We start from the raw sequence: 144179 nt of genomic DNA on the forward strand, positions 1-144179 counted from the left end.
TCCTTAGCAGCTGCAGTCAAGGAATTATTCTTTTTTTTAATTTAAAAAATTTTTAAGATTTTATTTATTTGAGAGAGAAAGAGAGAGAGAGATTGAGAGAACAAGTGGGAGGAGGGGCAGAGGGAGAAGCAGACTCCTTGCAGAGCAGGGAGCCCAATGCGGGACTTGACCCCAGGACCCTGGGAACATGACCTGAGTCGAAGGCAGATACTTAACCAACGAGCCACCCAGGCACAAAAGGAATTACTTTCTAATCAATTTATGTTTACTATTTTCTTGGTTACACTGAGACTTAATAAATCTTTCCCTAAAGAGCAATTATCCATCGATTTGGTCTTCATTCATTTATCATTTTGCTAGTTATGCACCTACTAAATGCATAGATAGCATTGGATTCTCCTATACAGAATTGTGCATGACTCCCTAATGTTTTCTTTCTCCCCAAGGATACCATCATACCAGACTACATTTGTTTCCTTTCTTCCCCTACCTCTCTCTTCCCTTCCCTTCTCTTTCCTTTTCTCAGACATTAATTCTACAATTTTCAGATTCTCCCAAATGATCTCTTTACCTCTTCTTTTCCAAGTCTGACAATAGCACAACACATTTCTGGCTGTCACGCAGAGAAAAATAGTCCTGAAACATTTCTTGGTTCCACCTGCTCTAGAGCCATAAGTACTGACTTTTCAAAATCAACTCCTCTTGATCAGAATTTAAACAGAGTGGAGGTTACAAAGTAGAAAAAAAATTGGTTATGGTAATTTTTGAGCCAGAACCAATGGCATCAATTGTATTAGCAGAAATATATTGTGTTCTTGTGTTATGAACACCTATTATTTGTCTTCCAAGTTCTTCCAGTCTTTCTGGAAACTATGTTCCCCCCTCAACTCTTTTATTTGAAATGGGCCCCTCTAGTAACCCTAATCCACATGAATAAAATTTGTTGGTCTATTGGACCAAAATGGATCAAAGACCTAAACTTAAGAGCTAAACCTATAAAACTCTTAGAAGAAAACATTGCAGAAAATCTTTATGGCATAGGATTTGGCAATGACTTCATGGATATAACACCAAAAGCACAGGCAGCAAAAGAAAAAAAATTGGTAAGAATTTTTGTGCATCAAAGGATACTATCAAGAGAACAAAAAGACAACCTACTAAATGGGAGAAAATGTTTACAAATCTTATGTCTGATAAGGGACAAATACCCATAACATATATATATTTAAAACTCCTACAATTCAATAATAAAAAGATACATAACAAAAAATTGGCACAGGATTTGAATAGATATTTCTCCAAAGAAGATATTCAAAATGGCCATTAAGCACATTAAAAGATATCATTAGTCTTTAGGGAAATGAAAACCAAAACCACAATGAGATGTTACTTCACATCTAATAGGATGGCTATAATTTTTTTAAAAATGGAAAATAACTTGCTGGCAAGCATGTGGAGAAATTTGGGCCCTCTTGCATTAATTAGTGGGAGTGCAAAGTGATACAGCAGCTGTGAAAAACTGGTGGTTTTTCAAAAGGTTTAACTTAGAATTACCATATAACTCAGCAATTGCACTCCTACGTATATATCTAAAGAACTGAAAGCAGGGACTCAGATATTTGTACCTCAATGTTTATTTCAACACAAATGTCTATCCACAGACAAATGGCTAAACAAAATGTAGTACATACACACAATGGAATATTCAACTTTAAAAAAGAATGAAATTCAAATATATGCTACGAATGATGAACTTTGAAGACATGCTGAATGAAATAAGCCAGACACAGGACAAATACTGTATGATTCCACTTACATGAGTAACCTGGAATAGGCAAATTCACAGGGCAAGTAGCATAGAAGTTACCAGGCGCTGGGGGAAGGATTAAGGGCTTTATTTAATGAAAATAGGCCACAGTATACTCGGAAAGCAATACATACAAACCTAATTAGCAACTTTTGGAGGAAAAAAGGTGAAGCGGGAAGGGAGAGGTCGGAGACCCCGCCGATCCATTGCTTGGAGCTCGCTTAGCCAGGCTGGGGGGGCGGGGGTGTCCTCGGAGGGGCCGGTGAATAGGCGCTCCGCTCCGAGAACTAGGAGTCCCGCTGCCGGGTGAGGAGGGGGGCCGGGCCGGACGTCTCGTGGGGGGAAGTTGGGACCGGAGACCGGGGATCCCGCGGGGAGGCGGGGACAGCCGACCTTCCGGGCGGTGGTCGAGCTTCGGCGCTGAGCTGCGGTCGGGAGGGCGGACGGGCGCGGTGAGTTGAGGACAGCTCGCCCCGGCCCGAGCCGCGCGGGTCCTCACAGCGTTTCTGTCAGAAGCGGGGCGAGGCCTGAGGCGCTCGGGGCGGGGCGGCCGCTCGCGCGGGTGGGGCTGGCGGGAGGACGGCGGCCCGCGGAGCTGACGGAGCTGGCTGACTCGGGTTTTGTTTTTGGCCGTTCCCGGACCCCTTGTGTTTATTTCTAGGTGTGTCTGGCTCCCTGAGCTATTGCAGGTGGGGCGTGCGTGTACTGTAACCACGTTGTTTCCCAGCGGTGGGAACGAGATGTCAGGGGAGGAGCGACCCGCCCAGCGCTCGGGGCGCGGGCCACATGCGGGTCCTGAAGGCTTCTCCCTTGCTCCTGGGAGTGTGGGGTGGGTTTTGCTTGGAATTCAGGTATTCCCCAGGAATCCGGAGGGTATTTTTGCCTCAGGCCCTGATTCGGTTCCCGACTTGCCCCGGGGTACCCTAGGGAAGGCGATGGAGATAGGCCCCGCCCCCCCGACCCTAGGGACAACCCCCCCCCCCGCCGTCCGAAGCTCGGAGACTAGGGGTATTTTGCTTATTTATTCTCTTACCATGTCAAATTCCCTGCGATCTTTGTGATGGTTTTTCGAGTGAATGTTGGTCTCGGCTTCCACTCACTACCGATTTCTGGCAAATCAATACTTTATATCTGGGTTTCGGCACTTTTGAAATAAGGAGTTTATTTCTGAGAGTACAAGTCTTAAGGAAGGACTAATAGATCAGAAAAATTTATATAATAAACATTATAGAAGATAAGAAAATGCTAAATTGTCACTAAGATAATTAGATAAAGCGCAGGCCATCTCAACAGACAAGAAATTATGTAGTCACACAGTTTTCTACTTAAATTCTGAGGTAGCAAAGCCATATAAAAGTGGTCCAATGAGTTTTAATTTTGAAAACTGTCTTTGTTGCTTAAAATTATATAGTTTTCCTAAGATGAGGAAGGGAACGTTTTGTTTGTTACTTTTTAAAAAGTGATTTATTTATTTTGAGAGAGAGCCCCTGCCAGTGAAGGAAGGGGGCATGATGGAGGGGCAGAGAGAGAATCTCAAGCCGACTCCTCGCTGAGTGCGGAACACCACCTTCCATCTCAGGACCCTGAGATCAGGAGTCCAAATCAAGAGTCAGCGGCTTAGCCTACTGAGCCACCCAGGTGCCCCTATTTGTTACTTTTTGGATAGTATAACAACATGATTAGCATTTTCATTTATACTTTATCAGGTAATTATTTTCAAGTTCTGAAATTGTTTACTTAGATAAAGATGTTAAAGACTCCTTTAGCATATTTCTGAATGGCTCCCTTCTGTCTCTCACCCTGTTACGTTAGGTTTCTATTATTTAGTATAGTCAATTGTTTTAGACATTTATAGAACCATGCTAATATGTTTCAATTTCACCATTTCTTTTTGTTGGTGACTAAGTGATTAATAAATTAAAAAAAAAAAAGAGGGCAATTAAGTTAAACAGATGGAAGGGAGAAAAACTCAATAACTAAAACAATGAAAATTCCTACAGCGTCTGGGTAACTAAGAACAGTCCTAAGATATACATAGATCCAGCCCTCTTACCAGTAGTATTTTGTCAAGGGGTGCATGTAGAAACATTCCTCCCTCCCCCCACATACTCCCACGTGTATCTCATCCCCACATCAGGGAGGACTCAAAATTGAAGGGACATAATCTGACTTGATAGTATGGATTTCTCCACAAGATGGCACTCATATAGTTTCTTTGATTTTAGTTTCTATCCTAAGGAAAGATTTGCAATGTATTAACTATCACAGAATAAATAGAAATGTGACTTATGTTTTATGATTTGTGCATCTATTTCTTGTTTTGTCATATAGAATTTTTTATCATGTTTCAGAATTTAGAAAAAAAATTGGGATGTAGTGTTGTTATGCAAGGGAAAGAATGGCAATGTGAATGGAACAATGGATGTGTCTGTAGAAATGGTTCTTCAGTCTCCTGTCAAACTTGAGGCTTTGTTCAGCCCTAGAATTTTATTATATTCTCATATGGCCAATGCTGAATGTTTTTATCCTTTATATTTAGATACCATCTATGAATGTAAAAACTGTCTTTTTAAAAAGGAATGTAAGCATTTCTATATACATGTTATGTAATATGAATGTAAACACACATATATATGTTAAACTTGCAAAATTTTTTTATTTTGGAGAAGTTCAAACATATGTACAAAATTGACAGGACATTATAATGAAGTCCATGTACCTATTATATAGCTTTAGCAATTATCAACTCATTGCCAGTCTTGTTTCATCAATATCCCTTTACCTCTCTCCATTTATTTTGAAGCAAACCTCTGTATATGTATCTGACATATTGTTAAAGACACACACATTCGTGATAAAATGCATTATCCTAAATCAAAAATAATGGTATGAACAAAGTATTAAGAGCCCAAAAGGAGTGATTAATTCTGCCTTGGAGAACAGGACAAACTCAGAGAAGCCTTTGAAGAAGAAATGACATTTGACCTATACATGAAGGATGTGTAGGGATCTGCCAGGTAGAGAATAAATGGAAGAAAACACATTCTAAGCAATGGTGCAGTATGAAGAGAGGGGTACAGATGTGAATATGCATGATTTAGTGGAGAAAAGAGAATAATGTATTTGAATATTGAGGCACTTTGGAGGAAGCTGCAGAAGATGCAGCTGGAAAGATAGTCTGTGGTTATTCTGGGAAATTAATGATTATAGTTTATGTATCCAGAAATATTTTTCTACAGCTTTATGAATAAAATATGAACTACTTTTTCTGTATTTTGGTAGATTTATGACATAATCCAGTCTTTAACAATGCTGAAATCAAATGACTCCTTGTTTTCTTTGGATACTTTGTTTTTTGAAAAGGAAGATGAAGCTGAAAAGTAAGTCTGCCTTAAAGAAGGATAACAGAGTATATTGTTTTAGAGATTTTTTTATTTTTAAGGAGTTTTAATTTTCTCTCTAGAAATATACACATAAAAAATGAGGGATCAACAAAATGATGTTTCAGGTATATAGCTGGTAAACATGGAATTCAGATACGAAGGAGTAACTGAAGTTTAACATGTTAAATGTTATAACTTAAAAAATAGAGTAGACTCTTGCTTATTTGGCTTTCATTTATTTACATTTCTGGTTTGTTCAAATTATTTTTGGCCAAGGTAAATACTTGAAGTAATGGTCAAACAGTAGCCATGGACAAGGAGTGATGGCACCTTTTGGAAACAGAGTGGGCAGTGTGCCAAACACCGAGTGTGATGGGCAGATTCATTGTAGGCAGGAAGTAGGGGTGGAAATAAAGATGTAGCACCAGAGGAAGTAAGAACAGAGAATAATCCATTAAATACAGGTTTTTGGATTTTCATATGTAAATTGTTCTCAATTCTAAGTTTTCTATGTATTCTATTATATTATCTTTTTTTTTTAAGATTTTATTTTTAAGTAATCTCTACACCCAATGTGGGGCTCCAACTCACAAGCCCAGCTGGCAACCCTGTATTATCCTTTTTTTAAAAAAGGAAGCATTGAATAAAATATTTATTGCTTCATTAATTTTTTCATTCATTCAAATATTAATTCAGATATTGATTGAATGCATAAAGGGATATAAGAAGGATGAAACAGACTTTTACTTCAAAAGAACTTAAAATCTATTTGAGGAGATTAAGCACACGTATGGAAAGGTCATTAATAAATAACATAATTATGTAATTAATCATCCAGACTTGGATACTTTGAGAGTGAAAGAGTGCATCCAATTTGCACAACATGTGTTAATCAGGACTGGCCTGGGCAAATTGCAACATATGGTTGCCTTTCTAACAATACAGAGTTAAAAAAAGGTGTGAAGGAAATGATAAGCATACATTCATGCAATCAAATTTCAGATTTGGAGGGAGACCTGGTACAGACTGATCAGGTTAGGCTTATGGTAGTGGGGAGAGAGACTTCAGGAGACTTTGAAGGATATGATAATTTTAATAAGCAGAGAGAAGAGGCCATTTGAAGGCAGAGTTTAACAGCAAGAAAAAAGAATGGAGGTGGGACAATTCGCAGTACTTGTAGGAGATAGTGTATAGAGAAGTTTCCTGGAATAGAAGATTCATAAAGGAGAAACAGTGGGACATAAAATTAGAAAAGTAAACTGAGGATAGATTGTGGTGGATGTTAAGTGCCAGAATAAGGATCTTGGACGTGACTATGTGTTAAAAGCCATAGAACTGAATCAACAAACATTTATTGACTAATATGTCTAATTATGTAAAGCACTGTGCTAAGTATTATAGATATGAATGGAACTAGAAACAAACTCTTATGTGTTTATGATCTGGGGATGGTAGCAGACTGATCTATCATCAATCTTTCTATTATCTATATGTAATATATAATATATACATATTATCTACACACAGACACACAGTATAAGAGAACTGTGATAAATATTATAGGTTCAAATAGTACTTAAGAAGAGGGAAGGATTTAAGCTTGATTTTGAATGAACATAAGCTCTAGTGGCTAGAACAGTTCCTGGAAAATAGTTCTCAGTAAATAATTGTTGAATAGATTAATGAAGGAATGAAACAGTGGAACTTCTATAGGTAGATATAGGATAGGGTCATGTACAGTGGCAATCAGAGTAAAGGAAATATTTTTGAACAAAGATGAGAAGGGACAGAATGTATTATATATTTGGTATGCAAGTAGCTCACTTTGGCCTGGACTGTAAGGTAAGTAGTGTAGGAGAGTTAAAACTCTAAGGTAACGTAAGGCCATTTGGACGTTTGACATTGTTTGGAAGCCACTGAAGTATTTTGAATGGAATATAATTATGATGAAAACAATTCTAAATTAATGTGATAGGAGTGTGTAAAATATATTAGAGAAAGCCAGAGGCAGTGAGGCCAGTTAAGACGCTATTGTTCTTAACCAGACATAAATTGATTAGAGCTTTGATTGGAATAGTGACAGTGGAAATACAAGGAAATGAATTCAAGAATCATTATAAAGAAGATGCAGTAAGACCTGGTATATGTCTGGATATAGTAGGTAAAATATTATGCTATAATTTGAATTCTAGATGGCTGAGAGACTGATGACACCTCTGGAAAATAGGAAAATCGTAAGGGAGATTTGATTTTATGGGGATGCTGAATAATAGAATTAGATGTGTGCTTTTTGTATCTTTTTTAGATTTCCTGAAATAGTCTCTGTGTAGAAGAGTTAATACTTCAGGCCTAAACTGCTGTTCTCGAAAAGGCCCTGCTTGTAAGAATGGCCCTTGGCTGGAGTGAGAACTTTAGGAAAGTTCCCACCATTAACTGATAGGAATGGCCCACTGCCTTAACTGTTTATACAGATAATATGGTTTATGCTGAATATCTGCTTTTCTTTTGGGAATCTAGAATTTAGGTATGGGCTAGACAGGGGATGCCTACATGATTAGTCCCCAGTAAAAACCCTGGGCATTGAGTTTCTAATGAGCTCCCTCATTGACAACACTTCACACATGTTGTTACAGCTTGTTGCTGAGGGAATTAAAGATGTCCTGTGTTACTGTACTGGGAGAGGATTTTTGGAAGCTTGTGCCTGGTTTCCCCTGGACTTTGCCTCATAGTCACAAATAGGACTATATGTTGAGTCCTTTGAATCAGCCCAGGGAATCATCAGCTCTGGGGGTGATCTTGGGGACCCTTTGACAGTCCCAAATTTCAAATGCTTTGGCCTATTATCAGACAGTCTGTCAGACATTGTCAAATAATGTGTTGTAGATTTTTGATTTGGAAAACATAGCTGTAGTAGCTATGAGTTATGTGCTACGAAAGGCAGTAAAGTAAAAGACTGGGTCTCTCACTTTCCAGAGTTTAAAATCTTAAATGAAGAGATTAAAAAACAAATCATAAAATCCTTGCCACTTGGCATAGACAGTGTATGTGGGGCTCTTCTTAAGTTTACTTCCTGTCACCTAATACTTATCTTTTTGTTCTAATGAAGGGCAAATCAATTTTCATTGAAAAGGAAACATTAAAACATTATATGTTAATAGGATCATAGCTGAAAGATAAGGAGAGGTAGTTCACAATGCCAACAGGGTGGCAAAATTCTCAACAACTACTCTAAGTTTACAAAATGTCAGTTTCAACTGGTTTCTTGGATTTTCTGTGGTTTGTAGGTGGTTCTGGATCAAGAGTATTTGGGTTAGGACATTAATTTGTAATAATGTTTTAGGAATACTCTAGAGAATACCAGTAGTGGTGTCATTTACACACTGATGACCCATGATTAGTTGTGAGATGTGTCATAAGTAATTTGTTACTTGTGCTAGTAAAGATGCTAATGTTTCAGAATGATTTACTACCTTTTTTTATATTGTAGCAGATTTAAGATTCTTGTCACAAGTGTTTGAATTGGAGAAAAAGAGACGGAGTTATAGCCATTATTTAGGTAGCATATTTCACATAGCAGTGTCATTAATCCTATGACACACAAGGGAAAAAAGATTGAGAACACTGCTGTGTATAGAGATACATCAAAGTCACCATAGAAAATTAATTTATAGGATGTTTATCTAAGAGTCTATAATTGAGTAATGTTTAATTAATAAATATTTTCTGATGTAACTTTATTAACATATATATTCACCCTTTTATATTTTATATAGCTATCCAGACAATGAAAAATCATTGGATTGGTTTCTCCCACCTGCTCCGTTGATTTCAGAAATTCCAGATACTCAGGCATTAGAGGAGGAAATAGGAAGTCATAAACTGTTAGGTAAACTATCACATATTTGTTATGAAGTTAAACCCGTGCAGCTCATGTTAATGTAAAAAATCTAGTAACACATTAAAGTGTTAATTCCTTTATTTTAATGGAATAAAATGATAGAGATTTATTTTACTCAAAATAGTGCTCACCAAATCTTAAAATCAAAAACATTTTTCCTCTCCATACATACATACACATACATAAGCATACTATATGTATACAGTACACTATTACAAACACGTTCTATTGTTGTATGAATTTGTTTCCTCTTATTATTAAAATTGTCATTGCCATTTAGTTTTTGTCTTGCCTTTTACTAAAGGTAGGATCCCCTGGCTTAGGAAACCACATTCCTAAAAAAAACAAGGGGCAGAATATTATATATAGTTTGGTACCATTTTTATGAAGTTAAAGACAAGCACATTCAAACAATCTATGTGATCTTATGTGATATTGTTGATAAAATTTTGATTTTTAAATTTGGTGGTAATTCACGTATGTTATCTTATTAAACTTTGTAATTTGTATGTATTTTATTCATGAAAATATGCATTATTTATATTCTCATATATACCAAATAATATATAGAATACACAAGCTTATATACACTATATATATATATATGTATATACATAGATGGTAAAACAAATTTAAGCCCTAACAAGAGCTCCAGATTCCTCCCAACCTCTCAAAGATGCTTATAAAGTCTCTGTAAAGAAACCTTTAAAATTTTGTCACCCTGATGAAAGCATTCTTTTATCTTGATTTTAGAAGCAATATTATAAAGTTAAAAGCATTGTATCATATATTTTAATACTGAATCAAATTGAGTAACATTTTGTATGATTGGTCATTGTATTTCTGTGTGTAAATTGGTTATATAAATTTTCAAATCCTCCTAATTGTATAATTATATCATTTGTAGTAGATAAAATACTTAAAAGGTATGATTATAGTTATTTCTGTGGGTCAGAAATTAAACCTATTTTATGATGTAGGTTTTATATAAATTTCAATAATTCTTAATTAATTCGAGTGCCCTTCACTGATACAATGTACAATAGCAGTACCAATCACCTATAGTTCAAAACCGTATATGGTGTTACAGATTATCTTGTTATTGTATGAATAACTTTCATGTTTACCTAGGTAAACTGTTTTGAAAATATTTATTAAATTTTTCATGGTAATTTTGAAAATTTATTTTCGTGGAGAATATATATTAATTAATATATTCCATTTTTGTAGGTCAGGAAGAGAGGCCAAAAATGTTACCATCAAATTTAAAGATAACTAATGAAAACACAAATTATATTTCACGAACACAAAAATTCCAATTTGCCTTTTCCTCAAATAAATATGAAGCAGGTGATCTGAATTTAGGAGGAGCAGGTAACAATGACTTATCACATGTTCCTGGCAAGCTGACATATGGTTCTTCTCAGAAATACAAAAATCACATTGGCAGTGAGATAGCATCTGAGAACAGTATTCCAGATAATACAAAATTAGTTAATTTTGCAGAAGATAAAGGAGAGAGCATATCAGCCTTCCGAAAAAGGTAATTAATTAAATGAAATACAGAATATTCAGTGATAAAGTTGAATATTTATGGTATGTCTAACTGTATGAAGTATGATAGAATCTAATGAGAAAAACATCAACAACAAATAAGGTTTACTATATACCAGATGCTCTGTTAACTCTGGGATTCTAGTCATAGGTTCTTGCCTTCAGAGAGCTACAACTTAATGGGGGAATGACAACTAAAAATAATTGATTAAATACTTTATAGTACAACAATTATTTTGATGAAGTATATAGAGCAAAGGGTCTCAAACTTTTCAAACTTTTTATTGTCAGAACCCTTTACACTTAAAAATTATTGAGGATTCCTAACAGTTTTTGTGTATGTGGGTTATGTCTATCAATATTAGAAATCAAAACTGAGGGGCACCTGGGTGGCTCAGTGGATTAAGCGTCTTCCTTCAGCTCAGGTCATGATCCCAGGGTCTTGGGATTGAGCCCCACGTCAGGCTCTCTGCTCGACAGAGAGCCTGCTTCTCCCTCTCCCTCTGCTTCTCCCCTTGCTTGTGCTCTTTATCTCTCTCTCTGTCAAATAAATAAATAAAATCTTAAAAAAAAAATAAAAACTGAAAAAATTTAGAAAGCAAACAATGCTTTAGTAATATTATGAAAATTGTTTTGATCCTACGAACTCTCTGAAAGAGTCTCAACCATCCTTTGAGAATTGCTATTACAACATATCACATGGGGACCTAATCTGTTCTGGAGCATCAGGGAGGGCTTTCCTGAAGAAATGGTATTTAAACTTAGCCTTGGGGCGCCTGGGGTCTGCCTTCAGTTCAGGTCATGATCCCAGCGTCCCAGGATCGAGTCCTACATCAGGCTCCCTGCTCAGTGGGGAGTTTGCTTCTCTCTCTGACCCTCCACCCTCTTGTGCTTTTTCTCTCTCATGCTCTTTCTCTCACAAATAAATAAATAAAATCTTTAAAAAAAAAAAACCACACAAAAAACTTAACCTTAAGGAGGAATAGAATTAAACTAAGGACAAATAAAGGAGTGTTCCAGGCGGAAGGAATAGTAAGTGCAAAAAACCTAAAGTAGCACAGAGCTTGGCCTATTCCTAGAAATTTTCCTTTTGTGTAAAATCAGAGAGAATGTGGAGAGGTAAGGTTTGGAGAGGTCATGTCATTCAGAATCATGTAGGCCATGATGAACTTTGTGCTTTTTCTTAAGGCACTGTTCTTAAATTGTGGCCTGTGGACCCACTGTATTAGAATCACCTGGAGTACTTGTTAGAAATTTGGATTCCTGGGTCCTACCTTAGGTCTGTTGAATCATAGTCTAGATAAAGATGGGGAGGGGACCCAGGAATTGTCATTTTTAACAATTTTTCTAGATGATTGTTATGCACACTCAAGTTTGAGAGCTAGTGTTCTAAGGTTCTGCATTTTAAGTAGAGGAGTAAAATTATATATTTTTTAATTCAAAGTCCATTTTGGCATCAGTAAGATGAGTTAGAAGGAGCTAAAATACATTGTGAAAGGTCACTTAGAAGGTTTTTTTATTAATCTAGGTGAGAGAGAATGGGAGACTGATGTAGCAGACTGTGGTAGCAGAAATGAGAGAGTTCAGAGTGATTTATGAGATAGAATCCCATAGGACCTAAATGATTATTAGATATGACACCTGATCCCTAGTTTTCTGACTTGAGCCAGAATGACATCCAAAGACATGTTGAGTTTGAGTACCTATAAATTGTCCAAATAGAGAATTGGATGTATGGGTTTAAAGATTCAGAAGAGATCTAATTGATAGATTTTGTTTTCTCTGTGACATAAGAGGTGAGGTCATTTGTGGAGTTTGAGGGAAAAAGTGGGGGTATTGAGCAAGTATGAGAAGAGTGGAAGAGATTATAGAAAATGGAAAGCAATCCAGTTAGAATAATGGTAGGACTGTTGGGCACTCTAAAGGGCCCAGTTGAGGTTGATGTCCATTAATTTTTTTATAACAGTTCTATTAAGATACTACTCGGGGTGTCTGGGTGGCTCAGTCAGTTAAGGGTCCAACTCTTGGTTTTGGCTCAGGTCATGATTTCAGGGTCATGAGATTGAGCCCTGCATGGGGCTTCTTGCTCAGCATGGAGTTTGCTTGAAATTCTCTCCCTCTTCCTCCCCCTCTGCCCCTCCCCCTGCTTACACTCATTCTCTCAAACAATAAAAAAAGAGATATAACACATATAAAATTCACTCTTCTAAAAAAATAAAAAAACAAATAAAAATAAAATTCACTCTTCTGAAGTGTAAAATTCCATTGGTTTTTAGAATATTCAGAGTTGTGTAATCATCACTACTATCTAATTTTAAAACATTTTCATCTCTCCAAAAGAAACTCTATATTCACTATTGATCACTCCCCTTTTCCAACTCCTCATTCTCCTCCCCTCTCCCCAGCCCCTGGCAACCGCTAATCTTTCTGTTTCTATGGATTTACCTATTCTAGACTTTCATATAAGTGGAATCATATAATGTCTGGCCTTTTATGTCTGTCTTCTTTCACTTAGCATGATGTTTTCAAGGTTTATCCATATTATGTCGTGTATCAATACTTCATTCTTTTTATGGTCAAATAATATTCCATTGAGTGGACAATACAACATTTTGTTTATCCATCTATTAATTGTTGGGCATTTGAATTGTGCCCACTTTTTGGCTATTATTAATAATGTTGCTGTGAACATTCATGTACAAGTTTTTGTGTGAATATATTTTTTAAATTCTTTTGGAGTTATACCTAGAATTGGAATTCCTGGGTCATATGGTAACTATATAGTTAACTTTTTTGAGAAACTGCCAAATTATTTTCCAAAATAACTGCACCACCTCATAATCCTACAAGCAAAATGTGAGGGTTCCAATTTCTCTACATCCTTGTCAGTAGTTGTTATTGTTCATCTTTTTTATTGTAGCCATCCCAGTGGGTCTGAAGTGGATATGATTAGCATTTCCCTAATGACTTATGATATTGGGCATCTTTTCATGTAATTATTGGCTAGTTGTGTATTACCTTCGGAGTAATGTCTGTTCAAATCCTTTGCCTGTTTTTTAATTGGGTTTTCTGTCTTTTTATTGTTGAGTTGTAAGAGTTCTTTATATGTTCTGATAAAAGTCTCTTATCAGCCGTATGATTTGCTAATATTTCTCCCATTCTCTGTGTTGTTTTTCACTTTTTTGATAATGTCCTTAGCAGCACAAAAGTTTTAAATTTTGATGAGGTCCAGTTTATCTAATTTTTCTTTTGTTTCTTGGGCTTTTGGTGTCATATCCAAGAAATTATTGCTTAATCCAAGGTTGTATAAAGATTTATTACTGCATTTTCTTATAAGATTTATATTGTTTTAGCTCTTATATTTAGGTCTGTGATCTATTTTTTTAAGGATTTTATATATTTATTTATTTTAGAGAGAGAGAGTGCACGAGTTGGGGGCGGGGCGGAGCAGAGGGAGAGGGACAAGCAGACTCCATGCTGAGTGCAGAGCCTGACAGGGGCTTGATCCCAGGATCCTGAGATCATGACCTGAGCCAAAATCAAGAGTCTGATGGTCAACCGACTGAGCCACATAGGCACCCCTGTTAACCTTTGAAGCTCTCTGAACCCCCTGTCATATAGGGGTTTTTCCTTCATGGTAGTTTCATTAGGTAGGCATGATTGATTAAATCATTGGCCATTGGTGATTGAACTCAATCTCCATTCCTCTTTCTACCTTGGATGTCACAAATGAGGCTGAAAGTTCAACCTTCTCTAATTAGGGTTTATTTTTTTCTGGCAGTTAACCCCCATCCTGGACTATATAGGGGTCCTACAAGAGTCACTTCATTAGCATAAATTCAGGTATGATTGAAAGAGGTTTGTCATGAATAACAAAAGATGCTTTTTATCACTACTATCACACAGGAAATTCCAAGGGTTTTAGGAGCTCTGTGCCAGGTACTGGGAACAAAGACCAAATGTATATTTCCTATTATACTAACTAGGAATTTATCTACTAAATAAAGGTTTATTTCTGGACTCTCAATTCTATTCCATTGACCAATATATCTCCCCTTATGCTTTGCATAAGTACATATCCCACACTGTCTTGATTGCTGTAGCTTTGTTGTAAAGTTTTAAATTAGAATGTGTGAGTCCTCCAATTTTGTTCCTTTTTTCAAGATTTTTTTTTTTGGCTTCTCTGGGTTCTTTGCATTTTCATATGAATGTTATGATAAACTGGTAAATTTCTGCAAAGAAGCCAGCTGTGATTTTGATGGGGATGGTGTCGAATCTGTAGATCAACTTGAGGAGTATTGCCATCTTAATACCATTAAGTCTTCTAATCTATGAACATGGGATATCTTTCCATTTGTTTAGATTTTCTTTAATTTCTTTCAATGATGTTAGATTTTCAGTGGACAAGTCAAACTTATTTTGTTAAGTTTATTTCTAAGTATTTTATTCTTTTTGATGCTTTTATAAATGTAATTAAAAATTTTTTTCAGATTGTACATTGCAAGTGTATAGACATCAGCAATTGATTTTGGTATATGATCTTGTGTCTGCAATCTTGCTGATGATGACTCTCAATTTATTGTTCAGAGTGTTGTATCATCTACCTAACTGCTTTTTCCAGTAGTGTTCCCCTGCCTGGCTGCAACTATTTTAAAAAGTAGATAGATTCATATAGGATTGAGGTTTTGCAAGATAAGGATGTTAAAAGGATAAAGAGGAATTGGAGTTTAGAATACTAGTAAAAGAGTGGTCAAAAAGATAGTCCATGGGATCTAAGTCCATTAAAGGTAGATAAGAAAAGAGAAGGGAAGATAGTTTGGGAGAAAATAAAGAGGTTCATTACAGTAAATTTGTTTTTTGACCTCATTGGTAACTTGTGTAAACAAGCTATAAGGATAAGAGGCTGTGGTCAGAGAATGATATATTGGAATGATTGATTTGAGAGGAGGAGGAGTTCTAGATAATGACAGTGTTTAAGATGAGAGAATAGGTGAATGAGATTGTTTGAAGGAGAAAGCCACTGTAGATGAATGCCTAAGAAATGGACGGGAGGAGGATTTTGAACAGCTCATGTTCAATATGTGAAGTTGAAGCAATGCAGAGATGGCTGAATTTGGAATTGAGAGGAAAAGATTCTAAAGTGACCAGAAGTTGATATGTGATATATGCCATGAGGAGGGTTACAAGGTGCTTTAACTAGTCGGCACAGATACTTCTATAAGAGAACGGAAGAATAACGATGTAGATTTGGGTTGGAGAAGGCACAGACTCAATCCTCAAGTACATTGGATGTGGAAAAATTAACAATTTCTACTTAAGTTTAAGAAGCAAGAGTTTTTTAGGGCAATGCAATATTTTTGTTAAGACCAGGAAGTAACTATAACAATCAGTGAAGAAGTTGAGGACATAGGGGAGTTTATGGAGTGGGAGTTCCAGAGGAACTAGGAAGAATCTGAGGTCCAGAGAATTTAGGTAACTAGCACATGGATAATATTATTATAGTTCACAAAACTTATTTCAAACTCTGAAGTCACACAGCTAGAAAGTAGAGAAGCTTTGGATTTAAACCCAGGTTTGTCTGTTTCCAAAGGCCATGCTTTTAACCTATATGACAGCATATAGCAAGGAGTCATCCTGTGGCATAAGTTGTTTTTCTTGTCCTCAATACCATTTCATAATCAGATTCTACTATATTATCCAAGGCTAATCATCTGCTTTTGAATTTTCTGAAAGATAGAACTGCTGGCATTGGAGAATGCAACCCTACAGTTTGTTCTAAAGTGTATTTCTCATTCTATAGTGTTTTTAAAGACTCCTGCTTTCTTATATAGAAACATGTCATTAAAAATTAATAGTAAAAATAATTAAGAAAGTGTTCTGTATTTGCACAATACTTGTTTGGATGTCATTTCTTACAGAATTCTTTAAGACTGATATCTTCTGTCATCCCTATTACTTATTTTGTAAGACACAAGTGTTGTATTAGGAACTTTATTTTTTTTTTTTATTTGTTTTTTTGAGGGGGGGCGAGAGTGCGCACATCCATATGTGCACAAGCGGGGTTGGGGAGGGGCAGAGGGAGAGGGAGAGAGAGAATCTTAAGCAAACTCCATACCCTACATGGGGCTTGATCCAAGGACCCTGAGATCATGACCTGAGCCTAAATCAAGAGTTGGACGCTTAAACGACTGAGCCACCCAGGCACCCCTGTATTAGGAACTTTAATGGTCACTTCATCCCTTAAGGCTAGGGTGAACAAATTAGTCTGATGGGTTGTCTTTTGATCAGTTGAATATAATAAATTGCAATCCTAAAGAGGGCCTGTGTTTTCTAGAACTTTGCAAAGAAAATACTTCTTTGCAAAGTGTTCTTCTTGACATCTATACTTATTTAGTATTTCTTATACTAAAGTGATTATTGAATAATGTTTGGGAGGTTGATGCTATTACTGACAAGATGCCACAATACCTGTCTACATGGGCCTCTCCATATAGTTGCCTGTGTATTCTCATGATAGAGTGGCTAGCTCTTCTCTAAGTGTGAATGATCCAAGAGGCCATGCAGAAGTGACAGTATCTTTTATGACCTTCCCTTGGAAGTCATACACTGTACTACCTCGATACTCTGCTAGTCATATAATTCTGTCCTGACTCAAAGTCCTAATTTGAAAAGGGTGTGAATAGCAGGAGACAGGTATCATTGGGGTTGTCTTGGAGGTTGGATTCTACAAATGGGTTTGAGTTTCTGAAAAGTGAAAAGACATAATTCAGTGGTAAATTCGTCAAATCATATTTTAAGGGAATGCTTAAATTTTATATTTGAATAAACCACAATCTATGGGCATTTTTAAAGGGACCGATTTTATGCTAGTTTTTCCCATTCTACACAGCTCTTACAAGTGCAAACATGTTTTGTTTTGTTTTGTTTTTGTAGATTATTTAAAATATCTGACAATATACATGAGGGTGTTACCTCTAATGACAGTACAAACTTGGACTCTCCTATTGGCTCAGTGAAAATTGCCCCAACAGAAATGAACAAAGGGGAATCATGGAAATGTAGCAGTAGTAAGCAGAAACATCAATATTCAGACATTAACATGTTTACAGCAAGCAATACTTTTTCTGCTTCTGAACTCAGAGAAGACGTATTCAAAGCACCAACTTTTTCAGTTGCATCCCAGCCTCATGAAGTTCAAGGTTAGTTCCTTGCTTTTTCAGTTGGTTTTATAACAAAACAAACTAGTCTGTATTTCTCAGCATAAGGAAGAGTTAAAAAAATAATAAATTTGAGTAGATTATCTGTGTGCAGTTTCTGCATTTCTTGATCATATTGCATTTTAAGATTTTATTTATTTATTTGACAGAGAGACAGCGAGAGAGGGAACACAAGTTGGGGGAGCGGGAGAGGTAGAAGCAGACTTCCTGCCGAGCAGAGAGCTCGATGCGGGCCTCTATCCCAGGACCCTGGGATCATGACCTGAGCCAAAGGCAGACGCTTAACTGACTGAGCCACCCAGGTGCCCCGATCATATTGCATTTTTTAAACTATGGTCTAGGGTGCCTGGCTGACTTAGTTGGTAGAGCATGTGACTCTTGGTGTCAGGGTTGTGAGTTCAAGCCCTGTGTTGGGCGTGGAGCCTACTTAGAAAAATAAAAAATGAAATAAACCATGATCTAATATTTAAGTGTGCTCTTAATAGAAAGTTATGCTAGTTTTATTGAAGCAGTTTGTATGGAAGAGATTAAAAATGCCTATATAAATATGTAGAATTTTTTTTTAGGGGTAACAGAAAATGATTTAGATTCCTTGAAGGCTGTCACAGAAATCCGTATCCTTTAAATTATTTTACTACAGCAACTTTATATTTGAATTCATAATTTGTAAGCATGTTATTTCATTGTGTCTATGTTTATTTTACTGACAAAGAAAAAGAAGGAAAAGTGAATCTTTTGGGTCATGTAAGAGACCCAGTGTGTGTGAGAATCAGTGCTGTTCAAAGTGTGGTCTGCAGACTGGTGCCAGTTTGTGAACTGCTTGTTACCAGTTTGTGACAAGATAAGTATAGAAATGAGATTTGTATTATTGGCTGAATTCTGAGCATATTTACTTAGATACAGATAATTTCTTACACTTTGGGTAAGGATAGCATATTGGGATAAACATGGATAGGGGAAATGAATGAGAATGGGACATTCTGTGGATTGGGGATATTTTTACAAATCTAGCATTTTTTGAATGAAATTTGCAGCTTATACCTATGATCTGATTTACATGTCTGGGCATTTCCAATATAAATATTTTGAGTACATATATATGTTCTGGAGGTAACATCCTCTTTGCTTTTTTGATACTTCATGTATGTCTATAACAGTGTACTTACTGTTTTTTATTATAATCCAGCAACTGTGACTATTATGTGACCGTTTCCCTAGGACCTATGAACTCCTTGAAGGGAAGGGTCATCCCTTATTTATCCGTCTCCAAATACACTGAAAGGCAGGTAAAGGAAGTTGTTCTGGCAAAAGAGTAGCCATGAGCCAGGATGAGGGTAAAATAGTGTGGAATATGTTAGAAAGAACAAGCATTCCAGTTTGGCTGAAATAAAAGCTATGATTACAGGAGTAGTAGGACATAATGATTGAAAGGTATCTTAGGATCAGGTTATTTAATGCCATGAATACTAAGGTCAAGAGGTTTTGTTTTTTTTTTTGTTTTTGTTTTTTAATTTATTAAGCAATGAGGAGAAACCATGCAGTATTTTGATCAAGTCAAGTTATATCATCAAAACCATGCTTTAGGAATATGGAATTAATGACTCAAAGCTGGGTAAGGCTCTAGACTCCACAAAAGTTATCGTCCATTTGGCAAAACAGAAAATGAATTCCTCCTGAGCTGGAGGAATCTAGGGGAGAATTATTCTAATCCTGGGTAGTCAGGGGACTGAGACCATTCTGAGGTATGGTTAGAAAATATTTGCCTGACCAATCATGAAAATTTGCCTCCAATGCAGATAACTAAGTTAGAATGGGGGAAGGGAACAATAAAGGGTTATACATGATGATATCATACCTTCAGATGTGGTCAGCTTTTAGTGCTTCTGTTCAGCATGATGTCTCAATCCTGCTGTGCTTTCTTCTCTCTGGTGATCTAAATATGGCTGGAACACAGGAAATAGGTTAGCCTTAAACAGTTAAAGTTTGTCTCCTTATCTGTATGATGGGAAAGTCTTCTTATCGCTTACTGGAACTTGCCATAATATGACAGTAACTTTTCTGAAGAGTTTTAAAGATTTTCATGCTATATTAGCTCAAATGAAATGTTTCTGTTGCTTAAGTCTCTGTTAATTAAGAATACTGCATACTCTTGTCTGCATTGATTTGTTGTTCAAAAAGTTCATTTGCTGTCAAACTCACAGAACTGCTACTTTTTATTATTTCTAAGTGTGTATTTAAAGCAGAAGACTAAATGCTTTTCATGATAATTTGAGAGTTTTGGAATTACTTGGACATGACATATTTTCTAATTCTTTCATAATATTTTACTATATTTGAATCCTTGGGACAATAGAAGCTTGGTCAGATTGATTTTGCTATAGTAATCTTATAATTTTCAATTCTGCAGACATTTTCCTACCTGTTATAACATATAAATGCAGTGACATTGCTGAGAGTTTGTTGAACGAAAGGAAAAATTTGATATCAAGTGTTTATAGTGATGATAAATGATGTTAGTAGTTGAGTTTTCTCATGAGCTGGAAAACTAATTCTACATCTACTCTGAATCAAAGATTCATTTTTGTGAGTGTAAATTGATATGGAACCACCTAATGAGAGAAAAACCAGCATGATGGCCCACTTGTGGGCTTGTTACAAATAAATATTTTATAGGAAGAGACATATTTTGAAGGAAAAATGAAATTCTTTCAAAAGCTTGATGGATTGACAAACTCAAAATTGCACTTTTGTTTTGGTACAAATATTCTGATACTCTGTATAACTGAAAATAAAATGAAGATTTGTATATTATCTGCTTGATTTAATAAATGCAAACCTGTATTAATTGAGTGCTTACTGTGTGCCAGGCACTGTTCTAGGTATTTGGGATATGTCAGTTAAGAAAACAGATAATGAATCCTTGCCCTTGAGGAGTTAACATTCTTGGGATAGGGGTGGGGAAGAAGACAGATCTGAACAATTGTAACAGTGTATAAGTAAGTCATATAGTATGTTAGAAGGCAATGAGTAATATGCAAAATGAAAAAGTGGAGCAGAGTAAGGGAGATTAAATTGGGGATGCTAGAATTGAGGGTTTAAGATTAGAATTAAGTAGAGTAATTTGGGTAGGTCTTCTTGTGAAGGAGAGATGTAAACAATTGAAGGAAGTGAAAGAGCCAAGGAAATAAGGAGGGAAGCAGTCTAGGCAGAGGGAAGGCCTTACAGCAGGAACATGGCCGCTGTTTTTGAAGAACAGAAAAGAATCCAATATAGCTAGAAGAGATTAGTCAGAGGCAAGAGTAGTAGGACCTGAGGTCAGAATCACAAAGATGGAGGGGAGAGGCAAGATCATGTAGGGCCATGTAGTCATATGCTTTGAGAGAAAGTGGGCAATTTGAGCAGAGAAGTAATATGTTCTCATTTAACCTTTTAACAAGATCACTTACTACAGTCCATCAATTTTTGTATATGTTCATAAAAATATAATTGCTTAAATAATTATGTATTTGTATTCTCAGATATATTATGTTTTATGTTTCCTAATAGATTATAACAGCCTCCATTGTAAGAACTCATTTTCTTCTTTATAGCTTCCCACAGCTTTCTAAATCCAGTAATGTATTTTGCATACAGTATTTAATAGATGTAGTTGATAGATGTGACTCAGACTGAGAATACCATGTAAGTACAGGTATCTCCCAAACTGACAAAGACTCTCACCTTGGAGAGGGGGCAGTTTATTCTTCATATCTATTAATATTTTTGAGATTTCTTACAGAGGAAGGACAGTTTAAGTTCTTGTAGAGCCAATATGCTGATAATTGCAATTAAATCCACCACTTAGTACAACCAAATTATTGAAAACAAAGGGATTCAGGGTTAGGTGACCATAAACACATATCAGCTAATGAAACACAACCAAAGTTAAAAAGTTAGAACAGTTAAAATTTAAAAAGTGAAATTGGGAACTTTAAAGGAGATATAAAAATCAAATGGCCTAGTCAACATGAATAAGAAAACACTCTGCAAAAGATAAACTATACACTTAGTTTTGATATACTGGCACATACGCAACTTTCTGCATCTTTTCCATCAGATTTAATTGTCAAATTTTAACCCTTATATAAACCTTGCTTCTGCATAGGGACTTTACAAGTTCTTTTCAGAATATGAACTGTTAATGGGGACTGTAATAATTTCTATTAATTTCTCCCCCTCCTGGCTTTATTGAGGTATAATTGACAAAATTTTAATATACTGTATCACATGTATGACATGATAATTTGACATACGTATGCACTATAATAGGTTGCCACCATCAAGTTAGTTTCCACCCTCCATCACCTTCCATGTTTACCTTTTTTTTCAATTATATAATACAGTGCTAGCAACTCTAGTCACCACGTCATACATTAGATCCTCAGACCTTACTAATTTTACAGCTGAAAGTTTATACCTTCTTACCAGCCTCTTTCTATTTCTCCCATATCCCCATCCCCTGTCAACCACCATTCTACTCTCTATTTCTATGAGTTTAACCTTTTGTGTGTTTTTAAGAGTCCACTTATAAGTTATACTGTGCATTATTTGTCTTTCTCTTTCTGGCTTAATTCATTTTGCATAATGGCCTTCAGGTTCATCCAATCTGTCAAAAAAAGGCAGAATTCCCTTCCTTTTTAAGGCTGAATAATATTTCAGTGTGTGTGTGTGTGTGTGTGTGTGTGTGATATCTCACATTTTCTTTATCCATTTGTCTCTTGACAAACACTTAAGATTATTTCCATACCTTGATTATTGTGAATAATGCTGCAGTGAACATGGGAATACAGTTATCTGTGTGAGATACTGATTTTGTTTCCTTTGAAAATGTACCCTAGGGGCACCTGGGTGGCTCAGTCTGTTAAGTGTCTGAGTCTTGATTTCAGCTCAGGTCTTGATCTCAGGGTTGTGAGTTCAAGCCCCACATTGAATATGTACCCAGAAGTGAAGTTGCTGGATCATAAGATAGTTCTATTTTTAATTTTTGAAGGAACCTCCATACTGTTTTCCATACTGTTTTCCATAATATCAAACTATACCCCTTTACGTTCCTACCTACAGTGTACAAGGGTTCCCTTTTCTCCACATCCTCATAGCATTTATCTTTTGTATTTTTGGTAAATGACATCCTAACAGGTGTGAGGTGATATCTCATTGTGGTTTTAATTTGCATTTCCCTCATGATTAGTGAAGTTGAGCACTTTTCATGTACTGTTGGCCATTTGTGTTTTCTTTGGAAAAATGTCTATTCAGGTCGTTTGTCCATTTTTAAATTGGGTTATTTAGTTTTTGCTATTGAGTTGTATGAGTTCCTTGTATATTTTGGATATTAACCCCTTATCATATATATGGTTTACAGATATTTTCTGCTGTTCCATAGGTTGCTTTTTCATTTTGTTCATGGTTTCCCCTGCTGTGCAGAAGCTTTTTAGTTTGAAGTAGTACACTTTTTTACTTTTGCATTTGTTGCCTTGCCTTTGGTTTTAAATCTAAAAAAAAATAATTGCCAAGACTAGTGTAGCCGAGTTTACCCCCATGTTTTCTTCTAGGAGTTTTAGGATTTCAGGTCTTACATTCAAGTGTTTAATCCACTTTGAGTTGATTTTTGTATATAGTGCAAGGGATCCAGTTTCATTCTTTTGCATGTGGATATCCAGTTTTCCCAGTACCTTTTATTGGAGAGGTTATCTTTTCCCAGTTCTTGGCTCCTTTGTTGAAAATTTATTGACCATATACACACGGATTTATTTCTAGGCTATCTATTCTGTCGCATTGATCTAGGTGTCTGGTTTTTATGCCAATACCATCTGGGTTTTTTATTACTGTTGCTTCGTAATACAGTTTGAAATCAGGAAGTATGATGCCTCTGGCTTTGTTCTTCTTTCTCAAGATTGCTTTGGCCATTGGGGTCTTGTATAACTCCATATGAATTTTAGGATTGTTTTTTATATTTCTCTGAAAAATGCAGTTGGAGTTTTGATAAGGATTGAATTGAATCTGTAGATTGCTTTGGCAATTTACAATTTAGCAATATCAGTTCTTGAATCCTTGAACATGGAATATCTTTCCATTTATTTGTGTCTTCAATTTCTTTCATCAGTGTCTTACAGTAATTGGTTAAATTTGTTCACTAGTATTTTATTTTTGATGCTATTATAAATGGGATGGTTAACTTTATTCCTTAGTATTTTATTTTTTGATGCTATTGTAAATAGGATTGTTTTCTTCATTTCTTTTTGATATTTTGTTAGTGTATGGAAATACAACTGATTTTTGTATATTGATTTTGTATCCTGCAACTTTACTGAATTTGTTTATTAGTTCTAACAGTTTTTTGGTGGAGTCTTTAGAGTTTTCTATATATAATATGATGTCATCTGTGAATAGAGACTACTTTACTTCTTCATTTTCAATTTGGATACCTTTTATATCTCTTTCTTGCCTAATTGCTCTGGTTATGATTTCCACTACTATTAAAAGTGGTGAAAGTGGGCATCCTTGTCTCTTTCCTAATCTTAGACAAAAGCTTTCAGCTTTTTGCCATTGAATATGATGTTAGCTGTGGGCTTGTCATAAATGGCCTTTATTATATTGGGGTACATTCCTTCTTTAGCCAGTTTCTGGAGAGTTTTTATCATGAAAAGATACTGTATTTGTTAAATGCTTTTTCTACATCTATTGAGATGATCATATTTTTAGTTTTAACTTTTTTTTTTTTTTTTTTTAAGTAAGCTCTATGCCCAATGTGGGGCTTGAACTCACAACCCTAAGATCAGGAGTCACATGCTCTACTGACTGAGCCAGCTAGGCACCCCTGATCTTTAACTTTTTAATGTGGGAATATCATGTTGATTGATTTGTGGGTGTTAAACCATCTTTGTATTACAGATATAAATTCCATTTGATCATGGGGGTGTGACCCTTTTAATATACTGTTGAATTTGGTTTGTTAATATTTTGTAGATGATTTTTGCATCTATGTTCATTAGGGATATTGGCCTGTAATTTTCTTTTCTTGTAGTATCCTTACCTGGCTTTGGTATCAGTATAAAATAAGTCCCTTAAGCTATCTTCATTTTTTTGTTCATTCTTTTTTCATTTTGCTCCTCTGACTGGATTAATTCTATTGCCCTGTCTTTGAGTTCATTGATTCTTTCTTCTGTTTGATCTGTCTGATGTTGAATCCCTGTGACTTCTGTTTGGTTCTTTTTTATATCTTCTATGACTTTGTTGAAATTCTTACTTTGTTTATGCATTGTTTCCTGACCTTGGTGAGCATTTTTATGCATTATTTTAAACTATTGGGTAAATCACTTATCTCTATTTTGTTAAGTTTGGTTTCTGGAGATTTATCTTGTTCTTTTGTTTGGAACTATTCCCACTTCTTCGTTTTCCTTAACCTCTGTGCTGGTTTCTACACATTGGATAAAATATCCACCTCGCCCAATCTTGACAGGCTGGTCTTAGGAGATGAGCCTCATCAATTAACCTAGCCCAAGCTCCTAGTTGCCTTTCGAACCTTTCTGATTGCCCAACTCACTGTCTTTGTTCTTAATGGCTTCTAGTAGTTGTGCTAAAATGTATCAGTGTCCCAAAGGGGAGAGTTGTAATTAGCACCTATGTGCAGGCTCTTTAGAAGCCAGAACCTGAGGTAGCAGCTGAGAAAATATGCAGTGAAATCCTTTCCAGGTAGAAACTGGAGATGAATATTTTTTGCTGCTCCCTCAGCACTGAGTATACCTGCAGAGGAAGGGGGGTTTTCCTGTGCCCATTTAAGAGTTGCTTATTTGTTTGCTATAGTCCTGTGGGTCTCGTGAATTCAAGCCCTGTTGCCTTACAGAGTTGGGTGTTTTGGGGACTTATTCTGTGGGTGGGAGCCTTAAAGGTTGGGACTCTAGATGTGTGGTCCAAACTCTTTGCTCCTCAGGGAGAAGCTGGGGTTTGGGAGTTCCTTCCCAATTGTATGGTGCTGTGCCAATGATGGGATTTAGGGTAAGAGTTGTCTCAGCCTTCCCTACCCATTTTATTGTGGGTATTTTCATTCACCCAATGTGTAGGAGTCACTTAACTAATTTCTGGATTTTTCTTAGAATTGCTCCATGTGTAACTATATATTTGGTGCATCTGTGGGAGGAGGGAAAGTTCAGGAGCCTCTTATGTTGCCACGTTGGTCCCTCCCTCTATATCTATTAATTCCTTTCTTACAATGTTAAAGTAGCAAGTATTAAAGCCTCATCATTAAATATTATCAAAGTTAATATTGATTAATTGAATTTTTAAATTAAAAGTAACCAATAAGTAAGTAAATTAATTAAAAGTAACCAATTCTTAAAATTCTGAAATATTTGACTCCTTAATGCTATTCTAAGCGGCAAAATTTAGAAGTATTTTCAAGGAATTCCCATATTTCAACTATATACAGTCCAAAGCCTTTGATGATGTAAGTATTTTATTATGATTTTTACTTATCTACCTCTTCTTATTTTATTGTGTGTTCTCTAAGGGCAAGGACTAGATCACATTCATCTTTATGTTTCCAATGCCACACTCAGTGACTGGTACATTATAGGAACTAAAAAAATGTTTGCTAAATGAATGCATGTGACTTTCATAGGTTGGTTTGTTTATATTTATTAGATTTATACAATTTCTCTGGAAGCTAAAGAAATTATTTTCTTCTAGGTCTAACATATTACTTTCACAAAAAACACAAAATGATAAATTATTAATAGTGGTGGGTTTTTTTTTTTTTTTTTTTTGAGGGTTGTGGATCTAGAGCAAGGTTAGAATTTTAATAATTTTAGAGGTAAAAATAATTTGAATTATTATTCCAGAGAGTCTTTCTTACATATTTTCTAACAAATTGAGAGTGTGAATGAAAAATTCTATATATTCCATGATTGATTAAATTGTATTTTTTAGCTTCTTTACACAGATAGGAATTTTGTGATTTGTGCTCCAACTGGTTCTGGGAAAACTGTAGTGTTTGAACTAGCTATAACAAGATTATTAATGGAAGTCCCATTGCCATGGTCAAACATTAAAATTGTTTACAGTAAGTATTTATATATTGTAAGAGTAATTAATTATAATAATGAAAAACCATTGAGGCAAAAGTAAGAAATAAATTAAAGTTCAAGCCATAGGAATTAATATTTGGCTCTCCATACATTTTTAGTGAAGACCTATCACATTTGCTCTTGTCTGTTACATTAAATTCCAAACACATTTTCCCAGAGTTGTAAATAAAAAGTAATATTTAAATTGAGAATTTGACCTTTACATGTTTATTTTTTAAAGGACAACAAGAACAATAAATTCAAACATTTTGTAATTCTAAAAAAATTTCATAGGAACCTCTACTCTCTTAGGTATATATATATATTTAAAATTTTTCATTAAAGTAATTTATATACATGGTTAAAAAAATAAATTATCCCAAAAAGGCTTATAATGAATAAGCAATAATCTCCTGCCTTACCTCTCTCTGCTCTTAGTTACAGTTCCCTGAATAATTACTTCTTTTTCTATTTTTAGTTCAGTCTGGTGATTATATCTCTAGATAATATGCTTATATTAACTCTTTCAATTCATAAATATTAGGCAGCACCTAGATGTGTAGTTTTATCTTAATTTTATTAACGTTTGTGAAAGTAATTTTAAAATTGCACTGACATTCAAAATATATATCTTATGTTGTTATAGTGGCACCAATAAAAGCCCTGTGTAGTCAGCGTTTTGATGATTGGAAAGAAAAATTTGGACCAATAGGATTGAATTGTAAAGAACTCACTGGAGATACAGTAATGGATGACCTATTTGAGATTCAGCATGCCCATATTATTATGACAACTCCAGTAGGTGTTATTTATACTCTATTATTTCCTTGGCTTATTAGAAAATGTTTCTCTTCACCAAGAATAAAAGTTAGAAGAAAATACAAAGCAGAAGAATATATTTGCAATGTAAAAAACAAACAAACATAAAAAGTACTATAAAGAATACTTACTAATCAGTAAGTAAAAGACAAATTACCAAATGGGAAAAATAGACAAAAGATATGATTAGGCAATTTGTTATTGAGGATAATTTGTAATCTTACTTTTTGCTTGTATTCTTTTATCCAAGTATTATGTATTGCAGAGGGAGGACCTTGGTAGGGCTTAAAAAAGGTAATTAGACTATAATTTTGTATATTTTTGGTTAAACTCAAAAATAAATGGGGGTTTAGTTTTTTAAGCACTTGTAAGGCTATCAAAATCCTTTAAAATGTTTTTAATCTTTAAATCTTTTTCAGGATACTTTTAAGATGTGAATTAAAATATTGCCCGTCGTTTGTATCATGTTAAGATTTTTACTGATATCTTAATAACATTTATTATAATTTCTTATCATGTTAAACCACATGCATTTTTTCTTTAGGAAAAATGGGATAGCATGACTAGAAAATGGAGAGACAACTCTTTGGTCAAGCTGGTTAGACTCTTTCTCATTGATGAGGTAGGGAACACATTACTCATTTTCAGAGATAAACATAAAATGATGATTGGAATGGATAGAAAGAAACAAGGCATTTTCAACCAAACTATATGTCTGTTTTATCCGTTCAAGTGGAAAGGCTTATTTTCTTAAGAGTGTTAATATTATTATGGATTTTAATTGATTAGTTTTTTATTTTTATAGTTAATCATTTTTTTTCTTGATTTCTTTCTTAGGTACATGTTGTAAAAGATGAAAATCGTGGACCAACTCTTGAAGTTGTAGTTAGCAGAATGAAAACTGTACAGTCTTTATCTCCTACTTCTGAAAATAGCAGCACAGTTATTCCAATGAGATTTGTAGCTGTATCTGCAACAATTCCAAATGCTGAGGATGTAAGTTAGAATTTCAGTCTATCAGATTTTTTTATGACTAGTGAAATATTTTGTCATTTTAATCTTAGAGGAAAGTGAGGGTTTTTTTCTGTAAATCCCATAACCGATTTAGTAGGAAAGTATGTTATAGAAAATTATGGTTAGGGCGCCTGGGTGGCTCAGTTGGTTAAGCGACTGCCTTCGGCTCAGGTCATGATCCTGGAGTCCCTGGATCGAGTCCCGCATCGGGCTCCCTGCTCGGCAGGGAGTCTGCTTCTCCCTCTGACCCTCCCCCCTCTCATGTGCTCTCTCTCATTCTCTCTCTCTCAAATAAATAAAATCTTAAAAAAAAAAAAAAAGAAAATTATGGTTAGATTTCATAGGTATGGCAGTATTAGGCCTTAATATTTGGTTGATTTGGTTTAATGAAACATTTTTGGTATAAGTCTGTTGTTTACTAGTATCTAAATGTCTTGGTTTTTATGGGTTTCAGGTACCTCATTATGACTAATAATTTGTTATGGTTGTTGTAATCAGCTGACTGTAGTTGTATAGCAAAGTATGGTGGAGAATAAAAATAATTGCTTAGGTGATTACCACCCACCTTTTCACATTCTATGTGACTGGCATTATGGAAAGCACTAATAATAGATACAAAAGTGAAAACATATAGACCCTGCCCTTGAGGAGGATCTCATGGTTAATGGGGTACACAGACAGGTAAAGAAATAATTGTACATAGTATTATACTTGTCCTAATTTTTTTTTCATTGTTTGGGCAAACTTCTTGAAAAATAGTATGGTTTCATTGTTCCTCACTCTTATTTCCTTCTCAGCCTACTATAGTACGACTTTTTTCTCCTACTACTTAGAAATTTCACAAATAGTTCCTATATTGTCTAATCCAATGGAAAATTTTGCCTGATTTATCTTTAATTTGGCAAAATTATTCATTTTCCAGTTCTTAAGTTAACAACTTGTTCATATTCAAGAATAATAGAGAAAATTTTTAAGTATATATAATCAACAGAAACCCAGTGTTTGTCTTTCCAGATGTATAGGTGGAATCATACTATGCGTGCTCTTTTATGACTTGCATGTCACCTACAGACATTTCCATGTCATTAGAAATTCTTCTTTAATATACTTTTTGTGGTTTTATTATAATTTATTTATCTAATGCTTTAATGATGGGAGATTATTTCCATTTTTGCTGTTGTAAATGGTGCTAAAGTTAATACATCTTTGAAAACATGATTATTTCTCTAGGATGAACTTCTAGAGTGGAATAACTGAGTCAAAGGATCTATAAAACTCTAAGGAAACAGTGCTTTCATAAAATGGTATGGTCATGTATACTTCCACCATCAGCCATTTCTCTGTATTCTAGCACTGGATATTATAATAAATTATTATTATTATTACATTTAAATAGTTTTCAGTGTGCCTGAGTGGCTCAGTTGGTTAAGCGTCTGCCTTTGGCTCAGGTCATGATCCCTGGTCCTGCAATCCAGGCTCTCTGCTCAGCGGATAGTCTTCTTCCCCTCTTCCCTCTGCCCTTCCACATATAAGTGAAGCCATATGATAATTTACTTTCTCTGCTTGACTTATTTCACTTAGCATAATCCCCTCCAGTTCCATCCATGTTGATGCAAATGATGGATATTCATTCTTTTTGATGGCTGAGTAACCATTCGTCTCTTGAAGGGCATCTTGGCTTCTTCCACAGTTTGGCTATTGTGGACATTGCTGCTATGAACATTGGGGTGCATGTGCCCCTTCTTCTCACTACATCTGTATCTTTGGGGTAAATACCCAGTAGTGCAATTGCTGGGTCATAGGGTAGCTCTATTTTTAACTTTTTGAGGAACCTCCATACTGTTTTCCAGAGTGGCTCCACCAGTTTGCATTCCCACCAACAGTGTAAGAGGGTTCCCTTTTCTCCACATCCTCTCCAACATTTGTTGTTTCCTGTCTTGTTAATTTTTGCCATTCTAACTGGGTGTAAGGTAGTATCTCAGTGTGGTTTTGATTTGAATTTCCCTGATGGCTAATGATGTTGAACATTTTTTTCATGTGTCTGTTAGCCATTCATATGTCTTCCTTGGAGAAATGTCTGTTCATGTCTTCTGCCCATTTCTTGACTGGATTATTTGTTTTTTTGGGTACTGAGTTTGAGAAGTTCTTTATAGAGCATAGATACCAGCCCTTTGTCTGTTATGTCATTTACAAATATCTTCTCCCATCCTGTGGGTTGCCTCTTTGTTTTGTTGACTGTTTCCTTTGCTGTGCAGAAGCTTTTTATCTTGATGAAGTCCCAAAAGTTCATTTTTCCTTTTGTTTCCTTTGCCTTTGGAGACGTGTCTTGAAAGAACGTGCTATGTCTGATGTCAAAGAGGTTACTGCCTATGTTCTCCTCTAGGATTTTGATGGATTCCTGTCTCACATTGAGGTCTTTCATCCATTTTGAGTTTATCTTTGTGTATGGTGTAAGAGAATAGTTGAGTTTCATTCTTCTGTATATAGCTGTTCAATTTTCCCAGCATCATTTATTGAAGAGACTGTCTTTTTTCCATTGGACATTTTTCCTGCTTTGTTGAAGATTATTTGACCATAGAGTTGAGGGTCCATATCTGGGCTCTCTATTTGTTTTTGTGCCAGTACCATGCTGTCTTGGTGATCACAGCTTTGTAATATAGCTTGAAATCAGGCAATGTGATACTTTATGTGGAAAACCCAAAAGACTCCACCCCCAAATTACTAGAACTCATATAGCAACTCAGTAACATGGCAGGATACAAAATCAATGCACAGAAATCAGTTGCTTTTCTATACACTAACAATGTAATTGTAGAAAGAGAAATTAGGGAATTGATTCCATTTACAATAGCACTAAAAACCATAAGGTACTTTGGAATAAACCTAACTAAAGAGGTAAAGGATCTGTACTCTAGAAACTATAGAACAGTTATGAAGGAAATTGAAGAAGACACAAAAAGATGGGAAAACATTCCATGCTCATGGATTGGAGGAATAAACATTGTTAAAATGTCTATGCTGCCCAGAGCAATCAATACTTTGAATGCCAACCCGATCAAAATACCAATGGCATTTTTCAAAGAGCTGGAACAAACAATCCTAAAATTTGTATGGAACCAGAAAAGAACCTGAATTGCCAAGGAAATGTTGAAAAAGAAAAACAAAGCTGGGGGCATCATGTTGAAGTAAATATTTTTAATATATCAATCAATTACTTTAAGTTCTTTTTTTGTACCTTGTCAGGTCATGTTCTTTACCCTTTTTTTCACATTGGGATAATAAACTTTTCTTATTGATATGTAAGCTGTCATTAAATATCAGTACTCTGTAATTCTTGAAATTCTTTTGCCCTTTGTGATAATCACTACATCTGCGAATGCTACTTTCCTGTCTCTTTGTACAAATCCTCTTTCTCAATTTTCTCCTAAATTAAGGTCTTCACTCTTGGCCTTCTTCCCCTTTCAAATTAAATTCTTGTGTGATCTTTTTCGTACACATTGTAGCCTTGAAAATGTTTTAATATTTCCTTCCCCTGTAACTAAAAACTCATTAATCCATCTTCCTGTCAAAGCAATGGTCAGTTTCAGAGCAGGCATGAAGCCTAATTACTAACCAGGTTATATGAAGATAAGGATTGCTCACCATAGCTTCAGAAATTAACAAGTGACTCAGGCATTGAGTCGGAAATGTGCTTTCGGCACTGCCATCTCTCAAGTGTTTATTTACTCTTTGTTTAAAAATTGTCAACCCATGCCAATCTAAGCCAACCATTACTTTGCTACTCTTTGGCTATTATTTAGCACAACTCAAAAGATCTGTCATGCATATCTAGGCATAGTTCTGAAAAATAGGAAGGTTATAATGATAGTGAGAAATTCAGTTTCTCTGCCAAAATCAATTTTAATTTTATTTTGGACTCTTGGGAAGGAAAATAAAACAAAATAATAATTAATTGGGAGTTTACCATGTTGAAAAGTGGGACTAATCTTAAAATACTGCTACTGATAATACCTACCAATATATAAATAGAATAGTGTCACTGGAATATGTAATACTGAAAAAGACAGCCTAATTATTTTTATACCTTCTCTTTAAAAGTGGTCTATTATTTGGTTATGTTTAGCCATAAAACTTGACTAGAAAAAACTTTTAATGTATGTTTCTGTTGTTTAAAGATTGCAGAATGGCTTTCAGATGGTGAAACACCTGCGGTATGTCTGAAAATGGATGAGAGACATAGGCCGGTGAAACTTCGGAAAGTGGTCCTTGGATTTCCCTGCAGAAGTAACCAAACCGAATTTAAGTTTGATTTAACCCTCAACTACAAAATTGCCAGTGTTATACAAACATACTCTGATCAGAAACCCACACTTGTGGTATGGATTGTTAATTGCTTATTTTTGAGTGTAATGTTCAGTTTTTAATATGATTAATCCAAGAATTATTCATTTATTTTCAGTTTTGTGCAACAAGAAAAGGTGTACAACAGGCTGCTTCTGTTCTTGTGAAAGATGCTAAATTTATTATGGCTGTGGAACAGAAACAGAGGTATATTTTTTTCTTTTTTGTTATTGGAGATAGGAAGACTTTTAGGGATTATCTAGATGAGATGAGAAAACTAGGTTTTTTCCTTCACCTTTTCAAGTTAATCAGCCTCTCTAAGCTTCAGTTTCCACATCTATAAATTAAAGATAATAGTAATTTGGAAGATTAAGTGAGAGTGAATCTTAGTGACGTTATGATCCTGTCTTCTTTATCTCATAGCCATGTTTCTTGAAAGGTTATTCATATTGCTGTCTTCATTTTTTTTTTTTTTTAATCCACTTTGAATTTGGCATCTGTTGTAATCTTTCACTAAAGCTAAACTTGCTGTTGATCTCTCAGGAGCTTCTAATACATTTGATCCCTCCCACCTTATTTAAAAACTCTAGACTCTGTGCTTCCAAGATCATCCTCTACCAAGTTTCTTCCTACTTTGCTGGCTGCTCATTCTCAATCCTCTTTTCACCTCTTCTACCCAACTCTGAAATGTTGGCATTCTAGAGGTTCTATCCAAGGTTCATTCTTTCTAATTCCACACTCCTGGGTATTTGTATCTATCACATGGGTTCAAAGAATATATGTATGCTCATATTTATATATGTCTGTGAGTTCCTAAATTTATAACTCCATTCTGAACTCTAGTCTATAGTCCATGCCTAACTGACATCTCCAATTGCATATGTATGAGCATCTCAAACTATTAGAAACTAATAGTGATTTGAACTAAGGAGGTGGCAGTGTTGATGGAGATAAAATGATATATTTGAGATATAATTAGAAGTAAGAATAAACAGGACTTGGTAATTGTTTGCCTATGTGGAGGAAGGTGAGAGAGGTGTCAGTGATAGGTTTCTGCCATGAGCAACCAGGGAGTGTTGTATAATTTAGATGGGCGAACACTGGAAGAGGAGTTGGTTTGAGAGAAAGAACCATGATTCTGTTTTGGATATATTGAGTGAAAAGGAATGGAATGCCATTTTGAGTTGGTGTAGACCAGGAAAAGAGACTGATGCTTACCTCAATTCCCCTTTGACCACTCATGTTCTAACAATTACTACAAGACTTCTTTTTGCTAATCAAGCCCCAGATTCTGTTACTATGGTTTCTCAATCTAACATGTTCAGCTATTTTGTACTCTGGTTTCTTTAGCTTTTTATCAAATACCTCTTCTTTGTATCATGCATTCAAATAACAAAATATTTCTATATTTTGGAATGTCTTAGTTAACTTCAAGAAGTTAATTGGTAGTATTCTCATAATGAGAATGTTTCCCAAGCTTTTTTTTTTAAGTTTTTATTTTAATCACCTGGTCTGAGCCTTTGGTTTTAATCCAGAAAACTTCTTGGCTACTTATGGGCAGTGATCAAGCATATTGGGAGAATGTATGCATCCATTAGGTCATTTTGCTGGCAAAATCCTTTTCTATAATCAAATCACAATTGATAGTTTCCATACCAGCTGCACTTGGTTTTTTAGCATTCTTGATTATTAATTTTCTAAATGTTTTTAGCAAAGATGGGGTTTCAAAAACCAATTGACCAGGTCATTATAAAACTAGTAATAGTATAAATGTAAACTGGAATTTTTTAAAAAAAGTGTAGCTATAGAGTAAGGAGACTGTAAATAGCAAAGAGTAATTTGGAACTTTTCTACTTGGGTGAATAAACTAGTTGATCAAGTTGGGCCATGTGACTTTTAGTCAGAAACAGATGTGGTTGTCAAGCAATGAGGCTTATTTTCTTGCTCAAAAACTAACTCTGAAGGAAATTTTTAAAAACTTACAGAATTCATATGGTATGGTTATATGACCTCCCAAGATGAATACTTAATAATTAGCATTTTGAACCTGAACCTATCTATAAGAGTAAGGAACTGAAATAGCTAACCTGTGTGCATCCTTAAAACTAATTTCCATTGCATCCTTTCCCTTTTACCCTGTTGTCTGCTGCACCCAAATTAGCTAATTTTGTTTTAGATAATCATTTTCGTACACAGAAGCATATATCATGTTTCTCCTTTTCTTACTTCCCACTCTTTACCTAGTTACTCAAGGAGAATTTCTTTTTTTTTTTTTTTCTGATGATTGGAATACTTTCTAATATATTTTATCACGAAAGGTATGAGAAATATAAAGCATGACACAAATCTAAGTTTAACTGCAGAACAGAAGGACAAAAAGTACACTTCATAACCATAATTTTAGTATCAGCTTTTCCCCATGGATTATTTCACCACTTTGACACCACACAGTATTCTTATAATGTTTTTTAATTTTATTTTATTATGTTATGTTAATCACCGTACACTACATCATTAGTTTTTGATAGGAAAATTTCTCTTGTCTTTCAATTCTTTTTTCACTCTTTGTCTCTCCTTTTTATTTTTCCCCCTTTATCCCCCATTTTTATTCCTGTTTTTCCAGGAATGAAATGCTGGTATTAGAAACAACATGAGAGGCTCCTAGATGGTGCAGGCTGTTGAGCAACCGACTCTTGGTTTTGGCTCAGGTCATGATCTTGGGGTCGTGGGATGGAGCCCCCGTCAGGCTCCGAGTCTGCTTAGGATTCTCCCTCTCTCCTGCCTGCGCCACACTGTTCTCTCTCTCTCTCAAATAAATAAATAAATCTTAAAAAGAAAAAAAAAAAAAGAAACAGCATTAAGTTAGAGACCATGATTTGGATTGCAGTGCTGCCACTTTACTAGCTGTGTACCATTGGGCACATTACTTCTGTCAGTTTCAATTTCTTAATCAGGGTGGGATAATATGGGAATCGACTATCTATATTACCATATTATTACTATTTTGGCTAATTTCACTTAGCACAATGCCCGCTAGCTTCATCCATGTTGTCGAAAAAGGCAGAATTTCCTTCTTTCTTAAGACTGAATAATATTCCATTGTGCGTGTGTGTGTGTTTGTGTGTGTGTATCAAATGTTCTTTGTTCATTAATCTGTCTCAGACACTTAAGTTGTTTCTATATGTTGGCTATTCTGAATAATTTTGCAGTCAACATAGGAGTACAGGTATCTCTTTGAGATACTGATTTTGTTTCCTTTGGATATAATCCAGAAGTGGAATTGCTGGATGATGTGGTAGTTCTATATTTAGTTTTTTGAGGAATCTTCATATTGTTTTCCATAGTGGCAGTATTGGTTTACTATTCCCACCAACAGTGCACAAGGGCTCTCTTTTCTCTACATCCTCACCAGCATTTGTTATCTCCTGTCATTTTGATACTAGCCATTCAGCAGGTGTGAGGTGATACCTCATTGTAGTTTTGACTTTCATTTATCCCTGATGATTAGTGATGTGGAGCATCTTTTCATGTATTGTTGGCCATTTGTATAACTTTACTGGAAAAATGTTTTTTAGGTCCTTTGCCCATTTTTAAATTGTTTCTTGTTTTGCTGAGTTGTAAGTTTAGGGACTTCTGAATATGAAAGTTAGATATTCTGTACTTCTTAAAGGTGATTTTCAAACAGATATTGTGAAAACGTTTTGATATCTATAGCTTCAAAATGATTAATAAACTAAGAGTTTTTATGTTAATGGAATAACTCTTAAAGTTTTATGGTATTTTTAAAATAGGTTACAGAAGTGTGCATATTCCGTAAGAGATTCAAAACTGAGAGGTAAGTTTAGAGATTATTTTTGAATAGCATTTTCAGCTACACATAAAAGAAATCAATTATGGATGAAATATTAACAGCATATAACAGATTATATATTTTTATTATAGATATCTTAATACATGGTGTTGCTTATCATCATGCTGGTATGGAGCTGTCAGATAGAAAAGTAGTTGAAGGAGCTTTCACTGTTGGAGATCTACCAGTTCTTTGTAAGTAAAACATATTCTTGTGGCTATTATATTTTGGAAAACTATTTATCTGTTAAGAGAAAAAAAGAAAAAGCTCAAGTATTCTGACTTATTTCTGCTTTTCTTCCAAGAATCTAAAATTATGTAATTACCCATGCATATACATGCTACAGTAAACTCTGACAGTTTTAGTTCTTTATCATGCTACTGAACAGTGCTACCTGAAAAGTAAGAATTTAATAGTTTTTTGGTTTTAAGATGTGTTATTATTTTACACTGTAATGTTCTTTTCCTCTTTGTTTTTCCTAAATTCCCTATGTATGAATTTTTATTATATTTATAATAATATATATTTTATAAAATGATGTCTACCTGAGGCAATAAAATTATATGGCTTGAAAGTATTATTTCTTAATCTGATGCAGTTACTACCAGTACTTTAGCTATGGGAGTAAATTTGCCTGCTCACCTAGTAGTTATAAAATCTACGATGCATTATGCTGGAGGAATGTTTGAAGAGTATAGTGAAACAGATATTCTACAGATGATTGGTAGAGCTGGTCGACCTCAAGTAAGTGACACTATTTTATTTTTGTAACTTGTTTTAAAATAAGGTAAAAAGCAAAAACTGTTTTTTGTGTACTTTTTGTTAAACAGGAGATTAACATTTCATATTCAGATTAGGTTTAAAAATAAGTGCAACAGGAAATCTACTTTAATGGAGACATAGAAGTAAAACAAGTCTCACCAAAGGAGACATGCTGCCTCTACTCCCTCTGAGTTTCCCTTGGCTGATGGTTGGGCTGATGAATGTGTATATGCTGTCAAAAGTTTTTTGGTTTTTTTTTTTTTTTTTGGTTTTGAGGTTTTTTTGTTTTTTGTTTTTTGTTCTGAATGGGGATGCTATTTGTATTTTAGATGGGACAGTTTTTCATTGTGTAGGACTGTCATACATTGCAGAATGTGTAGCATCCCCGAGTCTTAGCACAAAATGCCAATAGTGGTCCCCAGGTATTGTGACAATTAAAAATTAGCCCATATACATTACAAAACATGTCCTACCTCTAGCAAATACTCAAATAAAGAAGTCATTCATATAGTTAGGGAACATTTAGGAAGAGTATCTTTTCAAAGAAGTCAAAATATTATGTTATATAAGTTGTAGTTTTTATAAGATCAATTAGATTATATGTAAACTACACCAATCTTATAACTTTTATTCAGGTGCCTAAGTTTGTTTTGATTTTACTAATACCAAAATTATGTTACATTGAAACCAAAGTAATATTTTTACATCTATACTCTTGGAATGTTTTTAATTAAATTTTCAGTGAACATTCAAATTCAGAAACAGTTTTAAGGCATTTTTGACCTGTTGTTTAAGTCAGGGACTGTTTAATATAAAATGAAACTCATGAGTTCTTGAAGAGGACTGGTACCAACGTGTACTCTTTTTTAACTACATTTCTCTGTGTTTATTTTTTTTTCCAGTTTGATACTACAGCTACTGCAGTTATTATGACTCGGTTAAGTACAAAAGAGAAGTATATTCAGATGTTAGCTTGTAGTGACACTGTAGAAAGCAGGTAATACAGAAAATATTCTAAAAAGATGTTAATACCGCTTATATTTTTCCTTTTCACATATTAAAAGGAAATTTGATTAGGAGATTTTCTAAGGCCATTGTCTTGAAACTTTTCAGTAATCTAAGTAGAAAGTTTGTGTCCTTTTAAGAAATTCAATAGTTAAAAAAAAAGGACAGTGTAATATTTTTATTCAGTAGTTTCCTAGCATGTGGTGGCAGGTATCCTTGTTATAAAAGGCCAAATTAGTAATAAGACTATAATTTTCACATCTCTTTACATCTTTAAAATTTGTTTAATAATAGAGAGATAGGCAATCTGGAAGCTTTTAGTAAAGCATGATTATAATACTCTGAGAGAATATTCACTCTCACTCTTTTTAAGTAATAATGTCTTCTGGAGCCATGGGATAGAGAAAAATCTATAATTTTTTAACAGTTGAACTGATTTTTATGGTTTTCTCTTATATTTTTGAAAATTAAGTTATTTTTCATGAATTATTAATATAGCAATGAGTATATTATTCAATTATATTCAGTTGAATTATTCAAAATATTATTGCAGTTTAAAAAGTAAGGTTATGGCATTGAAATACATATTACTAATACAAAGGTTTTGGTTTTTTTTCTACTAGTTTACACAGACATCTTATTGAACATTTAAATGCAGAGATAGTGTTACATACCATCACAGATGTGAATATTGCTTTGGAATGGATACGATCAACTTTGCTTTATATCAGAGCCTTGAAAAATCCATCTCATTATGGTTTGTTACTTGATTTGAAAAAGTAGTAAATGTTTCAAGCCAGTTGAATTTATATTTATGCTATTAAGTCACAGAATAGATTACAGACACTAATAGGTAACAGAAATAAAAAATAATATTCATAAATACATTAGAGGCAAGAGTAGAGAAATGTGAGAAATCTTTATCTGTTTTACTTCCAGTCTTTTAATAAGTCTTTTAATGGTTTGAAATCACCATTAAAAATAGATCTTTTAAAAAAAATTAACTCAAATAAAAATAATAAAAGTGACTAAAATTATTTTTTAAAAGTTAAAGTAAAAAAAATTCTTAAATTTTGTCTGAACTAGTGTTCAAATCAAAGGATATAGTACTGCTGTTGCTGCTGGAGTTTGCATCCTGCTTCTAAAGCTAACACACATGTGGTTATATTGCTTCTAGAAGGTTCTTTCATATGGTATGGTTATAAAGTAAAAATACTTGGAATTGCTGAACATCAAATTATATCAAATTAAAACCTGATTTGTTGCAATACTATTCTAATGTACACAGGTTCAAAACTTTAAGATCTCCAAGGGGAAAAAATACAGTATGCATGGTCATGGTTGTACAGTAAAAAAAGCAAAAGATAGCCAATTGATATTGAAAGGATTTTATAGCAGTGGTTATTTTCTATAGATAGCTAAGCCTTGTTTTAACTCATTAAGCTATTTTTCCCCCTATTTAAAATTAAGTTAGACTACTCTTTTCTAGTTAACTCGGGTATAAACTGAGCCTATAAAAATGAGTTAAGTCCTTTCTATTTTAATTTTTTATGAATTTTCATAACTTTTACAGGTTTTGCATCTGGATTGAACAAAGATGGAATTGAAGCAAAATTACAAGGTTAGATGCATTTCCTTGTAAAAAATTATATTTTATAAATTTTAATGAAAAAGGTCAGTTAGTGTGAAAGTAAGAATACTCTTTGGTAAATTATTTCTTAAAAAAGTAAACTTGTTTCCAGAAAAAAATATATGAAGTATTCCTTTTTCACATGCAAATAAAGTTTAGCACATATGCTTTTTTACTGAATTAATGAATTTATTAATTCTATCAGAATGTCTTCCTTTTTATAATATGTTAACTTTGTTTTTATTTTAAAAATGACCCTCATCTTTGAAAATATTGCCTATAGATATACAACTCTTCATTTTTCTAGTTTAATTTTACTTGAATATATAAGCCTACCTTAATTATGGGCTTCTTATCCTAATCTGTGCTAATGATATATTCCCATCAAATCCCAGCTTAATTTTTCAATTAATTAATACTTCATTACCTGTCTTTTCAAATATCAAAAAATTATTGAGCATTTATTAGGTTAGAAATTATCAGTTCTTCTTTGTATTGAGATTCTCTTTCAGTGAAAGAAAAAATTTTAGATCCACTAAAAATATTTAGCCAATTTTGGGGTACCTCATTGTCTCAATTGGTAGAGCATGCAACCCTTGATCTTGGGGTTGTCAGTTTGAGCACCAGAGCCTCACATTGGGTACAAAGATAACTTTAAAGGGGGAAAAAAAAGGATCAAGGAGTAGACGTCCATCTACAGAGCAGCACTCCTAGTCTAGACCCTCACTTGGTGTAGATCTGAAAATATTTAGCCAATTTTAATTTATTCTCTACTTGGATATACACATATGGCATATTAAAATGCAGAGATAAGGATGAAGCAGTAAAATTATCTTGATTAAAGAATAAATATATTGCTGAAGCAAGGTGCTAAGCAATAGCATATATTCATAATGGTGCTATTGAGAAACAGATCTATAAAATAGTTGTATTATCCTTTATTTACTGATCAATTTTATAATGGAGTTTTTAAAACATATTTTTTGATCATAATGATCAGATACACCAAGATAGTCCAATATAGTCTTGCTATATTCTGATAATTGTAATGATTTAACTTTTGTTAAATTAGCAGAACCACAGTTCGTATTTGCCTTATCTTTAGTCATTATAGGGTAGCTAAGTTTTACCTATAAAGAATAGCCAAGTTTATTATATAACTGAATATAATATTTTGGTATCCCTGGAGATCTGCTTTAAATCTCTTAGGAAGGATCCTTAGCATTTCTAAATTTGGTTATACTTTCTTGCTCAGGATCCACCAGTAGTTCCCTTATCACTCTTAGAATAAAATGCAAACTTTCACCAGAGCCCACAAATCCACCTTGATATCTCCCTGCCTATTTCTCTGGCTTCATCTCTTGTCATTTTCCCCCTCTTTCATTCTGTTGTTTCTAAATCGGATCTCTTGCTGTTCCTAAAACACACCAAACTTGTTTCCACATCAGATCCTTCCACTCTTTTCCTTATTCCTAGAACACTTCTCACATATTTTACTTGTGGTCTCCACCTTCATTTCATTCAGATCTTTGATCAAATATTAACTCCTCAGAGAGGCCTTCTTGGACTACCTTAATTAAATCTACCTCTTCAGAGAGGATGGTAAAACAATTTCCATGATATTATTGCTGTTTTCCTTTTCTTGGAAAGGTGACATGCTTATGTTGAAAATTAGGATGAATATATCCTTACTATATCAGATATTACATAGCTTTATATCAGAAATACATAAAAAGTTAAAACCTAAAGAATTCTTATTTTCTAGGTCCTTTCTCTCAGCTTTATTTTCTTTCATAGTACCTTTCAATGCCTGAAACTTTATTATTTATTATTAAATTCTGTACTGTTTTCTTCCATAAAATATAAGTTCTGTAGAGAAGAAACCTTGTCTTGCTTACTGCTGTAAACCTAAAGCTTAAAATAGTGCCCAGTATATAATGTAGTAAGTATTCTTCTTTGACTGATTAACTTATTGCGTGTTAATAGTGGGTAATTAAGAAAATTGGCAAAAACTTCAAAAGCCTTACTTAACCAAATACTTAAAACTTTATCAAGCTGCCTAAGTGATGTTGCTTAAACTGAAGTATTTCTCAAAGAATTTTGCCTTTTAAGGGCTGTGTTTTTGTGAGTGGCTCCTCTATTTAAGATTGAACAGGTTGTGGCATTCCCACTCCCTGCTCTGAATTACCTTCAATCTTATGGGCTTTATAGCATAGAACAATGGGAGCACTGTGGGCAGCAGGCTACTACAATTGCTCTGATCTTCATCAGTCAGTGAGAGCTGAACTTGCATTACTTCCTGTTCAGAGGTTCCTTCCAGGTAGCAATAGTAGCATGTTAGAGATGCTAAAGTAAGTACTAAAAGTATCAGCTGAAATAGTCACAAGTGGTTGCCTCAAGAGTGTGGCAAACTCAGAGGAGCGAAAAGACTGGTGTTTTTTGAACAATCTTTGTAGATCTATTTGAATATACTTTGTGTGTATATATCTTTGATAAAAGTTAAAAAAAAAAAAAAGAAAAAGAAAACCAGGCCACATTGGACATCAGATAGCAGGGTGGTTACATAGACCTGGAGCAAGTAACCTAGCTTCTCTATTTCTTTGTTTCCTAACTTGTATATGAAATAATATTAGTACCTACCTTGTTGTGTTATTATGAGAATTAAATGAGGAAATACAAATATCCTCATTTAAAATAAAAAGTTCCAAGTTGTAAATGTTATTTCATAACTTATTTTGATAATTTATATTATTGTTACTGCTAGAAAATCTTTTTAGCCTATTAACTGGCTCTTTTATTTAATGAATATTTCCTTACCACTTAATTAGGGACTATAGTTTTTCCCACAGCAAATATATAGAAACAGAACTTTAGCATATTTGATTATAAACTCTATTTTGTGCTGCCCCCTTATCTTAATAAAATAAAAATATGTTTATTATTGGACAGAATTATGTTTGAAGAATCTGAATGATTTATCATCTCTGGACTTGATAACGATGGATGAAGATGTTAATTTCAAACCAACTGGTAATTTTTTTTTAAAGATTATTTATTTATTTGAGCAAGAGAGAGAGAAAGCACCAGAGAGGGGAGGGTCAGAGGGAGAAGCAGACTCCCCACTGAGCAGGGAGCCCGATGCGGGACTTGATCCTGGGACTCCAGCCAAAGGCAGACGATTAACCGACTGAGCCACCCAGGTGCCCCCCAACTGGTAATTTTTATATCAGTTAGTAAATTTAACAATTGCTTAAGACTAAGACTAAATGTTAAATAGTTAATATTAAAAGACATTCAAAAAACAAAAAACAAAAAGACATTAAAAGACATTCAAAAAGCAAAAAAGATGAAGTAATTTTTTTCTGATGTTTATTAAATAATAACTGTCAGGGGAAAAAAAATAAAAAAAATATGTTCTACTAAAATTTAGATGATACTAAAATTAAATTGTGGTCTCAGTTGTCTCAGCAGGGTATCATCATTGTTAGCATGATATATTTATGTAAGAGTCCTATTTATAAAACTATAGAGCTTCTTTTTGACAGGTCCTTTGTTTTCACTGATTCTGGTGACTTTTGGCAGAGAATTGAAATATTCAAATCTTTGGGTCACTTCAAACCTCTTATAATTCTTGTAGATACTCTTTTGCCAGTTCTTAATTATTCAAACATTGGTTATCCAGATGGTTACTTGGGCTCCTTTTCTCTCTCTCTTTCTCTATTTCATTCTAGTTAGAGTACAATAGAAGAGACAAAGAATGGTTTGTAGTTTTTAGCACTCATGATTAGAAGTTTCTTGGGGGAGCATTTATTTTGGGGGGGGAGGAGCAAGATGGTGGAGGAGTAGGAGACCTAAATTTCGTCTGGTTCCAGGAATTCAGTTAGATAGTTATCAAACCATTCTGAACACCTACAAACTCAACAGGAGATACAAGAAAAGAATAGCAGCAATTCTATGAACAGAAAGGCGACCACTTTCTGAAAGGTAGGACATGTGGAGAAGTGAATCCGAGTCAATATTTGGGAAGATAGACCGTGTGGGGAGGGAGCCTCCATCAGCTGGCTACCAGCAAGTGATAGAGCAGCGGAGCACAAAATCAGAACTTTTAGAAGTCTGCTCCAGTGAGGGACATCACTCCAGCAGCTAAGTGGGGGGTGGAACCCTCGCTGGGACAGTGTGGTCTCAGGACCCTCGGGGTCAAAGAAAGACAGGGGGTGCCTGAGTGTGGCAGAACTCCCGGGTATTGGAGCAGGGAAGCCAGCTGCAAAGACGGAGCCGAGGAGTGAGCTCTCAGCTCAAGGTTGCCAAAAACCGTGATCCATGGCACAGTCAGGCCACTGCTCTTTGAGCAGGGACCCAACAAAGGGCAGATCCGGGGAGACTCCCCTTCCTCCCGCAGGAGGAGCAGCATGGGAGCTCACCACAGTAATCTGCTGGGTTTGGAGACTCCAAACGGGATCATGTGCCAGAGATAGAAACACTTGGTCACAAGCCGGGTGAGCACAGAGTGCAGCTGGGGACCAGGGAAACAGGAATGATTGACTACTTTTCTCTGAGGGACTACTGAGGAGTGGAGCCCCAAGCTCTCGGCTCCTCTGGGGCGAGAGATTGGGAGGCTGCCATTTTCAGTTTCATCCTCTAAAGCTGTACAGAAAGCTTTCGGGGAACAAAAGCTACCGAGAGCAAACCCGAGCAGATTACTTAGTCTGGCCCCTGGCAAGGGCAGTGCAATTCCACCTGGGGCAAAGACATCTGAGAATCACTACAACAAGCCCCTCCCCCAGAAGATCAGCAAAAACATCCAGTCAAGACCAAGTTTACTGATCAATGAGAACTGCAAAACTCCAGTGCTAGGGGAATACAGCACATAGAATTCATGGCTTTTTTCCCCATGATTCTTTAGTCTTTCAAAGTTAATTTTTTAAATTTTCTTTATTTTTTCTTTTTCTATTTTTTTAGTTGAATTTTTCTTCTTTCTTTTTCAACCAACATCTTATCTTATCAAGTCCTTTTTTAAAATCTTTTTTAATTTGCATTTTTACAGTCATATTCTATCCCTTCATTGTATTTAATCTTATTTTTTGTATATATATAAGTTTTTCTTTCCTTAAAGTTTTGGGATACAGCTTCTTATAACAGACCAAAATATACCCTAAATCTAGTGTATGGCTTTGTTCTAGTCTCCTGCCTGATCACATTCTCTCTCTCTCTCTCTCTTTTTTAATTTTTTTTCTTTCTTTTGCCAACCAGCTTCTTATCTCATCAATTCCTCTTTTAAAATCTTTTTTAATTTTCATCTTTACAGTCATATTCCATCCCTTCATCGTATTTACCCTTATTTTTGTATATATATGTTTTTCTTTCTTTAAAATTTTGGGAGGCAGTTTCTTCTAACAGACCATAATACACCCAAAATCTAGTGTGTGGCTCTGTTCTATTCACCAGCCTGATCATATTCTCCCCCCACCATCCCTCCGGTTTCAGGTCTCTTCTGATTTGTTTACTGTATATTTTTCTGGGGTTGTCGTTACCCTTTTAGCATTTTATTCTGTCATTCATCTGTTCTTCTCTGGACAAAATGACAAGATGGAAAAACTCACCTCAAAAAAAAGAACAAGAGGCAGTACCAATTGCCAGGGACCTAATCAATACGGATATTAGTAAGATGTTGGAACTAGAGTTCAGAATGATGATTATAAAGATACTAGCTGGGCTTGAAAAAGGCATAGAAGGTACTAGAGAATCCCTTTCTGGAGAAATAAAAGAACTAAAATCTAACCAAGTTGAAATCAAAAAGACTGTTAATGAGGTGCAATCAAAAATGGGCTCTGACTGCTAGGATAAGTGAGACAGAAGAGAGATTTAATGATATAGAAGACCAAATGATGGAGAATAAAGAAGCTGAGAAAAAGAGATAAGCAACTACTGGATCACGAGGGGAGACTTCAAGAGATAAGTGATACCATAAGACGAAACAATATTAGAATAATTGGGATCCCAGAAGAAGAAAAAAGAGAAAGAGGGTCAGAAGGTATATTGGAGCAAATTATAGCAGAGAACTTCCCTAATTTGGGGAAGGAAACAGGCATTAAAATCCAGGAGGTACAGAGAACCCGCCTCAAAATCAATAAAAATAGGTCAACACCTTGACATCTAATAGTAAAACTTACAAGTCTCAGAGACAAAGAGACAATCCTGAAAGCAGCTTGGGACAAGAGATCTGTAACCTACAATGGTAGAAACATTAGATTGGCGACAGACCTATCCGCAGAGACCTGGCAGGCCAGAAAGGACTAGCATGATGTATTCAGGGCACTAAACGAGAAAAATATGTAGCCAAGAATACTATATCCAGCTAGGCTGTCATTGAAAATAGAAGGAGAGATAAAAAGATTCCAGGACAAACGAAAACTAAAAGAATTTGCGAACACCAAACCAGCACTACAAGAAATATTGAAAGGGGTCCTCTAAGCAAAGAGAGAGCCTAAAAGTAACATAGACCTGAAAGGAACAGAGACAATATACAGTAACAGTCACCTTACAGGCAATACAATGGCACTAAATTCATATCTTTCAATAGTTACCCTGAATGTAAATGGGCTAAACACCCCAATCAAAAGACACAGGGTATCAGATTGGATAAAAAAAACAAGACCCATCGATATGCTGTCTGCAAGAGTCTCATTTTAGACCCAAAGACACCTCCAGATTGAAAGTGAGGGGGTGGAAAACAATTTACCATGCTAATGGACACCAAAAGAAAGCTGGGGTGACAATCCTTATATCAGACAAATTAGATTTTAAACCAAAGAGATGAGGAAGAGACTATATCATACTTAAAGGGTCCATCTAACAAGAAGATCTAACAATTGTAAATATCTATGCCCCTAACATGGGAGCAGCCAATTAATAACAAAAGCCAAGAAACACATCGACAGCAATACAATAATAGTAGGGGACTTTAACACCTCCCTCACAGAAATGGACAGATCATGTAAGCAAAAGATCAACAAGGAAATAAAGGCTTTAAATGATACACTGGACCAGATGGACTTCAGAGATATATTCAGAATATTCCATCCCAAAGCAACAGAATACACATTCTTCTCTAGTGCCCATGGAACATTCTCCAGAATAGATCACATACTGGGTCACAAATCAGGTCTCAACTGGTACCAAAAGATTGGGATCATTCCTGCATATTTTTGGACCACAATGCTTTGAAACTAGAACTCAATCACAAGAGGAAAGTCGGAAAGAACTCAAATACAGGGAGGCTAAAGAGCATCCTACTAAAGAAAGAATGGGTCAACCAGGAAAGTAAAGAAGAATTTAAAAAATTCATGGAAACAAATGAAAATGAAAACACAACTGTTCAAAATCTTTGGGATGCAGCAAAGGTGGTCCTAAGAGGAAAGTATAGAGCAATACAAGCCTTTCTCAAGGAACAAGAAAGGTCTCAAATACACAACCAAATACACAACCTAACCCTACACCTAAAGGAGCTGGAGAAACAACAGCAGATAAAGCCTAAAGCCAGCAGGAGAAGAGAAATAATAAAGATCAGAGCAGAAATCAATGAAACAGAAACCAAAAGAACAGTAGAACAGATCAACGAAACTAGGAGCTGGTTCTTGGAAAGAATTAATAAGATTGATAAACCCCTGGCCAGACTTATCAAAAAGAAAAGAGAAATGACCCAAATAAATAAAATCATGAGTGAAAGAGGAGAGATCACAACCAACACCAAAGAAATACAAACAATTATAAGAACATATTAGGAGCAACTATATGCCAGCAAATTAGATAATCTGGAAGAAATGGATGCATTCCTAGAGATGTATAAACTACCAAAACTGAACCAGGAAGAAATAGAAAACCTGAACAGACCCATAACCACTAAGGAAATTGAAGCAGTAATCAAAAATCTCCCAACAAACAAGAGCCCAGGGCCAGATGGCTTCCCAGGGGAATTCTACCAAACATTTAAAGAAGAATTAATACCTATTCTTCTGAAACTGTTCCAAAAAATAGAAATGGAAAGAAAACTTCCAAACTCATTTTATGAGGCCAGCATTACCTTGATCCCAAAACCAGACAAAGACACCACCAAAAAGGAGAATTACAGACCAATATATCTGATGAACATGGATGCAAAAATTCTAGACAATACTAGACAAAATACTAGACAATAGGATCCAACAGTACATTAAAAGGATTATTCACGTGGGTGCCTGGGTGGCTCAGTTGTTAAGCATCTGCCTTTGGCTCAGGTCATGACCCCAAGGTCCTGGGATCGAGCCCTGCATTGGGCTCCCTGCTCAGCGGGGAGCCTGCTTCTCCCTCTCCCACTCCCCCTGCTTGTGTTCTCTCTCGCGCTGTGTCTCTCTCTGTCAAATAAATAAATAAAAAATCTTTAAAAAAAAATAAAATAAAAGGATTATTCACCATGACCAAGTGGGATTTATTCCTGGGCTGCAAGTTTGGTTCAACATCCGCAAATCAATCAATGTGCTACAATACATTAATAAAAGAAAGAACAAGAACCATATGATCCTCTCAATAGATGCAGAAAAAGCATTTAACAAAGTACAGCATCCTTTCTTGATTAAAACTCTTCAGAGTGTAGGGATAGAGGGTACATACCTCAATATCATAAAAGCCATCTATGAAAAACCCACAGCAAATAATCATTCTCAATGGGAAAAACTGAGAGCTTTTCCCCTAAGGTCAGGAACATGGCAGGGATGTCCACTATCACCACTGCTATTCAACATAGTACTAGAAGTCCTATCCTCAGCAATCAGACAACAAAAAGAAATAAAAGGCATCCAAATTGGCAAAGAAGTCAAACTCTCACTCTTTACAGATGATATGATACTTTATGTGGAAAACCCAAAAGACTCCACCCCAAAACTGTTGAACTCATACAGGAATTCAGTCAAGTGGCAGGATATAAAATCAATGCACAGAAATCAGTTGCATTTCTATACACCAACAACAAGACAGAAGAAAAATTAAGGAGTCAATCCCATTTACAATTGCACCCAAAACCATAAGATACCTAGGAGTAAATCTAACCAAATAGGCAAAGAATTTGTACTCAGAAAACTATAGAATACTCATGAAAGAAATTGAGGAAGACACAAAGAAAGGGAAAAACGTGCCATGCTCATGGATTGGAAGAACAAATATTGTGAAGATGTCAGTGCTACTGAGAGCAACCTACACGTTTAATGCAATCCCTATCAAAATACTATCAACTTTTTTCAAAGAAATGGAATAAATAATCCTAAAATTTGTATGGAACCAGAAAAGACCCCGCATAGCCAGAGGAATGTTGAAAAAGAAAAGCAAAGCTCGTGGCATCACAATTCCGGACTTCAAGCTCTATTACAAAGCTATAATCATCAAGACAGTGTGGTACTGGCACAAAAACAGACACGTAGATCAATGGAACAGAATAGAGAGCCCAGAAATGGACCCTCAACTCTATGGTCAACTAATCTTTGACAAAGCAGGAAAGAATGTCCAATGGAAAAAAGACAGTCTCTTCAACAAATGGTGTTCGGAAAATTGAACAGCCACATGCAGAAGAATGAAACTGGACCATTTCCTTACACCACACACAAAAATAGACTCAAAATGGATGAAAGACCTAAATGTGAGACAGGAATCCATCAAAATCCTTGAGGAGAACACAGGCAGCAACCTCTTCGACCTTAACCACAGCAGCTTCTTCCTAGAAACATTGCCAAAGGCAAGGGAAGCACGGGCAAAAATGAACTATTGGGACTTCATCAAGATAAAAAGCTTTTGCACAGCAAAAGAAATAGTCAACAAAACCAAAAGATAATCGACAGAATGGGAGAAGATATTAGCAGATGACCTATCAGATAAAGGGCTAGTATCCAAAATTTATAAAGAATTTATCAAACTCAACACCCAAAGAACAAATAATTCAATTAAGAAATGGGCAGAAGACATGAACAGACATTTCTCCAAAGAAGACATACAAATGGCCAACAGACACATGAAGAATGCTCCACATCTCTTGGCATCAGGGTAATACAAATCAAAACCACAATGAGATACCACCTCACACTGGTCTGAATGGCTAAAATTAACAAGTCAGGAAACGACAAATGTTGGTGAGGATGCAGAGAAAGGGGAACCCTCCTACACTGTTGGTGAGAATGCAAGCTGATACAGCCACTCTGGAAAACAGTATGGAGGTTCCTCAAAAAGTTGAAAATAGAGCTACCCTATGACCCAACAATTGCACTACTGGCTATTTACCCCAAAGATACAAATGTAGTGATTTGAAGGGGTACGTACACTCCAGTGTTGATAGCAGCAATGTCCACAATAGCCAAACTATGGAAAGAGCCTAGATGTCCATCAACAGATGAATGGATAAAGAAGATGTGGTATATATATACAATGGAATATTATGCAGCCATCAAAAAAAATGAAATCTTGCCATTTGCAATGACGTGGATGGAACTAGAGGGTATTATGCTAAGCAAAATAAGTCAATCAAAGACAATTATCATATGATCTCACTGATATGAGGAATTTGAGAAACAAGACAGAGGATCATAGGGGAAGGGAGGGAAAAATGAAACAAGACGAAACCAGAGAGGGAGACAAACCGTAAGAGACTCTTAATCTCAGGAAACAAACTGAGGGTTGCTGGAGGGGAGGCGGGGGTTGGAGGGTTGGGATGGCTGGGTGATGGACATTGGGGTGTGTATGTGCTATGGTGAGTGCTGTGAATTGTGTGAGACTGATGAATCACAGACCTGTACCCCTGAAAAAAATAATACATTATGTGTTAATAAAAAAACCCACATACTTATTTTGGGGAAAAAAAAGTTTCATGGTGGAAATATTGACTTCATTATTTCAAATTAATCCTTAATAGAAGTTGGGAGCTATAGAAAAGTTTTTAAGAAATCAGAATCCTAGTGTTAGCATTTGACATGTATCCTTCCATTTTTTAATGCATTTTTTATATATTTGCAACCATAGTTTAGAAATGTATGACTTTGATCATGTTTTTACTTGTATTTAATATAAGGTTTTAAAATTTTTTCTTTATCTCTGTTTTTTTGCCATTTTAATTACTATGTGTCTTGGTGTGGACCTCCTAGGGTTGAATTTTTGGGAGGATCTATGTGCCTCCTGGATCTAGATGTCTGTTTCCTTCCCCAGATTAGGGAAGTTTTCAGGTATTATTTCTTCAAATAAATTTCTGCTCCCTTTTCTCCCTTTTCTTCTCAGGTCCCTATAATGCAAATGTTATTACACTTGAGGGAATCACTGAGTTCCCTAAGAGTATTCTCAATTTGCATAATTTTCTTTCCTCTCCTTTGCTCAGTTTGGTTACTTTTTGTTACTGTCTTCCGTTAATTTGTTCCTCTGCTTCATCCAGCCTATTTATTCCATCAAATGTATTTTTAATTTCATTTATTGTGCTCTTGATCTCTGATTGGTTCTTTTCATCTATTTATATAAGGTTAAGTTTTTAAAGCAATTTATTGCCCTTACTCTTGGCCCTAGATATATAACTGTTTTTTCTTTCTCCCATGGTCCTTCTGATAAACATAATTTTGTTTGTGAAAATTATCTTTTGTGTATTCTAGGGTGTCTCATTAGAGGGGGCATGAGAATCATTAATGTAACTTCATCTATTCTTTAGGTACTTTCACTCTCAAGAATCTAATTCCTACTATCGTTCCTTCCCTGTGGAACTTCTTGAATACACGGATACCATTCCTTCTACTCTTGAATATACCAAATAAATGATCTATAATGATCCTTCTCCATCATCAGTGACTATTACCTGACTAATTTTCCTCTTAGTAATCTTTTAATTTTCCTCTGCTTTAGCGATCTCTCTTTGCTGACCATTTTGCTTTACTGTGGGTTTCTTGAAGTTGCAGACCTTGGACCTTCATTCCCAGTTTATGATTATTTTCTTAAAAACATGATTTACCTTCAAGCTTCAGCTACAGTCAATACATAAATGAATTCAAAACTGTAATTTTGATTTTGGTTCTCACCTTCTTTACAAAATTTGTGCTCAATTTTCTTTTTCTTTTTTTTAGATTTACTTTATTTGGTTTTTTTTAAGTTTTTATTTATTTATTTGAGAGAGAGAGTGCAAGAGTGAGAGCAAAGCAAGAAGAGGGAGGGAGAGAGACAAGCAGACTCTACTGAGCACAGAACCCATGCAGGGCTCGATCCCAGGAAACTGAGATCATGACCTGAGCCAAAATCAAGAGTGGGACGTTTAACTGCCTGAGCCACCCAGGTGCCCCAGTGCTCAATTTTCTGTTGGAAGTCTTTACTTACATAAATAACATGAAACTTGACATCCAGAAGCATGTAACAGTTAATTTGACTTGGAATACTGCGAAATGGAATGAACATAAAAGTTGGGTTCCAAAACCTGGATTTCACTTCCAATTCTACCACTTGCTAGCTGTGACCTTATGCTCACTGAACCTTAGTTTATTCATCTGCAAAACAGGAATATATTATGTGTCCTACTTACATTATTGGGTTGTTGTGATGATCAAATGGGATAATCAATGTAAAAAATTTTTACCATAAACATGAGTTGTTGCTCTCTTTTATCCAAGGTTAGAAAGTATATCTCTGTCTATATATTTGCCTATCATTCTCAATAGCATAACCATTTTGCCAAGCTTAAGATTATGAAATATTTGATATCTTTGATTTCTCTTTAATTCTTCTGTCATTCCATGTCCAGGCTATACATATACATGCATATTATATATATATGTGTATATATATATATACACACACACATATATATATATATTTACACGCACACACACACAAAGTTGATAGATGATAGCTAGCTAGCTAGCTAGATAAATAAAATTTATTGTAAGTAGTTGGCTCACATGAGTATGGAGGCTTAGAAGTCCCAAGATCTGCAGTCAGTAAGATAGAGGTCTAGAGAGCCAATGGTATAGTTCTAGTCTGAGTGTGAAGGCATGAGAACCAGAAGAATTGATGGTGTAAATTCCAGCCTAAAGCTGGCAGTCTTGAGACCCAAGGAGAGCCAATGTTTCAGTTCAAGTCCAAACTCAAGAAAAGACCCATGTCCCAGCTCAAAGCAGTCAGGCAGAGGAATTCCTTCTTACACCAGAGGGTCAGGCTTTTTATTCTGTTTAAGCCTTCAACTGATTGATGAAAATCATCCACATTAGGAAAGGCAATCTGCAGGGCACCTGGCTGGCTCAGTTGGAGCTTGCAACTCTTGATCTTGGGGTTGTAGGTTGGAGCCCCACATTGGGTGTAGAGATTACTTAAAAATAAAATCTTTCAAAAAAAAAAAAAAGGCAATCTTTACTCGGTCTACTGATTCAAATGTTAATCTCATCCAAAAACATCTCCACAGACACATCCAGAATAATATTTGACCCAATATAGAGGTACTCTATGGCCAGTTGACAGTTAAGTTGACACCTAAAATTAACCATCATAGCAGCTTAACATAAGCTACACAAATCTAGCTGAAAGTAGCCGAATTCTCAGAATAATACAGCACTGCACTTGATGCCCTTTTACCTGGTCTTCTCTGGGCCCAGGTTGGCCATGTACTCTGCCTTGAAAGTACATACTACCCAATGTCCAGTCTGAACATATTGTCTTTTGTGTTTATAACTCGGTAGCCTCAACTCTTATTACACCTTACACCACTAAGTTATTTTAAAAAACACACACACAAAGTGTTTATGTGTGTATGCATGCATGTATCTATGTATGTATGTATAACTTTATGAAGAATGTAACATGTCTTTTAAACTGTGTTAGTATTTTTATTAGGATAATTATTGAGGTTAGTGTTCTTTTTATGAGGTTACATGAATTGTTTAGTTGTTTGCTTCAAAGAAGGAAAGAAGGAAAGAGAATTTTAACCTAAAATGCAGTCCTAAGGCCATTTAGCAAAGCTGATGGAGAATCTTTAATTCAAAGTTCCCTATCCAAGGAGTTCTTGTCTTATAGGCCTACCTTAATATTCCTGCCATGCTTAGTCATTGGTTTGGAGCATCTCATGAGAAGTATGATCTTGGTATAAACATAGTGATAGATTCAGAGTATAATAGCTGGAGCCATCAGTCAGTCACTTCTGGTAGTAAGAGATGTGGGAGATGTATTTCCATGGCCTCTATTTCTACCCCACCCCCCAATCCTATGGCCTTTACTTTGAAATATCCTGAATTTGCTATTATAAGAATATTCATCATTCAATACCATATTGATTAAAAGTTGCATCTTTATTTCCACCTTCACTTGCAAATCTTTTAAATTTTTTCCAATCCTTCTATTTTGACTCAATGAAAATTGAGTGGGGCTCCAACCTACAACCCCAAGATCAAGAGTTGCAAGCTCCGGGGCGCCTGGGTGGCTCAGTCGTTAAGCGTCTGCCTTCGGCTCAGGTCATGATCCCAGGGTCCTGGGATCGAGTCCCACATCGGGCTCCCTGCTCCGCGGGAAGCCTGCTTCTCCCTCTCCCACTCCCCCTGCTTGTGTTCCTGCTCTCGCTATGTCTCTCTCTGTCAAAAAAATAAATAAAATCTTTAAAAAAAAAAAAAAAAAAAAAAAAGAGTTGCAAGCTCCAACTGAGCCAGCCAGGTGCCCTGCGGATTGCCTTTCCTAATGTGGGTGATTTTCATCAATCAGTTGAATGCTTAAATAGAATAAAAAGCCTGACCCTCTGGTGTAAGAAGGAATTCCTCCTTTCTAAGTTATTTTTATACCTTACCTAGGAATCTTTCATCCTTTCTAAAGACTTTTTTTTTTTTTGACACAGAGAGAGAGACAGCTAGAGAGGGAACACAAGCAGGGGGAGTGGGAGAGGGAGAAGCAGCCTCCCACTGAGCGGGGAGCCCGATGGGGGCTTGATCCCAGGACCCTGGGATCATGACCCAAGCCAAAGGCAGACACTTAACAACTGAGCCACCCAGGCGCCCCTCTTTCATCCTTTCTAATAAGCCAGCAAGCATCAAGTCTTTTCTCAAACCTTTCATTTTCTCTAGCAGGAGAAACCTTATATTAATTTATAAACATCAAGGATAGGAGGAGCATCTTTAAATATATCCTAAAGGTTAACATACTTGTTCCCATGGTAACCATATTCTCTGTATCTCACACACTGCTCTCAGAAGCTGCCTTTTATGAACCACTGCATCACCCGCATTTTGGTTGAACATATCCACCAGGATCTTAATTGATAAAGTGGCTTTTAAGCTTCCCCGGCTACTTCTCTTCCTGATTCTTAGTTCTGTCAACTCTACCATGTCCTTGATGCCTGTATGTCTGATGGAATGTCCAATTCTTCCCTTCTTCAACAAAACCTATAGCAGCAGTATGCAATTTTTTCTTCCCAGCTGTTTCCTATGTGTGTTCACAAGGCTTGAAATTCTTTGTAATGTTTTTGACAGTTTGTAATTGAAACCAGTAACTTTTCAAATGAATTTCATCTTTTGCTTACCCCTGCTTTACCCATACTGCTACTTCCAGCCAACTCAATGTTCTATTTCCAAAACAATTTGTTTTCAAACGTCAATTTAATTAAATATTGCTCAAGAATTTTAAGTGGTCCCCTGTTATTTTATAAATCAAATCCAAAATCTAAACTCCTTTGTTAGCATTTCAAGGCTCTTTCAGGCCTTCATAGTCTATTATTCATCATGTTTTGGTAATAAAAGTAGGCAACATTTATTTACTGTTAGGCACTGTGCTAAGTACTATACATGTAATATTGCATTTAATCTTCACAACAAACATATGACATATATACTTCTATTATCCCCAAATTACATTAAGAAACTGGTAAAATAACCTGCATATGATCACCTACCTACTAAGTGATGGAGCAGTGACTCAAAGCAAGTCAGTTTCACCTGAACTCATAGTCACTATCAAGCCATATCTCTCACTAAAGTATTCTAAAGATAGTCTTTTAAAAAAAATTTTTTTTAGAGAGTGGCAGGAGAGGGAGAGAGAGAATCTTAAGCAGGCTCCATGCCCAGCGCAAGCCCAGCGTGGGGCTCAGTCTCATGACCCTGAGATCATGACCTGAGCTGAAATCAAGAGTCAGATGCTTAACTGACTGAGCCACCCAGGCGACCCTAAAGATAGTCTTTAACTTTACTGTTTTGATAAATAAGTCTTGATTTTTTTACTGAGGTCATGACAGCTTTTCTTTTCTGCCAAGGCATATTATTTATTTTTAAATGCTGCTCAAGCCCCATTTTCTCTACTAAGGCATCCCACACTGACCATTTTCTCAGGTTTAATTTCTTCTGTACTTAAGCTTGTATATTTAAATATATTTTTTAAAGATTTATTTATTTATTTTAGAAAGAGAGAGAGTGTGTGTGCACAGAGTAAGGAGGGGCAGAGGGAGATCGGAGAGAGAATCTCAGGCAGACTCAGGCTGAGCACAGAGCCCAATGCCGGGCTCCATCTCATGACCCTGATATCATGACCTGAGCCGAAGTCAAGAGTTGGATGCTTAACCAACTGAACCACCCAGGTGCCCCTTGTATATGTAAATATTATCATTAACTGGATTTTGTCCTCTAGTCTGGCTATTTTTCATATAGTTATCTCCCTCGCCGACCTATAAATTCTAGAAACTGTGTCTTCTAGATTTTCTGGTGTGTCGTTTGTACCTGATGCTCTTACAGGCATAGAATAGATGTTAAGGAATGTTTGTTAAACTGATGAAAAAGCAAGTTGTTTCAACTGGAGTGAATGTTTCTTTTTCATCTTTTTCCACAGAGGCAGGAAGATTGATGGCTTGGTATTACATTACATTTGAGACAGTGAAGAAATTTTGTACCATCAGTGGAAAAGAGACTTTATTAGATCTGGTAAATTAGTTGTCACTAGAAAATAAATATGTAATGATATAGTATAAAATAATAGTGGGGAAATAACTAATTTGCATATCTCATGCAATTTAAGAATGAGCAGACAAGAAAGCATTTCTGGTAGTGCTGTGTCTCTCCATCTTATATACCTTTGATCATGAGATATGGAATATTACTCTTTACAATAAATTTTCAATTGTATCTCTGTATCAGGGCTAAGAAAATTTATATACATACCCAAAGTGGGGATGGCAGCTACCTTTCAACTTAAGTGATAATGCCAATTACCTTGGTAGTGGCTACCAAGTATACTTTGTTGAGAAAGACCAGGATGATGTGGCATGATATATTAGGCAAGTCTGCTGTGAGTGATGGACAATGTTGGACATGTGTGCCACATACTTGCAATTCTTCCCTAAATCTTTTGCATCAGAATAATAGTAGAAATAGGATAGTATTGGTGATAGGCCAGAAAAAAGCAGTGATTGTGGAGAAGTGGGAGTGAAAACAAGGTTATACTAAGATATCAACAGTGAGGGCAACTTTACAGCTATAGCAGTAAATAGAACGATTGTCATGTTGTTGATACCTGAGAACTGTAGTGGTCCTTTCTCCCTTTATAGGGGACATGAATATGCAACAAGATATTTATTGTTATTCTCAAATTTAACCATTAATTTTTATTTAAAATATCTAAGTTGGTTTTTGTAATGAGATTATTATACAAAAATTGCACAAAAACTGATGAAAACTAGAATGCTTGTCTTTTTATGTAAATACTATTCTTAACTAAGGGAATCGAGAGTAGAAAATCCCTGATGTTAACATTAACTAATCTTATTTTAAGTTCAGTAAGTGAGTAAGAGGATTAGAGCGGATGTTAGTTTCATGTTACAGATGTGAGAAACCAAAGCACAAGGAGTGCTTTGCTCAAAGTCATCTGGCAGAACTAGGCTCTGTAATACAAATTTCTTAATATCTAAAGCATTCTTTCCATTACAAAATTAGTGTCATTCAGGATAATGATTTGCAAACTACAGAAGGGTGAATAATAATATAATAGTAGAAATGACAGCTACATTAATTGAGTGCTTACTGTGTGGTAGGAACAAGACTGAATATTTTAAATTTTATTTTGTTAATCTTTATGATCTTATTGGTGTAGTCCCAGTCTCTAGCATAATGTCTGGCATATAACAAGTGTTTGTAAACACTTATTAGTGAATGAATGAATCCTTAAAGAAGCAAAATGTATAAAGCGAATTTTTAATTCTGTTACACATTTTAAATGATAAAGCTGTGATATCCCAAGGCAGCTTGGAAAATAAGTAAATACAGAGAAAGAAGATGAGAGGAAAGAAGTAAAGAAGGGATATAAGTAAATGGGCAAATGATGAAATTTTATAGGTCACAATGATAGCCAGCTGCAAGGAATTTGCAGATGTGCAGTTAAGGATAAATGAAAAGAAAACACTGAATACTTTGAACAAAGATCCAAATCGGGTAACTATCAGGTATGGAAATTAAATATGTCTTAAATAATTTTTTAAAGGTTCTGTTTAGTTAAAATAAGTAGTAATAATAAAAGTTTTGCCCTGTGTTTCTATTTATAGATTTCCAATGGAAGGAAGAATTAAAACAAGAGAAATGAAAGTAAATTGGTAAAGATGATTGTTAAATGTCTTAAAATACTACCATTTGTGATTCATATTTATAAAACTTTTTTTAGTTTTAAAATTTATTTTAAATTTGTTTTCCTTAATACAAAAAAGAACACATTTACATAAAAATAAGGTGTCAGAATATAGATGTGAAATTAATGTCCAAAACCCTGACTTCAAATAAAATAGATGATTTGTGAATTTTTTAAATCAACAAACATTTTTTGAGAGTGTGTTCTGCTAAAGCAAGGTAATGATAGAAAAGAAAGTTAAGTTTGTTATCATCAGGAGTTTTCAAGTTATCTTGAATGAGAACCATGTGTATAAAGATAATGGACAGTATGAAAACACATATAATAGATGTATATTAAATGATAGTGGCATTCTGGGAGAGACAAATAGTAAAAGTAAAAACATGAGTGAGAGAATGCATATATGACAGTGGAATGTCTATTCTACCGAGAATGGGAAGTTTGTATAGAGGAATAGTAATTAGAAGATTAAACTAAGACTACATTGTAAATTGTGACTTTTACAGTTTGCCATCACAAATACAATGATATTCTTTTCTGCTTGCCTTAGTGGTTGATTTTCTGAGTATTTAGGTCTTACTGTTAAACTTTTTGACTTAGATGATGTGATTTCATGTGAGATGACTTTTTTATGTACTTCAATAAAACCTGTTATCCAAAGAATTTGTTTTTCCTCCTTAGGTAGAGGAGGTCACTCTCTCCAGGATACTTCCTTACATTCCATTGAATTTTATCTCCCACATGCCTTGAAGTCCTGGAAACAAACTTCTCACAGTTGTATACAGCTCAACAGGCAGATCTATAGCTTGGACAACAGAAGTTAATGTTCTGTTTCTTAGCTATATTTTTCTAGAAATTCAAATACCCTTAGAGACTATATAGTCTAATCCTTTCATTTTACAAATGAAGTAAGTAATGCCCAGATAAGCTGTGATTTTCCCAAGATTTTATTGCAATATTAGAGACTGAGCTAGAACTAGAACCTAGGTCTCTTGCTTCTCTCAATGATTTTTTTCCCATATACTCTGTTGCATCAGCTATTGGGTCAAATTAAATCAAGGTATATTTCCACAAGCATCTTCTTAGGAACACTTTATTTGCAGTTTTTTTTTTTTTTTAAAGATTTTATTTATTTATCTGAGAGAGAGAATGGGAGACAGCATGAGAGGGGGAGGATCAGAGGGAGAAGCAGACTCCCCGCTGAGCAGGGAGCCCGATGTGGGACTCGATCCCGGGACTCCAGGATCATGACCTGAGCCGAAGGCAGTCGCTTAACCAACTGAGCCACCCAGGCGCCCTATTTGCAGCTTTAATGCTTCCATTTACCTTCCCTTAAATTGGGTCATACATTATTTTGATTGGGGCTGTCAGATTTTAGAATTGATGATTTTATAATTTTTTATAAATATCATAATTTAGTTTCCTATTATAATTTCCCACCTTTCTGCATCTACTTGAGTGTGACCAGGAAGAGAGAACTGTGTGGAGTCTTTTCTTAATCCAAAATGTACAGTTTTTTGGTGGGTGATGATGGCTAATAGTTACCACTTTCATGTGTCTCTCAGATCCCTGTTACTGTGCTGAATTTCAGATCTGTTTTTTTTTTTTTAAGTAGATGTTAATCTTCTTAGTTTTAAACTTTTATTCTTCCAAGTTTCTGACCTTTAATTTAAGGCTGTTTTTTATTTTTCATAACTTTAATTCCCAGATCTTTTGTACTCAGCAGTAGCTCTGTTTGTTTTAACTGGTATTTTTCAATTGGCTCATAAGATGTATTTTCAAATCAGTGATTTCTTTTCTTGTTCATTTGTTTCTTGTTATTATATAAGTAAGGCATAGATTAATTTTTAAAGAGTCAAAAATTTATAAATCAGAGAGTAAGTTCTGTCTTGACCTCCCCATCTTTCTTCCCCAGAAGTAGCTATTACCAGTAATTTGCTGTGCATCCTTCCAATTTCCTATTTATTTAGCACAAGTATGTGTGCTAGTAAACCTATGTAATGTCTACTACCAAAAAAATCATAATTATTGTTCTTGTTGTGCCATGAGGACCATAGGGGAAGGGAGGGAAAACTGAATGGGAAGAAATCAGAGAGGGAGACAAACCATGAGAGACTCTGGACTCTGGGAAACAAACAGGGTTACAGAAGGGAGGGGGGCGGGGGAGGGGGTAACCAGGTAATGGGTATTAAGGAGGGCATGTGTTGTGATGAGCACTGGGTGTAATAACGTAACTAATGAATTGTTGAACACTACATCAAAAACTAATGATGTACTATATGTTCGTTAATTGAACATAATAAAAAAATAAAATAAAAAAATTCTATATCAGTATATATACACGTCAACCTTATTTATTTTAACGGCAACGTATACTTTAATAGCAATGTAGTCTATAAATATAATTTTTAACCACTGCTTTGTTGATGAAGAATTAGATGGGTTACAAATTTTTACTATTACAAATAGTGCTGAAATGAGCTTCCTGGTGTTTATATCATATTTTTCAAAGATTTCTGGGTGAAAATGTATATACATGAGAATATTTAATATATATTGCCAAATTGCCTTTGAAAAGGCTTCTCTGATTTACAATTCCCACCCATAGTGTAAAAAGAGTGACTATTTCCACACATCCTAATACTTGTTTTGTATCTTTAAAGTTTTGTCAATCTAATGGGTGAAAATTATATTTAAAAATTTGCAAATCCCTGATTATTAGGAGGAAATATATGTATTATCTGGTTTTATGCAGAAGTTTTAAACAGTTATAAAATCATACATATTAATCTTTTCCTTATAAGTTCTAGGTTTTGTCTTTTAGGAAGTTTTTTCCTATCCTGTATTTCTTAGGATTAGGTTCAACTATGTAAAACTATGTAATAAAATGAATTAACAATAGCTTGAAGAAGACAGGCTACTTTTCTTTCACAGAAGAGAGCTCAAAGTGGATAGTCTAAGGTAGATATGGTGGCTTCATGGTATCATCAGTACTTGGGTTTCTATCTTTCAGTTCTGCCATCACACATAACTTCTATTTCAAGGTCACCTTATTGTCCAAAATGACTGTGAGGTCTTCAGCCGTTACATTTGAGTATCTTCTCTCTTTTAGTAGACTTCTTGGAAGTCCTGATAACAGTTTGCACTAGTTATATGACTACCCCTAAGTGCAAAGGAGACTAGGAAATATCTTGGCAGTAGTGTGCCTAGATTAAAATTGGGGTTCTGCTATTAAGAAGGAAAGAGAGTGAATGTTGGGTAGGCAAAGCAGTCTCTGCCACAGAGACTTCTCCTATCATTTCTTCTAATACTTGCAAACCATTTTATTTTTACCTGTAGTCTTCTTATAAGGCATCTGGAGTTAATTTTTTATATGGTATAAGTTAGGAATTTATATTTTGTCCCTGAAAGGTAGTCAGAAGTGTTTGATAAATATGTTGCTATTTTCTCTTTGCCTACTGTTTTTTTTTTTTTTTTTTAAAGATTTTATTTTTTGACAGAGAGAGAGACAGCGAGAGAGGGAACACAAGCAGGGGGAGTGGGAGAGGGAGAAGCAGGCTTCCCGCTGAGCAGGGAGCCAGACGTGGGGCTCGAACCCAGGACTCTGGGATCATGACCTGAGCTGAAGGCAGACGCCTAACGACTGAGCCACCCAGGCGCCCCTCTTTGCCTACTGTTTTGAAATGCCACCTTCTCATAAACTAAATTCCTAATGATCTGTTTCTGGACACTTAACTGTTAGTCTAGTCTATTTATTTTGTTGCTATGACAATACCACATTGTTTTACTTGCTATTCTTTTATTGGAAGTTTTGTGATATAAGGCAAGTTCCTCCTTTTTGTTCTTCTAAAAATGTTTTTGGCTATTTTTCCTCCCTGTGAATTTTAGAATTAGTTCATCAAGATCTGTAAAAAGTTCTGTTGAAATTGGTTTTATAGATTAGTTTTGGAAGATTCTTGTTTTTACAGTTCTGAATCTGTCTAAGAATATGGTATCTTTCTCCATTTATTCAGGTTTTTATGTCTTTCTGTGACATTTTGTAATTTACCATTTAGTTTTATATTTCTTGGTAGGTTTATTTCTTGGTATTTTATGGAGTTTGATATTGTGAACAGAAGAGTCCTTTTTAAAAATTGCATAACATTGTATTTTGTAATCAGTTATGGATGGTATATAACAAAAACTGGGTTTTTGTTTTTGTTTTAAGGCCACTGGTTTTTCAATTTTGATTGTTTTATCTATCTTACTGAACTCTCAAGAGTACTGGAAGTCCTTCATTTGGTTTGCAGGGATTTCCCAGAGAGACAATCATATCTATAAAGAGGGATAGTTTTATCTCTTGATTTCTAATAGTTAAAACTCTTTTTTTTTTCTTAACTTGTAGGTGAAACTTCTAATATACTGTCCTTAGTTTCAGAGCAAACATCCTTGTCTCATTACTGTTTTTCAGGGTCTAGTATCCAGTGTTGCACCACCAAGGAATTCCTCACACTTTTGGGATTAGGTTCTGGGATCTATTATCTTCCTTCTCACTTACTTATATGTAAAAACAGGTTTGAGTTCAGGGTAGAGAGCAACCTATTTTGGGTTGTCATTGTCGTGAATCTGAAAGTGTCTTTTATGTTCGTTTTTTGCAGGGTTTCTAACTTTTCTTGAATTAATTTTTGCTAACTTATATGTTCCTGAGATAGCATTAATTTCATCCAGCTTGTCTGTTTGACATATTTTGTTCTCTAATAAGTTAAAAATTCCCTCTGAAAATATAATGTCAACTTTCTAATTCCTAATATTATTTGTGTCATCTCTTCTTTTTCTTAATTGGATTTTCCAAAGTTTTCTATATTTTGATCTTTTCAAGCCATTTATTTTTCTATTTCATTAATTTCTAATTTTATCTTTATTTTCTTCCTTTTACTTTCTTCTTTTTGTAATTTTTTTTTTTTACTATATGTTTGCTCCATTTATTTTGTTTTTCTTGTTTTCCATAAAATATTTAAGACTACAAATTTTCTAGTAAGTACCACTTTGGCATTGTTCTATAGATTTTTTAAATCTATTTCTATTCTTTTTAAGGGTAATTTTAATTTTAATTTCCTCTTTAAGAATTATTTAAAATTGTTTTTTAAAATTCTTAAAGTCATTCTTTTATTGTTAATTTCTACTTTTATTGGGTTGTAATTAGAGAATGTGGCCTGTCAGTGTTCTGCTTTATGATATATATTGTGATTTTACTTGTGGCTTAGTACATGGTTAATTTTTATGATTGTTCTGTGTGAATTGTAAATGAATATATGAATGATGTGTTTCCTAGGCACTAAGTTGTATATTTTGCCACTAAGAGTAGTTTGCTAATTGTGTTACTCAAAGTGAGATATCTCTCATTTTTCATGTAGAGTTTTATTATTCAAAAGAGAAATTTATTATATTGTTTAAGGAAAATATAGTAAGATTATATAATGGATCTAGAAATGTGACATCAGGTGATTCAAGGGAATATATACATCCCTAGAACATTTGGAAAAGCAGATAAAAAAGGAACAGGTATGCAGTAGGCAGAAGAGTGACATATTGTCTAGTTAGGTGTGGACTGTGAGAATGACTATAAAAGTTTAGTAGGAGTTATGGAATAAACAAAGGAGCAGATCATAAGGAAATCATCTTAGAATTGTGCATAAAAGGAGTTGTACTAGGGGTGCCTGGGTGGCTCAGTCAGTTAAGCAACTGACTCTTGGTTTCATCTCAGGTCATGATCTCAGGGTCGTAAAATCAAGCCCTGTGTCTGGCTCTGTGCTCAGCAGGGAGTCTGCTTGAGATTCTCTCTCTCCCTCTGCCCCTCCCTCTGCTCATGCTCTCTCTCTCTCTTTCCCCCTACCTCCCTTTCAAATAAATAAATAAATCTTAAAAAAAAAAAGGAGTTGTACTTAACCTGTATATTTAGACATATTTTAGATACTACAGAACAATAGGCTCACATGTCCATGTTGCCTTTCTTGTCCTATCTTGTCCTATCTGCTGCTAGATGGAAAGGAGCTGGGTAGATGAGTCAACTAACTGTCCTATTGAATGCTTTTTGCTTTTAATTCTATTTTGTCTAATATTAATATTGCTAGTTTTATTTTGTATATCTTTTTATTCTTTTTTCATATTGTTTTATTTTAAATATAATTTGTATAGATAACATATAGCTAGATTTTGTTACTATTTTTTAATCCGATCTCAGAATTCTTTTGAGGAATTCAGTACATTTACATTTATTATAATTACTGATATGTTTAGACTTACCCTTATTTTACGTTTTCTTAGCGTTATTATTGCTTATTTCTTTTTTCTCACTAATTTTTTTTCTTTTGCCTCTTCTGCCTCTTTTTGGATGTATCAAGTTTTGTTTTTGTTCTTCTAGCTAGCTCTTCCTTTAAAATTCTATATTGCATATGTAGATTTGTATTTTTCCACCAATATCTATAGAAAATGAACATTTTAAACTTACCCCTTGTGAGTCAAAACCTTACCACATTTTCACTTCCCTCCTACTTTTTGTTCTCTCCCATGTTTATTCAGATCTTTGGGATTTTAGTTCCAGTTGTTACTTCAAAATATTTTAGTGTGCATTAAAGATTATAGACTTACCTAATTTTTTTTCACTGATTTCTTTGCTTACTTCTTGCTTTTTAAAATTTCTGCCTTCCTTTTTGTTACATATACAGTTTATTCTGCGGGTACATTCTTAAGTAATTTTTTTTTAAGATTTTATCTATTTATTTGACGGAGAGAGACACAGCGTGAGAGGGAACACAAGCAGGGGGAGTGGGAGAGGGAGAAGCAGCCTTCCTGTGGAGCAGGGAGCCCGACAGCCTAAAATATAATTTGCCCTTTCATTTGAATGAGTTTGGCTAAATTATTCTTCAGAAATTTCTTTGGAAAAAAAAAAAAAAGAAATTTCTTTGGTAATGTTCTTCTTGCATCCATTCTTGGTGACCCAATTTGTTTTGTTTTCAGTCTTTTGTTAATAACTTTTTTCTCTCTTTGGAATATTAAAATAATTTTTTTCTTTATCTGTGTTAGGAAATTTCACCATGAAGGTCTGGTGTGTATTTTTATTTTTTATTTTGGGGACTCTCTTAATATGTAGACTTGTATCTTTCTTCAGCTCTGGGAAGTTTTCTTCTATAAGTTAATTATGTCTCTTTTATTCTCTCTGTTCACTCCTTCTGGAACTCCTACTAGATGAATGTTGGAACTTCTGACTCTCTCCTCCACGTTTTATACTTTCTCTCCGAGCGTAGAGTCTGCTTGTCCCTCTCCCTGTGCTCCTCACCCCCACAATCTCTCTCTCTCAAATAAGTAAATAAATAAATAAAATCTTAAAAAAGAAAAGAATAAAGTCTCCTTACCTCTCCTGGGTGTTTGTTATTACCTAGAGCGCTGACCTGCCTCTCTGGCCTCAATGTCTACACTCCTGTGTTAGCCTCTTAAAACATACCACAACTGCCTAATATTTTTCACAAATGAGAGAGTGGCAGGGGTGGACTACCTACCTGCTCAGAACACTACATCAAAAACTAATGATGTAATGTATGGTGATTAACATAACATAATAAAATTTAAAAAAAACAAAGAAATACCACCTGTGGGGGGAAAAAAAAGAATACAACATTTCAGTAAATTGCTCAGACAAGTATCTCAGGACTCTCTCTCCTTAATCTGTTGATTTTTTTTTATAAGGAAAGAGTTTTTTAAAAAATTGAAGTATAGTTGACATACAATGTTGTGTTAGTTTTGGGTGTACAACATAGTGATTCAACAATTCTACACATTACATGATGCTCACCATGATAAATGTAGTTACCCTCCATTGCCAGTTATTACAATATTATGTCTATTGATTCTTCTGCATGTGTTATGGATAATTTCCTCCAGTTTTATTTTTCTCATAGATTTGATCCTCTTCATAGATTTTATTTCTAACATTAAACTTTCTGGTCTACCAGTGGCATGCTTTCTTGTTTTCCTGTAGTCTTATGGCTGGAGACATACACACATAAGCACACATATACGTATGTCCATCCTTTCAGGGAATTTGAAGAAGAGTAAGTATATAGAAGGCTCCATGTGCTATCTTGATCCTTTGTCTCAGGTGTTTCTTTGGGCATTCTTATTTTATGCTTAAGCAGAAAAAAATGGCTTCAGAATAACTCTTCTCCTCTCAAAAGTGTTGTACAGCTTCATAATACACCTTTAACTTTCCTTCATTTGCAGGATTTCTTTTGTTATTGTTCTTGTTTATAGTCTTTAATTGAAATGATGAAAGAGGAAATAGATCTATTTAAAACAAAACCAAATAGTTACTTTGGTCTAGATTAAGATGTGGTACCTGAGTTAGGATTCATTTGAGGGATTTCTATTCTTTATACACAAATCTTTTTGGAAAAATCCTTCCTTTACTAAGTTGGCCAGAATACAGAAGTCTTTTGGAAAGTTCTTGTATCATTTTTATTAGTTTGCTAACTAATCTTAGTAACAGGGCTGTATCTAGCTACAAAGTTGACTGAGAAATACAATCTTCGTGTGTAGGTAAGAACAGATAATGGGAAAGTCAGCTAGCACTTTCTGTCATAGGTATGCAAAGCATCTAATGTAGTGCCTGGAGCTAAGTATTCAAGAAATGGTTATTAATAATTATTATTATCTTTGGCTGAGCCGTTTAAGATCTCTCCTGGCTGCACCAGTTTGCATTCCCATCAGCAGTGTACGTACAAAGGGTTCCTTTTCCTCCATATCCTCACCAGCACTTGTTTCTTGTGTTTTTGATTTTAGATGTTCTGACATGTATGAGGTGATATTTCATTGTGGTTTTGATTTGCATGTCCCTGATGATTAGTGATGTTGAGCATCTTTTCATATGTCTGTTGGCCATCTGTATGTCTTCTTTGTAGAAATGTCTATTCATGTCTTCTGCCCATTTTTAAATTGGATTGTTTGGTTTTTTGGTGTTGAGTTGTATAAATTCTTTATATATTTTGGATATTAACTCCTTATCAGATATATCATTTGCAAGTATGTTCTCTCTTTCAGTAGGTTGTCTTTTTGTTTCATTGATTGCTTCCTTTGCTGTGAAGAAGCTTTTAATTTTAATGTAGTCCATTAGCTGTTTTTGCTATTGTTTCCCTTGCCTTAGAGACTTACCTAGAAAAATGTCAGAGAAATTATTGCTTGTGTTCTCTCCTAGGATTTTGATGGCTTCAAGTCTCACATTTAGGTCCTTAATCCATTTTGAGTTTATTTTTGTGTATGGTGTAAGAAAGTGGCCCAGTTTTATTCTTTAGCATGTGTCTGTCCAGTTTCCCCAACAACATTTATTGAAGAGACTGTCCTTTTCCCATTGCATATTCTTGCCTCCTTTGTCAAAGATTAATTGACCATATAATCATGGGTTTATTTCTGGGCTCTCTGTTCTCTTCCATTGATCTATATGTCTGTTTTTGTGCCAGTTCCATACTGTTTTGATTACTATAGTTTTGTAGTGTATCTTGAAATCTGGGATGGTGATACCTTCAGTTTTGTTCTTCTTTTTCAAATTGCTTTGGCTATTCAGGGTCTTTTGTGGTTCCATACAAGTTTTAGATTATTCTTTACAACCATTTCTTAATAGATAATATAAAATAACTTTCAAAAGATATACTATAGCCAAAAGAATTAAATAGTCTATAGTTTCAGCTATATGCATCCATTCTGAGAAGTGAGTTGGTTACTACCTTCTGTTTTCACATATTGTTTGCTAAAACTAAACCATGAAATATAACTATTATTCTGCTCTCTTTGTATACCTGACTTATCAAGAGACCTTCAAGAAATTAATATAAGTCTGATAATTTTAGTTAGATCCATAGGGTGAGTTGCACATCATTGTCTGGTTAGAAAAGTAAACAGGCAAAATGGGATATAGTAGGTACAATGTACGTTAGTTCCTTTTCTCCCTTCTTACCACCCGCTCCTCAAATTTTGTAGCCAAGCAACTGCTAGTTTCTAATAACTAATATGTTACCAACCTTCATATGTTGAACAGAATCTTTAGACCTAATACTCTGCTTGTCACTCATAGGCACTTAATAAATATTTGTTTGTTACACAAAGTGCCTTGCTTTTCTATAATAACATATATGTAGAGCTAAAAGAACTCTATTGGAGGAGAATATGACAACAATTTTAGATGTGTTGAGGTTAAAGAAATAGTCTAAGTGAGAGTGCCCTGTAAGCATTTGAAATTTATCAATCTAGCGATTATAATGAAAGTCTTGAGAAGAAATGAGATTTTTGAGAAAAGGAGAGGTTGAGGGAATGAAGAAGAGTAGAGGAATAAGAAGGGGACTTTTAGAGGTTGGAAAGAAGTTAACAATGACTTGTAACAATAATGATGCAAGATAAAGAATCATCTAGGGTCACAGAAATCAAGGCAGAGAGGAATTTTAAGAAGAGATACTTCAATCAATGATGTCAAATACTATGAGATAATAGTTTTTAAAAGAAAATCATGAAATTTCTTCTTTCCTTCATTCAGTCTTATTCAGGCTCAGCTAGGATGCATTCCCATTCAAGACTTTGCTTTGACACAAGATACCTCGAAGATTTTCAGAAATGGCTCACGAATTACAAGATGTATGTTATAGGATTAATGGATTTTCAATATTTTTCCCAGTAAACTATTATACTAGATTTAACATTGGAAACTTTTTTTTAGGGTTGTCAGATTTTGTGGCTGTTCAAGAAAAGAAGTTTGCTGTACTATTGAACAGTTTGATATTAGCTAAATGTTTTAGATGCAAACTTTGGGAAAACTCTCTACATATATCCAAACAGCTGGAAAAAATTGGTAGGTACTGAATACAGGCAGGCAATTTGTCAATGTCTGCAGTTTATTTTGTTTTTCATTGTTAGGAAAATTATCCTATGGTGTTTATAGACCTTAAGAAAAAATGTGTTTGTAGGTATAAATAAGGTACTGAACTTTACTTCTCTTGAAAATCTGATTTTCATTTTCTCCTGCCTGAAGGATTCTATTTGAAATCAATTGGGAAACTAATAAAAATGAATGCTCTTTTTTTTAAGATTTTTAAAAAATTTATTTGAGGGTTGGGGCAGAGAGAGGAGAGAGAGAGAGAGAATGAGCAGGGAGGAGGATCAGAGGGAAGGGAGAAGCAGACTCCCCACTGAGCAGGGAGCCCTGATGTGGGGCTCCATCCCAGGATCTTGAGACCATGACCTGAGCCAAAGGCAGATGCTTAACCAACTGAGCCACTCAGGCGCCCCCTAATAAAAATGAATACTCTTATTTTTAAATTTGTTCTCAAGTCAAGAGTGAAAGTTTGTTTTAGTAATTAGGTAACTATGTGTTGCTGTCTCTTCCACTTTTATGATTGTTTTGCTCTCAATGACAAGGTACAGAGCTAGCAATCCTAGCCATTCCTAATTCATTACAGAGAATTATGTCACTTATTTATATCTTAACTTTTTTCTCTTTTTTTCAGTAATAGGACAATATTCGCACTGATCTTCATAGAGATTCTGTAGACAAAAGATTGTGCCTAATTATTTCCTATCTATTGAGATCTAGCTGAAGTTATGTACTGAAAAAGTCTAGAGGGTGCCAGTTACAAAGACTGGGGTATAACTAAGTACTCTAGAGTTCTCCAGTTTGGTGCCTTTGATTTTGTGATCCTATTCCTCCTTCGCTCTAAGAAGAGAGTTGTTATTCCATGACTGACAGCTTTGTTAGCTTTATAATTTTATATGCATCTTGGGGACGTTAAAAAATTATATATTCGGTTATTAGGGATTGTCTCATTATTCCTTAGAACAAAGATCTCCAGCTATTTTGTGAGGAAGTGCTTTTTTATTTCCTTGAAGTTTGAAATCAGTGGGATAGCAGAGAACTGACCAGTCCTGGGAACTGGGGTGAAGATGGGGATTAGATGGTGAAAGTAAGGTCAAATTAGAGGAGGGGTTCTTGACGTTAAGACTCACCTTTCTACTGAAGTCCTAGCGAACCAGATGCTGCACCCATCTCAAAAAGATGAGTTCTAAAGTGGGAAGGAGGTTCCATACAACATTTAGGAAATAACAACTTACAGAAATTTAGAAATTAAGTTAAATGATTATTAAGAAAATTTTCATTATATTTGAAAAAGAGTCTTTCTGACTTTCTAGAATATTGTCAATCAGGCATCATTTGCATCCTATCTCTTCCAAATTGTCGAACACCAATGTGTTTTTTACACTTACTCAGTATGGCTGAAGAAAAAGAAGCAAAAATTGCCCACCAAAATTCATACACTAGAAAAATGGGAGAATCAAAATAAAAAAGCAAATCTAAGTTCTTCCTGAGCATCAGGAAAAAAATAATGAATACAAATTGATTTTCAGCAATGTTTATAAAAAATTAAAATTCAAGAAAAGTTTTGAGGGAAAATGAACATGAAGGAATTATTAATACTAGGAGTTGTATCTTAAGAAAGAATAAGAGAAATTCCCAAGGATAAAGGTATGGAAAAAGAAATAGTGTAATATCCCCACCAGTAATATATGTGCCTTAGGCAAGATTGTAATATTTTGGAATTTTATACTTCTGACAGTATCTCCTATTTCAGGGTTTGGTTAAATTCATTTGTGAGTGTAAGAATTTTAAATTCCAGTTTCTTAAAGCATAAAGAAACAGAGACAGTGCAAAGATGGAAGTGAACTTGATATATTTGAAGAACAAAATCAAAGCAAATGTGGCTAGAGAGTAGTCAGCAAGAGGAGAATGGTAGGAAATTAAATGGGACAGGTAGGCTGTGGTTAAGTCAGATAGGTAAGGGAGTTTGGTCATGGTAAGAAATTGTCACTTTATTCTAAATGCAATGGAAAGGAATTGGAAATTTTAGACAGAAGAGTAAAATTATCTGATTTCAGTACAGAAACCTAGAACTCTATTTCTAAGATGGAAATAGAGAGCCATAGCTTTATGAAGCAATATTCCCATCCATAAATCATGTTGTCTTTTTTTCAAATATGAGTGTAATACGTAACAGTAGGAATTGCTTGGTACTTTCTCTATGGATGACATATGATAAAAATAAGAGTTAAATCATCATGTGGACCAAAGAGTTCCTCTTTCTTCTATTAAGCAAATACATGTTTTATTTCAGTTTGAAAAAATAAATATGAACAATTGAATGTCAGAGCCCAAATAATTGAACTGAAAACTTTTTTATAAAACTTCAAAAATTAGTTATTAATCTGGATCTTTAAAAAAACTTTTTACTAATGTCATTGAAAAGTTAAGTATAGATTTAGTTTAAAATGGATTGTTTAAAACTGCTATTTGATTAATTTTCCACAGGTATAACATTGTCAAATGCAATGGTAAATGCAGGTTTGACCTCCTTTAAAAAAATAGAAGAAACAGATGCAAGGGAACTTGAACTGGTATTTAATATTCACTTATTCCTAATGTTACCTGAATTTTACCTAAATTTTAAAGCCTACCTTTTATATCTTTATTTCTTCTAAAAAATTGTTTTCCTCGTCATAATCATAAGTATTTTAATTTAAGGTTTTGGGTAATAAGCATTATTAAAACTATTGATGCTAAAAAGTGTTTTACTAAAAGAACTTCTAGTCTTGTGGTAAGAATATAATGATATAAATGTTTTTAGATTTTAAATAGACACCCCCCTTTTGGAACGCAAATAAAAGAAACAGTGATGTATCTACCAAAATATGAACTTGAAGTGGAACAGGTAAATATTTTTTGGGTTTTTTTGTTTGTTTGTTTGTTTGTTTTTTAGGTATTTTCATTGTCTTTTCAGGAATAAAGCTATCCATAGCTGACTTGGAGCTGAATAAGAGTAGTAAGGTTATCTTTAACACTTTTTATGCCTATCCTTTTTTTAAAGATTGCAAGATATAGTGATACCATGGCGGAAATATTAGTGACCATTATATTAAGAAACTTTGAACAGCTACAAACTAAAAGAACAGCACCAGATTCTCACTATGTTACCTTAATCATAGGTGATGCAGATAATCAGCTGGTTTTTAAGCACAAAATTATGTAAGTGTACAATTTCCATTTGATTTTATTTCTAAGCATATACTATGAAAGAAAAATTCTGCTGAGAAACAGTACTAAAATCACTGTGGGATTAATTAAATTACATTTTCCTGTCCCTGAAATGGAGTAGTTTCTTGTCTGTTAAAGAAGGTATTAACATTGGGTCTGTTGTCAGTACTCAAATGAACAAAGTGTGAAATCTATCACCAAGGTTTGAAACAAGTGAATAAATGACCTTTAGGAGTAGCTATACCCCACTGTTGTTGAACTTTCTTATTTTGTTGCTTTTCCCCAGTCATTCACAACCTTACTACTCTTTCATTATCTTCCTCCTGCTCCTTCAAGATATACCTAATATTTCCAAATTAAAATCCAACAAACTACTATAGCTCCATGGTAAGATCAGGCAACCAGTTCAAATATATAAAGGAGGTACCTTCCCTTACACCTGATTCTCTAGCATGCCATTCTATGATTTTTACATCAGCCTTTTTTCTGATACTGTTATTTTCTCCCAGGATGCCACAGGCAAACTCTAAGGTTAGCAGTTATAGGTATAGCTAATATTTTTTGAGCTCTTTGTAGGTTCCAGATAATGAATTGTTTAATCTTTGTATAGACAGATGCTATCATTATCTAAATTTAATAGAGGAAGAAATTGAGACCGAGAGTTTAATTAATTTGTCTAAGGTCATATAGGTAGTTTATAGCAAAGTCTAGATTTTAACCCACGCAGTCTTACTTCAGAGCCTATGCTCCTAATCATATTACTTTACTTGTGAGTTCAGGATTAGCAGTGACTCTGAAATGGGAATCTCATTGTTGCCAGAGCATTGGAAGATACCTTCCCAAAATAGTCTATTCAAGGTTCCTAAAGGGACTATGGTGCCTAATAGAACATCCCTTTCACTGTTAACCACTTTACTGCACCTAGCTGTGACACATTTATAGAGAATATGTCATTGTACAAATCTTTGTTCTCTGTGACAAGTCTGAAGACAGTCTTGACTATATAAAGCTAAAATAAGTTCAATCACAAAATTGGTTGCTGGTTTGTGATGTTATTGGATATAGACTATTTTATATGAATTTTAAAGATACTATTCAAGTTCTCACAAATTCGTGTATCCTATATATAGCCATTTAAAAGTGGTAGTGATTTAGGGGCAAGCTCATGGGTTGTTGATATCAACTATATATTCAGGTGGGCCTGAAATGAGGCAATGCAACTTGGAATCAGCTGTTTGGTCAATGTGTAGTTAGAAAATTATGGTTGCAGTAGCCCCATTGACACTCCATTTCTCCCTTCTCAGAATTTGCAGCTAGTAGTTTTCAGTACTGACTTCAGTTTACTACCAGATAGGACCTATCTAAGGGTCAATCTGCCCTTGATGATTAATGTATTATTTCATTTAGTATTTGGATCACTATTTAAATGATATGTTATTCTTTTTCAGGGATTCTATTTTGCTAAAAGCTGGAAATTGGACTAAAAAGATTGATGTGAAGAGAGCTTTTAAATCTGAAGATCTTAGCTTAAATCTAATTAGTTCTGAATATGGTCAGTTCATTGAAGTAATGAACACATAAATGTAAAGAATATGATAACATTTAAAAATTTCCTTCATGCTGAAACAGAAAAACAATTTAAATGATATTGTGTAAAAATAAGTTATTTAAATAATATGAATAATTTTAAAGGAAGTTTCATGTATTTAGATATGTAAAAGATGGCATGGACTAAGATAAAAAAATTAAAATTGTATCTGTTCATTTATAGGTATTTTATTTTCCAAGATAATAAAATTTCAATTGTTGTAGGAACATTGATTTTTATTTTTATGATGATAGATGTATAAATTTTAATTTGTTATATTTTTTAACTCTTGTTTTTTTTACATTTTTATTTCCTGGACTTGTTAGCTCTTTCATTTCAAAAGGTATAGAAATATGAGGGATAATAAAAACAAATAAATGATCTCATGGCTAGATTTATATGACTTAAATCCTTGTATACTTTTTTTCCTTTTTTCAGTTGGACTTGATATTCAGCAGAAATTTACAGTCTTTTACTTAGGACCCAAGAGGCTTGGAAGTCAAATAATTATGCGAAAAAAATCAGAAACAGAGATTTCCCATTCGAAACATTCAAATAGATCTACGGTATCAGGACCCAATAAAGGTAAATAGCTATATTTATTCCTGTATTTCATTAAAGCAAAGTTACGGCTAGGGAGGAGTATCAGTGTTATAGTACTGCTCCATTCAGATGTAGATACTTGGGAATTAGATATTTAAGCTTCATAATAATTACATTAACAATATATAGTAGGAATTCTTTCTTACAACTAATATTTGTCAAACTGGGGTGATATTTGGAGCACAAATTATTTGACTAGTTTTTGATATACAGTGCCCCTTTTTCATACCCACTCTATTCTTATGCACATTGTTGGGGAAGAGCAAATGATATATAAGACTTTATAGATTTGATGAGGCAAACCAGGTGACAGTGAACTTTAATTTTTTTTATTATGGAATATTTCAAACATACACAGAAGTAGACAGACCTGTGTAATGAACCCTTATGTACTCATTACCTAAATTAAACAAGGATTAACTCATGGCTTATATTGTTTCATCTATACCTCTCTTCAGTTTTCCCCTTCTATATTTTGAAGAAAATTGGATATCATATCATATCCCCTGTAAATGTTTCAGTATATATTTGTAAATGGTAAGGATTTAAGAAAAAACATATATTACTCTTACACATAAAAAGCTAATAGTAACTAATATCATCCAATCCTGAGTTAATATTCAGATTGCTAATTACCATATAAGTAAGGGGAGCAACTAATAGGTACTGAGGAATGTGAAAGCAGTGGTTCCTACCAAAGTAACCTAGACAGTTATGCTTTCTGAATTGGTAGTTATAATAAATAGTAACTGCAGTGAAAGAAGGCAGGAAGAGCACATATAGAATTATTCTGTGAACCCATGAACACTCATCTCCTCCTCTTTAAAGAACACAGAAGAGGGTGCCTGAGTAGCTCAGTTGGTTAAGCATCTGCCTTTGGCTCAGGTCGTGATCCTGGTATCCTGGGATTGAGCCCCGTTTTGGGCTCCCTGCTCAGCCGGGAGTCTGCTTCTCCCTCTCCCTCTGCCTGTCCCCCTGCTCATGTCTCTCGTGTGCCTCTTTCTCTCAAATAAATGAATAAAGTCTTAAACAAACAAACAAACAAACAAAGAGCACAGAAGAGCTAACATTTCTGGGTAGGATGCAGTAGTTTGTGGCAGGCCAGTGCATTCACAGTAACAACTATAAAGCCTACCTAAGTAATAAATATTATAATTTTTAGGACATCTGTGAAAGCAGACTAAAGGAACTAAAATTCTAGAGGGAGAACCATTTCAGGACTGAGGAGTCAAGGACCTGTAAGCTCTTAATTAAAAGCCTGAGTATGCCGTGCTCTCAGAAGGGGTTTATGTGATCAGCCACTCACCATGTTTGCCTGACAGAGGAAAAGGGAAACCTTCTTTGGTGGAAAATATAATCTGGAATCTACAGACACAATGTCTGCCATACAAAAAAAAATGATGAGACCTTCAAAGAGGCAAGACCATATGACTTATAATTAACAATATAAAGAAATTAAGCAGCTCTGTACATGATTCAAATAAGAGAGCTAGCATTTAAAGATTGTAAAAAATAACTATGATTAATATTTTCAAGAAAATAAAGGAAAAAAATAAATGTATGAAAGGCTGGGAAATTTCACCAGAAAATTGTAATCCATACAGAGATTTAAATGGACTTTCTTGAATTGAAAAATACATTATCTGAAGTGAAAAACTTATTGGTACGTTTAATAATGGATTGGATATAGCCAAACTCAGGATCTGTGAACTGTTAAACATATCAGGAGAAAATATTCAAATTAAAGCCCAGAGATAAGAGAATGGAAAGAACACACAAAAAAAGCATAATACTCAAAAGTTCTAAAATATGCATAATTAAAATCTCTGAAGCACAGAAGAAAAAGAATGGGACAAATGCAATATTCAGAGACAATGGCTAAGAACATTCCAAAATAATGAAAGACATCAACTCATAGATTCAGAATTTTAGCAAACCCCAGGAGACTAATGCACAGAAAACCACAACTGGGCATGTTATAGCAAAATGCTGAAAATCTTAAAAGCAGACACAGAAAAACTACATATTAGCATCAAAGGAGCAACAGTGAAACTGATAGCTGATTTATCAACTATGATGATAGAAACAGAAGGTAATGGACCAACAGCTTCAAAATGCTTTAAAATGCTGCCAACCTAGGTTTCTGTGCCCAGTGAAAAATATCTTTAAAAATAAAAGTGAAACAGAGACACTTTGAAGAAAAGCAAAACAAAACAAAACTGAAGCACTCCATCACTATTACTAAATTTATTGGCCTGCAGTAAAAGAGATACTAAAGGGAGTTCCTTAAAGGAAAATGACCACAGATGAAAGTGCAGAAATGCTGGAGGGAATGAAAAACTGTAGAAATGGCAAATAAATGGCTAACTATAAATCAACTATTTTAAAACAGTAATTGAAATGACTTCTAGAGTTTTAAATATATGTAGAATTAAAATGCAAAAATGTTCTTACCTCAGGACTATAGCACATCAAATATGAGGAATATAGAAGGACAGAAATAATAAAGAGAAAAGCAGAAGTGAATGAAATATAGAATGTAAATGTACAACAGAAAAATCAACTAAGTTAAGATTTGGTTCTTTGAAAGGATGAATAAATTTAAAAAGCCCTTATCAAGACTGATAAAGAGATAAATACAAATTAATATTAAAAATGAAAAAGGGGATACCACTACAGACATCAAAAAGATAAAGATATTGTGAATAATTTTATACCAATAAATTTGACATAATTTGGGTAAAAATGAACAAATCCTTCAGAAGCAAAACTTACTGATGGAAAAAATAGAAAATTTTAGTAGTCTGTTACTAGTAATGAAATTGAAGCAATTAAAAATCTTTCCACAAAGAAATCCTGAGGGTCAGGTGATTTCACTGGTGAATTTCCCCAAACATTTAGGAAAAAATAATATCAAACTTACCCAAATTTTTCAGAGAATGGAGAAGGAAAGAATAGTCTACTGATGTAATTTTTTTGAACAGAACCAACATGGGGATCTTGATTTCAAAACCTGACAAAGACATTAAAAGAAAGGGAAATTATTCACCAGTGTACCTCATGGAAATAGATCCAGAAGTTCATAACAAAATATTAGCAAGTAGAATCTGGCCATATATTTAAAAAGCATACTACAGTACAATTAAGTATGGCTTATCCATGTATGCAAGAGTGCCTTAGCATTCAAAGATGGATCAATGTATTTCACTACATTAACAGGAAAAAAAAAAAGAAAACCATGTGATCCTCTTGATAGAGGTCAAAGAAGTTTGACAGAAATTTAGTGTTCATTTTTTATTAAATATATATATATATATATATATATAAAACAAATGTCATGCACAGTGGTGAAATCATTTAAAAACTTTCCCATTTAGATGGAGGATGATACAAGAATGTCTCTATTACTATACCTATTTAACATTGTGCTAGAAGTCCTAGTCAGGGGCGCCTGGGTGGCTCAGTCGTTAAGCGTCTGCCTTCGGCTCGGGTCATGATCCCAGGGTCCTGGGATCGAGCCCACATTGGGCTTCCTGCTCAGCGGGAAGCCTGCTTCTCCCTCTCCCACTCCCCCTGCTTGTGTTCCTGCTCTCGCTATCTCTCTCTCTCTGTCAAATAAAAAAAAAAAAATCTAGAAGTCCTAGTCAGTACAATTATATAATAAAAAGAAAGAAAAGTGATAAGGATTGGGAAGAAAGAAATAAGCTCTCATTACTTGAAAGCAACATGATTACAGGGACACCTGGGTGGCTCAGTCAGTTAAGCGTCTGCCTTTGGCTCAGGTCATAATCCCAGGGTCCTGGGATCAAGTCCCGCATCGGACTCCTTGCTCCTTGCCTGCTTCTCCCTCTCCCTCTGCCTCCCTTTCGCCCTGCTTATGCTCGTTCTCTCTCTCTCTCTCTCTGTCAAATAAATAAATAAAAATCTAAAAAAAAGAAAGAAAGCAACATGATTATATAACTAGAAAATCCAAAAAACTCTATAGACACATTGTTAGAATTAATATATAAATTTAGAAATATCGCTGGATACAGAGTCAATATAAAAAAACTACAATAGTACTAAAAAGAATAGAATATTTAAGGATACATTTAATAAAATTAGTGCAAGATGTGAACACAGGAAACTACAAAACACCACTGAGAGAAATTAAAGAAGACATAAATGAAAGATGTCCTATTATAAATCTTAATATTGTTAAGGTGGCAACATTTTCCAAATCAATCCACAGATTCAATGCAATCTATCAAAATCCTAGCTCTGCTTTTGGCAGAAATTCACAAGCTGATTTTAAAATTCATATGGGAGGAGGGAGGCAAGATGGTGAAAGAGTAGGGGACCTCGTTTCATCTGGTCCCTTGAATATAGCTAGATAACTATCATACCATTCTGAACACTTATGAATTCAACCTGAGATGTAAGAAAAGAATTGCTGGAATTCTACAAATAGAAGAGCAACCACTTTTTGCAAGGTAGGAGGTGCAGAGAAGTGAATCCGAGGGGATGTATCAGGTGATAAATGGCAGGGGGAGGGAGCCTCCATAAGCCAGCTACTGGAAGTTGATACAGTCCCAGAGTGCAAAATCGGAACCTTTAGAAGTCTGCTCCAGTGAGAGACATCCCTGCCTGATTGGTGCTCAGTTGGTGAAGTGGGGCAGAATTCTAGGTGGGACAGTGTGGTCTCAGGATCCTCGGGGTCACAGAAAGAATGGGGGTGCCTGAGCCAGCAGAGTTCCCAAGCACTGAAGTAGGGAAACCAGTTATGGTCAGTGAGCCCAGGAGGGGGCTGTCAGTTCTGTTTGCCATGAACTGAACCACAGCACAAAAGGGCAGAAATGCTACCACCCCTGCCTTCCCCTGGGAGGATCAGTGCAGACGTGCACTGCAGGAGTCTGCAGAGTTTGGCACACACAAAAGTGAAAACTGCTTATCCCTGAGGGTTTACTGAAGAGAGGGAGCTGTGATCTTTCAGCTCTGGGGCTGGAGATCAGGGCCTGGCCACTTTTCTTTTCATCCTCTAAAGAGGCATAGAAAGCCTTCGGAGAACAAAAGCTACATAGAGCAACCAGAAGCAGCTTACACTGAGCCTGGCCCCCTGGCAAGGGGCGGTGCAACTCCGCCCAGGCAAAGACACCTGAGAATCAGCGCAGCAGGACCTTGTCCCCAGAAGACCACCTGGAACAACAAGCCAACACCAAGTTTGCAGAGTGCACAGGACTGCAAAACTCCAGCACTAGGGAAAATAGTATATAGAATTCAAGGGTTTTTTCTCATGATTCATTTATCTTTCAGTTTATAATTTTCTTTTTCTTTTTTTCTTTTCAACTAGTTTCTTATATCAACTCTGTTTTTAAGTCTTTTTTGACTTTCATTTTTACATTTACACATTATAGGTATATTTTTCATTTTTGGCTTCCTTTCACTGTATTCAATTTTATTTTATATCAGTTTTGCTTTCTTTACAATTTTGGGATTTAGTGTCTTCTAACAAACAGACCAAGATATACCCAGGACCAAGTGGATCACCCTGTTTTGTCCACCTGGGAGATTATATTCTCTCCCCCCTCTTTTTAGTTTTTTCTTTTTCTTTTTTGGTTTCTGACCTCTACAGATTTGTCTAATGTATATTTTGCTTGGATTGTGGTTGATATTTTTTATTTTGTTCTCTCGTTCTCTATTCTTCTCTGGGCAAAATGACTAGGAGGAGGAATTCACAGCAAAAGAAAGAACCAGAGGTAATACTCTCTGCCACAGATCTAATTGATATGGATATAAGTAAAATGTCAGACCTGGAATTCAGGATAATGATTATAAAGCTACTAGCTGGGCTTAAAAGACATTAGAGAATCTCTTAGTGCAGATATAAAATCTAATCAGCCTGAATTAAAAATGCTTTAACTGAGATGCAGTCTAAATTGGATGCTCTAACAGCTAGGGTAAATAAGGCAGAAGAGAGTCAGTGACATAGAAGACAAGTTGATGGAAAGGAAAGAAGCTGAAGAAAAGAGAGAAAAACAACTAATGGACCATGAGAGGAGGCTTTGAGAAATCAGTGATACCATAAAGCAAAACAATTTTAGAATTATTGGGGTCCCAGAGGAAGAAAAAAGAGAGAGGGACAGAGGTATATTTGAGCAAATCATAGCTGAGAACTTCTCTAATCTGGGGAAGGAAACAGGCATTCAAGTCCAGGAGGTAGAGAGGACTCCCCTCAAAATCAATAAAAATAGATCAACACCCTGACATATAATAGTGAAGCTTGCAAATTTCATGGGGTGCCTGGGTGGCTCAGTTGTTAAACGTCTGCCTTCGGCTCAGGTCATGATCCCAGGGTCCTGGGATCGAGCCCCGCATCGGGCTCCCTGCTCCACGGGAAGCCTGCTTCTCCCTCTCCCACTCCCCCAGCTTGTGTTCCCTTTCTCGCTGTGTCTCTCTCTGTCAAATAAATAAAATCTTAAAAAAAAAAAAAAAAGTGAAGCTTGCAAATTTCAGGGATAAAGAGAAAGTCCTGAAAGCAGCTCAAGACAAGAGGTTCTTAACCTACAGGGGTAGGAACATTAGGCTGGCAGGGCTATCCACAGAGACCTGGCAGGCCAGAAAGGGTTGACATGATATATTCAGGGTACTTAATAAGAAAAACATGCAGCTAAGAATACTTTATCCAGCAAGGCTGTCATTCAGAATTGAAGGAGAGAATAAAGAGCTTCCAGGACAAACAGAAACTAAAACATTTGTGATCACTAAACCAGCCCTGCAAGAAATATTAAAGGGGATCTTGTAAGTGAAGAGAGAGCCCAAAAGTAGCATAGACAAGAAAGAAACAGAGACAATCTACAGAAACAGGGACTTTACAGGTAATACAATGGCACTAGATTCATATTTTTCATTAGTTACCCTGAATGTAAATGGGCTAAATGCTCCAATCAAAAGACACAGGTATCAGATTGGATAAAAAAGCAAGACTCATCCATATGCTGTCTACAAGAGACTCATTTTAGACCTAAAGACACCTTCAGATTGAAAGTGAGGGGGTGGAGAACCATTTATCATGCTAATGAACATCCAAAGAAAGCTGGGGTAGCATTCCTTATATCAGACAAATTAGATACTAACCAAAGACTGTAATAAGGGATGAAGAGGGACATTATATCATACCTAAAGGGTCCATCCAACAAAAAGATCTAATAATCATAAACATTTATGCTCCTAACTTGGGAGCAGCCAATTATATAAACCAATAAATAACCAAATTAAAGAAACACATCAATAATAATACAGTAATAGTAATAGGGACTTCAACACCCCACTCACAGCAATGGACAGATCATTTAAGCAGAAGATCAACAAGAAAACAAGGGCTTTGAATGACACACTGGACCAGGTGGACTTCACAGATATATACAGAGCATTCCATCTTAAAACAACAGAATACACATTCTTCTCGAGTGCACATGGAACATTCTCCAGAATAGATCCCATACTGGGTCACAAATCAGGTCTCAACTCGTACCAAAAGATGGGGATCATTCTCTTCATATTTTTGGACCACAATGCTTTGAAACTTGAACTCAGTCACAAGAGGAAATTTGGCAGGAATTCAAACACTTGGAGGTTAAAGAGCATCCTACTAAAGAATGAATGGTTCAACCAGGAAATTAAAGAAGAATTTAAAAAATTCATGGAAACAAATGAAAATGAAAACACAACCTTTCAAAACCTTTGGGATACAGCAAAAGCAGTCCTAAGAGGGAAGTACATAGCAATACAAGCCTTTCTCAAAAAATTAGAAGAGCCTCAAATACACAAGCTAACCTTACACCTAAAGGAGCTGGAGAAGGAACAGCAAATAAAGCCTAAACCAAGTAGGAGAAAAGAAATAATAGATTAAGTAGAAATCAATGAAATAGAAACCAAAAGAACAGTAGAACAGATCAATGAAACTTGAAGCTGGCTCTTTGAAAGAATTAATAAGATCAATAGCCAGACTTATCAAAAAGAAAAGAGAAAGGACCCAAAGTAATTAAATCATGAATGAAAGAGGAGACATCGCCACCAACACCAAGGAAATACAAACAATTTTAAGAACGTATTATGAGCAACTATATGCCAACAAATTAGGCAATCTGGAAGAAATGGATGCATTCCTAGAAACTTAAAAACGGAAACAGGAAGAAACAGAAAATTGAACAGACCCATAATCGGCAAGGAAATTGAAGCAGTAATCAAAAATTTCCCAACAAACAAGAGTCCAGGGCTAGATGGCTTCCCAGGGGAATTCTACCAAACATTTAAAAAACTACTACCTATTCTTCTGAAGCTGTTTCAAAAAAAATAGAAAGGGATGGAAAACTTCCAGACTCATTCTATGAGGCCAGCATTACCTTTTTCTTTTTTTTTTTTTTTAATTCCAGGCCAGCATTACCTTGATCCCAAAACCAGACAAAGAGCCCACCAAAAAGGAGAATTACAGACCAATATCCCTGATGAACGTGGATGCAAAAATTCTCACCAAGATACTAGCCAATAGGATCCAATAGTATATTAAAAGGATTATTCATCATGACCAAGTGGGGTTTATTTCTGGGCTGCAAGGATGATTCAACATTCACAAATCAATCAGCATGATACATCACATTAATTAAAAAAAGGACAAAAACCATATGATCCTCTTAACTGATGCAGAAAAAGCATTTGAGAAAATACAGCATCCTTTCTTGATTAAAATTCTCCACAGTGTAGAGTTAGAAGGAACATACTTCAATATCATAAAAGCCACATACAAAAAGCCCACAACAATTGACATTCTCAATGGGGAAAAACTGAGAGCTTTTCCCCTAAGGTCAGGAACACAACCAGTGCCCACTCTCACCCCTGTTGTTCAACATATATTACTAGCCTCAGCAATCAGATAACAAAAAGAAATAAAAAGCATTCAAATTGGCAAAGAATAAGTCAAATTCTAACTCTTTGCAGATGACATGATACTTTATGTGGAAAACCCGAAAGACTCCACCCCAAAATTACTAGAACTCATACAGGAATTCAGCAACGTGGCAGGATATAAAATCAGTGCACAGAAATCAGTTGCATTTCTATACACTAACAATGAGACAGAAGAAAGAGAAATTAAGGAATCGATCCCATTTACAACTGCACCAAAAACTATAAGATACATAAGAATGAACCAAACCAAAGAGGTAAAGGACCTGTACTCTAAAAACTAGAGAACACTTATGAAAGAAATTGAGGGAGACACAAAGAAATGGAAAAACATTCCACACTCATGAACTGGAAGAATAAATATTGTTAAAATGTCTATGCTACCCAGAGCAATATACACATTCAATGCAATCCCTATCAAAATACCATCAACATTTTACACAGAGCTGGAACAAATAATCCTAAAATTTGTATGGAACCAGAAAAGACCCCGAATAGCCAGAGGAATGTTGATAAAGAAAACCAAAGCTGGTGGCATCACAATGCCAGACTTCAAGCTCTATTACAAAGCTGTAATCATCAAGACAGTATGGTCCTGGCACAAAAACAGACACATAGATCAATGGAACAGAATAGAGAGCCCAGAAATGGACCCTCAACTCTATGGTCAACTGATTTTTGACAAAGCAGGAAAGAATATCCAATGGAAAAAGGACAGTCTTTTCAATAAATGGTGTTGGGAAAATTGAACAGCCACATACAAAAGAATGAAACTGGACCATTTTCTTACACCGTGCACAAAGATAAATTCAAAATGGATGAAAGACCTAAATGTGAGACAGGAATCTATCAAGATCCTAGAGGAGAACACAGGCAGCAATCTCTTCAACCTTGGCCACAGCAACTTCTTGCTAGACACATCTCCAAAGGCAAGGGAAACAAAAGCAAAAAATGAACTATTGGGAATTCATTAAGATAAAAAGCTTCTGCACAGCAAAGGAAACAGTCAACAAAACTAAAAGGAAACCTACGGAATGGGAGAAGATATTTGCAAATGACATACCAAATAAAGGGCTAGTGTCCAAGATCTATAAAGAATTTATCAAACTCAACACCCAAAAAACAAATAATCCAGTTGAGAAATGGGCAGAAGACATGAACAGACATTTCTCCAAAGAAGACATACAAATGGCCAACAGACACATGAAAAATGCTCCACATCTCTTGGCATCAGGGTAATACAAATCAAAACCACAATAAAATATCACCTCATACTGGTCAGAATGGCTAAAATTAACAAGACAGGAAACAACAAATTTTGGTGAGGATGCGTAGAAAGGGAGACCCTCTTACACTGTTGGTGGGAATGCAAGCTGGTACAGCCACTCGGGAAAAGAGTATGGATGTTCCTCAAGAAGTTAAAAATAGAGCTACCCTAAGACCCAGCAATTGCACTACTGGGTATTTACCCCAAAGATACAAATGTAGTGATCTGAAAGGGCACCTGCACCCCAATGTTCATAGCAGCAATGTCCACAATAGCTAAACTGTGGAAAGAACGGAGGTGTCCATCAACAGATGAATGGATAAAGAACAAGTGATATATATATATATATATATATATATATATATATATATATACAACAGAATATTACTCAGCCATCAGAAAGGATGAATACTTACCATATACATCAATATGGATGGAACTGGAGGGTATTATGCTGAGCAAAATAGGTCAATCAGAGAAAGACAATAATCATGGTTTCACTCCTATGTGGAATATAAGAAAGAGTGCAGAGGATCATAGGGGAAGGGAGGGAAAACTGAATGGGAAGTCATCAGAGAGGGAGAAAAACCATGAAAGACTCTTAACTATAGGAAACAAACTGAGGGTTGGTGGAGGGGAGGTGGTTGGGGGGATAGGGTAATTGGGTGATAAGCATTAAGGAGGGCACATGGTGTGATGAGCAGTGGGTGTTATAAGCACCTGATGAATTACTGAACACTACATCTGAAACTAATGATGTACTATATGTTGGCTAATTGAATTTAAACAAATAAATAAAATTCATATGGGAATGTAAGGGATCTGAATTAGCCAATCAGTCTTGAAAAAAAAGAAGAACAAAGATAGAGGACTCACAATTCCTGATTTCAAAACTTATTACAAAGCCACGGTAGTCAAAACAGTGTGGTACTGGCATAATAATAGCCTATAGATCAACGGAATATATTTGAGAGTACAGAAAAAATCCCATACATCTGTGGTCAGTTGATTTGGGACAAAGATGTTAAAACAATTCGGGGGGGGGGAAAGAATAGCCTTTCAACAAATAGGGCTGGACAACTGGATAGTCAGTTGAATTAATTATATCATAATTACTTCATACCATATATGGTATTACTTCATACCATAAATACTTCATACCATATGTAAAAATTAACTCAAAATTTGTTAAAGACCTAAAAGTAGGAGTTAAAACTGTAATATTCTTAGAAAAAAACATGGGTTTACATCTCCATGACCTTGGGTTAGGCAATGGTTTCTTAGGTATGACACCTAAAGCTCAAGCAACTAAAAAAAAAGATGAATTGGACTTCATCAAGATTAAAAACTTTTGGGGGCACCTGGGTGGCTTAGTCGGTTAAGCGTCTGCCTTCGGCTCAGGTCATGATCCCAGGATCCTGGGATCAAGTCCCACATTGGGCTCCTTGCTCGGCAGAGAGCCTGCTTCTCCCTCTGCTTGCCGCTCTCCCTGCTTGTGCACTCTTTCTCTCTCTCTCTCTCTGACAAATAAAGTTCTTTTTAAAAAAAAAGATTAAAAACCTTTGTGCTTCAAGTAACACTATCAAGAAAGTGGAAAGGCAACCCAAAGAATGAGAGAAAATATTTGCAAATCACATATCTGATAAAGGACTAGTAGCTGGTATATATAAAGACGTTTTACAACTCAACAATAAAATAGCAAGGAGCCAAATTCAAACTGGTAAAAGGATATGAATAGACATTTTTGCAAGGAAGAACTACAGATGACCAATACACACATGAAAAGTTGCTCAACATCATTAATCAAGATAGAAATGCAAATCAAAACCACAGTGTGATACTACTTCCCACCCACTTTAGTAAAAAAGATGGACAGTAGTATAAGTGTTGATGAGGATGTGGAGACATTGAAACCCTCATAGCACTGCTATGGGAATGCAAAATTGTGCAGCTGCTTTGGAAAACAGTTTGCCAGGTCCTCAAGAAGTTAAACATAGAATTACCATGTGACCCAGCAGTTCCTTTTCTGTGTTCATATCCAAAAGAATTGAAAACATACAAAAACTAGTATGTGAATGTTTATAACATCATTATTCATAATAGCCAAAAAATAGAAGCAACTGAAATGTTCACCAATGATGGAATGGATAAGTAAAATGTAGTATAACCATATAATGGAATATTCAGCCATAAAGAAGAATAAACAACTGATACATGGATGAACCCTGAAAATATTATGCTAATGAGAGAAGCCATTCACAAAAGGTCAGATATTGTTAGATTCCATTTATATGGAAAGTGTAGAATAGGCAAATTTATAGAGATGGGTGTAGGAAGGAAGATGCAGAGGCTGGGTGTAGGAAGAAATGAGTAACTACTAATAGGTATGTGATTTTTTTTTTAAAGTGATAATGTTCTGGAATTAGATACAGTGATGGTTACACAACCTTGGGAATATACTAAAAACCTACGAAACTGTACACTTTTTAAGAGGGTACATTTTATGGTATGAATTATATTTCAACTAAAAAATTTGAAAAGCAATAGTATTACTATATGCCAGCAAACAAAAAAGAGAGAGAAATCATAATTTTTAAAATGTCATTTACAATAGCATCAGAAATCAGTTTAAGAAAGACAATTTAGAATTAGAGCTGCACGAAGATAATATAAACTCAGAGCCATCAGCTGGCCATCCTTTACCACATGCAGAAAGGATCACAGACAGCTGAGTTTGGGAAGAGAAAATTAAAGCAGAGGTACAGAGAGGTGCAAAGGTGAGAATGCCAGAGCTGGGATTATGATGACTTCCCATTTCTTGGTTTCAGTCCCTTCTGATGCCTCGCTGAATTGCTGCTTTGGATTCTGTGACATATCTGTATTCATGTAACACATTTCCCCCCACTCACCAGCTGTTTTTGTTTAAAGTAGTTTGTTTGTTACTTAAAATTGTAATGAGAAGTTGGAATGTTTACTATACTTCCTGCTAGTATGAGCCTTTTATAAGAGCAAAAGTTCCCTACATATTTTGCACAATCCTGTGAAAATGGGTAAAAGATGCTTCCTATCAAATAATATTTTATTACACACACACACACACACCCTTCACATACATATACATACAACCATTCCAAATCTTTTTTTTTTTTCAAATTTTTATTTAAATTCCAGTTAGTTAACATACCCTGCAATATTGCGTTCAGGAGTAGAATTCAGTGATTCGTCACTTACATACCACACCCAGTGCTCATCATAACAAGTATCCACCTTAATACCCATCACCTATGTAGCCCACGCCCACCTACCTCCCTCCATCAATCCTCAGTTCTCTATCATTAAGAGTCTCTTATGGTTTGTTTCCTTGTCTCTTTTTTTCCCCCTTCCATATGTTCATCTCTTTTGTTTCTTAAATTCCCCATATAAGTGAAATCATATGGTATTTGTCTTTCTCTGACTTACTTCTCTTAGCATAATACATTCTAGCTCCATCCACATCATTGCAAATGGCAAGATTTCATTCTTTTTGATGGCTGAGTGATATTCCAGTGTATGTGTGTATGTGTGTGTGTGTGTGTGTGTGTATATATATATACACACACATACATATACCACATCTTCTTTATCCATTCATCAGTCGATGGACATGGGCACTTTCCAGATTTTGGCTATTCTTGATAATGCTGTTATAAACATTGGGATGCATGTACCCCTTCGAATCTGTATTTTTCAACCATCCCAAATCTTATGAACATTCCAATTATGTAATTCAGTTCTTATATGCAAATTCATATATCCCCAAATAAAGATACACAATTATACCTTTAAACATAACATACATATCCTATCTGCACCTTTCTCAATAAGTGACACAATGAAGGGGTCATAGATTTACCCTACTAAGTTTGTGACAACAAAATTTGGGCTTTTTCAAAACAACCCAAATTTCAATTTTTCTGACCTGCTGTCAGATCATGTTATTAAATGATACAAACATATTCAGTTCAGAGATTGCTAAATAATTGTTTCTCAATGTGCTTGCAAGTTCAACACATACTTTAGTATTATAATATCAAATTATGGGGCCATATATAAAAACAAAAGTATGCACCTTAATTTACATAATATAACTAAAAATTATTTTCATGCTTCTTGTGTTTGAAAACATTCTTTTAGCAATAGTTTCTCATCTATATAGTCCAATAGATAACATTTTTGTAAAATTTAAAGAAAAATATTTTTGCTATTTTTAAGGTATGACAATGTGAAAAGTACACTTTTTTGGTTGTAAAATATTTAAAATTTTTCAGGTCTATTCTTAATACATAAGGTTTAGACATTTAAACTTTTGGTCCTTTAAATAGATTCTCAGTAAGAAGTATGGACTTTGGGGGTGCCCAGTGGCTCAGCTGTTAAGCGTCTGCCTTCGGCTCAGGTTATGATCCCAGAGTCCTGGGATCAAGCCCCACATCGGGGTCTCTGCTAGGTGGGAAGTCTGCTTCTCCCTCTCCCACTCCCCCTGCTTGTGTTCCCTCTCTCTCTGTCAAATAAATAAAATCTTAAAAAAAAAAAGTATGGACTTTAATTTGAAGAAAATTGATTTGACATTAGTAAATTCATTTGCATTTGCTGTGCCATTCTGAGTTGAAAATTTAGTATATTTGAAAAATGAAAAGATGAAAGAAATGCCTGAGCACTGTGGAAGTGTGCAGATTTAAATACTAGTCAAAACACAGTTTGGTTTTCTTTATACTTTTTGGTGTATTAAATGCATTAAATTGCAAAACCAAGGACTCCAATTCATTAATGTTACCTTTTTCTTGATAAATAAATAACAAAGTGATACGATATTTGACAAAAAATTAAGAGGAGATGCTCTCTCATTTAAAAAGTAAAGTCATATGGGATGCCTGGGTGGCTCAGATGCTTAAGCTTCTGCCTTCAGCTCAGGTCATGATCCCAGGGTCCTGGGAGGGTGGCTCAGATGCTTAAGCTTTTGCCTTCAGCTCAGGTCATGATCCCAGGGTCCTGGGATCGAGCCCCACGTCCGGCTCCTGGCTCAGCAGGGAGCCTACTTCTCCCTCGCCCTCTGCCTCTCCCCCTGCTCATGCTCTCTCTCTCTCTCTATCTCTGTGTCTCGAATGAATAAATAAAATCGTTTAAAAAAATAAATAAATAAAAAGTAAAGTCATAAAGTGCATAAATCTGATTAACATAAATCAGGAACTGCAAGTCAAAGTAATATTCTTTTAGAAATACTAATCCCAGGGGTGCCTGGGTGGCTCAGTCAGTTAGTGTCCGACTCTTGATTTTGGCTCAGGTCATGATCCTGGGGTTGTGGTATTGAGTCCCAGAGTTGGGCTCCCCCCTCAGCAAAAGTTTTTTTTGGAGATTCTCACTTTCCCTCTCCCTCACCCCCCCCGAAATAAAGAAATAAATCTTAAAAAAAAAAATTAACTTAAGTAGCTAGCTTATGCAGAGACCAATTATTTAAATTTATAATTAGGATGCAAGGCTAAGTGTGTCAGGGGTTATGTGCCTACTATTATCAGTTTTTCTTAGATTTTTTTTAAAGCAACCAACAGCTGCCCCACAGCCATTACTGACCCTGTTAAAGTAATTTTAAATATTTTCTTTAAATACAATTCTAGTTGACATTAATGAATTTATTTTACTTTAAATACTTAGAATTGGGGGCTTTAAAAACATGCAAATCTGTATGTGACAAAACTATGAAAATGTATGCATTTCAGATTATTGTAGTGATGGGAATATGGGATCTATTAACTTTAAATTATACCTAAGAGTACAGCTTAGGTCAATTTTCTTTGAGAACCTAATTTTTCCAATTATCAATCTCTGTAAGCTTATATTTGTTAATAAGACAAATTCAGACAATTCTCAGGATATGGGAAGTGGGGTGAGGATGGGGGAGCACTTATAAGTACCATTTCTAACAGAAATAAAAAGTTTTTGTCACTTAGGTAATTAATATCCATATGCTAATATTCTATAAACAAACTTGTATACAGCCTTCATTCCCAACAAGACTTGCCAACTCTGCCTTGAAATTTGTGGAAGTCTCCAGAATCTCTAAAATTCAACTCCAGGTGGTAGGTAGTTTTCAACCACTGGGAATAAATGTGTGTAGTCATTGTGCGCCATCTTGTGGTGATGTTTAGAAATGCATCTATTAGGAATTGGATTAGGGAACAAAGCAATTCCTTATCCCTTATTGCAAAACAAAAACCTACAAGGCATTTTCCCCTCATCTTCCCATCCCCAAATCCTCTGATTCCCTAAATAAATTAAATGCATTATTTGGGGGGAGAATTAAGGTAGCTAGTGTAACTAGGGAGGCGGGGTGGTTGAGAGATCAGGCTCTGGAATTAGACTACCTTAAGTTAGAATCTCAGATTTGCTATTTCTTATCTGGATAGTCTTGATTCTCTGGAATTAGACAAGGAGACAGAAAATATAAGAGATAAAGGGAAACCTAGGAGTCTGATAGCTGACTAATAAATGTTTCAGAAAGAGAGAACAAACAAATCAGAAGAAATAATTTAAGAAAATTTTCTACACTTGGAGATACAGATCTGCACATCAAAAAGGCTTAGTCCGTGCTAATTAAGATGAATGAAAGAATATCTACAAAGGAGGAATAATTGCAACATTTCAGAACATCATGGATAAAGAGAAAATCATAAATGCTTCCAAGGAACAAGAATTGAAATTGTGTTAATCTTTATCAGTAGCACTGGATGTTGTAGAAGACAATAGACTTAAAGTTCAGGGAAAATGATTTTCAACCCTGTGTTCTATACCCAGCCAAACTATTAAGTGTGAAAGTAAAGTAATTTTAATACATTCAAGGATTTAGAAAGTTGAACTCACACACATCTTTTCTGAAGCAGTTGCTTGAGTATGAGCACAATATAACAAAGCAATTAACCAAGAAAGAAAATGTCAAAGAATCCAAGAATAGTGGATTCACTCAAGAAGCTTAATGAAAGGAAGTTCGGGATGACAACTGTAGGAGAGGCCACATTACGTTAAGAGAAGGATGGAGGGCTCAAGAAAGGAAGTATCTATGAGGAGGGAATAAATAGGTGGTGTCTCCATGTATTTATTTTTGTCTCTGAAATATTAAATACACGTAAAGAAATTTAAGATAGATAGTGCTAGACTAAAAGAAAGGCAGGAAAACTTCAGGGAAAATATAGCTGCTCAAGAAAGAAAAGCGCTTCACTTGATTCAGTATTAATATTTTTATTTTTTGTATAGCTCTCAAATCAGCCCATTCTCTGACTGTACTACTGTCATCACTCTAGATTGAGTTACCATCATTTTTTTTGCCTAGACTCCTCTGGTAGCCTTTTTTCAAAATGCAAATTTAATTATGTTCCTTCCTTGATTAAATCACTATAGTGTCTTCCCCTAGCTCTTAGAATAAAAGATCCAAATCATTAACATCCCTACTAGGTTCCATACTGTCTCGTGGTCAGGCAGTTCCTAAGCAGCAGTGAGATGGCAGCTGCTAGGTAGTCTTGCCTCACCTCTATAGAATTGGCTGGTAAGGACACAAGAGACCTAAATGGATCTAGACAGTTTATTACTTACATAGATGGCAAAACAAGATCAGCATGTTATCAGTTGCTTGCATTCCTAATCCCACAGGATAACACTGACCAGATAACACAAATAGTGGGTTGCTTTGTTTTTGAGGCATCAACTATAGCGTGCAACTAAGTGGTTTTATAGCCTGCATCTGTACCTTGGAAGAGGCAAGGTAGAAAGTCCAGTGCCTTACTGGAACCAGAGGCAGATGAGAAACTGCTTCATGGCAATGCCATGCAAGATAGGGAGCCTCTTGCAAGCTAAGGAGGCAGATTAGAAATGGCTTTTAGCACCTCCTCACAAGACTGCCTATCTTGACATGTCCCAAAGAGTATCAGAGGGCATTCTATAAATAGTTAAGTCTTGGATGTGGCCTATATAGAGACATGGAATTGCTAGGGTACCATGGTGGAGCCATTCTCCTACAAATATAGCCTGACCTTTCTCCACTAATTTCATCTTGTGTGCTCTCTCTTACTTGCTGAACATCAGCCACACTGACCTTTCAATTTCTTCGTTATGCCATGCTTTCCCTTGTCATAGAAATTTTGCATATGCCCCCTCTCTGCCTGAGGTACTCTTTCTCCTGCCTCTTTGCCTTCTTAATTCCCATTCTTTCTTTAGTCTTCAACTCAGTTGTTGCTTCTTAGGGAAACCTTCCAAGACATTCCTAACTAGAACAGTGCATCCAATTATCACATAGCATTGTGCTCCTCTCCTTCATAGCATTCTAAACAATTTTAATTTTATAGTTACTTGTATAATCCTTAAGTAATAATAGTAAAGATAATACATGCTCTAATATATTATTTTATCACTTAATTTGAAAATGCTTTCACATACTTAATTTCATTTTATCTTTTCATCTCTGTGAGGTGAACAAAACAGGTATTATTTTTAATCTGTTTTTTACAGATAAGAGCCCATATTAAAACTTATGTTTTCTTACTTTAGTTTAAAGTGCTCTGTACTTCACCATGTGTTTCTCATGTGAATATATAAGGCAGCATGCAGTGAGTAAGAGGGACAAAGAAAATGCCATAGGGGCTTAAAGAAGAGAGAAATCATTTCAGATGGGGTGATAGGGATAGATCTCCATGATAGAGGTACCATTTAAGGTGGCCTTGAAAGTTGATAAGCTTCTGATAGACAAAGAAGTGAGCGGCTTCTAAGACAAGACGTAATATCAAAGGTACAATCATAGAAAGTCTTGAGACTATTTGAATAATGGCAAGCAAATGTGTTTTTGTTTTTAAAGATTTTATTTATTTATTTATTTATTTATTTATTTACTTATTTATTTGACAGAGGAGAGGGGGAGAGAGAGAGCGTGTGCACACAAGCAGGAGGAGAGGCAGGCAGAGGGAGAAGCAGACTCCCCACTGAGCAGGGAGCCCAATGTGGGGCTCCATCCCAGGCTGAGATCATGACCTGAGCCGAAAGCAGACGCTTAACCCACTGAGCAACCCAGACGCCCCAAGCAAATGTGTTTTGATGGATTAGGGTTACTATGGGTACCAGAAAGGGAGGCTAGAATTACATTGTGGAGGACTTTAAATATGAAATTAATTTGCTGGCACGGGAAGTAACTAACATTTCTAAGTGGGCAAATGATCTGACCAGAGTTGAACTTTAGGAGGACTAATTAAACAGCATGTAGAATAAATTGTAGCATGGTAGGACTTGACAAGGAGACCAGGTAACTGAGATGAAATTATGAACTAGGGCAAAAGACCACAGCTCTCGTAGAGCTGTGGGTTATCTCTGGGGGTTGGGAGGAGCTTATTTATAGGATTTTAGCTTGTGCTGGTGATTCTTAGCAGGGTTTAGGGAGGGCAGAGGTCAATTCTAGATTGGATACTTTAAAAAAGTGAAGTATTGGGTATTTTGGTGTATCTTATCTTGGAGATGGGAAGATTAAGGAAATAGTAGTCATTTGTGTTAACCAGAAGAGGGGGATGTTTAGTTATTTTTGTGGTTCTTGAGTGTCCTCTCCTCAAGTTTCAGAAATAATTACACAGTAGTCTTATTTCGATCTTTACTACTGTCACAGAATGGCCTTACTGAGTGTTGTTTATATTCTACCAAAGTTGTTTATATTCACTTGGGAACACTGTGGTTCATCCTGTCAGCTTCCAGCTGCCAGGGATGTTTCATTACTTTATCACTACCCAATACATTGATCTGCTTAGCCCCTAAGGCATCTAGCCAGTTGCCTCATAGGGTGAGCAGCCTTATCCGTTTACTCCAGGTGCTATACAAATATTATTGTTATCTAAATGTGCCATGTCTTGAAAAGAGTTGACTGAGCAACAGCACTGAAAATGAAGACTAAAGGACCAAAAAAGGTTATAAAGGTTTTCAAAGCTCTTCACTATCTCCAACATTTCTAGTTCACTTAAAATCTACGCTCCAACAAAAATCAACTTATTTCTATTTCTACAGTTTATGGTTTGCTTCCTTTGAGTATATGCCCTCTACCTGGACCATCATGTCCAGATCCTATCTGTCAGTTTAGATGTCTCTCCCTTCCCCCATGTTACTAAGATCAAGAAAAAGTCTACTTAAAATATTATGAATGAAGAATAAATTATGTATTTGGATATTCTAGCTTGGGGGGTCAAGCTGGAAGCAATCTCTTTTTCCTGTGAATTCATATAGCAAATTTCTTATACCCCTAAAACACATATTTCTAATGTTTATTAAATATGTATGGTGTCCTAAGTGCTAGAAACTATCACTGATACCACCAAAATGCTGTGATGTTTGCTTCTTTCCAGGTTCTTCTTAAGTGTAAGTATAAAGCAGCAGGGAAGTTTCTTACTCTTACCTCATTCAAGATAAGAGTTACTGATATTCTGTGGTATTTGGCTCTATGTCAGAGAGGTGAAGAGAAGCTTATAGGTGGGTCGATGCTCCTTGTGAAGAGCTGGGATTGGGCTAATAGCTGGACAGGGACTAGCTGTTATCAGAAATATCATTTTAAAAATTACATATTAAATAGGCTAACATTTGAGGAAGTGAAAATCATAACTTTTTTGTACTGTATGAAAGGAAATAAACTGTAGTAAAAATAGGTTTGTTTTTCTTATATTAATTTAGGAATGACTGCTTGCAAAAAACCTGGGAACCGAGAATGTAATCATCACTGTAAGAATAAACATACATGTGGCCATGACTGCTGTGAGTTCCATAAAAGAAGTTTATTTCAGGTTTTAAAAATTGAAAGGCCTTTGAATAGTAATGACATCCTAATTACCTACGTATGATATTTATGTTATGCAGTTTATAACTCAAATAATTTTCTTTCTTTGTGGGTAACATGAAAAAAATTAGATTAGAAATTATGAAGATCTACCCCTGAAACTAATAATACTATATGTTAACTAAATTGAATTTAAATAAAAAATTCAAAAAAAAAGAAATTATGAAGAAACTTGGCTTTACATGAACACTACCTAAAGTTTCACTTAAAGAAGCGAGAATTTCTTTTCATAGGTAAAACTGGAGTTGCACAAAAGTCAGAAATGAAAGAGCCAACAATCTCTTCATATTTATCCGATTTAAGAAACAGGAATGCTGTTTCATCACTTCCTCCAGTTAAACGTCTCAAGGTTAGTTTTAATAACATTTAGCCCTTGTTCTGTAATCTAATGTATATGAATATTCCTTTATTCTGTGTATCAGTTAGGTATCCGAAGTGAACTTTAGTTACTTGAGGGCTTGCCTAGGAGTATGGCCATTTTTCAAAATGTTGTTTCTAAGGGAAAAGATACTTTAGTTCTTTTTTTTTTAAGATTTTATTTATTTATTTGAGAGAGAGTGAGAAAGAGCATGAGTAGGGGGATGGGCAGAGGGAAAAGGAGAAGCAGACTCCCCGCTGAGCAGGGAGCCCTACATGGGGCTCAGTCCCAGGACCCTGGGATCACAACCTCAGCTGAAGGCAGCCACTTAACCGACTGAGCCACCCAGGTGCTCCAAGATACTGTAGTTCTTAATAATTAGTCTGTAAATCTACTTTTGGGACATAGTTCTACAGCCCCTTATTAGTCTTTTTTTTTTTTTTAACCAAAGAAGAAGGAAATGGAGAGGGATATGTAGTTTGGCTTGGTTCGGCAATTAAAACAAGACACGCTTGCCCTTTCCTGGTTCTGTCTGTGCTGGAGCGGTATGGAGAGTCTAAAGTTGATTTTGATTCATGTACCTAGATGAGTACTGAGCAAGAGGCTCCTTTCCAAGTCATGAAGGAATGGTTGTTCCTACCTTGATTAGCTGGTCACTAGCAGACTTATTCTAAGCCTATGTTATCATATCCAGGGCAAAATAATTGATCAGGCCACAGAAAAGAGGCAAGAAAATGGCAGTGTCTGCTTCTTTTCTAGGACTTTAGTAAGAATGAAGATTTTAAGTCATGAGGCTAAAACAAGGGGAATACTGGGAAATGAAGAGGTATGCACATTAAAACAGCCACCACCTTCTCTGAGATAATATTTTTTTAGTAGCCCAAGTTCTTCCTCCCTCCCCCCCTTCCTTTCTTTCATCCTTCCTTCCTTCTTTCCTTCTCCATTCTGTATTATCCCCTCTTTCCTTCCATATTCATTTTTTTTAAGTTTATTTAATTGGGGCACCTGGGTGGCTCAGTCAGTTAAGTGTCCGGCTCTTGATTTTGGCTAAGGTCATGATCTCAGGGTTGTGAGATGGAGCCCCATGTTGGGCTCCACGCTGGGTGTGGAGCCTGCTTAAGATTCTTTCTCTCCCTCACCCTGTGCCCCTTCCCTCCCTTTCTCTCTCTCCCTCTCTTACTTTTTTTCTTTTTAAAGATTTTATTTATTTATTTGACAGAGAGAGAGAGAGCAAAAGCAGGGGGAGCGGCAGGCAGAGGGAGAGGGAGAAGCAGGCTACCCGCGGAGCAGGGAGCCAGATGTGGGGCTCAATACCAGGATCCTGGGATCATGACCTGAGCCGAAGGCAGATGCCCAACTGACTGAGCCACCCAGGTGCCCCTCTCTCCCTCTCTTAAAAAAAGAAAGTTACTATTTTTAGTAATCTGTACACCCAAAGTAGGGCTCAAACCCACAACCCTGAGATCAAAAGTCTCATGCTCTTCCAACTGAGCCAACTGAGTACCCCCCTTCCATATTCATTGAGCACCAGCAATATGCTAAGTACTGTGATAGGTGCTAAGTTACAGCAGTGAATAAGACAGTTTTAGTCCCAATCCTCATACAGCTTATAGTTGGGTGAAGGATACAAATAACTAAATAGGCTTTTTCAATGTAGTATGATAGAGGATTCTGTGACAGAGGTGTAAGATAACTTGAACTTGGATAGAAAGTGTACTCAGTCCACATTTGATAGGCCAGGAAAGGATTCCAAATAATCATGATTGAGACTTGAAGGATATCTAGGCATAAGCCAGGTATGGAGAGGTAGGCACTAGAGTAGTGGTGGAGACGGATAGAAAAGTATTCCACACATAGAAAATATGAAGTGGTATAGAACTGAGAAAGAGAGAGAGCTTTTAAAACATTGAAGTTATACAGTGTGTCTGGAGTTCAATCACAAGTAAGGGAGTAGAGAGAGATGAGGCTGAAAAGGTAAGTAAGAGCTAGATAATGAAGGCCTTTTTGGTATTTTAAGGATTTAGACTTTATCCTGAAAGTATTGGGAAGCCACTGAAGGGCTTTAATCAGTGACATGATCAGAATTGCATTTTCTCAAGTTCACTCTGGATGCAATGTAGAGAATGGATTAGAGGATGATAGAAAAGGAACATAAGGACTCATTAGGTGGGTTTTACAATAATCCAGGCAAGATGATGGTCTAGTTTAATGTAGTAGCAGTAGCAGTGGAAGGAAGTGGCTAGGTTTAAGACATTTTTCAGAGATAGAATCAACTACCCTGGTACTTAATTGCTTATGAAGGGTGAATTAAAAGGAGTAAAGATGATGACCAGCTTTCTGAACTGAGCAAGTAGGAAAAAAGTGAGGCCTCACTAGGGTGGAAACTCCAAAGGAAAAGCAAGTTTGGAGAAGTAAATACACAATAAGTTCAATCTGGAAAATACTGAATTTAGAAGCCTGCAAGATACCTAGGTAAAGATGTTCCACAGACAGTTGGTTTAACTCTGAAAATCAGGAAAAGGATCTGAATTAGAAATATAGATTTGAGAGTCATTCACTTGTAGATGATAATTGAAGCCATGGAAGTAAATAAGATCTTTAAAAATGTGTAGAGGGATAAGAGAAAAAGGCCTAGTAAAGAACTATGAAGAATCTCAACATTTAAGAAGTGCCTGAGAAGGAGATTTGATTTGAGAACTAGCCTGAGTTTCTCATAATCCATTGGTTTTGGGACTTTGTGTACCAGCAGGAATTTTGCTGTTTGGCTTGTTTGTTAAAAAGTGTTGCTGTGGGCGCCTGGGTGGCTCAGTCGGTGAAACGGCTGCCTTCGGCTCAGGTCATGATCGCACGGTCCTGGGATCGAGCCCCGCATTGGGCTCCCTGCTCCGCGGGGAGCCTGCTTCTCCCTCTCCCTCTGCCTGCCTCTCTGCGTACTTGTGCTCTCTATCTCTCTGTCAAATAAATAAATAAAATCTTTAAAAATAAAAAAAAATTAAAAAAAAAGTGTTGCTGTGAAATAGACAGTTGAACTGTTTTTCTCGTTAATAGATGCAAATGAATAAATCTCAAAGTGTGGACCTTAAAGAATTTGGTTTTACTCCAAAACCTTCTCTTCCCAGTATATCAAGGTACAGTATAATGTTAATATCCAAGGTAGAATAGTCATCATAAACTTTTTGCTCCTCCAAATAATCATTTCTTCAGAGAAAGGTGAACACTGGCTACATTCAAATCATAGTAATCATTTAGTTCCATAATGAAGTAATAATATCATAAGAGTTTGGTTATCTAAATTTATTTAGAACTCTACAGTTATAGAATATTTTAACATTCACTGAATCATCTCTTTCTGGGAAACTACCCATCCTATATGTCATGACCTCAGGCTTTCTCTACCTTCTAAATTTAACAGGTGACAAAAGTATACTTTAAAAGAAAAGTATACTTTAAAAAGAAAAATTATGTTGCTGTACAAAGTCTAATCTTTTCCATTTAGGGGCCCACTCTATTAATAACACTTCATATTTATAAAATAATTTACATTTTAAAAATTGCACATTTGTGTATTATCTCTTTTGACCTTAACCACAACCTGGATCATAAAATGAGGTATTTCTATCCCATTTTATAGATAAAATAACCGAAGCTCATATTCCTAGTTATTAAGCAGAAGGCCCTAAATGATAACTCAGCATTCTTTTCCTATACCATGATGCCTAGAAGGTAATAGTATATGTCATTTCCCTTCCAGATAACGGTATTCTATATGCAGGGATGACATTTAATATACTTAACAAGCAGTACAGAGCAGCCACTGACCAATCAGAACAGATGCCAACACTACTTCAAGAGATCCTAGCTTTTGTTATCTAATTGAAAGTAGCATTAGCAATAGATTTTTAAGGCTATACACAGATAGCAGATAACTACATATTTGGGTCATGTATAGATGACTAAGTATCTTGCTTCCAATAAACACCTATTTTTTTACCCTTTACTACCCTCGGCTAATGCATTTTATCATAGAAGTGTTGAGAAGATGAACCCTTTCTTTTTTATTTATATGAGTAAGTGGTTTTCAAATTCAGATTAGTTTTAATATTTAATATTTTATGGTTTTATTTATCTTTATGAAGGTCAGAGTGTTTAAACATACCTGAATTGTCTATAATGGAGCAGAGGGATCAGCGTGAAATCTGTGCAAAAGTTCAACAAGAACCATCAGAATATCAAGACAAAGGTGAATTACCATTGATATTGCCTTGAAAGAGAAAATGGTTTATCATTACTTCAGAATGACAATGTTATTGAAAAACCAACATCTGAAATTACTATGATTATTAACTTGCAACATTTTTCTCCTGGGTTATTAGGCCAATTTGAAATTCTTAGGTCTGTTATTTCAGATGGACTTACTATGTTTGTCACCTAGATTTTTTATTTTAAAAGTCTGTTCCCTACATTGTGTTGACTATTTTTATTTAAAGATAATATGAGGAAAAACTGAGAAAATAAGGGACCTGGAGATATATAAAGTATTAAAATGCTGAACTATTACTTTTATATGTCTTTAAAATTATTTAAAATAATTTTATGTTTATAAAATTTGTCTAGTTTTACAAAACAGCTGTGTGATCTTGGAAGAATTATTTAACTTCTTTAGGTCTTAGTTTTATCTATAAAATTAGGGGATTAAATTAGGTGACCTTTAATACCTCTCCAGTTTCTAATATGGTTCTTACAAATTCCTCTGATAATATGAGAATATAACCTAATTTGTGGGATATAGCTCATATGTAATCTAGATTTGCTTTTATCTGTGTCAATCACTTAATTAATGAGATAAAGCATATAATTCTTCAACACTGGGACCAGGTCATCATTACTCCGGATCCTGTTATTACTAGCATCATTTGTCTGGGTCATGCCATTAATAGCCAGTCTGTTAAAATGTGTGAGAAATAATCCTGGCCATAGAATTGTTTGTTTCTGTTGCTGTATGTAGAAATGGTAAACTTGGGGTTTTCCACAAATAATTTCATGTGTGTGGCCTTAGCATCTATTGACAACTCTTTCCTTCATTCTGTCACTTTATGCTTCCTCTAGCCATAATTTAAGATCTTAAGTAGGCAAGGGCTGGAGTACCCACAACCTCTTAGGCCCAAATAAGAACAAGAAAAGTCCCCTAATCTCACTTAGAGTATCAGAGCATTTATCCAACTTGCTCAAAGTCTGATATCATTACAACGTGGAGAGAAGTGTTAGAATTTTCAACTCCTTAATTTTTATCTCTCTTCAACCTATAGCCCTCTAACTTACTCCTTGTTCTGCTGCTCTGTTCCCTGCCCTTCTACATACCACAGTCTATTCCTCTGCTTACTTTCATGCTGTCTTTTTTTTTTTTTTAAGATTTTACTTATTTGAGTGAGAGAAACAGAGATAGCAAGAGAGAGTGAGAGCACAAGTGGGGAGGAGAGAGAGAAGCAGGCTCCCTACTGAGCAGGGAGCCTGATGCGGGGCTTGATGCAGGACTCAATGTGGGGCTCGATCCCAGGACCCTGGGATCATGATCTGAGTTGAAGGCAGACGCTTAACTGAGCCACCCAGGCGCCCCCTTTCATGCTGACTTTACATAGTTTTCCTACTTTTCTTTCTTTCCTATCCCCTATTCCGAATCCAATTTATATTATGATATTAAAGTCTCATCTAGATACTTTAACCCCCAATGATAATTGTATCCGTTTTACTGAAAATGAGTCACTTTTTTTTTTTTTTTTTTGAAGAAGCTGTGTAGTAAGTAGTTAAATTCACAGGATCTAGAATAATCTGTTTGGGGTGCCTAGCTGGCTCAGTTGGTAGAGCATGTGACTCTTGATCTCAGGGTTATGAGTTCAAGACCCATGTTGGGCTGGGAGGTTACTAAAAAAAAAATGCTTAGAGTAATCTGTCTAGGCTCAAATTCTAGCCATTTAGTAGTTGTGTCACCTTTTGTAATGTATCTACCCACTTTATCTCAATTCCCTCATCTGCTTATGTATTAGGGATTTTAGTATTAAATGAGATAATGTACATAAAGCTCTTAGCATAGTATCTGGTACTATTATTAGTAGTAATCGAGTATATTCATTATACTTTTCACACATTAGTTTTTGGTGGCAAAACATACTTTGTTTGTATTCAAATATTGCTCTAGAGAATGTTTTAAGAAAAACATGCCAATTTTTATCGTCTGTATTCCAATTTCAAGAAAGGAAAAAGAAGAAAAAAAGAAAAAATATCAGAAATTATATGAGAAAGTGTGTTGAATCATAAAATTTAAATTGTAAGGGACCTTTGTGCAATTTCTCATTTTATAGTGAAAGAAACCAAGACTCTGAGAGATTAAATGACTCACCTAAAATCACATATCTAATTAATGGCAGGGCCAGAAATAGATTCTATATCTCCTGATTCCCAGTTCAGTGCCATTTCTATAAAATGAAATTGACTTTTAGTTATCAGTAGAGAATTGAAAATCGAACCTATATGAACTCTTTCAATTTTCTACCCCGCAACTATATATTTCTGTCTCTGCATCTTTCCTTAAAGAAGAATTCTCTTTTCTTCTATTCAAGGTTTATCTCTCCACCTATAGTTTTAATGTTTCTAATTCTGCCTCCCTTGGGGCTTTAGGAGACCAATTACCCCTCTCCTCTTTTCCATATTTTCTATCTCTCCTCCCTATTTCTCTTCAACATATAAATATGCTCAAGTCTCTTCCCTCTTCAGCTCCCTATCCTCATCAAGATAGTCATGACCATTCGGGTTGTAAGTGACAGAAATTCTACTCAAAGTGACTTAATCACACAAAAAAGGAGACCATTCATGTAAACTTATAAGTCCAGACATGCGTCTGGCTTTTATCTTGCTAGATCCAGATACTCAAATAATTTCAGTCATGCCTCTGGCTTTCTCTCAATCTTTTAGCTATGCCTGTTACTAATTGGCTTTATTTTTGTCAAGAGGATTTTTCACATGGCAGGTAGCCCCTAACTCACATCTTCCCAATTGAACAGTGTCAGTAGAAATACAGTCTTCCCTGTTAGCTTTGGCAGAGCAGAGTTCATCCTAAATGGCCTCAGTTGAGTCTTGTATTCATCCCTCCATTAAACCCTGTAACCTGGGGAATGGGTCATGCATTCCTCTGCTGTAGCCCTGGAGGCTAGGGTACCATGAATGACATCCTCACCAGGGTCACATGGAATGGGTAGAGGCAGTTTCCCCAAAGGACAGGAAAGATATTCCTATTAAAAGAAGGGAAAATATGTCAGGCAAAGAACAGAATCACAGAGTCTTTATATACTTTAATGTCTTGCTCTCCCATCAAAACAAAAATTCTTCAAAGGGCAGTTTATACTCACTGTGCTCATGTCCTTACCTCCTAGTCATTTTTTCATTCACTAAACTTTGGGTTCTTACTCCTTTGAAACTGCTTTTGCTTAGACCATTTAGTGATCTCCTAAGTACTGAATTCAGTGAACTCTTTTCAACTTTTATTTTCTTCGACCATTGTAGTATTTGACACATCTGGTATTTTCCTCCTTTTGGAAATCTCTCCTTTGGTTTCAATTAAACCATTCTGTTGGTTCTCCTACTACTTCTTGAATTGCTTGGGCTTTTTTTCCTGTTGATATTGCAAAAGGATTCTTTTTTGCTTCTTTATTCTTCTCACTTTATAAACTTTTCTTTTATAATGTCACCCAAGTCCATGTCTACAATTACTACAATTACTACATCTGCATTTGCCATCTGTTTCTTTCTGTCTAGCCCCTGGCCCATTTATACAGTCACCTTTCTGGATATATCCACCTAAAAGTTAACATATCAGCATTTGAACTCTTTCTATCTTCTCTGTATCTCACACTGCTCCTTTTCTTTTCTCCTTAGGTCAGTGAATGAACCCTCTTCTTTTCCAAACTGCTAAAGGCAGGAAAAGAGTCATCCTAAATATCTTAACTTATATGCAATTAATTGCCAAGTCCTATCTGTTTTGCCTCCTAAGCATCTCTTATATCTGTTCTTCTCTGTCCCTTCTGCTGATGCTGTAGCTCAGACATTCATTGTCTCTCATTTATTGCAATAGCTGTCTTACTTTTCTCTTTGCTTCCAGTCTCATTATCATCCCATCCATAACTATTCTGGGGAATCTAACAGGTATCTCTGATCATGTAAACCTCTTGCTAAAATATCTTCAGTAGTTATCCATTGCCTATAAGGGGGGAAAAAAGCGAATTCCTTAACATGGAAATTAAGCATCAACATAATCTGGCACTTAACTTCCTGTGCAGGCTCAATGAGCCCTTCTTCTCCTGCTTTGTGCTCCAGAAATCCTGAAAACATATAGTTCTCCAAACATTCTCTGGTCTCCCATACTGCCATGGCTTTCACATCCTATCCTCCTCTCATGGAGTATCTTGCCTTCCCCCTTGCCCTGCTCCACAGTCACAGTTCTACCAAGCTCAAATTCCAATGTTACCTTCTTACCATTTTACCATCTTAGAGGTGTCCACTCTGACTTCCATTGTAGGTTTAGGTCCTGTTCCCTTTGCATTCCCATTACACTTTGTACCTGCTTCTGTTTTTAGTATATATAATGTGTGTATATCAATGAACAAAAGTAGAATAATATGAACTGGAGTTGTAGGTATAATTGAAGGATAAAGTACGATTTGGCTAGGTGAAGAAAAGTACAGAGAATATTTTAAATGAAAGAAACTCAGTGGTACACCTGGAGCAAGCTTGTGCTGACTTGTGAGAGATGATTATTAAATTCTTGGTAATCTTTCAGCCATTATTAAAAGTTTAATTATGTAAACTTTCAATTAAATAATTAAAAACAAAGACTGTAAATATTCAAAACTAATCACTTCCTAATTGTTCTACTACATATTACTGTTATCTGTGTTCTTGAGATTATTTGCCTTTTTATTTGTATCTATATGGTGGAAATGCTATATAATGGTGTGCTACTATGCATTTCTTCTCAACTTCGTGTTCAGAGATGTCACACTGGTAGCTTGAAATTAATCATAATGGGAATATTTATACCATGGAAATCAGCAAACACTGCATATTAGGACTTGATTTATTGCTTAGACTTATGAAAGTGATGGAAAATGTTAATAGTGCAGATTAAATTTAACAGTATATTATGCCTATAGCTATTACATTGTGAATAGCACAAAAAGGTGAGGGAATATTCTTCTAGTATTTGAAAACTATTGTCTAATTTAGCAAAGGAGTTGCCTAATGAATGAGTCAAGTCGCAATATCTTTCTGTGTTATTTTACTTTCATCTTAGTTGTTACAGTCAACAAGAATATCAAGCAACATTCATATGAGAACTATATTCATTTGTTAATTGCAACCATAGGTTGGCTACAGATACAAGAGTTTGGCAAAACTCAATGGAAACATTTGGTGAAAATCAAATATATGGAATTTACAATTAAGCATGCTATATATTTTATTATTATTTGTAAATTGTGTGCTACATATCCTTTACCTATAATAAATACATATAATAAATGCAAGTATATATATGCGTACATTTTTTGGAGAAGCAGTTATTAAACATTTATTAGCACACTACTATGGAAAACTGCAAAACTAAAGGCATGTATTCCCTCTAACAATCTTATGACATAGATACTATTATTATTCTCATTTTGCAGAGGAGAAAACGAGGCTCAAGGACTTTAAATTGCTTGTCTAAGATCATACAACTAGTAAGTGAGAGAAGTAGAATTTTCACCCCGGTAGTCTGGTCCTAAGCCCAGGCTATAAACAATGGATAACACTGAGGATTTTTTAGCAGGGAGAAGAGCTGGAAGAAGGAAGACCATTTTAGAAATTATAAAATTCATTTTAGAGTAAAGTTATTCTCATATAGGAATTAAGAGGGAAAATTAATTATCTCTAAAAGAATCCACTGAAAATTAAATTTAATGCAACTATCAATATATGTAATACAGTAAATAGAATTGGTTGAAAACAATATTCAACAATGCTTGACCCAATACTTTGAAAACTACTATTCAAACTTCAGTTTAGTAGTTGAAAGATGTATTTGATATATCAATGGAAAATGATGTTAATGATTTAAAAAGTACCTTCCTCTTTTATACATACACATGACAGATTTCTCTAGATGGAACTATCCTACAACTTCAGATGAGAAAGCCCCTCAAACAGTGCTATTCAACAGACATCTTAATGCATCTGGAAACCAGAATTTGACAGATGTGGATAAAAATAATGCTTCATTCTCAGAAGTTTTGAATGTGAACTTTGAATTGGGAGATGAAATTTGGGATGATTTTGATGATGAGAACTTATTAGAAGTGACCAGTTTTTCAGCCAGTACTGAGAAGACAAAAACATCAGGTAAAATTGTCTATTAGCATGAAATAATTTCATGAGAAATTCTTTGAATATTTTTCAGTTCAGTTTCTGGGACTAATTTTCTTTGCCTTTTTTATGTGTTTGTTTAATTAGCTTTGGTTTGTTAAGATTGTGATTTTTTAGCAAAACTGAAAATGTGACCCTTCCATAAATCACATTTCCTCCTAAGGACAGAGGTCAAGGTTATTCCATTATAATGATACAGTATATGACCTTTTTCTCTTCTATTGCTCCCCTGTCTTGTTAAAAACTCTATTTAAATAAAAAATGTTTATTGAATTTTCCCTCATAAAACAGACTATCCAGCTTTCAATTCTGTGATCACACATAATTTGCTTATGTTTGTGAAGGACAAAATTATTCCATTTTTTTTAAAAGATTTTATTTATTTGAGAGAGAGAGAAAGAGAGTGCATGCATGTGCATGAGTGAGGGAGGAGCAGAGGGAGAGGGACAAGCAGACTCTGCACTGAGCACAGAGCCCCACACAGGGCTTGATCCCATGACCCTGAGATCATGAGCTGAGCCAAAATCAAGAGTTGGACGCCCAACCAACTGAGCCACCCAGGCGTCCCTAAAATTACTCCCATTTTTAAAAAAGTATTCATCTGCTATCAGGAAAATGAAAGATACCTTTTATTTCTCATAGACATATTGATTTTTTTCAGGCATAAATAAACAATAGGAAAGGATTAGTTTCTATACTAGATATTGTATTTAAGTCATTTACAACCCCAAAATAATGGGACTTAGTTTCTGAATTACTGGCAGATTTACTCTATGTCATTAAAACAGAAAACTAAAATCCTGCTAAATATATGAGAAGACAGCAAATTGGAGATACTCTGTCCCATGATGGCTGACAGGAGGAAATCAGTACCTCAGAATTATAGTTACCTCTTAATATATCCCACCCCAATGCTCTTTTAAAAAATCTTTTTAAAGGAAGCAATTAGAAGTTGAAATATTATTGTTTCAGGATTCTAAGAAATACCTAAAGAGCTATTATTCCTTCCAGAAGGAATAGGATTTGACCACCTTCACAAAGTAGGCCAGGAAATCTATGATGTGGAGTCAGTAGGCACAATTTCCTATGTCAATGGACAGCTACTAGTCCCTACCTCAAAGTTAAAAGTCATTGTGTATAGCAATTTAAGAGGCGGTTCGTACTGATCCCTTGAGGTAACCGAATCTGTTTCCTGGCATTTAATTTCAAAATGTTATCTCTTTACATAGGATTTGGAAACACTTTGTGTTCAAGTACCAGGGGAAGTAAGATATTCCTCCAAGAGTCAAAGAGCAAATTCCAAGGAGAAATGGCAAAAAGGCAAGTTTTAGAATTTTGGTTTGGAATACTTTACAACTATATATCCTCCTGACACATAATTGGAGATGGGGATTAAATTATTAGATGTCAAAGAAGCTCTAAGGTATTAGCCAACCTGAACCTTCTTATTTTTAGAGCTGTGTTTCTTAAAGTGCTATTGACAGACCACCTACTTCAAAAGTATTAAAATGTATTAAAAATGCACATTCCTGGGCCCTACACTAGACTTACCAAATCATGGTCTCTGGAGCTGGAGCCCAGGAATTTTTACTTTTCAAAAAACTTGAAAACTGAATAGGAGATTGACAGGTAGAAAAAGAAGGATAAGGCATTCCAGGTAGAAGAAGCATGTGTAAAGGTATAAGGCTTGAAAAGGCATCTCATGCTCAAGGGTCAGTAAAGCATCAATATGGCCACAGCATTAAGGCTGAGTGCTGAGGTCTGATTCTAAAGAGCCTCAAATGTTGTATTTAGATAACTTTACCATATCCAGTAGGTAAGGGTTACAAACTCAAACTGCCTTCAGGATTTGGTGAGCCAAAGCCAACTGAAGAGTGTCCCATATAAAAGGCACAACTGTGGAGATATCACAATTCCAAATTTCAAGATATACTACAAAGCTATAGTAATCAAAATAGTATGGTACTGGCACAAAAATAGACACTGGACCACTTTTTTACATCATATACAAAAATAAAATGGATTAAAGACCTAAGTATAAGACTTGAAACCATAAAACTCCTAAAAGAACATATAGGGAGTAATCTCTTTGACATCAATTTTAGCAGCATGTTTATGGATATGTCTCCTGAGGCAAGGGAAACAAAAACAAAAATAAACTATTTGAGACTAGACCAAAATAAAAAGCTTTTGCACAGCAAAGGACACCATGAACAAAACAAAAAGACAACCTACTGAATGGGAGAAGCTATTTGCAAATAATGTATCCAATAAGGGGTTAATATCAAAAATATATAAAGAATTTATACAACATACACCATAAAACCAATTTGATTAAAAAATGGACAGAGGGCCTAAATAAACATTTTTCCAAAGAAGACATAGAGATGGCCAACGGACACATGAAAAGATGCTCAACATCACTAATTATCAGGGAAATGCAAATCGAAACCATGAGATATTACTTTGTGCAAGTCAGAATGGCTGATATTAAAAAGACAAGAAATAGTAAGTGTTAGTGAGACTGTAGAGAGAAGGGAACACTCGTACACTGTGGGTGGGAATGTAAATTGGTGCAACCACTGTGGAAAACAGTATGGAGTTTCATCAGAAAATTAGAAATGGAACAATCCAGTAATTCCACTACTGGGTATTTATCCAAAGAAAACAAAAACACTAATTTGAAAAGATGTATGCAGCCCTGTGTTTTTGCAGCATTATTTACAATAGCCAAGATATGGAAGCAATCCAAGTTGTGGGTAGCAATAGATGAATGACTAAAGAAGATGTGAGATATTTGTATATCTATAATACTACTCAGCCATAAAAAAGAATGAAATCTTGCCATTTGTAACAACATAGTTGGATCTAGAGGGTATTATGCTAAGTGAAATAAATCAGACATGTGATTTCACTTAGATGTGAAATCTAAAAACAAAACAAATGAACAAATAAACACAAAAACAGACTCTTAAATACAGAGAACAAACTGATGGTTACCAGAGGAGTGGTGGGTGGCAAAATATATAAAGGGAATTAAGATGTACAAACTTCCACTTAGAAAATAAATGTCATAGGGTTGAAAATTACAGCACGGGGAATATAGTCAATAATACTGTAATGACATTGTATGGTGACAGATGGTGACTAACTACACTTATTGTGGTGAGCATTGAGTAATGTATAAAATTGTTGAATCAGTAAGTTGTACATCTGAAGTTAATATAACATTGTATGTCAATTATACTTCAATAATAAAAAGTAAAATAAAAATAAATAAAAGAATCAACCACTACTCAGCTCTAACCAGTTGTTGCTGTGTAGGAAATAAGTGTCTAGCGTTGTCAAATATTCTGATTTTCAAAAAAAAGCTAGGAATCTAGAATTTGATGTGACATCTCCTGACTTTTAAATTTTAAGACCTAATTTTTTAAAATGTGACAAAATTGGGCATCTGGGTGGCTCAGTCGGTTAAGCCTCTGCCTTCAGCTCAGGTCATGATCCCAGAGTCCTGGGATCGAATCCCACATAGGGCTCCTTGCTCAACAGGGAGTCTGCCTCTCCCCCCCCCCACTGGTGCGCTCTCACTCTCTTGCTCTCTCAAAAAAATAAATATTTTAGTATATGTGCTGCCGAAGCGAGCACTCGCAAAGATAAATAAATAAAATAAAATAAAATGTGATATAATCTATAGCCCCCCTCCAGCTGTAGCCTAGTTTTTAATGTCCATGTAAGCAGTAGGAAGCTTTCCAGGATACTTAAGCACAGGATAAACAATTTGATAAGACAAAAATTATTCTAGTGATTTGTAGATGATATATACTGGTATGATATGATATATAGAATGAGTTGCAGAAGGTGGGACAATGAGAGGCATGGTGGCCAGTACGAGAGGCAGGCTATGGTGAGGCCTAAACTAGAGCAGAGGTGTTGGAAACTGAGAAGTAGAGTTGGATTTTTGAAACATTTCATAGCACATACTAGATTTAGCAACTGATAGGATATAGTAGGTGAGGAAGAGAGAAAAATACATGGCAAGTGGGTAGATGAAGATGTTATCTGAGAATATAGGACACATAGACATTTGGAAAAGAAAATAGTAATTTTTTTTTTTTTTTTTAAAGATTTTATTTATTTATTTGACAGAGAGAGACACAGTGAGAGAGCGAACACAAGCAGGGGGAGTGGGAGAGGGAGAAGCAGGCTTTCCGCCGAGCGGAGAGCCCGACGCGGGGCTCGATCCCAGGACCCTGGGATCATGACCTGAGCCGAAGGCAGACACTTAACGACTGAGCCACCCAGGCGCCCCAAGAAAATAGTAATTTTAAAAATGTTCAACTTCAGGCGCCTGTTTGGCTCAGTCGGTAGAGCATGCAACTCTTGATCTCAGGGTTGTGAGATCAAGCCCCGCGCTGGGAGTGGAACCTATTAAAAAATGTAAAAAAAAATTTTTTTAAATGTTCAACTTGAAGTATTTTTGCAGAAATGTGAAGTGCATCTGGATATTGGACTTGATTAGAAGTCATGGAGAGGAATTATAGCCACAGCCAAAACTTTCCCCAGAAGAAATACTGACAACTTTTTGTTCAGGGTCTAATTTACTTAAGTATTATTTATTTCTCCTAGTTTAAAATATAAGAAATTTGTGGTGTCTTTTGGTAATTTTTTTATTGTTTAGTCATTTTGCTGATTATCAGCATGACAGAATCACAGATTTCAGAGGATTCCAGAGCTGAAAGGTGCTTAATTTAAGCATCGTTTAGTCTTCCCACCACCAGATATTTGAATCACCATCCTACATCACTGGCAGGTATTCATGCCATCTCTACCAAAGCAGCTCTAGTGACCAGGAGCTCATTCACTCCAACATGCTTGTTCCATGTTTGGATCTCTCAGACCATTCAATAGCTTTTAAGAATATTGGCCTAAAATTTGTCTTCTTGCTATTTGTATTCATTGGTTCTAACTCTGAGTCATACAGAATAAACAGATGAGAAGCATCAAAGTAGAACAAAGCTGTGGGTGTAAAGCAAAAAAATTAGGTAGGAAGTAGGAAGATACAAGTAGAAAAATAACAAAGCACATAGACAGTTTTGTGAGCCATACCTTTAGAAACTATAAATAATTTAGGGAGAGTTTAAAAGTAATGAACAGAAAATAAGTGGATTTAAAAAGGAATCCTTAGCAGGAAGTCCCTAAAGAAAAAATTGTGCCAGAAGTTGGTACTGGAAAGAAGGCCTGTAGGACCTGAGGACTGGGAGTGGAAAGGAGTCATGCTTTTCATTTTACACCCCTTCTTACTATTTTAATTCCTTGCCTTTTATCAAAGACAAAAAGATCCAAGCCTATCAATACATCTACTTCTCTACTACCTGTACCCACTGCTTTTTACTCCCTAGATGGCTGTCATATTTTAGCCTGTAAGTGTCAACTTAAATTGTCACCTCCATAGAGAGACATGCATTCATGACCACCTTTTTAAAGTGGGTTTGTGTCTCCACACTATTTCCTGTAATATTACTCAGTTAATTTCCTTCATATCACTTCAGGATCTATAATTATGTATATTTATTGTTTACTCATTGTCTGCTCCTCTACTAGATGTTAACTCCCTGAGGATTTGTTTACCTCTTTATACCTAGCTCCTAGTACAATATCTGGCATATGGTAGTGAATAATAAATGTTTTTTAATGAATGAATTTAATACAGAAGATTGAAGTGTAGTTTTACATAGGAAGGTAAGTCAAGGTATCTATATACAGTGAGACCAGAATAGGGAAAGGAGATTAAAAGTTAAGTAAAGTGGGATTTAGAAAAGATTTACAGACTGCTAGGTAATAGAAAATTAAGCATAAGACCCAATTTTAAAGAAAATTATTGCTTATCTAATTTGGAATATAGGAATTGGTGTTTTGTCTAAAGGAAAGGAGCTACACTAAATTTTCCATGAGTCTAAGAAACAGCATAATTTTTTTGGTAATAAATATGATAGACTTTAATCATATTCCCCAAAGAATCACTATTGATCTAAATTAGAATGGTTTGTTTCTCTTATTTGCCATATTTTACAAATAATTAATTTTGATTTTTAGTTTTGTTTCATCACCTGAGAAGCCAGATATTTACTTATCAAATTCTCCTGTGTTCAAGTTTGATGCATCTTCCTTGAAAAAATTACCTCAACAAGCTGGAAATGCAAATATTGTAAGAAGCACTTCATTGTTTTTCTTTTAAATTCTGTCTGGAAAAAAAAAAATAAATAAATTCTGTCTGAATAGTTAAACTTTCAATGATTGCCTTTTTTTTTCTGTTAACCTCAAAATATAGGTCCATTTACAAGAAAGAAAACAACAAAGTCTGTCACCAGAAATTGAAAAGTTGTGCTTTACTCACTCTGAAAAAATACCAAATTCTTCACATTTTGTTAAGAAAGTGGATTTCTTTATTAGAAACAGTGAATGTAAAGAGGAAATTGATTTCAGGTAAGAATTCTTTAAAAACATTTCAAGACTATACAATAAGAACTTTCTATGAAGAAATTCAGCATTCTTTTTTCCTTGGTTTATTTTGTTTTGTTTTATTTTATTTTATTTTTTATAGGGATAGAGAATGAGAGAGAGTAGAGGGGCGGGGCAGAGGTAGAGGAAGAGAGAGAATCTCAAGCATGCTTTCTGCGCAGCTTGGAGTCCAATGCGGGGCTCCATCTCATGACCCTAAGATCATGACCTGAGTCGAAATCAAGAGTGAGCCACCCAGGCATCCCTTTCCTTGGTTTATTTTAAAGATCAGAATCTAAACATTTTATTTACTTAAAAACATTGAATATTTAGACCCCTGGTGACCTAAACTCCTTAAGAGAATTCATAATATTAAGTATCTCAATTTTTGAGAACATATGTTTAATATTTTTAATTAAAACATGCTGTATTGGTAAACTTTGTTTCACTGATTTGAATACAACATATTGATAATATAAAGTGTAAAATCACTTAAATACAAATGAGATTGGCTAATTTTTCAGACGTTCAGTTGTATTTTAGCCAACCAGTTCTTTTACAATTCTACAGGTTCAGTGAAAAGTCAGATTAAGTCTACTCAGTTCCCCCTCAGCTGGTCACTTCTAGGGATAACTGTAGCAGTTTCTCTCCCGTTTGAAGAGTCAAAGTTTATAGACTTGTTCACACACTGATTAAATGACATTACTTTTTAAAAACTTTAAGGAAATACCCAAGAGACTGGATCCCTACTTCTCACAGTTTATGAAGTCTGATTCCCCCCCCCCCCAGACTTCTTACTAGGTTATAACATATTGAATGAAGTTCATTTGATACATTAGCCTCTCAGCAATCTATATATATTTCTATATTTGCTTTTCCCCCCAGTAGGTATCATCCTGATGATGAAGCTGATGAAATGAAATCTTTTCTGGGAATATTTGATGGTATTTTCTAAAGCAAACCAAAAAAATTCATCTCATATTAATAAGGCAAGGTATATATGCACCCAATTACAAAGCATGCCTTTTCTTTTTTTTAAAGTAGTTCATAATTGTTCAAATTTTTTTTCTCTTGGATTTGATCAATTTTGTTGACTTATTTGCACCAATTTTTTGGATTGATTTATTTTCCTATTGTAACTTCATGAAAAGCACTTTTACAGTGGGTTTGTTTCAATAAGCTGAAAATTAAGTTGCATTTAGAAATTATTTGGTTATTAAATGCATCTCGATTGGATTTTGACAGGAACCAATAAAAATACCATTTTTGTATTAAGAAGAAAGGTATTCTATGAAAGCAAATAATGCTAGGTCAGTGAATCGATTTATTGTATGGATTATTCACCAATACTGTTTTGTTTTACTAAAGATTTTTAAGAATCCAGTGGCTATCAGAACCTGTTGTTATATAACTTCAAATAATAATAAATGAAACATTAATCAATATAGATTATTGTTCTCCTTTGGCTTGTTTTCCAGTGTGGTGAATTCTAAAACCTTGTTACATTGACTTTTACTACGGCAAACACTATTTCATGTTATTTTCCCATGAATTTGTTCTCAAATTTATTTATATTTATTGATAAGTAGTATATAAGCAGTCTAAGCAGTGTTTATTATTTAATTTATTTATAGATACATGTGTAGTTGAAGCCCACTTAAGAAATTTTAGGAATTTTTCTTTAAGCATAAAAGCCTTAGAGACAAGAGAAGTAAAGAAGAGAAACTTCTAGATAAGATTGTCATTGTTGTCATTGGTAAACGTTTATGAAGCATCATACATATTAAGCATGGAGAAAAAGCTTAAAACTAAGAAGCTTTATTATGTGTTGAAAAATAAGGGCAACCATTTCCTTTATTTTAGTCATCTTTACAATTGGCATGTTTCTGCATCTGAATCAATCATGCTACAACCTTTAAAGGTTATTAAACACCATTAAAATGAAAAATTGGTACACTACAATCTGCTCATCTTGCATACATAGACTTTGATACTAAAGAAATAGCAATTTAATTCAGCAAGACTTATTATGATCTGCTAAGCAAAAAGCACTGTGCTTGGTACTGCAAAGGAGGCAAATGATAAAAACACTGTTTTTCCTGTCATGGAGTCTACGTTACATTCTGGTAGAGAAACTAGGACATATAATAATGCAATAATAAAATATAGAATACATTAGAGAAGTGGTTCTCAAGCTTCAGGATACATTGCAGTCATCTAGTGGGCTTGTTTGAAAACAGATTGCTGGGCACCACATCCAGGGTTTCTAACTTGGTAGGTCTGGGGTGGGGCCTGAGAATGTGCGTTTCTAACAAGTGCCCAAGTAATGCTGATATTGCTGGCCCAGGGATCACGCCTTGAGAATCACTGCAATAGAGGTTTAAAGAGCTCTGGGAGTTCATAGGAGAGAGAACATAATCCTGACCATGGAGTCAAGGAAGCCTTTATAGTGAAGTTAAAATTTGAGCTGAGCCTTGAAAGATGAATACAATTTTGATGAACAAATATATGAGAGAAGGACATTCTAGCAGAGGGAAGAGCTTGAGCCAAGCTCCAAAGGAGGAAAGTATCTATTTGGGGAATAATGAATAGATAATTTTAAACATAGGTTAATGTTATAGGAGATGTTTGTGTTTTTTTGTCTGTTTTTATTATTTTATTTATTTGAGAGAGAGAGAGAGCACAAGCAGGGGGCAGGGAGGGGCAAAGGGAGAAGGAGAAGCAGACTCCCCACTGAGCAGGGAGCCTGACACAGGGCTTGATCCAGACCCTGAGATCAGGACATGAGCTGAAAGCAGACGCTTAGCCAACTGAGGCTTGATCCAGGACCCTGAGTTCAGGACCTGAGCTGAAAGCAGACGCTTAGCCAATTGAGCCACCCAGGTGACCCTGTAGGAGATGTTTGAAATGTACCTTAAGGCCAGACTGTGGAGGACTTTAGATGCTAAGAAACCTGAGCTTTATTTGGCAGACAAATGTTTCCCAAACTTGCCTGATCATAAGAAACATGTGGAAAATATATTAAATATAAAAATTCCTAGGCCTTACCTAAGGGCTACTGATTCAGAATTGCCAAGCAGAGGGGAGTGGGAATTCTATAGTTCTAACAAGATTCCAGGGTACTCTTTATCAGGCCAATTTTGGAAACACATGAGTAGGTTCATTTCCTAAGTAATCAAAACAAATGGCAAATTAACAGTTTTATCATAGACATGCCTTACTTTGTGTTTACCTGGAAAATTATGTGTAGAAGTCCTTGAGAAGTGGACTGACCACTTAAAGGAGTCCAGTCATTGGATATTCTTTCCATGAGTGAATAACCCTACAGTTTCCATTTTGTAACTAAATTTTAAATGCATTTAAGTGAACCATACAACAAAGCTTTTCACAGAAATCTTTGTTAGGTTCAATTTTTTCGACAGGTTTTTTTTTTTTTTCTTTTCAATTAAAAAGGACCCTAATAGGGCTCCTGGGTGGCTCTCTCTGCCTCTCCCCCTACTTATGCTCTCTCTCTCTCAAATGAATAAATAAAATCTTTAAAATAAAATAAAATAAAAGGTCCTTAATAGACTTTATTTTTCCCACCTCTAATGTTGGCATAATGGCACTTACCTCATAGGTATGGAGTGAGAATTGAATAAGCCACTGCATAGTAAGCTCTTAGTTTAGGGACTGATGCATAATATGTGCTCATAAATGGTAGTTGTTCATACTAAAAAAAAAAACCTATCATTAGCAGTACTTTAACCCATTGGAAGGTGTGAAATAATACAGTACAGACTGTCCCCAACTTACAATGTTTGGACTTAAAGTTTTTCAACTTTACGATGATGTGAAAGTGATATGCATTCAGTGGAAACCATACTTCGATTGTGAATTTTTATCTTTCCCAGGCTAGTGATATGCATAGGTTACTCTGTTGCAATGCTGGGCAGCAGCAGGGAGCTGCTCCTACCAGTCAGCGGGACCACAAGGGTGGACAACCCATACACTGACAATCATTCTGTACCCCTACAACCAATCTGTTTTTTACTTTCAGTACAGTATTCAATAAAGTACATGAAATATTCAATACTTTATTATAAAATAGGCTTTGTGTGACATGATTTTGCCCAACTGTAGGCTAATGTAATTGTTGGGAGCATGTTTAAGGTAGGCTAGGCTAAGCTATGATGTTCAATAGGTTGTGTTTATTAAATGCATTTTTGGCTTAATGGTATTTTCAACTTAGAATGGGTTTATTAGGATATAACCTCATCATAAGTGTAAGTCAAGGAAAATCTTTCCTTGCAAATCATATTTGAATTGCAGTAAGTTGCATAGGACTTGACAAATATTCGACTTTCCATAGATGTATCATCCATAGAAAAAATTTTCTCTTAGACCTCCCTCCTACATATACTTCCTCATGCTCTCAGGTAGATTGCTCTATCTCTGTCCTCTCTTCATCAGCACTCTTAGTTGTTTTATGGTTGGAGCATATCAATCTATTTTAATATTACCTTAAGTAAAATGTAATTAGAAAATAAATCTTTTACAAATTGTATTATAATGCATTCTAAAGCCAAATAGAAATGACTGCTGAATTATTCACTCTTTTAGGTTTTAGCACAGTTTACTCCTTGGATCCTTAGTAAAGTCACACAAAGTATCTCTTTATCATGACCCCATTTCTAGAAAACACCCTCATCAAGGATAGTAGGGAACCACTCCTTGAGGACCCGTAGCCTAGGAATTATATGGCTAACACTTACCTGCGGCATCTTAGATTGTAATAGGTGTCTATATTTAAGAACTAGTTTTGTGGGAATAGAGAAGACACCAGTGAGGAGAAAGTTAGGGCAAAGAGAAGTAAACCAAGCTAAGCTTAGAATTAAGTAAGCTAAGAATTTCATTGTGGGTTTTGGTTAGTGGAACAAACAAAACAAAAAGAAAGGAAAACCCTGGCTCTTATTATATTTTAGCATGTCAATTCCTGGCTGCCAGGAGTTAAAGGCCATGCCACAAGAAGCTCCTTGGAGCTGGGGTTAGAAGTTCTTAGGCCTCACTCCAGAACTTCTTTATTTATTTATTTATTTATTTATTTATTATGTTATGTTAGTCACCATACAATACATCATTAGTTTTTGATGTAGTGATCCACGGTTCATTGTTTTCGTATAACACCCAGGGCTCCATGCAGTACGTGCCTTCCTTAATATCCATCACCAGGCTAACCCATCCCCCCACCCCTCTCCCCTCTAAAACCCTCAGTTTGTTCCTCAGGGTCCATAGTTTCTCATGGTTCATCTCTCCCTCCGATTTCCCCCCTTCATTTTTCCCTTCCTTCTCCTAATGTCCTTCATGCTATTCCTTATGTTCCACAAATAAGTGAAACCATATGATAATTGACCTTCTCTGCTTGACTTATTTCACTTAGCATAATCTCCTCCAGTCCCATCCATATTTGCAAATGACACTACAGATAAAAGGCTGGTATCCAAGATCTATAAAGAACTTCTCAAACTCAACACCCAAAAAACAAATAATCAAGTCAAAAAATGGGCAGAAGATATGAACAGACACTTCTCCAAAGAAGACATACAAATGGCTAACAGACACATGAAAAAATGTTCACTCCAGAACTTCTGAGTCATAATCTGCATTTTATCAAGATCCCCGGCTGATTACATGCATGTTAAAGAGTGAGAAGCACTTTTTTTAAGGTGGAAAGGGAAGGAAAGGAAGCAATATCAGAATCCATTCCAGAAGACAAGTATAAGAGTAATGATGATTACTTGGTTTTCTGCACATATATTTCCTATTTTAAGTGTAATATGGTGATATTGCTCTTGTTTAATTGCCTTTCAGTATAGGTTGTTTTCTTCACCAACTGTGTAAATTATCTTTATAATTCCCATGCATCAACTGGGTATTTTTTTATGTAGCTTGAGAGGCACTTAGATGCTGTGTAGAGTTTTGTTTTAATTAACATAATAAAAGCCGATAATTCAAAAGAGCAATCTTTATCTTGCTTATTTTTACATTTTAATTCGGAAACCTTTCCCTAAACTAACATATGCCTTAAAACTCTGTACATACAAAACAAAACAAAGCAAAACAGAATGAAACAAAAAAACCCAAACCCCATAGTATACTGAAAAATTTAGAAAAATGTGCATAAGCCTGCACTCACATATGTTGTAACTATAACAATGAAAATTCAGCCAACATTAGCATTTTGCCCACTGAAGCACATCCTTATGACAGTATGTGGCTTCAATCCTTTAGAAAATGCACACACGATAAAGTCATCATTTTGGGTTTTGTTTGTGTCTGTATTGATTAGTTTGGCAACATAAACTTCTTACCATTTAGAACTTAAAATTTTTTTCAATCTAAACAAATTTTACTACAATATTTTTTTAACTTCAAGTTTATTAAAACTTTAGCAGTACAAATTTTTCAGGTTGCAAGTTATCAAAAGATCAACTAAGTGAAGTTCACATTAACAACAAAAAAAGGACAAACATAAAAGAACCCAAAAACAATGAAAAGAGGAAAACAACATAAAGGAGATTCATCAGTAAGTTTCTACAATTTAAAATTTAAGACAAAATGGAAATGAACTTTCCACAACTCACTCATCTACTTTGTCTTCATTTTTTCTAGGGCTGGACTCATAATCAAATTTTTCTTATGACCAAACTTTTAAATTTTTATCATGTACATGGTCATTTTCTTGTCCCTTTGATTTTTGGTTTTTCTTTTCCACTGAAGATGTGGACTTCTCATGCTCCATATTTTTCAATGTGGAGAACTTTAATTCATTGTCCTACTTTGTTTTCATTTTGAGAATGGACTTTAATCTCTATCAGCCTTTCCCCCCTGTTATTATTTGACCTCTTATGATCATGTTTTTAATCATATATTCTTTTTTTAAAAAAATATTTTATTTATTTATTTGACAGAGACACAGCGAGAGACGGAACACAAGCAGGGGGAGTGGGAGAAGGAGAAGCAGGCTTCCCGCTGAGCAGGGAGCCCGATGCGGGGCTCCATCCCAGGATCCTGGGATCATGACCTGAGCCGAAGGCAGATGCTTAACCGACTGAGCCACCCAGGCGCCCCAATCATATATTCTTTTCTGACCTTCAGCATTTTCTTTCCAGGGTGAACTTTCTTGATTTCCCTATTTTTCATTGTTTCTGCTTTGACTTTCTTCTCTCCTCCTTCCCCTCCTACCTTTGTTTCTTGATGTTGCTTTTCTCTGTCCCCTTTCTGGCTTTCCCCTCTGTACTCCTGTTCTTGCTATCCGTGGTACTCCTTGCTTCTCTGCCAGTTCTGTCATGGCTTCTAGATCACATCCTTCTGCTCCTGCCCTTAAGTTGGCTTCTTTCTCTTGTTCTACCATTGTAACTGCCTTTTTTTTTTTCATTTTTGGAAGCTTTATTTTATAGTCTCACCCCATATACCAGTTTTCCCCCTGAGAACCACAAGCACTTTAAAAATATCATATAAATATTTCTTATAGTATCCCTTTGATATTGGGGCAGATAAAAGAACCTCAGTTTATGGGTGACAAAACTGAGGTGATACTCCAGGTCACATGTTTCTTAAACTATTGAGAAGTGGCATCTGGTTTACAAGTCTTCTTGTAGCTGGCAGAATTAATTTTTGTTGAAAAAATGGGACCATTTTACCATATTTCAGCCTCCCCTCAACTATGGATAAAGAGAGAAGAAAGGCTCTTTTTTTTTCTTTTTCAGAATCCTGCTGGGCACCTTATCTCCTATGTATTTGTCTGTGAGCCCAATTTCTTCTAGATGAGAGTGAGGTACTGGGATGGTGGCTGAGGCTGCTGGATGAGTAAGGACAGACGAGTAACTGTTGATGAGTGAGGACCATTGTAACTGCCTTGGGTTGTATTTCCCTTCTACATTGTGCATCTGTTCTTTTACTTACTTTTATTATGATCGTGCTCATGCTCTTTGATTCTATTTAAACTTCTCTTTAATTTTACCCCTTTCCTGATCTTTTCCTTTAGACTCAGACTTTTTCTTTAATATTCTTATGATCCCTTTCTTTACTCCTTGACCCCCATCTTCTTTATTCCATTATGCTTTGTATTATGTTTATTTTTGTATTATGCTTTTCTTAACTCTTTGACTTCTTTTTGCTCTTACTCCCACTTTTAGATTTGGCCCCTTTCTTCACCTTGTTTTTATTATATTTATCATCTTTTTTCTGAATTTCTTCTAATGTCTCTCTCTTTACTGTTAGATTAATGGTTTTTAGCTTTCTTTTCCTCTTCATTTTTTCTGTTTGGACTCTTGGACAAATGCCTATGATCATTTATAGTTTTCTCTTTTACTCTAGCTGGACTTCTTTGATTTTTCTTTTGTTTCAGTTTCTTTTGTTTAACTCACTCTTTTTTTAAAAATATTTTATTTATTTATTTGACAGAGAGAGACACAGTGAGAGAGGGAACACAAGCAGGGGGAGGGGCAGAGGGAGAAGCAGGCTTCCCGCCCAGCAGGGAGCCCAATGCAGGGCTCCATGTGGGGCTCGATCCCAGGACCTTGGGATCATGACCTGAGCGGAAGGCAGATACTTAACGACTGAGCCACCCAGGTGCCCCTGTTTAACTCACTCTTAAGCTCCTTTGTTCTATCTTTCACCACTGGATACCCTCATTCTTTGGGCTTTCTGAATCTCTTGCCTCCAATGTGAAGCAGTCTTACTATGTCTGAAATGATCCCTTGATCTGAATCTGGAGGGAGTTCGATAGTCCTTGGTCCTATTCCTTTAATTTCTTTGCTATACCTACTAACTTAAAGTCTCCTCTGATATGAAGCAGGCTGGAAGTTAGGTAGATCTCTCTCTCTCTGTTTTTCCTTTCTTTTTCATCAGCTTTAGGAGCACTTTTTCTAATTAGGAATCTATTTTCAGGTATAGGAGGGAACTCTTCTGGATGGACAATACACTGGTGTTATGCTTTAAGATTTTCAACCTCACTTTCACTAAATGTGCTTTTCTTGGTTTTCTTTCGTGTGTGTCTGTGTGTGTGTCTGTGTGTGTGGGGGGAATTTTTTCCTATGTTTCTTTTTTCTTTTTAAAATTTCTCTTCAGGGGCTCCTTGGTGGCTTAGTTGGTTAAGCATCAGACTTGGTTTCGGCTCAGGTCATGATCTCAGGGTTGTGGGTTGGAGCCCCATGTAGGGCTCTATGCTCAGTGCAGAGTTGGATTGAGATTCTCTCTATCCCTCTCCCTCTGCCCCTCCCCCAACCTGCGCTTGCTCATGCTGTCTCTCATTAAAATAAATAAAATCTTTAAAAAGAATCTAAAAATAAGATAAAATAAAATAAAATTTCCCTTCAGAAGTACTTTCAGAATCAGAATAGGACTGAGAATCTCTTGAGCTGTATGAGTCACTGGATGAGGAGGTGGAGGAGGATTTATGCCTTCTCTTCTTTCTTAGCTCTAGTTTGGGAATTAGCTCTCCACAGCTGAGTATCTATCTCAGCAAATGGTTTGCTCACTGCATCTGTTTTCTGGTTTTCTTTCTCCCACAACTTCCTGAAAAGAATTCACTTCCCCCAAAACAACATGATACCCATCTAAATGAGAAGTTGGGTTTCGTGGTTATGAAGAACTATGAACCTTTTGTATCCTTCCCCCTGTCACTAATAAGAGAGATTCTCTGTTATGTTTAACAGAGAAACTCTCATCTTCAAAATATCCTCCATTAATAGATTCCCCTTCTCCTTCATTTTCTTCACTGCTTCAGAAGTCACCATCTGAAAATCTTTGACAATGCTGCAAAACTGAAAACTCTTATTATATAATGGCTTCTGAGTTAATTTCCCTGACCCCTTTTCACCTGTAAAAGACAAAAAAAATTATCCCATGTTTGGGGGAACACATCAGAAAAAATTCAAAGACAACTCTTCCAGCAGGTTGATTATTAATGGCAATGTCAAAAAAAAACCCCGCAAAACAGTGAGTATGCTGAATCTTTGTTCCAATGGCTCCAATACTTCAGTCTTTAAATAGAGAACAATCAAGGATAAGTTGATTCAATCAAGGGCAACTGATCTAATCCTTTCACTCCTGCACTGGTAGGTATACTCTCTTCTTCCTGGGTTACTGTCCTTTAAAGTGCTTCAAATCTACAGCTGCCCAGGAAAGGTACTGAAGCCTACGACTACAGTCATTTTTACTGACTAATTCACTACAAAAGTTTTATTTTACTTTAAAAATTACTTTAATTTTTTTTTTCCATTATTATCTGATGCATTTTTATAAGGGAAATAACTGAGTGGTACAATAAAAAATAAAGGAAATAATTGAATGGTACAATAAAAAACCCCTTAGATTCTAATTCAAAATTTCAACTTACAGAACTGGAAAACAGCCTACCAAAATACTAAATTATTTGCCCATAGTTTCTCAATTAATCCTTGGTAGAACTAGAACTGAACCCAGATTGGCACCATACTTTTCCTAGTTTAGTTCCTAATATTAAGGGTTATAACTCATGCCCACTTTTGTAAACTTTCTTTCATCATAAATGTAAAATGTACTTCGCTTTCTTCTTCCTTAAATGTATTAAGGAATTCTTTTCTAGCTATAAACCAAAATAGTTCAATTCTAAACACAATTTTACCCATAGCTGTTGCTATACTTACAGTTTTGAAATACTGCGCACATAAGTATTGTAGTTTATGGTGTATGTAGATTAGAATGGTATTGCTATGCATTAGTGTTTGAAATGACCAAATATCTTACTGTTCTTTCATTGAATATAGTGATTGAACAGCTGTTTTATACTACTTCTTATGTCATGAACTAGTCTTAGAAAGATGAATATGAGCAGGTCATGTTTCAAGGGACCCATCGGTGATCCAGGTAACAATGATCAAAATGCAACAAAAATATAGGACTTTTAAAGTTATCAAAGGTTTTTTGTTTTTTGTTTGTTTTTTAAGTAGGCTCCACACCCAGTGTGGAGAACAAGGCAAGGCTTGAGCTCATGACACTGAGATCAAGACCTGAGCTGAGATCAAGAGTCAGATGCCTAACTGACTGAGACACCTTGGCACCCCAAGGTTTTTAAAAAATTAATATCATCACCATCAAATTATATTATCAGCAAGTTTTTCTAGACTCTACATAAGATTTGTAGTGTCTGGACTTCTTAAGGAGGTAACATGCATACATAGTCAAATTTATGAAAAGGAAAGCTACACATTCTTTTGGGTAGTGGATTATTAAAAGAATGAAGTTAGAGGATGGAGTAAATTTGGAGAAGAGCAAAAGGTCACAGAGGGAACATATTGGCAGATTCTGGAAGGAGAAAACAAAGGGATAAAGGAACTAAAGAAATGAGTCATCCGCATCTAGCAGACTGGAGTTAGGATCATTTACGTGCATATAAGGTATGTAATTAATATTTACAATTTGGGCTGAAAGGAAATTACAAAATCAAGCACTTATCAACAGTGTATAAAATAATCCATGTTTCTAACTAAAGAAAAATATTTTAGTTGGAAGACTTTTTTATTCATTATGGAAAGTTAAAGTATTTAAAATGTAGTTTTAGATGGAAACAATAAAACATACATCCCTCCCTACTTTGATGTATTTTTTAGGTATTAACCAATGTTGTTGGTTGTTTTTATTTTGTTGTTTTTCTTTTTTTTCCTGTTGCCTCCTTCATTGAAGCAGCTAGACTATGAAGTAGATGTTCCTCAAGGAAGGGTTATCAAATCCTTGATTTTTAACATCTCAGATCTAAGATCCAGACTTGAGACAAAAGAATTGGAAAAATACCTGATGGATCAAAACCTGTTTTTCCTGTCCTCAAGACTGAAGATTCTCTAGACTTGGGGAAAAGGAGAGAAGTCAGAGGAAAAGAAAAGAGCTCAGATGCTGGGTACCTGAGAAAAAACCTGGGCTCCGCTTTCTCTTGGATTTATTCTAAAGTCGAGTGTGGTAAGGTTTAGGAGAAAAGAGAACACTCCTCTCTGCATAATTTTAGAAATTCGAGAGCAGAAAGAATGTCACTTTTCCAGTGTACTTTGAGAAGGTGGCAAGACTCCAGAATTCTCCCCACTCCCCCATGCCAATGGCACAGGAGCAATAGGGTCGAGATGGTGGTGTGGTAAGTTAGAGCTAAAAAGGGAGACTGAGGTAGCCTCTGTGCCCCCAGGAGAGCATGCAGAGTAGCAGAAGCATTTCCCATGAGTCAGAGGCTACTATGGGGATGAGGCAGGGCCTTTTGGTGCCCCATTCTTTCTCTCAGCTTCCCAAAAGTCACAGAAACTAGTGTCCAACACAAGGAGGATGCAGCTGTAAACTTCATGGACTGCCAGTCAGGACCAGGAGGTGTGCTTCACCAGATAGTAGCATAGAGATGATAACGACTGACAACAGGTAATAGTCCCCCGGAACATACATTCAATCCCAGTATAAGGGGAGGGGAAACTGCATTGACTGAGATTGTTTTCCCAACATCTAGTGGAATGGGGGCTTGAAATAGAAATTAAAACATTTCTTGCATACTTGAGCTTATGAACTGAAACTTGGACCCAAAATATTATCAATAGTGATAGATTTGTGAAAGAAGCCTCATTTCCTAATATTATTAGTAAGAACTAACATCTTCAGATTGATCTATTAAAAATCATACAACATACTAACATTAACTGGTGTAGAAACTCAGATCTGGATCTCAGTCATCAGATAAATGCTCAAATGGTAAACATACCTCCTTTTAAAAAAGAAATTCCTATCATATCTACTACCAGTACTAGCCAACATTACTGAATATGTACTATATGCTGGACTTTGCCCTATGACTTATGGATGGCATATTCAATCCCTTCAATAGTCCAATGAGGTAAATACTTCCATTATGTACATAGATTTTATACATGAGGAAGTTAAATAAATTGCCAAAGGTTACAAAGCTTGAACTTTATGTGATTGGGAGAACCCTTTGCATAATCATTAATGCCATTCTGTCTAGACTGAAATACTGAAATACTACATCTTTAAAGTTACATCAAATCATCAAAATCCATGTTTTCCCCTAATCTTTAGAGTTTTTCTGTTGGAGAATTTAAGGCAAATTCAAGAGGGCTCTTAGCCAAGACACATCCTCTGGTCTCTGTCTCCAGTTTAACTCTAGTTTCCAGAGAAGCAAAGCTACTATGACCTTTTCCATAGATTATCTGATCATTGGGTGAGACCTTTTCCCTGTGCAGGTCCTCTATCAACATGAGTAGACATCTTTTCTTCCCGTTTGACTCTGAAACTTCAGGTCACTATTTTGTTTTTTTAGTTTTCACACTTAAGCTTTTGTACTTTAATCTCCTTTTCTGACCTGCCTCCCCTAAAGGCTACTTATCTTCCCTAGCTCAATGACTTCATTCTGAAACCCAATATTTTGGAGAGAGAGAGAGAGAGGAAAAAAAGGAGGCCCTGCTTTTAACAAAATCCTCTTAATAAGGGCAACTTGGTTTTGTCTGCCAGTGCTGTGTTATAAAGCTTCTCTGCTGCTATCAGCGAAAACTAGCCTAAATAAGAAAGAGAAGAAACACAGTGATTTGTGACCTTTTCTGGGATCACAATACTTCAGTCATATCTGCTTGGAATATGACTCTCATCTTGGTATTTTTTCCCCATAATATAAATTATATGTGATTTTTTTCACATCTCTCATCTAGGAATATATTGTTTTGAAGAAAAGTTTGAAAGTTAAACACAAACTTCTACTGAGAGTACTTGATATCTATCTTATAAAAAATATGACTGAATAAAGTTACCCTTGGGGTTCTATTTTTATCCTTAAATTAAAGTTTAAAGAAAGAAAAGGGATTAGCAGTTATTATTAGATTTTTATGTTAAAAATTATGAACTTTCAATATATAAATTTCAGGTTTTTCCCAATAGGCTTTATTACTTCTTCTGATTGTCTTTTCATTTTCCTGTGCTGTCCATCAACCAACTATTTCCTATCCTTTTGGGATTTTCCTCAATTTCTGTTTGCATTACAATGTCATATTTCTTTTATTTTAAATGATTTTAATTTCATTTTTAATATATAGTGAGAACACACTGTAATGAGTTCATTTCACTACTTTTCAGTTTCAAAATAACTTTGTCTTTTGAAATTTTTGCCTCCTAAAATAAGTCAAGCATTTCAGAGACTTCATAGAAAGAAATATTCTCTTTTCTCTTTAAATTTTCTGTATTTATAGAAAAGAGTTCCATGTGTCCAAGCACTTTTATAAAGTAGAGGTGTTTAGTAAAATAGAATCGCCAGTGTAATAAATATTTCTCCATTGGGATATTTTTGTGGCAAAATTATGTAAAACAATTTATGGCTTCATGCTCTTATGTTAGAAGAGAGATTGTTTTCTTTCTTTCTTCACAATAAAAAGAGCTTGCTAGATTTTTTTCTGATTATGAAAGCTCATGCTTATTTATAGTAGCTATATTGTAAAAATTATTCAGCAGTTACATGCAATAGACTTGTACATGTAGCAACATAGATCTAAAACACATAGTATTAGGTGGAAAATGTAAGAAACAGAATGTGATACCATCTAGGTAAATTTAAAATACCTGTATAAAAAAAAATTTTGTAGAACTACAAACAAACTAAAAGATTTACATCAAATGCATTAGCATAGTGGTCAGTAGGGGGTGGTTTGAGTGATCTAAGAAGGAAATGGGGGTAAAAGAAGAAATTTCAGATAATACAGAAGTACAAAGAATTTAAAATCACCCTCAATCCCATTACTTAGTAATAATGACAGTGCGTATTTTGGAGTATAGCCATCCAGGTCTCTCTCTCTCTCTCTCTCTCCCTCTCTCTCTCTCTCTCTCTCACATACAGGCTTTAATGTGGGATTATAATCTGCTTTTTAATCTTATTTTCATTTAAGAGTATAATATAAATTGGTTGATATAAATCATTTTTAATGTATTATGTGCATGGATCTGCACAACTTATTTAATGACTACCCTACTGATGTATATTTAGATTTTTTCCAGTTTTTTTAATGACTAATGTTACAATTAGCATTCTTATACATATATGTTTATCTATTTGCCTTTCACTAGAAATGCACATTTAAATTATTGAAACAAATTGTCAAATTGCCTTCCAGAAATGCCATTTTTACATTCTAATATGAAACTTTCTGATTCTCACAAGGTTTTAAAGCTTAAAACACTTGTAAAACAAACCAACAGGAGCACCTGGCTGGCGCAGTCAGTTAAGCCTCAGACACTTGTATTCAGCTCAAGTCACCATCTCAGGGACATGAGATGGAGCGCCACAGGGGCTCTGCACTCAGCGCGGAGTTGGCTAGGAGTTTCTCTCTCCCTCTCCCTCTGCCCCTCCATGCTCTCTCCCCCTCTCCCTCTCAAATGAATAAATGAATCTTAAACAAGCAAACAAAAACCAACAACCAGGAACAAAAGAATCTCCATATTCCAGGCCATCCAAATGTCCAGATCTCATCAATAGAATTAATTTACTCACAGAGTCCTTCCCCTGCAGTGGGAGATCAAAGACTACAAACCATGTTAATGTCATTACACAGCTGACGATGTAGCACTGGCTTGGTCCGACCTATATATCAGGGACTGAGTGAACTAGAGCAAGAGAAAGCAGAAAGGATGCAACTAGAACTACCCCTCATCCCATTTACATGGGTACTCTTACTGAGTATATCAGCTTTTTTGCACTTGTACAGGCATCAGAATCTTGAAGCTAAAAAAATTAAAACCTTTAATTACTAATAGCTGGGATCTGTGTTCTAAGTAGTTGGGAATTGTCTATTTTTTCAACCTCATTTCTAACGTGCCTTTTATTATTTTTGGAATGTTCTGACCTCATTGGCAACAGTTGAATTTGTTTTCAAACATGGCCTCCAAATCAGACAGCAATTCCAGCCTGGTGGGGTGGGTGAGCTGGGCTGTGGAGCCAGGCTGACTGGGGGCCTTGTCCAAACGCATGTGCTGTAGGGCCTTAGGCTAGTCACTAAACTTCTCTGTCTCTATTTCCTAAGTATTACATGGAGATAAAGATATTCACTGGGCTGTATCTCCAGGATCTAGAGCAAATATTTCAACAAATATTTGTTAGTTAACTCAAAGTAACAATTAGCAATTATGAATGTGAAATGTGTGGTACTTAGAAAATACTCATTAAGTGATAGCTATTGTCATATTAACATAAGCTGTGGGGAGGATGTTGAAGGAGAGAAGCAGAAAGCAAAAAATTTCAGATAGTCCAGATCACCGGTAAGAGTCCAAGATTAGATGCTAGGGCCAGTGTGAGTTTGAAAATGTGGAAATTAATATTGACAGTTTGGAAGAAGAGAGGGAGTTGCTCTGAATTAGGCTCAGCATTCAGGGTTACCAACAGCCTGTCCAAATGGAAACTACATATGTGGCTTTTTAACAATGTGTAAATGTGAATAATCAACTCATCAAGGTAAAGTCCTTAAGCTTTTTCTACCCAATATCATTCCTATACCCAAAGCCATATTGCAGAAAGAACTGATAAATGCATGTTTTCTTAATGCTACTGTGTGGCAGGAATTTAAGTTATAATCTCTTTTCAAAGCACGTCTTTATTAAAAGGGAATTATTCAAAGCCACCTGAGTGGCAATTACTACATAAAGGCTAATTGACCTAATTAATCTAATGTGGGTCAATGGCTCTATACTACCCAAAGAACATTTTCAAATGAAAGGGGGAAAAAAAAAAAGGAACTCCAAAAGGAATTTCTTTAAGTGAACATCTTTAAATATTGTGAGTCTGATTTATTTCTTGCACACAGATATAATATTGCAGCATATTATATTGCTGGAGTGGCTGAGCTGGGATAAAAAGAGATAGACTAATTCTCTGAGGATCCTGAGGAATATTCTGTTCATCACTCAGGGGAAGGCACTATATAAATTACATTATAACAATACTGCCTCTTTCTGATAACGTAGCACCAAAAGAGGAATTCAACATGACAAGAAGTCAAATTTACTATCATACTGTTTTGATTCTCTTGGTGATGTGATAAAGTGCATGCTGATACCTGCTTTTTATTTGATTAACTTCAGCTTCTTTGAATGCCAACTTGTTCCATTTGAAGTACTGACAGCCAAATATAAACTGGGACTGGTAATATCTGGGCCCTATGACTGAGGAGAGAATGTATAATATACACCTGTGGTAGGCAAAATAAGGCCCCCAAAGATACTCATGTTTTAATCTCCCATATTCATGAATGTGTCAAATTACATGGCAGAAGGGACCTTGAACATATGAAGTTAAGGGTCTTGGGATGGGGAGAATATCCTGGATCATCCAGGTGGGCCCAATGTACTCACAAGGTGTTCTTATAAATGAAGGAAGTAAGCAAGAGAGTCAGAGAAGGAGATGGAAGGATGGAAGCAAAGGCCAGAGAGACAGAGAGAAAGGGAGACAGATTTGAAGAAGCTACCCTGCTAGCTTCAATGATGGGGAAAAGGGCCCCAAGTCAAGGGATGCAGGCGGCTTCTGGAAAAGTCAAGGAAATGGATTCTCCCCTAGAGCCTCCAGAAGAGATGTAGCCCTGGATTTTAAAGTCAAGCAACCTTGATTTTAGCCCAGTGACACTGATTTTTGGACTTCTGACCTCTAGACATGTAAGTAATAAATTTGTGTTGTTTTAAGCCAGAGTTTGTGGTGATTTGTTATAGCAGCAAGGGAAACTAATGTGCACCTTTGGGCTCATGGCACAGAGCTACACTGATGTCATTTTAGTTGGATTGAAATGACTTCCCAAACTGCACCTATAATCCAAGACCGAGCTATGACGTAAACCAGGGAAGCACCACAGCAGAAGCTCTTGCTTTGCCTTTTATTCATCACAAGCTCACTTTGCTAGCTCCTTTATTCTGAGGCCTTTAGAGAGATGGAGAGTGAGTGAGGGGCTTCCTAAGTGTGAGAAGAAATCAGTCCTGTCATGAGTTAATTCCCCTCTCCTAGGGTTTTAAACCCCAAAGATATTTTCTAAAAGGATATTTTCAACCATAAACAGTGTCTTTTAATCAACTTGGCCTCCGTTCTGTACTCAAAATTAAACAAGCATGAACCACTTAGAGGATGAGGAAAATGTCCACAAAGCCTTTAGAAAGTGGTTAAGTGTCTTCAATGGGAGTCACTGGACAGGATATGCCATTGGGTTAATAGGGTAGAATGGGAAGGAGCTTAGAGCAGCTGATCAAAATCTTACATGGGGAGGAGAAATTTAAAAAATGGTACTATGAACAGCCACTGTGCTAAGGAGCACTTACATCCATTATGTAACATTATCCTATTATCCCATGCTTACCATCCCTACTTTTAACTGAGGAAAGTAAAGCTGAAGAAATGGCACCATCCCTACTCCAAGCCCAAGCTGTTAACCTCCACTCCACGTCAGAACTTCCCTGGCTATCACTCAGAAAATTTTCTATATGACAAAGTCATGGCAGATTTGTTGTTTTCTTGATGTTCTGAGTGTGCCACCCCAGCAAATTCTTGAGAATGCAGGGAGAGTTTGCAAGAAGAAATGTGTATATCACATTTTTTGGATTAATGGATTAATAGCCAAATGCTATTGCCAAATGCAGTCAGAGAATGGGCAGGTTGTGTGGTGCAAGCTTGGCTTTCTCTAAAGCGCACAGTTCTGATGGGGCCAATGGAAACGCCTGTTAACTGATGACATGACAGTGACTCCATTAGAAGAAAAGCAAACAATGAAAATGAATAAGTGCACATTTGGATTCTGACCATTGCAATGGTCCCAGTGAGGAAGAAAAGCTGGAGGAATCCAGTGAGGTAGCAAACTTTTAGTTGGATAGCAAGTTTTCTGACGGACATGGGTGAACAGTGAACGGGCTGACACATACCCAAGGTCTTGGAGTAACTCAAGTCTTAGAGGAAGACTAATGTCCAGAAACAGGTAAAAATGCTAAAGAAAATTAAAAATTTAGAGCACGGGGAGTTCTGGGAAGGAAAAAGCCCCAGCTTGAAAATACTGATGCTAAGTTAGCTTATAGTAGCAGTGAAGAAAAGAACTTCTCCACTCCTATTTTACTACCTTTTTTTTTTCCCCCTTGGGAAAGAAGACTGGAAGATTGACTGGAAAGAATGGAATAAATGTTAGTAAAAAGGATTGGAGCCCCAGCTTGTCCAAGATTCCACATCTGAACCATTGCATCCCAAGGGAAGGTAGTATAATAGATTGAGAAAATGGGTTTTGGAGTCAGATACACCTAGCATCTACTTTATTCTCCTGGCAAGTTACTTAATAGTAACAGTCCAAATTTCAGTGTCTTCCCCTGTAAAAATTGGGATATAGTCTACCTCATAGGGCAGGGGAACAATTCAACATAAAGCACTTTAACCAGTACCTGGCACATAATAAATACTCAATGCACAGTAGCTATTCTTGTATCATTACTATTTTTATAGACTAAATAGTTGAAATCACAACAGAAGTCTTTAAGAAATTATGAAGAAAGACCAAATATTGTGAATAAGTAATCAATAAACCTAAAACTAATTATATTAAAGATGGTTTTACCAGTTTCCAGTGTAAATAGTGATCACTAGGAGTAGTGTAGGTTTGGTAAGGTCATGCCAACCTAAATGCATTTTCCTTTTCTAAAGGGGTATGTATATACTGGAAATTAGGGGGATTTTATAGACAAAGAGTATTGGGATTTCAGCCTCACCAAGAATCTCATGATACCCTTATGAAAGAACTATGCGCTGGCTGTTCCAGGTAGGAAGATTTTTAACTTGTTGAGTAATCCTAGGGTGCTACTTAAGAAATTTCATAACTCCAGAGGAAGGTTTCTGGGACAAATAACTTAGAGGTTGGCCCCTCAGTCCTAAATTGTTCAGCATTTTCAATAATGACTTTTATGCTAATATCTGCAGCATACTGATTAGTCAAAGAATGCTAGGATTCAAAAATTGTCATATGGCCCAAACAACAGACTAAATATAGAACAGTATGGAATTTTGTGGATACAAAATTCTATTCTTTTACGTTAGTCAAATATCAAACTCTGTAAGCAGTGTATAGGGTACACGTCCAAGCAGCTTGTTATTATTTTTTTAAAGGTTTTATTCAAGGGGAACCTGACTGGCTCAGTCAGTCGAGCATGCAACTCTTGTTCTTGGGGTTGTGAGTTCGAGCACCACGTTGGGTGTAGAGATTACTTAAAAATAAAATCTTAAAAATACATATATAAAGGTTTGGGGCACCTCGGTGGCTCAGTTGGCTAAGCATTTGCCTTCGGCTCAGGTCATGATCCCAGGGTTCTGGGATCAAGCCCCACATCGGGCTCCTTGCTCAGCGGGGAGTCTGCTTCTCCCCCTCCTGCTCCCGCTGCCTATGCTCTCTCTCTGCCTCTCTCTCTCTGTGTCAAACAAATAAAATCTTTTTTTAAAATTAAAGCAGAATTTCAAAGAGATATTTGTTTATCCACGTTCATAGCAATATTACAATAGCCAAAAAATAAGAGCAACCCAGCTATCTATCAGTGGATGAATGGATTAAAAATGTCATATATACATACAATGGATTATTATTCAACCTTAAAGAGGAAGGAAATTCTGACACATGCTACAATGTGGATGAACCTTGAGGACATGATACTAGGTGAAATAAGCCAGACACAAAAGGACAAACACTGTGTGACTCCACACATGAGGCATCTAGAGTAGTCAAATTCATAGACACAAAAAAGTAGAACGATTATTTCCAGGGTCTGAAGGGATAGAGGAGAGTGGGGAGTTATTATCTGATGGGTACAAAGTTTCAGATTTGCAAGATGAAAAGAGTTCTGGAGATGGATGGTGGTGATGGTTGCACAGCAATACAAATATACCCAACACTGAATTGTACTCTTAAAAAAAAAAAAAAGATTTTATTTAACCATTTGAAAGAGAGGGAGCACAGATCGGGGGGGAGGTGAAGGAACAGAGGGAGAGGGACAAGTGGACTCCCCACTGAGCAGGGAGCCCGATGCAGGACTCGCTCCCAGGACCCTGAGATCATCATCTGAGCTGAAGTCAGACATTTAGCAGACTGAGCTACCCAGGCGTCCCTGATTAGTACTCTTAAAAATGGTTTAGATGGGGGGCACCTGGGTGGCTCAGTTGGTTCAGTTGCTTAAGCATCTGACTTTTTGCTCTGTGCTGGGCTTGGAGCCTGCTTAACATTTTCTCTCTCCCTCTCTCTTGGCACCCTCCACCACCACTCTATATCTTTCTCTTAAAAAAAAAAAAGGTTAAGATGGTAATATATATATTTATCATATAATTATATATTATTATATATAATTTAATTATATTAAATGTATTTTATCACATTTTTTAAAAAGTAAGCCAATATAAAATATTAAATACATCAAGAGCAACCTCGTACAAAAAAAAATCTATTTTTTTTTTAAAGATTTTATTTATTTATTTGACAGAGAGAGACACAGCGAGAGAGGGAACACAAGCAGGGGGAGTGGGAGAGGGAGAAGCAGGCTTCCCGCGGAGCAGGGAGCCCGATGCGGGGCTCGATCCCAGGACCCTGGGATCATGACCTGAGCTGAAGGCAGCCGCTTAATGACTGAGCCACCCAGACGCCCTTGTATTTTATATCTTTTAAAATGTTGATCCTCATAGTACTATTGTGAGATGGAGAGGACAGATAGCTCTATTTTTAAAATGAATGACACTGAGGCTTAGAGAGGGGAGCCCAGCACTTCTGATGCAAGGGCCAGATATCTCCCCCTTCCATCTCCTTCCTGGCCACACATTGCTCCTCGTGGCTGGATTCTGAGGGTGTGTGATTTCAGTTATCTGCACTAATATTGTGCTTGGATGTTGTTGCAGTTATAAACATCTCTGATAGGTTGATGTGGTAGGGATGTTTGTCTCTCTGCCAAGCTGGTGACAATTCAATGACAGTATTGTCAACCAGTGTCTTTGATGATTATACACATTTATCAGACAGTATAATCATCTCTACTATGCCAGTTGCTCACACACCAGAAATGAAGCTCCAGGAACAGTCTATTACTCTGACAAGGATAATAGGTCATTATTACCAAATCAGCAACACAGTGCTTTAAAAATAAATGACCCTGTTTCCCATCATTATTTATTTTTCATAAGTGCCTCAGGTTTGTCTTAGCATCTAACAGCAGGAGACAATTATTCCATAATAGTCTTCTTCTTCTTCCATTTTTTTTTTTTTCAGTATGTTTTAAATGGTCTTCAATGGTAAGTTAAATGTTTCTGTTGACCCCAAAGTAGAAGCCTGGGTGGTTTTATAGGAGCGTTAAAAGAAAATGGGTGGATTCATACCATCTTCCTTTGTCATCCGATTCTGTTGAAAAAGAATGGCCAGCTAGGAAGATGGGAGTGGGGTGGGGGGAGGAGAGATGCTGTGTACTACTCACATGAATGAAGGTGTGTTTAATGTTGTCTTAATGCTGTTTGATTGGGCCATCAGAGCATACAAACAATCCCCAATCTTGCCCCTTCTCTATGTAGAGTGCTTTTTGTTTTTGTTTTGTTTTGTTTTTTCCTTTAGGTAGGCTCCATGCTGGGCTCTCCAATGAGGGCCTTGAACTCACAACCCTGAGATCAAGACCTGATCAAGAGTCGGACACTTAACCGACTGAACCACCCAGGTGCCCCTGTGTAGAGTGTTTTAAAAGGGAAACTGGTAACTCATAAAAGGAAAAATTCCCCTCTGCTTGCCCAGAAGTTCCTCAGCTCCTCTTCCCCTCACTCTGGACAGCCTGAGGGGGCCTGAAGGGTTCTTCCCCGAGCAGGGCACCTGCTCTTACTGCCTGGCAAGAGGTTCTGCTCACAGGGCAGCGCTCCCTGCACTGAAGTTGGGATTAAATCGCAACCCCTGCTGGAGATTGGGCATTGCCTCTAGCTTCAATGGAAGAAGGCCCCGTGAAGGACACTAACACCTGTTTTCTAAGGAGGGAAGGGGGAGAACTGGCTGGGTGAGGATCGGGTGTTTCTTTGGCAACTGAGAACCATCCTGTTAGGGGTGGCCGCTAGCTTTCAAAACAAAAAGAAGCTTGTAACTGTAAAAGGCTAGGATGGGTTTCCTGCTCCTCCACCCTTTTAGAGGCAAAACCTATTTATGAGGCTTTATTAAGTGCAAATAAGTCCCTCGGCTTCAACGGAGAAGCAGCAGCTGCTGAAGATGTGGTCATTTGCATATAAATGACATGATTTCAGCTCAGAGAAGAATATTGAAAAATATACATGTCGACAATGGAATCCTGATAGAGTCACACATATTAAGGTCAGATATTGTCATTTTTAAGGCTGCTGCATGCTGATGACTGCATCATATCACACATTCCATTCTGTTTGGGTTATATGAGTTTTATCTTCTATGAAATGGAGGATTTTTATTGTGAATTAATTAAACTACTTTTTTTATTCCTAAACATGAGAACATCTAGGTCAATAAGCTAAATGCTCTACAAATGCAAAGGCTCTGTGGCAGCCAAAGTTACCAACTGCAAACTTGGGTGTTCTGTACAGCTAACAAAGAGGGATGTGTGCTCGGGAGTCTCCCAGGGAAGCGCCTCTGTGGTGCTTTCTCTAATGTTCGTTGGTCCGCTGCAGGGTCAACCTTTTTTTGAAGGGCCGAAGGAGGCTCCTGTGTTTATATTCGAAGAAGTTTTCTAATAGCCTGGCTGAAAGATGAGTGGGGAAATTACCACAGCCCAGAAAGTCCCAGAAATTTCCCAAGTGCCCACCGTTGTTTCCTGGCCCCATGGACGGTGGCTTGGAGTTCATGGCTGGCAAGAGACACATCCTGGAATCATCTGCCCTGCTCCCAGGCAAGTGTTCCCCCCATGCTGCCTGGAGGAAGCCGATGGGTTTCTCTCCAATATGTCCCCAATTTTGGCCCTGCATCAGTCAGGGTGCTTGTTGGCTCCGTTCCCACCTGCAGCACAGAGCTTGTTTAGAAACCGCTTGCTGTATATTGGCTGCTGGGAAGGCCATAGAAATACAAACACTACCTTCACCTCGCCAACAGGCCCATAGCTCCCTTAAGGAGAATATTTTCCTGTAAATGATGATCACTGAAGTGGTAACTTGAGATCTTCTCATAAAAAATAGTATCTTTAAGTAACAGACTTGATTCCTACTGATTGAGTATTTGATCACCGAGTTACTTATTAAATAAGTCAGGTCACTAATTCTCTTTTTCAAAATTTTTATTTATTTTTATTTTTTAAAAGATTTTATTTATTTATTTGACAGAGAGAGACACAGCGAAAGAAGGAACACAAGCAGGGGGAGTGGGAGAGGGAGAAGCAGGCTTCCCGCGGAGCAGGGAGCCCGATGCGGGGCTCGATCCCAGGACCCTGGGATCATGACCTGAGCTGAAGGCAGATGCTTAACGACTGAGCCACCCAGGCGGCCCTCTTTTTTTTTTTTTTAAAGATTTTATTTATTTATTTGAGAGAGAGAGAGCATGAGCAGCAGGGGGAGGGGCAGAGGGAGAAGCAGACTCCCCAATGAACAGGGAGCCCTCGATCCCAGGACCCCAAGATCATGACCTGAGCTGAAGGCAGATGCTTAACTGACTGAGCCGCTAATTGTCAACATAGTTTTAAACCTGACAAATGAACATTTACTAGCTGAATAAAAATCGTTGGTATATACACACTTTCTAACAGAGATGATTAAAGATAACTAATAAATAATTGAATAACTAGCAAGGAAAAAGGGAAATTTATAAAGTCACCATAAATATTTGTGTTTCATAGAGAACTTTAGAGCCTTCAGAGAACTCTATTATGCTAACTTGAAAGAATCCCAGTGTCAATTTGCTGATATATTCAATATATTCTCTTTAAATGATTTGTGGAGATACATATGATGCTTTAGCTTTAAGAAAGTTATTAAAACTCTTAAATGCTTAGTCCTCGTAATTGATCAAATTATACACATAGAAGATGATTATTTTATCCAAAGTTTGGCATTGGGTTATCAGAGAAGTGTGATTAAACCACCCTGGGGGTGGATCCAGGTATTGCAAGGCCTGAAGCTTACACAATTTGGAGGGCCCTCTTTAAAAGAATACAAAAGTGCTAGGTTATTTAGGTTGAGGAAAAAAATCACAACAAATTACAAACCTCACAAAAGCCACAAAACTAACATACTTGGCTCGATTTGCTGGCTACACACCTCAACGCTTTTCCGCTACAGTTGACTACCTCTTTAGTCTATCCTCTAATATGGGTGATAAAAATGTGTTTTTTATTAATGATAGTTTTTAAAAGTTTATTTCATTTCTGCAACTTGCTACAGGTAATTTCATGTAGGGTTTTGGGATTGTTGTCAAATTGGGGAAAACCTCAGTCCGTTTCTTTCACACATGAGCTGTAAAATTTCAAGTCTTCTTGTGGAGTGACTGATCCTAAACACTTCCATGTTTTCCTAGTACCTACGGCCACAGGCCACATTGGTTTCTATAGCAATGTGCTCTCAAGCCCTGCACTTTGGTGTCCTTAGAAATAGTGTTTATGGAAGCTGTCTTTATATCAGGACAATTAGTAATATCTTTACAATATACAGACATGACTGTAAAACATATAATTAAATGCATTCCCAACTCAACTTTGGCATGGCTGAAGGGAAAAACGAGTCTTATTAGAATGAGCCCTGCAGAAAGATTCCTCGCCCTCTCTGCCCTTGGACAGTCTAGTGGTTCTCATGGTCATTGCTGACTTTCAAGGCCCAGTGTCAGTGATGAGAGAAGAGGAGCAGTAAAAGCAAGCAGAAGACAGTAGAACAGTTTCCCTCCAGCAATACAAGCCCCTTCACGTTAAAGAAGAAAAGCTGTTCTCTAAACCCATGAAAACAGTGCCCTCCAGACTCCCTCCTACCAGCATTCTCTGTTCACCAGTTCAGTTTGGCCAGACTAAAATTAAAACCAGAAAATGCCACAAGAAATAGAAAGATAAGAGCCCCAAGTGGACGTCCATCTCCCTGGGGTGTGATCGAATGAACACAACCAAATCTCTAGCGGATCCACGGTCCCCATCTTCTGGAGGAGCTCTTCTAAAAGCAGCACATGCGGAGATGCCAGAGATGAAAGGGACACTCTATTCTGTCCTAGGAAGAAGATGAAGCTGGCAGTTTAGACTGCTGAAAAACAGTTTGAGATAAGCTTGTAGTTCCATAGAAATTAATCCGTGCCTCTAGATAGCAGGTAAGCCTATTGGAAAGCTTCTTCAATTCAAGCAGTTAATAATATATCAAGTCTTGTAGCTTAAGGGATACAATTTTCAAAATTATTGTACTGAGGGAATCATAAATTCCACCAAGAGGAAGGTTGTAGTCCAGATATTTTATTTTAGATTTCCATCTAGGGTGCATTATGACATGCCACATGAAAGTCAAATCGTCCATGTAAAATGGTTTCCGGGTGATAAGTTTACCCCAAGGGGTCCAGTAAAGTAATACATTCAGAGTTATATCTGACTTTCACAATCTATAAAGACTAGTTATCAATTTTTTGAAAGATTTGATAAGCAGGAACAAAAAAATAGCTTATGGATGCTGACATTTGTCTCATTAATGGGAACAGCATAAGAAGTGCAAGCTCCTTCTGGATTTGGCTGTAAATACCCCACTGACATACATTTTGGAAGGTTGCTATTTTGTGCTGGTGGGAATGTATTTGTCTAACCTTGCACTGACTATAATAGACATAAGGAAGCAGTGATATTACTGTCAGCCACATTCAGCTTTTTAAAACAGGGGCACCTACTCTGCCAATAATCTGTCAGATTCCAGGCCACTGCATATTAAAAATTATGTTCCATCAACACTGGCCTATTGGAAGTTTTATTAGGAAATAATTCTCCTGTTGTGTTTGGGGAAGGAAAGAAAAAAAAAAAAACTCCACTTCACCCAATAGGATTCAAAGGGATAATTAATGTTCCTTCCATCCTCAGAATAGGAATGCTTTGACTTCCCCAGTGTTTCATGTGAATGCTACTACCCCTCCTTGCAAGGGCAGAGCTGAAATACTGGTGAGAAACAGGCAGGGGGCCCAGGTACTAATTAATTGCCTGTTTGAGCATGGCCTATCCGTAGCATCATTCTGTGTATTGTAAGGCATTATTTTCATAAGTTATTCCCGTTACCAGGGAAAAAGAATTACCTTCTTTTTTTCAAGAAGACAAGACTGGTAAGTTTGCCGAAGATGGTTATTGAAACAATAATAGTAATAACAAAGTGCTTACGCTTGCTTGGCTTTGGTCAAGCTTTCTAGTTTAAAGTGCATTCCTGGGAGGGTGCTGACTACCCAAACCGTGGGAGAAATGGCCTGGGCTGCCTGCATCATCGCTCGAGTTCATAAGGTGAGACACAAGGAATGGTGACACTCTTCGCCTGTCCAGAGCTCAAAACTAAACCCATTCTTCAAAAAAACTCACCATGCATTTGAATGAAAGTATATTGCGGTAATATTTCATTTATCTACCTAATGCCATCAGTAAATGGGTTGTTTTCTGCAAAGGTAAGTCTTCCAAAATAATTAAGTGATATTTTTATTTTATCCCATTCAGTGCAACCATATTGCATTTCAGCCTTTCTAAAATAACTGCTTCCCTACCTACCTTTTGGATTTGAGTGAATGTATATACCAACCTTTCCTTTGTGTAAGTGAATTATTGCCACTAGGTACCACCCAGTAGTGGCTGCCTCACTGCTGAACACACGTGGCTGTCTGGCTGGGCTTTCGGGCTCCTCCCTGGCCTTAGCTTTTCCTGCCCCTGCTCACCGAGCGTACCTGTAAATCTCCTCATCACTTCTCAGCAGAGAAGGCGGGGTTTTGCAGGTGAGGGCAGGGGTTTGGGAGTCCAACATTCTGGAGTGAATCCCAGCTCCACCACTTACTACCTGTGTGAACTTGAACAATGAATTTCCTTGTTCATAAAATAGAAAAGAAATACCCGCTATAGGGTTGTTGTAAAATGAAGGGCTGTTAGCACAGAATCCAGCACAGCATCCCTGTGCCTAGTGATTTAAAACAGCACCATCCAGCCTTCTCTCTGTGCCTTTTCTGTTCATCTACCTGTATAAGTAAAATTAAGTTTCTTTTTGTGTTCCCATTACATGGAAATGCTTCAGCAGATCTCACCAGATTTGGAGGCCTGACTTTGCGTATAAACTATACAGAATGCCCAACATTAACTTCAGGAAGACCTGGGGGGAGGGGGTCATCAGGTCAGAGGGTCTCAGGCTGCAGTGTCCATCAGCATTGCTAGTGGAGGGACTGTTAAAACACATTCCTGAGCCCCACTCCCAGAGTTTCTGATTCAGAGGATCTGGGGTGGGACTTGACAATTTACATCTGATCAGTTCCCAGGTAAAGCTGATGCTGATGTTGCTGGTCTGGGGACCACACTCTGAGAACCACTGCTGTAGGGACTCCGAAGTAGAAGAGGTGTTGTTGATTTGCAATCAGCCAGCGGCACCCAGCACCCCGTGCCCTCCTGGGCTGATGATTCTCCAGACGCAGGCTGGGAGGCCAGCTCATTCTACTGAAGTCAAGTCTGCTCTCAGGGTAAGTGATGATTTGCAGCTTGATTCCTAAAAAGCGTTTGACCGAAGTGAGGTGTAAGGCAGATTTTCTTCTTGCCTTAATCCCTTCCTACACCCCACTGCCTACTAAATACACATATCTGGAGCGCCCCACCCCTCCACCCCTGTGCCTGTCCTTCTCTTATGTCCTCCCCTAAATCCACAGTGGCTGACTAACGTGGGGTGTGAGTGGGGCTTGTGGTCTGAATTATTAGCAATTGGGGAAGGTGAGACCCATTTAAATTGTTGTTAATTTCCTACCCCACACATGGGTGAGAAGGAGTCAGTTTCATAACTATTTGCAAGCCGGAAATTGTGTTCATAAAACATTTTGTTGTGATGACTCCAAACCATGTTCCTAAAATTCGAATCACACGTACTTAATTGAAATGGAAAACAGCTTTCTGAGACCTAGTCTCAACGTCCCTGACTTTGCAGGTGAAGGTATTCCAGGGAGTTCTCTGCCAGACCCAAAGAGGAGAGCTATCACAATGGGCCAGGCTCATCCTGCCTGCGTCCTTGTGGCCTAAGGAGAAAAGCGGGCCAGTGAGAAACCCTGGGGCGGTGGGGAGTCAAGGAACTTTTAGGAACAGGGATAACTAATTTTCAAATTAATTGTTTAATGTGTTGTATTGTTGCATAATCCCTATCTTAGGATGAGTCTGCTGTATACACTACTCTGTATTATCAGGGTTTATAAGGTTGTGGTCTCCACAGGATGAGGGAGGAGAGAAGCCCAAGTCGGATTCTGACATGTCAGACGGAGTGAGTGACCGGGGTAACTCAGAGAATGCAGGCCCCAGGGATTTACTCAGATCCTTTGGGGAGGTCCCTAGACTTCCCATAGCATTTGCCCCACAAGACTTGCAGTGTTTTCGTTTAAATAGTAAAGAAAGGGGGACCTAGCAAGGGGGCATCCAGGTGACAGGCTTCTGGGTCACCTGGGCTTATGGGCAGAGTCTGAAATCAACAACTCTGACTGGTTTCGCCTCAATCCTTTCTCAGATTTCTCCAGTTTGAAGAAAGTGTGTTCATTAATTCAGTAATATTTCCGAGTGGCTGCAGGGGGCCTGGCTCTGTGTGGTGATGGCCTCAAGCAGCTTGTTTGGCCTGTCATGCTCGCGTGTCTTCTCTGTCTCCGAAGCCGGTTCCATGACGTGTGCATTTCAGTTCTGCCTGGCACCTCCGCGCTCTCCCCAGGACCCACTCGCAGAGCCCGCGGTATTCACTGATGAACCGACTGTGCACCAGGCCCTGTTCGGGGCACTCGGGAGTGAGCAGAGTGGGAGGAGGCAGACAACACACAGGGTAAAATGAAACAGAGCTACAGTATGTGAAAGATTAGTATGTTGGGCAGTGAGAAAGAGAAAAAGGTAAAGCAGGCAAGAAGAACAGGAGTCCGGGTGGGGCTGAGATGGGCTAGCCAGGGCAGGGCCTCTTTGAGGTCTGGACAGAGGAAGGAAAGGCAAAGTGCCGCAGCCTGAGGTGGCAGCCGGCGGCTGGCACCCGGGGGGAACGGCGGGGACGCCGGGCTGGGGGAGCGCGGGGTGGGAAGCAGGACAGGAGGTCAGAGGGGGCGCGCCGCCGGAAAGCACATCAGGCAGGTCGGGGCGGGACTCCGCCAGGACTTGGCTTTCCTCTGCCTGCGGTGCAAGTCCCTGGAGGGGTTTGAGCCACGGGGTGACGTGGCGCGTCCTGGTTTTAGCAGGGTCTCCCTGGCAGCTGTGCGGGGAGTGGCCTGCAGGAGAGCAAGGGAGAAGCAGGGGGCTACTGCAGAATGCAGGCGAGGCCCGTCAGGGCCTGGACCGGTACGTGATGGTGGAGACGGTGG

The 144179-nt window shown here is 36.1% G+C and overlaps 1 protein-coding gene and 1 long non-coding RNA gene across 2 annotated transcripts in view; both read left to right on the top strand.

Moving 5' to 3' along the window:
* Window positions 1–2167: 2167 nt before the first annotated feature.
* On the top strand, window positions 2168–115120 carry HFM1 (helicase for meiosis 1). Its single transcript, XM_078072777.1, has 39 exons — window positions 2168–2259; window positions 5090–5187; window positions 8964–9076; window positions 10319–10631; window positions 17576–17841; window positions 18426–18473; window positions 26268–26338; window positions 26821–26953; window positions 27604–27755; window positions 28321–28398; window positions 28614–28772; window positions 32966–33166; window positions 33250–33338; window positions 36923–36966; window positions 37074–37175; window positions 37580–37725; window positions 38646–38740; window positions 39372–39505; window positions 40322–40369; window positions 43328–43408; window positions 57209–57300; window positions 58708–58814; window positions 58914–58961; window positions 69549–69646; window positions 69729–69860; window positions 72369–72454; window positions 72685–72768; window positions 72925–73082; window positions 74540–74643; window positions 75118–75264; window positions 96206–96286; window positions 96602–96717; window positions 99775–99854; window positions 100863–100966; window positions 106906–107151; window positions 108405–108495; window positions 113269–113380; window positions 113504–113658; window positions 114559–115120. Exons 2-39 carry the CDS (start codon window positions 5117–5119, stop codon window positions 114626–114628), a joined length of 4455 nt encoding a protein of 1484 aa, XP_077928903.1. The 5' UTR covers window positions 2168–2259; window positions 5090–5116; the 3' UTR covers window positions 114629–115120.
* A 28402-nt stretch (window positions 115121–143522) lies between these two features.
* The window catches only part of LOC118524243 (uncharacterized), a 113183-nt gene continuing 112526 nt past the window's right edge, over window positions 143523–144179 (top strand). Inside the window, exon 1 of the long non-coding RNA XR_004911527.2 lies at window positions 143523–143721. This is a non-coding gene — a long non-coding RNA (uncharacterized LOC118524243). The remainder of the gene's footprint in view (window positions 143722–144179) is intronic.

This window comes from Halichoerus grypus, chromosome 5, assembly GCF_964656455.1.
Source record: "Halichoerus grypus chromosome 5, mHalGry1.hap1.1, whole genome shotgun sequence".
Taxonomy (NCBI): Eukaryota; Metazoa; Chordata; class Mammalia; order Carnivora; family Phocidae; genus Halichoerus; species Halichoerus grypus.

Coding starts and splice junctions, on each gene's coding strand:
- HFM1 (XM_078072777.1), top strand. CDS start 5,117: ATGCTGAAATCAAATGACTCCTTGTTTTCTTTGGATACTTTGTTTTTT. Junction 10,632..17,575: donor ATATCAGCCTTCCGAAAAAG/GTAATTAATTAA, acceptor TTGTTTTTGTAG/ATTATTTAAAATATCTGACA. Junction 40,370..43,327: donor AATTGAAGCAAAATTACAAG/GTTAGATGCATT, acceptor ATTATTGGACAG/AATTATGTTTGAAGAATCTG.